At 38.3% G+C, this 126,136-nt stretch overlaps 9 protein-coding genes and 1 long non-coding RNA gene across 15 annotated transcripts; 2 read left to right on the top strand and 8 right to left on the bottom strand.

The window, feature by feature from the left end:
• Positions 1 to 5,788: 5,788 nt before the first annotated feature.
• Positions 5,789 to 8,280, bottom strand: kcnk12l (potassium channel, subfamily K, member 12 like; the record flags this gene model as incomplete). Its single annotated transcript, XM_081390779.1, has 2 exons — positions 5,789 to 6,798; positions 7,935 to 8,280. The coding sequence occupies 2 exons, from the start codon at positions 8,278 to 8,280 to the stop codon at positions 5,789 to 5,791; spliced, it is 1,356 nt and encodes a 451-aa protein (XP_081246905.1).
• Positions 8,281 to 15,960: 7,680 nt separating this feature from the next.
• On the bottom strand, positions 15,961 to 25,040 carry qpctlb (glutaminyl-peptide cyclotransferase-like b). 2 transcript variants are annotated; one of them, XM_081390909.1, is made up of 9 exons: positions 24,755 to 24,912; positions 24,239 to 24,488; positions 22,510 to 22,656; positions 22,003 to 22,296; positions 20,572 to 20,733; positions 20,141 to 20,240; positions 19,651 to 19,767; positions 19,486 to 19,559; positions 15,961 to 16,665 (listed from the first exon to the last, which is right to left on the bottom strand). In XM_081390909.1, the coding sequence occupies exons 2-9, from the start codon at positions 24,449 to 24,451 to the stop codon at positions 16,615 to 16,617; spliced, it is 1,158 nt and encodes a 385-aa protein (XP_081247035.1). In that variant the 5' UTR covers positions 24,452 to 24,488; positions 24,755 to 24,912; the 3' UTR covers positions 15,961 to 16,614. The 2 variants fall into 2 exon arrangements, with proteins under 2 accessions (XP_081247035.1, XP_081247036.1); XM_081390910.1 differs by lacking the exon at positions 15,961 to 16,665 and having other exon boundaries at positions 17,969 to 19,559; positions 24,755 to 25,040.
• A 9,753-nt stretch (positions 25,041 to 34,793) lies between these two features.
• Positions 34,794 to 35,408, bottom strand: LOC308705166. Its single transcript, XR_014031882.1, has 3 exons — positions 35,335 to 35,408; positions 35,044 to 35,182; positions 34,794 to 34,910 (listed from the first exon to the last, which is right to left on the bottom strand). It is a non-coding gene; the product is annotated as an uncharacterized lncRNA (long non-coding RNA).
• Positions 35,409 to 36,818: 1,410 nt separating this feature from the next.
• LOC308706055 (uncharacterized protein) lies at positions 36,819 to 40,838 on the bottom strand (the record flags this gene model as incomplete). The annotated part of the gene is made up of 6 exons (XM_081391441.1): positions 40,513 to 40,838; positions 39,245 to 39,658; positions 39,070 to 39,170; positions 38,858 to 38,967; positions 37,897 to 38,192; positions 36,819 to 37,365 (listed from the first exon to the last, which is right to left on the bottom strand). Exons 2-6 carry the CDS (start codon positions 39,334 to 39,336, stop codon positions 36,819 to 36,821), a joined length of 1,146 nt encoding a protein of 381 aa, XP_081247567.1. The 5' UTR covers positions 39,337 to 39,658; positions 40,513 to 40,838.
• Positions 40,839 to 43,119: 2,281 nt separating this feature from the next.
• On the bottom strand, positions 43,120 to 54,996 carry itpkca (inositol-trisphosphate 3-kinase Ca). Its single transcript, XM_081390680.1, has 7 exons — positions 54,293 to 54,996; positions 51,344 to 51,443; positions 50,752 to 50,965; positions 46,791 to 46,995; positions 45,359 to 45,460; positions 44,678 to 44,749; positions 43,120 to 44,581 (listed from the first exon to the last, which is right to left on the bottom strand). Exons 1-7 carry the CDS (start codon positions 54,650 to 54,652, stop codon positions 44,375 to 44,377), a joined length of 1,260 nt encoding a protein of 419 aa, XP_081246806.1. The 5' UTR covers positions 54,653 to 54,996; the 3' UTR covers positions 43,120 to 44,374.
• Positions 54,997 to 55,362: 366 nt separating this feature from the next.
• On the bottom strand, positions 55,363 to 68,726 carry ccdc61 (coiled-coil domain containing 61). 2 transcript variants are annotated; one of them, XM_081390956.1, is made up of 14 exons: positions 68,461 to 68,726; positions 67,661 to 67,833; positions 67,484 to 67,566; positions 66,354 to 66,514; positions 66,122 to 66,274; positions 58,700 to 58,901; positions 58,498 to 58,580; positions 58,178 to 58,401; positions 58,005 to 58,083; positions 57,873 to 57,914; positions 57,437 to 57,643; positions 56,757 to 56,790; positions 56,572 to 56,638; positions 55,559 to 56,481 (listed from the first exon to the last, which is right to left on the bottom strand). In XM_081390956.1, exons 2-14 carry the CDS (start codon positions 67,812 to 67,814, stop codon positions 56,387 to 56,389), a joined length of 1,584 nt encoding a protein of 527 aa, XP_081247082.1. In that variant the 5' UTR covers positions 67,815 to 67,833; positions 68,461 to 68,726; the 3' UTR covers positions 55,559 to 56,386. The 2 variants fall into 2 exon arrangements, with proteins under 2 accessions (XP_081247083.1, XP_081247082.1); XM_081390957.1 differs by lacking the exon at positions 57,873 to 57,914 and having other exon boundaries at positions 55,363 to 56,481.
• lifrb (LIF receptor subunit alpha b) lies at positions 68,461 to 78,885 on the bottom strand. 4 transcript variants are annotated; one of them, XM_081390953.1, is made up of 18 exons: positions 78,387 to 78,885; positions 76,155 to 76,251; positions 75,865 to 76,034; positions 75,633 to 75,780; positions 75,271 to 75,522; positions 73,696 to 73,822; positions 73,465 to 73,589; positions 73,227 to 73,372; positions 72,963 to 73,116; positions 72,557 to 72,618; positions 72,264 to 72,474; positions 71,983 to 72,171; positions 71,717 to 71,818; positions 71,199 to 71,363; positions 70,999 to 71,112; positions 70,801 to 70,894; positions 70,623 to 70,686; positions 68,461 to 70,027 (listed from the first exon to the last, which is right to left on the bottom strand). In XM_081390953.1, the coding sequence occupies exons 2-18, from the start codon at positions 76,213 to 76,215 to the stop codon at positions 69,629 to 69,631; spliced, it is 2,583 nt and encodes an 860-aa protein (XP_081247079.1). In that variant the 5' UTR covers positions 76,216 to 76,251; positions 78,387 to 78,885; the 3' UTR covers positions 68,461 to 69,628. The 4 variants fall into 4 exon arrangements, 3 of the variants coding, with proteins under 3 accessions (XP_081247079.1, XP_081247078.1, XP_081247080.1); XM_081390952.1 differs by having other exon boundaries at positions 76,155 to 76,254; positions 78,387 to 78,882; XM_081390954.1 differs by having other exon boundaries at positions 76,155 to 76,254; positions 78,392 to 78,523.
• Positions 78,886 to 79,012: 127 nt separating this feature from the next.
• On the bottom strand, positions 79,013 to 106,602 carry rictorb (RPTOR independent companion of MTOR, complex 2b). The gene is made up of 38 exons (XM_081390289.1): positions 106,534 to 106,602; positions 106,360 to 106,407; positions 103,369 to 103,466; positions 101,780 to 101,844; positions 100,543 to 100,674; positions 100,064 to 100,127; positions 99,631 to 99,757; positions 99,368 to 99,537; positions 99,056 to 99,123; positions 98,879 to 98,946; positions 98,430 to 98,512; positions 97,899 to 97,986; positions 97,696 to 97,786; positions 97,508 to 97,574; positions 97,100 to 97,180; positions 96,907 to 97,007; positions 96,641 to 96,806; positions 96,465 to 96,566; positions 95,798 to 95,844; positions 95,583 to 95,718; positions 95,189 to 95,388; positions 94,951 to 95,077; positions 94,640 to 94,804; positions 94,251 to 94,327; positions 93,727 to 93,805; positions 93,433 to 93,542; positions 93,240 to 93,327; positions 93,059 to 93,151; positions 92,659 to 92,765; positions 91,890 to 92,155; positions 89,916 to 90,951; positions 87,675 to 87,852; positions 87,299 to 87,383; positions 86,981 to 87,184; positions 84,413 to 84,565; positions 82,418 to 82,541; positions 82,042 to 82,180; positions 79,013 to 81,774 (listed from the first exon to the last, which is right to left on the bottom strand). The coding sequence occupies exons 1-38, from the start codon at positions 106,595 to 106,597 to the stop codon at positions 81,700 to 81,702; spliced, it is 5,172 nt and encodes a 1,723-aa protein (XP_081246415.1). The 5' UTR covers positions 106,598 to 106,602; the 3' UTR covers positions 79,013 to 81,699.
• A 1,695-nt stretch (positions 106,603 to 108,297) lies between these two features.
• Positions 108,298 to 113,193, top strand: ftsj1 (FtsJ RNA 2'-O-methyltransferase 1). The gene is made up of 11 exons (XM_081390070.1): positions 108,298 to 108,408; positions 108,725 to 108,865; positions 109,009 to 109,078; positions 109,222 to 109,321; positions 110,202 to 110,280; positions 110,623 to 110,675; positions 111,540 to 111,593; positions 111,682 to 111,784; positions 111,882 to 111,965; positions 112,079 to 112,182; positions 112,282 to 113,193. Exons 2-11 carry the CDS (start codon positions 108,745 to 108,747, stop codon positions 112,483 to 112,485), a joined length of 972 nt encoding a protein of 323 aa, XP_081246196.1. The 5' UTR covers positions 108,298 to 108,408; positions 108,725 to 108,744; the 3' UTR covers positions 112,486 to 113,193.
• A 539-nt stretch (positions 113,194 to 113,732) lies between these two features.
• LOC308705356 (uncharacterized protein) lies at positions 113,733 to 116,330 on the top strand. Its single transcript, XM_081390316.1, has 6 exons — positions 113,733 to 113,854; positions 113,942 to 113,971; positions 114,323 to 114,577; positions 114,675 to 114,779; positions 114,933 to 114,994; positions 115,204 to 116,330. Exons 1-6 carry the CDS (start codon positions 113,824 to 113,826, stop codon positions 115,318 to 115,320), a joined length of 600 nt encoding a protein of 199 aa, XP_081246442.1. The 5' UTR covers positions 113,733 to 113,823; the 3' UTR covers positions 115,321 to 116,330.
• Positions 116,331 to 126,136: the final 9,806 nt, after the last annotated feature.

Here is a 126,136-nt window from a genome sequence, read left to right as displayed (position 1 = left end):
GTAATGCGAAACCGGAAGTGTCTAAGCGCATACTCGCTGATCCGAAATACAAAATGGCGGCCACGTGCACCTAGTCCATCTGGCCGAGATACGTGCTGGCGGCAGGAAACTTCACTTTGTGTGCCTGCAGTGCGCCTCGTATATACAACGTTATAAGCTTGCAGGACAACTTGGTTGGCATTGCCTTTTCAGCGTGAGAAATACACGGTGTGGCGTGAGAGCGTGTGTGAACTGGTTGAATTGCGTGTGTCTCACGGCCAATGCGTGAGCCTTGAGAACCCTGATGCACAATACAGTTTGTTTTTGTTTTTTTAATAAAAACATCAGGCCTACTGTAATTCGCCAAAAGGTTTTTTTTCCATGTCCCAAAGCTCTTGGTAGGTTCAGAGACCAGACTGATTTATTACAGGTGAAATTGTGCCAATACCTTCCTGTAATTCTGCAATTCACCAAATGTGTTGTGGCTCATTTCCGTTGTGTTGTGGCTTAATTTCGTTGTGTTGTGAACTTATGTTTGCTTTTTAAATTTCGTTGTGTTGTGCACTACTGGGCCACCGTATATACCACTGTCATCCTCAGGGGGGCAGTATAGAGACTCGCTCCTCATTTAACACACTCGGACTGTGAGACAGCAAACTCAGTATGGCAAGCCGTTTTGACTATTATTCATTCCCAGGATATGAATTCTTGATATCAACAATTCAGTTTCCAGTCGTTAAAATGCTAATTCTTGATATCAGGGATTAGATTTCTACAAGTAAAAATGTTCATTCTTGATATCAACAATGACGCCATCAGCTGATATCTGCAATTATATTTTCACAAGTTAAATGAACCGTATGTACCCGTATTGTGGCCAAAACTGGTACTGCAGTCACTTTCAAATTACTGTAGATCGGTATATCCCCTCCCCCCCCCCCCCCCCCTGACTTGAGGTTGCCAGATAAGCTGCAGGATCCAGCAGGAACGTAGGCTGCTACAAGGAGCTTTCAACTAGAGCAGAGCTGGCAACCCAGATGCTGAAACATTACTGACTTCGTGATTGGTAGATAGGTGGAGGGTGGCGCATCAGGCCAAAACACAACATGACAACATCAACATCAGTTGAGGGCTGCAACTTCACTTATATCCTGGTCAGACTACTGTTGTCAGTGATATAAGTATTTGAAATGAACATGATTTCTTAATGTCTATTGTATAGTGACATTTCAGGGCCATTTTATGATTAATTGAAATACATTTCTTACATACGGTTCCTTTAAATGTCACCATAGGAATTGCTACTAGTAAAAAAAAAAAAAAAAAAAAAAAAAAATTAAAATCAATAATTTGATTGTCACTAGTGACAATGTTAATTTCTGATATCATGAATGTGATTGTTACTAGTAAGAAAGCAATTTTAGATTACTCTCCTGATTACTGATATCAGAAATATATTTTCAGATATCAGAAATAACAAATGTAACAACATGTTGAAATACATAATAAAATAAACTAGTGAAAACTGAGTTCTTGATATTAGGAATTTATATTCACACTAGTAACCACATAATTATTGATATCAAAAATTAAGATTTTTACTATTAAGAATTGTATTCCTGATATGTGAAATTGGAATTTCAACTTAGTAAGAAATACATTTTTGATATCAACAATTGAATTTGAATGGCAGCCATATGGTGACATTTACAGTGCTATGCATAAGTTTAGACACCCATGCTAAAGTTGACTAAAAAGAGGAATAAAAAATCATCTTTTGGAAATATAACTTAATGCCTTAATTAAGTTAAAAAAAATTAGGAAAAATCCAACCTTTAAGGACACCAATTTTCTTTGTGAATGAATAATGTATCGTATATAAATAAATGTTCTTCCTTAAAATACAGGGTGCATAAGTTTGGACACCCCTATGTTAAATTCCCATAGAGGCAGGCATATAAGTATTTTTATTTATTTATTTTTTAGGATACTATGCATCCTGATAAAGTTCCCTTGGCCTTTGGAATTAAAATAGCCCCACATCATCACATAGCCTTCACCATACCTAGAGATTGGCATGGGGTACTTTCCATAAGATCATCTCTCAATGCAAATCAAACTAGCTTTTAGGCTAACTGAAATAAAACCATGCCAATCTCTAGGTATGGTGAAGGCTATGTGATGATGTGGGGCTATTTTAATTCCAAAGGCCAAGGGAACTTTATCAGGATGCATAGTAGGGCTGAACGATACATCGAATTTTCATCGTCATCGCGATATGAACTCGCGCGATGAACACATCGCAACAGACAGCCTGACACGATGAATAACACCTGGTTCAGATTACAAGATTTTTGTGTCTGTTACGATAGTCACGGTGTCAGATTACTCGATTTTGACTCCTAAAATCTTGTCGTGTCATGGACAAGAAACATGTCAGACTACACGTTGCTTTCCGACCAGTCATCGCGTGCCGTCACACGCACACATTCACTCGCAAACATTCACTCGCACACACACACACACACACACACACACACACACACAGACACACACACACACACACACACACACACACACACACACGCACGCACGCACACACACACTGTCCCTCGCTCGCGCGTGCGCGCACACACACGCACACACGCACACGCACACACACACACACACTGTCCCTCGCCCACTCACTTGCGCTAAATAGTAATCCAGGCAGGTAATAAACGTTTGACCTATCACGCAAATAACCTATTAAAGCACTAAGACATGGGAACAGTATATTCTATTTTACAATGTCTATATATAAAAAAAAAAAAAATCAGGAATTGTTGTTAGCTATAGCTAACATTCAGATTTGAATATTTATCGCAAGTCATATCGTCATCGCAATATTAAACAATGTTATCGCACATCGCAGCTTTTCCTCATATCGTGCAGCCCTAATGCATAGTATCCTAAAAAAAATAAAAATAAAAAAAATACTTAAAAATAAAAATCTGCCTGCCTCTATGGGAATTTAACATAGGGGTGTCCAAACTTATGCACCCTGTATTTTAAGGAAGAACATTTATTTATTTACGATACATTATTCATTCACAAAGAAAACTGGTGTCCTTAAAGGTTGGATTTTTCCTAATTTTTTAAATTAAGGCATTAAGTTCAATTTCCAAAAGATTTTTCCTCTTTTTAGTCAACTTTAGTATGGGTGTCTAAACTTATGCATAGCACTGTAACTAGTGAAAATACAATTACAGATATCAAGAATTATAGTGTTTTACTAGTTGAAATGTAATTCCTGATATCATCAATTGACATTGTTACTAATAATCCAATTTCTGATGTCAAGAATTAGCATTTTAACTACTGAAAACTGAATTGTTGATATCAAGAATTCATATCTTGAGAAAGAATAAAAGTCAAAACAGCTTGCCATACCAACATTGCTGTCTGTCACTCAGAAACAGATTTTTTAATAAATAAACCTCTATGAATGACAAGAGGCTGCTGTAACAGATGTAAAAAGTGTGAGTAGTTATTTCTTTTGAAACACAAATGATGATACCAAAATAAATATTCAACAAAGCAGTAAAAATTGCCTTTACAATATACAATATCTACAGAATCTATACAGTCTATCTACAAAAAAAAAAAAAAAAAAATGAGATGACTGTCTTTTAAAAGACTGATGATACTTTCGCATTATATCCATTTTGCTAAAAGTCTATTTGCACATAATTGTATTCATTTCAGATCATTTGTTTCGTAGGACACGGCGTCGTGATAGAAACGATCAAACAATGAATAATACTGACCATCTCTCTTTGATTTGACACTTGTATTTCTTCCTCCGGGGACTGTCTCTCTGTAAGTGCCGTGGCTTCATCTGCCTGGCTCTTGAAAATCAGTCTGTTTTCGCAAAGAGCCGTTAAAGGATCTCTCCAGAAGCACAGTGTGATTGCTCACCACACCGGCCAATCACTTCAGCATCAAAGTGACTCTGAGAAGCGATGTTAACCATTAAAATCACATTTGTTTATAATGATTTTTTTTTTTTTAAATTGAAATCCGTCTTTTTAAGAACTAAGCCATTCATGAATGCTTACATTCGCCGTCCTTGTGATCTACAGAGATAATTGGCTATTTTAATTTGGAGTAATCGTCTCTGTACTATATGTTACAATAATAGGCTAAATGTACAATTTACATCTTTAATTGCATGCAATAAATGCTTAAACCTCTGATAAATTAATTCCCAGCGAACAGTAGGCTACGAGATCAGGGTTGGGAAAAATTCAGAACTGAAAAATTGCCTGTCCTTTAGTCAGTGAATGTGAATTATAATTGAATTCTCCAAAATTCCATAGGAAGTTGAACTGGAATTTGGTTTGGAATTGCAATTCAAAGAAATTCAACTCAGCAAATTAATTTGGGGAAATGAAGTCTTATTCAATATTTCCTCAATAGTCCTCAATGGTTTACTAAATATGCAGCAATATACAAATGAAATACTATTTAGATTACAATTTCTATAGGTGGCATTTCAAACATCTATCTATCTATCTATCTATCTATCTATCTATCTATCTATCTATCTATCTATCTATCTATCTATCTATCTATCTATCTATCTATCTATCTATCTATCTATCTATCTATCTGTCTGTCTGCCTGTCTGTGTCTATCTTTCTGTCTGTCTATCTAGTCAGTGTTTGTCTTAAAGGCACACTATGCAGTTTCCGTTTTTCTCAAACAGCGACTCTTTAACATTACTGTTCTAAATACCACTCGCACAGTGGACGTAGACGTCTCTGCACTGTTCCGACCACGTTTTCTTCGTCTGCTCTGCCATGATTCACGTCTGAAATGCGTGCAAGTGTCTTCCATAGTGCCGTAAAGTAAGTCATGATTCTCGCGAGATTTTTCGGGGGGCGACACCTCTCAAACTTACATTGCTGTTTTTGCCTCGTGTTTCAAAGATGAACGATAGTCTTAAGCCCCTTTCACACAGCGCTTTGAACCCGGGAAATTGCCGGCAAATTGCCTGAGTGCCTTCTGTGTAAACGCAAACACGACCCGGGATTGATGCGGGGTTGGGGACCTAGTAACATTGCCGTGTTCAGTCCCGGAACGCGCGCTGTGTGAACAAAAGCCGTAATAATGCCATGTCGTAGTGATGACGCTGAAGCCGGGATCGTTCGCCAGCTGTGAAACGGTACGTAATGCGCAAGTTTATGATCGAATCAGAGAAAAAAATGCATAAGCGCAGTTTCTCGAGAGAGAAATCGCAGCGCATAAGCAAACTTAAGACGCTGCTGAGACATTACAAGTCATATCAATGTCACATGTCTTTACGGGATTTTTATGGGTTGTGTGTGAACGCACTTTCTGATTCCAGAAAATCACTGGCAGTGTGAATGAACTAAAATCAAACGAACCCGGGTCAAATCCCGGGTCACTTTATCCGTGTTTTTTTTCTGGAATCTCTGTGTGAAAGGGGCTTTAGTGGTTGAAACGACGAGGATGAGTAAATAATATAATTTCCATTTTTGGAAGTACTAACCCTTTAAGAAACCTAAACTATGCTTTTGTAGTTAAAAAATTTGTCATGAATCTAAATTAGCATTATAAATTTGTTGAATTTCAAATCATTTTAATTATACGTATATATTTGAATTACAATTTAGAATTTTAAAGCCAGTCTTAATTCAGTTCTAAATGGTACACAACCCTGAACTGAAAGTCATGATTAAATCCTGTATATCTTTATATGCAATTGATGAGCAAAATCCAACGTCATCTTTGTCTAACCGAGCTACCTGTCGACACTTGTTTCCTGAAGGCGGTTATTCATGATAGCAAAGGCGCCCACTCCACCAGAGAAGCCATTCTGACGAACGTGGCTCTGTCTTGGGTTACCGTGAGCGGTCTCTGAGAGTTGCTTCTGTAAAATTGCCAAAGAAACCTTGTTGGTCATAAAGTCATTGACTGAGATCATTTCTCCAGACAGTCTGCGCCCTGTCAGATAACCTCCATCTGGTCCTAAGCCAGCGTCAGTCTCACTATCACAAACTGTTTCCACTGATGCATTAGTGAAACGCTTTCCCGACGCTTCGTTGGCCGGGGCAGGGTGCACTGCATTGCGTTTTTGAGCCCTCTGCCGGGAATTTCCCGGCGGAGGGTGGTGGTTGTGCCGTTGGTTGGCAATGCGCGGGAAGCAGCAGCAACAGCAGGCCCGACCTCGACGCCTGTACGGACGGCAACGGCAGGGACACTGAGGCCTGTTGCAGTCCAGTTTGCCGAGGATCCAGTTGAGCGTCTGCTTGATGATGATGGAAATGACATTGAACAGGGAATAAATGCAACACACACCCATGAGGATGAAGAGGCAGTTGCCGAGACGGTAGGCCTCCTGAGCTTTATAACTCTCCCGTTGGCTGCTCACTACATCCCCGAAGCCAATGGTGCTGAAGGCCACAAAGCAGAAGTAGAAGGACTCAAAGTAGTCCCAGTCCTCCATGGCAGAGTACAAGGCAGACGCGCTGCATGCAACCAGCAGGGCTGCGATGCCCAGAATGAGCATTACGTAGTAGACCGATGGTTTCCAGCCCTCCAGACTGTCATCCTCGCTCCTGGCCTCCTCTCCTCCCACGCCGGAGCGCCGCAGTTGCCGCTCGTGACACCAGCGCATGATGTAGGCCAACATCGTGATGATGCGCTCCAGGAACAGGTTGAAGAAGAGGATTGTTCCTGCACAGCCAAGGAGTCCATAGAATATCAAAAAGATCTTACCTGCAACCGTGACGGGAGTGGTCATGCCAAAGCCTGGAGGGAAATAGGAAACAGGAAGTATTTTGATTATGTATTCTTAATACATTTATTAGGAGAAAAATAATAACGCACACACACACACACACACACAAAGTTTCATAATTTAGTCCTCCTTGTGTCACTTCAATCCGCTGTGGTTTTATGTATTCTGTGGGACACAAAGTAAAAAAAAAACAAAAAAAAACTTTTGTTTGCTTTTTAATACAGTGAAAGTAGAGACTAAAGGCTGTTAAGCTTCAAAACTGACCAAAAAAATCCACCATATGGTACTATATTTCAAGTGTTGTGGACATTCAATTTAAGTACTTTTCAAGTGGTCATGAGAACAAAAACAGCCAATAACATTTGACATAAATCACATCAAACCAGGCAGGGCAAGACCGGGAAGTTTGAAAGATTTCAGTTATGGCAAAGGGGAATTTCAAGTTAGAAATGCAAATGTAGTTGTGCATTGCTTTTTTACGTTTGTTTTATGTAAAGGAGCAGCTTGGATGTTTTGTAGAAAATTCTGTTTTTGGGCCACGGAAAAAAGAAAATGACATGGGCTCAAAGCTACGAGGGCAAGTGATGACAGAATATATATATATATATATATATATATATATATATATATATATATAGACAATCTTATTAAATAAGTGAACAAAGTTGATTTGGTCAGTGGAAATATTTATAATATACATTTTTGTATTCTAGTAGCCAGACTTATTTTAGTTCCATTGATTCATTATTATAATTTTTGTTAATATTTTGAATTAGATTTTATTGTTTTAAACTTAAATTTTTGAATTAGATTTTATTGTTTTTAACTTTAATTTTAAAACAAAGTTTTTGTTTTCTTAAATATGTCTACCGTACAGTATATTAAGTTTTTTTTTTTAGTTAGTTTTAGTTAGTTTAGTACTTCAACTTTAAACAAAAAAATTAAATGTTGCTTTGGCAACTAGTTGAAACATAATAAGTTTAGGTTTTTAATACTTTAATTGATTTCAGTTTGATTCGTTTTTTATGGTTTTAGTTAACAATTATAACCATGCCTGTAGCTCAAACAGTAGAGCATGGTGCTAACAATGCCTTGACTATGGGTTCAATTAGCAGGGAATGCATGAACTAATTAAAAAGTAACTCACCAATAGTGGAGATTACTGTACCAACAAAGTAGAAGGCCCCTGAGAAATCCCAGCGGGGCCTAAGTTTGTCCACACGGATCCCAACCACAAAGGCCTCCTCATATTGCCTTAGCAGGACCTGCAGTGATTTCAGGTTTATGCTGTTTTGCTCTGTGAAGTTGGCCAACTGTTCATCCCAGCGCTTGTGAGCCTGCAGCTCAGAGGGATGCTCGAGAGCGGAGAACACCACCGCCCCAAACAGCAGGTAGAGGAGGATGAGGGCTGCCAACAAGCCAAAGCGGGCATTGTCTTCATTCAGGTGCAGTGGGAGGCAACAGCTGTTGCTGACATCTCTTCCACGTGGCATGACTTGATCATCAGCAGGAAATGACAAGAACAGGCAAACATGCACACAGACACAAGAACACACTCACTTTCAAAACGCACACATAAACGTCACCACAATGGGCTTTAGAAGAGGTGTAGAGTCACATGAAAACCATATGTTTGCAGATACAGTTCAACAATGAAGGACGAGTGTGTACTGGACAAAGTTCTTCATGTCCATTAACATTCTGCAGGATTCATAACCGCATCACTTTCTCCAGTGGCACTGAGACAGAGACCATCGTAAAAAGCAGGGTTATCAGGTAAAATGACACATGGTTCAGGAAATAAGACCTCAAGATACACCTTTTGGGTTAGCAGGTAACAGTAGGCAGGCAAGCGCAAGATTGTTATCTTTCCCCATCTCGCTATCCAAGTATAGTTGGTGCCACACCAGTCAGTAATAATGTTGTGGTCCTCATGTGAAATCATCCTTCAAAGCAGGCTGAAAAAAAGAAAAACATATATTGCCACTTTAGTGAAAGGTATTAGAAGGAAATTCCCTTAAAGTGCAAGTGCAGGCTATTTACAAGATCACTAGATCCTGACTATTTAAAAATTTAAATAAAAAAATTATCAAGCACACACAACAGAATACAATATTATGTTTTATTATACACATATTCTAAATGTTTTAATTGTATATTTGGTTTTTAAAGGCCATTATTAAGACTAAAACTATTTAAATGAATTGGATTCCTGATTATCAACAACAAACATGGCTGCAATTATTAGGGAAATGTCAGTCTCATTTTCCTTATTTAAGTGATCAGGAATAATTTGGTTATCGCAAAGAAACTTTTAAAGTGGTGAAATTAAAGGTTACCTACCTGATTTTATATTTATTTTTTGATTAAGAGCACCGATGTTGTCAACCAAAGTCCTTCAAACATCACTCCACTCAACGTAAAATTCAAACGTCAAGTTAAACTAAAAAGGCGCCGTCTATTCGTGGCAAGTGTGAATCCTTGGCAGTGCGTGATTGAATGATGCAGCCGAGGAGTAGTGACAATTGAGAGAGAGAGAGAGAGAGAGAGAGAGAGAGAGAGAGAGAGAGAGAGAGAGAGAGAGAGAGAGAGAGAGAGAGAGAGAGAGACGTAATGAGTTGAGCAGGAGGTATCAGTTATTCATTCCACTGAGAATCGTTTAAATCTTAAAAAGGTTCTTTCACTGATTCCTTCTGTGGTCTTTTCTGCATTACGCCATAGTCTTTTTGTGTATTATGAATCACTAAATCGTTCACTCAACCGATTCTTGACTGAATGAAGTCTTATCTTTTATTCACGTGAATGTCTACTAAAAGAGTGTATCCTACTGAGGTTGTTTAAGCAATATAGGTCTAGCACTCTGCAGAGAATTTCATCAGTTGGACCTTCTAAACGAATAGCCTATATTATTTAGAACTATTTATGTAGGCTGATATTGTTGTCTTTTTTCCATATCTTGAAAAAAAAAACTTTATAAGCAGTTATAAAAAAAAAAACGTTCATAGTCAGTCATGAAAGTGTAACGTGATCGTCAATGGAAGAGACTTTAGTGAACGAAAATGATGAGCAGGCTATGTACAGTAAGTAAACGAGAGTGATTTGTTCATGTCAAAGATTTGTCAATTCACACACACAAAAAAAGAAGAAGAAAAAAAATTAAAAACTGTAGCAATTTTGGCCACTACTGTCTATGTAGACACACAAACATTTAGGGTAGGTAGGGGTAAGATGACCTTTTTCTCCCTACCATAAATGAAACAAAACGTCATCTCAGCACTTTTGATGAATGGCTACACTATTTTTAATCTGAATATCAAAATTTGTGAGATTTAGTCAGAAACAGTTTTGAGTGATCTTATAGTGATCTATGACATCGTATTATATTAAATATCATAGTTTTTGTGTGTGTCTATTTGCTCATGAGAGATTTGTGGACACATTAATGTTTTTAGAATTGTGGAGTAAAAGTTATAGTCTTTATTTGGAAGTAAAAAGATAAAATTAGACTCTTGGGGTAAGATGACCTTTCTGGCAGGGTAGGGGCCATCTTACCACTCTTTTGATATTTGACATTTTGTGCTATAACCACTAAATTAGCAAATGTTTCTATTTATTTCCTATAACAACACATTGGCAGATGTATCATCATCCTGCACATGCTAAACATGTTACAATTTAAAAGTAAATCCACATTGTTCACATTCGGGGCATCTTCCCCCATCCCACCTACTAAGAACTTAGGTATCGAGCCCTCAATCATATAATCTTCAGAGAGGCAGAAACATAGACATTGGAAGGCGGACTTAATTTCCATTTATTTCCATTGTAAACCAAAAATTATCTTATTGCAATCAACAGTTGCTGACAGAGAGGTTAATTGTAAATCTTCAACATACAAATGTTGCCTACATGGATTTCTTTTTGACTTATCACTTTGCATTTTATCTGTTATTCCCTCATATTCACGTAAGGCCATACGTCAGTACATTTACTAAAATAATATTTTGATAACATAAATGCCATTAAAAAAACTAGGAAACAACAGTAGTATTGGAATGTTGATGCAAATGATGCTTACCATGGTAATTTGTTTTTAAGGACTGATGTTATGACAAATACCTAAACGCTCACAAATCACCCCTACGCCATTACAATCTCTCTGAAAATGCAACTTCAAGGACATCCAAGTACAATTTAAAAGCTGTCAGACCACCATATGCTTGTTTGCGTTACTGACATTAAAATATTGCTTTGTTTGATGTCGACAGACAGAAATATAGCCGTGGTACTCAGTTTCTATTGTGAGATGTGCTTAGATGGCTGAGACGACATTGCTTTGTTCTCTCTGACCAGCCCACCCTTGCCTTTCATCTTGGTTGCCAGCTCACAAGACTGTATTCCCCCATCATTAGAGTACTGGTCATTGCTTGTAAGTGCCCAGGTGCAGTGGAGACAGACAAGCGCTATATCAAAAGAGAGTGTGGTATTTTATTCATAAACTTTGTCCTTATTGGAAGACAAGTGTTTTGTCGCATAACCGAAAAGACAGCAAAAGCCACGTCTCGCGTTTGTATTACTCCAAAAGCAGCAGCGATAATCATCGGTTTGGGCTCCGAGTGCTACACTGTCTTTAAAGTCATCAAGAGATCTGAGAAGTGTGATCTGCATAATGTAATTCATCACAGGTGCTGTGTGATGAATATAGTGATAGCTCATTATGGAGTCTCTGTCCTCTTATTTTTCCTCTCGCTTTTCGCTTCATCCACCTGACAGTTCTCTTTGTCTTTCTTTGTCGTCTATGTGTTAAAATCAGTGCTCTCAAAACTGGCCTTCACACTGCTGCCTGTAAATGAATAAGTCATTTGTTTGATTATATATGTATTATGCACTTTAATGACACACAATACATGATCAGATATGAGCACTTTATTTCAGATTTGATCTTTTAAATATAAAAACTCAAGTTTTAGGTAATAAGTGACTTTCTGTATAGTGAATATCACAGTAAATATGAAATCAAAAGAAATAACCAGTAAAAATCAGCATTATATATCATAAAAAAAAACGATACAAGCTGACAGGTTGCCCTCATAAATAATTATTCAAGATTATGAAAAACAAGCATATACTCAACATATGAGAGTTTAGATAAAGTCAGCTAGATAGATTTGTTAGAATACAGAGATAAAATGGGAGAGATACTTTAGTCAGTAAAGAACAATGTAGGCAGTGACACATATATCTATAGGGTCTGCACTCTAGAGGCAAACACCAGCACGTTCTTCTCAACCTCAGCATTGAGCTCGCGCTGCGAAGCCCTGGGATTCTTCGTCACATAGTCAGCAATACTCTGGATGCATTCCCTCTGAGGAAGGAGAACATCACGTCACAAACGTTTATCTGCTTTATAATGAATGTGTTCTGTAATACATTCTGTTATGAATTTATTATAAATTAATGTTAGACTTTCATGGATTAGATTGGTTGGACTGTGTTAGTCTTCATTAGGTATACAGTACAAAGCAACACAATTTACAGTACAACTGTGAAGTGCCTAGGCCTAAAATCATAAAGAAAAAACATGTATAGGTATTTGTAAATTATTTAATCATTAACGATTTATATTAGTTTAAATAATTTCATTACCAATTTCATAATTGTGCAACATATGCATATATATATATATATATATATATATATATATATATATATATAAACACAGACCCTTTCCAAAAAATTAGAATATCATGGAAAAGTTTATTTATTTCCATAATTCCATTCAAAACGTTAAACTTACATAGATTATAGATTCAGGGCCCACAACTTAAACGATTTCAAGTATTTAGTTGTTTATTAGTACATAATTTGGGCTTCCAGCTCATAAAACCCACGAAAACAGGATTTCAAAAAAATTGAATATTCCATGAAATCACACAGTAATTACACAGTGATACCATGGTCATTGAACCAGGTTTTGGTTCTTTTGGCAGTGTGGGCAGGTGCAAATCCTGCTGGAAAATGAAGTCAGCATCTCCATAAAGCTTGTCTGCTAAAGGAAGCATGAAGTGCTCTGAAAATGTCCTGGTAGACGGCTGCGTTGAGTGGACAGCACAGTGGACCAACACCAGCCGATGACATGGCTCCCCAAACCAACACAGACTGTGGAAACTTCACACTGGACTTCAAGCATCTTGGATTGTGTGCCTCTCCATTCTTCCTCCAGACTCTGGGACCTTGGTTTCCAAATGAGATCCAAAATTTGCTCTCATCAGAAAAGAGGACTTTGGTCCACTGTGCTTTATTAAATCCAGAGTCAACGCAGACGTCTACTTTTCAGAGCACTTCATGCTTCCTTCATTTTCCAGCAGGATTTACACCTGCCCACACTGCCAAAAGAACCAAAACCTGGTTCAATGACCATGGTATCACTGTGTAATTACTGTGTGATTTCATGGAATATTCTAATCTTTTGAAATCCTGTTTTCGTGCGTTTTATGAGCTGGAAGCCCAAATTATGTACAAATAAACAACTAAATACTTGAAATCGTTTAAGTTGTGGGCCCTGAATCTATAATCTATGGAAGTTTAACGTTTTGAATGGAATTATGGAAATAAATAAACTTTTCCATGATATTCTAATTTTTTGGAAAGGGTCTATATATATATATATATATATATATATATATATATATATATATATATATATATATATATATATATATATAGGCTTTGCACTCTGCTGTGTGCGTTCATGTGTTCAGCCGTGGCTTTGGAGACGCTCTGAAGGGAGGGTGGGATCATATGACCCTGGACCACAAAACCAAAAAATTAAGATTTATACATCATCTGAAAGCTGAATAAATAAGCTTTCCATTGATGTATGGTTTGTTAGGATGTTACAATATTGTATCTCAATTATTTGAAAATCTGGAATCTGAGGAATCTGAAATATTGAGAAAATCGCCTTTAAAGTTGTCCATTTCTGTTGGCGATTTTGCTGCATCCACTCACAAAAATAAAATTTTTATATAGTTAAGGTAGTAAATTTACAAAATATCCCCATGGATCATGATATTTACTTAATATCCTAATGATTTTTGGCATAAAAGAAAAATCGAAAATTTTTACCCATACAATGTATTGTTGGCTATTGCCATAATTATACCCGTGCGACTTATGACAGGCTTTGTGGTCCAGGGTCACATATGCTTTCAAACATAGCTTGCCTCTTCGAAAAATTGCCTACCCTACCTTTAACCAACAAACTAGAGGCATCAACACTTTAGACAGCAGAAGAAAAACATTGAGCATTTAAAAAATATAGGCCTATATATCACTAATTGTTCTCATGCAGAGAGAAAACTACTGGGCAGGGAAAAAGTGTCATCTTTCTGGCTTGTTTGTGACTGAAGAAATACTGTGTTACAATTGCCCTAGGCCTATGTAGTACAAACGCAGTAGTTTTTTTGTAAAGACGCCAAAAAAAAAAAGCAAATTCTTACCCTGTATGCATCTATCTGGCTCTGCCCAGAGAGTCTGTCCAGAAGCTCACGGCAAACCTGCATCCCAGTGACAGCAGTGAGCAGATCTTTACACTGTACACTGTCGGTCTTCAGCCAGCCCAGCAGAGCCAGCTGCAACCCGAACACAATCACAATCATGCTCGTTAGAATGCAAATGAGTTAAGACCATTGTAAAACATGGTGGTGGATCTCTGTAGTCTTCATTTTTTTATCCATATTTGGCAGAAAAGCTGCATGTGACCGAATTGACGTTTGACACACCAACCTGCTGAATCAACTGAGCATCTGTCATCCCGTTTGACTCCGCCATACTTTTGTTGTTGTTGAGAAGATCAATATGTTATTAATGTATGCGATTAATAATTAGTAAACTATGAACTACAGCTAAAATTCCGTTCCTTGCTTTTGTGACACAATCTTCCTGTTTACACCCTCTATGTTTACACCGCAGCGTGTTCTTCTTCCTCCAATGAAATCAGATGTATTTTCGCACTTGCGCCCACTTATGGACGGGCAAGTCATTACTTCAGTTTTTTTAATGACAAACATAATTTCAAACACTCTAAACAGCAGCAAAAACATAACTATTATAAATAAATAATAATAAAAAACTATGTATGTATGAAATCATATTATTATCCGAAATGTTTTAACATCAGAATTCAGAATGAGAAAGCATATTTTATTGTTTAAAAAAAAATTGCATGAATAAAATAAATGTTCCAATTACCCTGTCCGACTTTACAAAATGTGCACTCATTACAATCCAAATTAAAGCTGTCTCAGGAACTCATTACATGGATAAATGTCATTAGTAATTTTAACCTGAACCTCTTTAGCCTTCGATAGACGAGGAAAAGAAAAGGAAAAAAAATCTTGTGTCATAAAAGAACAAGTATGTGTTGTTCATTGTTTAAAGAGACTCCTCAATCTTTCAGACCCACTTATCCTCTGGATTTATAGTTAATCGAAAAGTTGATATTCTGTCTTCATTTACCCATTCTCGTGTGCTTCAAGACTTGGAGAAAACATATGGAGGAATGTTAGGGACCGACAGCCTCAGTATCCATTCACTTTCAAAGCAATTCTTTCCATACGATGAAAGAGAACTGTGACTGGCAGCCATTCTACCCAAAATCTTCTTTATAATTAATTTATAATTCTTAATTTAGAAAAAAAAATATATATATATATATATACTGTATCTTCTGAGTGAATGTATCTCTTTTACGATAGGATATAACTATAGATTCAGACCAAAACCATAAATATATTTTTTATGAATGTAACATGCAACCACTTAAAGGGATTGTTCACCCCAAAATAAAATATTCTGTCATCATTTACATCATTTCATTTCAAACCTGTATGAATATCTTTCTTTTGCTGAAGAATGTCAGAAATCAAACAGTTGATGGACACCATTGACTTCCATGGTATTTTTTTCCATACTATGGAAGTCAGTGGGGTCCATCAATTGTTTGGTTACCCATATTCTTCAAAATATCTTCTTTTGTGTTCATTCGTTTATAATGTGAACCCAAAGACATTAATATAACTGGTAACACACATCTACTACCAACAGGACAGAGGATTTATAACAGCATTTATCAATGTGACCAATAAGCAAAAGACAAAATAAACGTATTTGTGTTGAATCATTTAAGAATCAGATATAACCTTAAATATTTGACTCTAACAGTACATAATACATCCAAAAGACACTTCGACGTCTACAAAATGTGGTATGCAGAAGTAACTATAAGAAATTGAAGTCAGAGGAAGTAATGAAAAAGTAGAATACTGACATAATACCAAATAATATGGGTTTAATCTGCAAATGAATGTACATAAATAACACCATAAAAATAAAACAGTGATGAGTTAATCTTGTCCAGCCTGAGAAAAGTGAAAGTCATTTGGATATTCCATTTAAATAAGGGAGGTGATTTCCCCCCAAAAAACTATTTTGTTCTTTTCAAGTCACATTTTGTAAAATATTTGAATACAGTACTGATTATATGACCGACATATAGGCTATATGTGTGGTCAGCTGTCCTCTTTAGACTTGCTGAATGATCCAAGCTGTTTAGTGTTTACATCTTTAAGCAGTTCAAGTTGGCGTTGGCCTCGCCGATAAAGATATTCTATGTGCATGACGTCAGTCTTCTTGATGGCAGAGTTGGCACGGAATTCATCACGTATTCTCGGTAAGAAGCCCGGCTTGTCCTGTGCCGAGCGCAGAAACTGCCGATACAGAGATAAGACCTGTTTCTGTAGCTTGCTGTGGCGCACCATAGTGTGCTAGACAATAAACTGACAGCGCTGTTGACGGGTTTGAGTGGTGACTTCAACCTGCGAAGGGTAGTAATGTTGTCAATGCATTGCATTATGTTTCAAAACATCAGATGTGTGTGTCTGCTTATGTTAGTTTGTTCTGTACAACAGGGGTTTTCAAACTGGGGTCCGGGTACCCCCAGGGGATCGCTAGAGAAAATATATGTAAAAAATGTAATAATTAATCTTTTGGGTAAAAAAAAAATCATAACAAAATGGCTTTAAATAAATAAAATGTTGATTTAAATAACTAAATAATAAAAACTACTAAAATAAAGAAAAAAACAATACTGTGTAATATTTTAAGTTGATTTTTAGCAAAAACACTTAGTTCTTTCAAAATTATACGTTCTCATTAATGTTTAATCACTTCAACAAGCTAATTAAGTATTCTCGTAAGTATAATCTGCCATTTATAATACATACGAGCGAGTCGCTCGAATGGCGGAAGCCATGTTGCGCATCCATCTTGAAAATATATTAGCCAAAGAGGGACATACCTGGAAATTCAAGCTTCGCCTTTCGCGTTTTTACACTCAGTGTCACGAGACGAATGAGAGAGGGAGATTACTCGCGACTGATTTGAAATAATACGGCCACCGTAGGAGTTAAAACGCCCTCGGAATGGAGGGGTTTCAGGTTTCAGTTGGTAGTCATATACAATTTCACCGCTAGATGGGAGTAAATCCTACACAGTGTAGCTTTAACAGTATAAAGTAAAAAAATATTGTTGGTTTAACTTAAAAAAGTAAATAACCTGGTTGCCTTAAAATATTTAGGCTAGTTCACTGAAATTACATTTTTTATTCAGGTTGGTTTAATAAATAGAAACTCAAAATATTATGTTACCTGAGCAAAATTAATTATTCAAGTTGATTTGGCAAAATAAAAAGTTGCAATAACAAATCATGAAAATAATTTTTACAGCGCAGACTATTATGGTGAGTATAAAAAAAAGTCTTTAAACATGAGAATATGTAGCCTAGCTTTCTTTTAAAAATTAGAATTGGGATCCCTCGCATGAGGATGGTCGTATTTTGGGGTCTGTGGTATCTAAAAGATTGAAAACCCCTGCTATACCAACTAACTTGTTCAGCAAAATGGGGAGTTGACGTTACATTTCAAGCAGTGCCCTGTAGTGTTCTTCTAAAGCTTACTTTAACAAGACTGTTTAATGCTTAAGTTTGTAAATATGCGGTAAGGTAGTAACAGTAAAGTTACATGGAATATTTCTGTAATGTAAAAATCCTATTTGTATTAAAATATGTAGGCCTATTATTTCTCAACAACAACAAATAAAAAACACAATAATTGAAAAATGTGATGTTTACATCGTTTTAGATTTATTGCATGTCACACTACTGGACATTGCTAAAACTGCTTGAGATCTGACGTTAAGAACATTTACACGACTCTAAATAACAGGCAGGAAAATAATGACAGCAAGGAAAATAATAACAGCAACACTCTACCTTGTCAGTGACAGAGCTAGATTTCATTGGAAATTGGTATAACCCCCCAGACTCATCCTAAACGTTTACACAATGACACTGAATTTGCCGAAATGACCTGTTTCCTAACTGATGCAGTGACGACAAGACACGCTCCAAGTGCCCGACACACTGCCACCCAGTGGCCAGGCTGTATTGAAACACACTGCACAAATACAAGGACGAGACGTGACGAGACTCAATTCCTCCTTTATATATTATATACAGTAGTCTATAGATATAGACTATACGATCAGACTATATCAAGTTATGCAAGTCCATGTTGAAACTTTGCAACTGCAAAATACATATATTTATTCATTATTATAAAACAGATATATATTCAAATATTCAGTTAATTAATGCAAGTCTCAAGTTTATTTGCTGCAATTTTATATGCTGCAGGTTACTTTTTAGCAGGAAAATCTATTTAAAAATAAATAAATGTATTTTAGGGATTTTCTTAGACATTAAATAAAGCCTATCTAAAATAAAGTTTGGTTTTCTTGAATCAAAAAGTCACTTTTTTTACCATTTACTGAACTGTATTGATCATAAGAGATAGGGTATGTTTTCTTTACTGTAAATGCCCACTGAATTAAATATTCCCTTTTATTATTATTTTTTTTGTGCATTATTCCAAGAAAAAAAGTTGTAGATCTGAAGTGTCTCTAATTTAGAGTACAAGTCAAGTCTCAAGTCAATTGCTTGGCATCTCAAGTCTCAAGTCAATATTTGAGTTTCAATCTTTGTTATAAAATTAAATAATCTAGACTAACATGTATTGAACATTTAGAAATTATAGACTGCACATCTGAGAAAATTATTGCAAGACTAAATATATGTTCACCAGAATTTTTTGCAGTATTATCAAGCTTCATTGTAGTGCAGAGTGTAATAATTTCTCATATAGCATCAGGTTCACATCCATTCCTGAGCTTGAAGTATCTACTTTGCATTCTATTGATTTTATTGCAGTTACTGAAAATATGAATCAAATTTTGTAAACCGCTTTTTTTGGCACAGATAATAATATAATTTTGTCTATACAGTGCATTATTAGATAGCAAAACTATCTGAAGGCACAATACCGATTGATAAACATGGCAGAAACTTCAATGGTAAGCATATGTCAGAATATAGGACGGCAGCCTGAGAATATACAGTATGTTATGCATCTCTGAGTACAGTCACTGATATCAGATATCCTAAAGCAGTGCAGCTGAGGTATAGACCGATTCACGACGGATGTGGTTGGATGTAATACTATAGCATCCTAGAGCCGCAGATATTCCGCCAGAAAGACCACTAGGACTTTGGTGAGATTGTCCACGGTGGGACTGTGAACCTTGTCTCCTGTGTCCTCCATCGTGTGCAGGAAGGAAGGGAACGGCGTAGCAATCATGTGCAGCACTGGAACTCCTGCATTCAAAAAAGCAAGGTCCATACAGTATAGTCAATCTTACGGCAATATTTTTATTTATTTTTTGCTATGATGGCCACTTTGTCCTACCTCTCTGAAGGAAAGGAAGATGATCATCTTCAACCGGCCCCATGTTCAAATCCTTAATGAAGTAGCTCTGCTCTTTGGCATGAGAACTAAGGAGCCCTAAATGATGAAGTCTTTTCTCTAAGAAAATGCAGAAAAAAATTTAGAGGGATTAAAGGACAAGGCCATATGGATGGTGTAACTACCTATCATAGGGTCTATGACTTAATTTCATAATTATAATTTTCATAACAATCAAGACATGATCATTGTATTATCATGTTCAATAATGTACATTCTTCACTGAACTTCACTGATAATGTTTTTTTTTTTTTATCTTCACATATAGGCATATAGAATTCAATAAATGGTATTTCCTTTTGAAGTAAGTGGCTGGTAGTTTTTATTCTAATTTAAGCCATTGCAGATCAAACATTAGTTTTAAGTGTCTTTATGGCCATTAATGATTAACCGGGATTACTTTAGCATTAATGGAAAGTCAAATCAGTCTTACCAGCAGCGATAAGGCGGTCAAACCAGCGAGCTGTGTTCTCAAAGTGATTCACAAACATGGGATCAGGGGAACCGATAAGGTCCAAAAGAACAAGGAGATCCTGCAAATATCAGCAAGAACTCAATATATTTATATACTTCTTATACAATAGACACTTAAAGAGACAAAAAAGAAAGAAAATGCGTCCTTATTTATTCCAAACCTGTATGAATTTTCTTCGTCTTCTGCAGAGCATAATATAATATATTTTGAAGAATGTTTTGGTCTATACAATGAAAGTCAAATTTGGACCCCATTGACTTGTTTCAAAACATCTTCTTTGTGTTCCACAAACAGAAAGTCACACAGGTTTGGAAAGATATGAGGTTAGTGAATGAAGAACAATTTTCATACCCAAATGCACACACACATACACAAGCATCATGTCTCACCACAGCGTTCAGCAGCGTGGTTTGTTGAGAACCCGGCGGGTGAGGAGTGCGGGACATGGAGTCTGCGAGGTGCCGTGAACCATATAGCGAGTCTGTCTGAGACCACTGCTCGAAAGCCTCTCCTCCATCAAAGAAGACCAACTGCAGAGTTACCCTGGACATCTACACACACACACACACACACACACACACACACACACACGAAAAAAACTGTGTGTGTAAAATAAAAGTAAACAATCAATCAAATGTCCCAAATTTTCAATCATGGTTCAATCATTTGTTGCAGTGGGATTCTGTTTACTAAGGATTTAGAGTCATTTAAAATGATTTCTTCCACCTGGCCTGTAGAGGAAGATGCTTCATTATTATACTAAGCTGTGCAAAAAAATCAATAGCGAGTCCCCATGGACGAGTAACCATGTATTCTACAGCTGCTATGTAGGTTCCCTTACACAAAGAAAATATTTCCATATGAATGCTCAATCCTAATTATTTAATGTATATTGAAAATATACAGAACAATATGTGTTAATATATTGAATAATACATAAGGAATTGCAGCTATTCATAATATTGAAAATATTATGACAATATATACTACAATATATTTGTTGTAATGTATGTCATTTTTTATTCAGTAATATACTTCATAACCTATACATGCACTGTACATGTGATAAAATATGGTACTATGTGTGTATAAATATATTTAAACATATATGTACTATATATTCACATTTATATGGGAACATGTATGTGCAATATATGTACAAGATCATGAGTAAAATATACATAGTTTATATATATATACATATTTATATATGAAATATGTAACAATGCAAACAATAAAGTGAGATAAAAGTTTATGAATATGTGTTTAGCTTTATGTAAACCCATACGTTAACTCATGAAAGAGAAATTAATCAATAAAGCTATTACATGTAAAACTGTAGTTGTTTTTGTCTCTTTTGTCAATTTTTTATATGTATCAATATATAGCCATACATGGTCAATGCATATACTGCAATATATTGAAAAATAAAAGCACTAGTTTCCCATATATGGAAATGTATTATAGTATATTGCTTTATATGTATATTTCCATATATTTTAGTTTTGTAAGGGTTTGTGAGGATCTTCTTATCAAAACCCTTTCCAGTCATGCAGTGTTTTGCAGCTCTTGGCTTTGTTACAAGTTAAACAACAGAGCTGGCTCTGAATTCTACCGCACTGTGGCTATTCACAAGTCCGGAAAAAGCTTAAGTGACCTCCTCAGAGACATGTATCGCTCTCTTTATCTCAGGACAGCAAGAACTTATGAGCTAGTTATGCTATATATATATACACTGTATTCAGATTTAGTTTTTAAATGAATCACCTGTGAAAGCGGTTTTCTTGAAAATTAGATAAAAGAGTAACACTTTGTCTCACCATCTGCTTGTGCTTTTTGAGATGTGGGTCCAAAGCTGTGACCAGTTCCAGCATCATAGCACAGGGAACAGCTGAATCACTAGCACCAACAAACACCTTATGTGGGTCACTTGGATTTGTTGGTATAAATTTGGAGTCATAATGACAAGCAAAAAGCAATCGTCGAGGAGCCGTCGGGTCTAAAACAGCCAGGACGTTAGAGAAGCTAACAGGACCACGAGGGGTTTCAGATATGAAGGAGTCCACATCTATAGACCAGCCCGCTGAAAGAGAATCCAGTTGAGAAAAGATGTGCTACAATCACAGAAAATGGAAGACATCAGATTATAGCATATTTGGTTAGATCTGAGAATCAATTCAATTCAATGCTTTTCACAATACATATCGTTTCAAAGCAGCTTTACAGAAAATGTATGCACATGCAGACTCTGTTATCAGAGGTGACTGTATCCAAGATTAATTCGAACTAAAAACAAAACTGATATTCCTAAATTGATCGTGTCTTACTTTTCGAACAGCCCGACTCCCACGACTTCCTGGCTGTCGCTCAATGAGAATGGGTCGCAGATGGGAATACCGCAGTCTTCCCCAATTCACCTGCGAGACGAGCCGCTTCACCTGACCAACCGTGGGCTTACCTGGCTGGTGATTCTGCTATGAAAGGTTAAAGATGGTAAACATGTGAAAGGTGATCAGGTGCACAGAATGAAGAGCAGCATAGTCATTTGGATGCATGGAAAATTGCAGAGAAATTAGATTGGAAAAAACTGGGTTTTGGATTGTGATATCCATTTTCTATGGCTGGTCTACCCTTTTAAAAATACAGGTTCCAAAAGGCGGGGTTTTGCAGCAATGCAACAGAAGAACCATTCTGGGTTCCCCAAAGAACATTTTAATGAACAGTTCTTAAAATAACCATTTTTTCTTAGTGTGAAGAACATTTTGATAATGTAAAGAACCTTTTTCCACAATAGAGAATATTTTGTGCAATGGGTTACGAGAGAACTCCTTGAACTAAGCGCTGACTGCATTTCAAACTCTACAAGTTCAAACTCTATGAACCGCTCCATTGGTAACGTACGGACTACGGAGCTGTCTGAAACACTGCCAACGGGACATTAAACAGGAAGGGTTTGTCCGAACTCACAACAAGGTTTTGCGAGTGAACGCAAATATATTTTCAAGAGAACGAAAGTTTTGCGAGAGAACACTGTTATAGAGTAGGGGGCGCTATTACGCATCTTCTGAAATAGTACAGGATCTCCGGATCAAAACACAGGTGAAGAAGCAGAAACAAGTGATAGAAGATTACTTACACAACTGTAAAACAATGTGATAATCAGACATTCAACAGCATAAGTTCAAAACTGCCTAACGTTACAGAATGAAATGTCGACCTAGGAAGGGTAAATAACTGTGGAACTTTGGGGATGTTGATGGACTCAATCTACTCCATTTATGTTTTGATCATCGTTCTGAATCCGATCCGGACGTAGTTTTTGACAAAAATGCCATTTTTCTCAGCTTTTTGTTTAAAATGTTGCGCTTTTTTTTTTTTATGAAACTTACCCTCAATTCAAATGTTGATAAAAAGGGTTACATGAAACTAGAATACAATGTTTTTAAAATGTAAAGCATTAAAATACAGTTAAAGATATATTTCAAGAATAAAAAACGAATGCCTAAATAGGAACAGAGTATACTTAACATGCAAAAATAACATAAATAGTCAACTAAGTTTTATGTTATGTTCAAAGAAAACTTACAAATATACTTGCAGTATAAACTAAACTAGTAGTTTACTGAGAGAGTGTACTTCAGAGTACTTGCATAAACTAAAAAAAAAAGTGCTACAAGCATTTGACTAGTACAAACAAAAAACATAGCAGTAAACTAGTTGTGCACTTAAAGTTTACCACTGTTATTCTTACAGTATACTTAAAAGTATACTTTTATAAACTAAAAAGTGGGCCAATTGTCCCAAGTAGTATTGAAACAGTACACCTACAAGTATTCTAGTGCATTGATATAAAGTATACTTAAAATATACTTGAACTTTGCTTAAGTATACTTAATAAAATTAACTTTTACCAGCTAAAAAAAAAAAAAAAAAAAAAAAGGCATGTTCCAAAACACAGCTAAAAGTTAAAGATGGATTTCCCAACAGGGTTGTATTCTAGAAATGATTGAAAAGTGCACAAGAAAAGAAATGAAAAAGTGTCTGTAGTCCTCTTACCTTGTCTTTGAACAGGTCGGGAGGTCTGGGAGGTAAGTCATACTCCATCGGTTGGTGATTCGATAGTAATAATGCCAGTGTTAATGTCATTGCCACCAGCACGCACAAACACAGCAGCAACAAACGCACGCGACAGATGTGTGGCTGCTTGTCACAGCTCGCGACAGAACAGGTCCATCTGACAGGCGCTGCTTTGTACCGTAAGCGGCTCATCTTGTGTTTACGACAGATGCCAAAATAGGGATTAAACCTGCATGGAAGAGGAATATAGAAAAAGCAGTTAAAATCCCGAATCGTACCACGAAACTGACATATTCAGCTCGAAACCAATGATTCGCAACTCATTTTTATAATCTGGTGCACACTTATAGAATAAGTAATAAAATAATTATATAGATAAACAATTAATAACACATGCAAACATCATAGCTAATTAAATGACGAAGCACATCTTAAGTTGTTAGTGCCCATAAAATGCGGACCCCGAAGAGCAGATTGCAGGGAAGACATACTTACTTACTGTACCACTAGTCCGGGAATGGCACACCACTGCTCTATCAAATCCACTGCAGTCGCAGCAAATAAATAGCACATCGTGTTGACTGACGAGAGCATTTATTCTGTCTGAGGAACATTTCATTACCAACGCCGGGTTGATTCGTCCTTGATATCTTGACAATGCAGGCTGTAAATGATAGTATCTCAGTTCTGCAGTCGTGTTACTGAGGCATATGAAAGCTATCTGCGTAGCTCCTCGTCCCACTCTAGGGTGTCCTCGCTGTCCCCAGTTACTTTTGGCAGTGATGTAGGATAATAAATAGGCTGTAACATAGCCTATTCAAATTCATGCATTTGACTCGAGCATAACAATAGGAAAGTATACGTTTTCAATATTCAAAAATAGATTAAAACATTGTAAACTAAAAATAAAAAGGAAAATGCTTTTTATATTTTGATTTATTTTGCACATAATTTACACGTGTTAGCTGATGTGTAATTTATGCACGCCTAGTGTCACCGAAAGGAATTGCACACATACACAAAAAGTTTCTTCGCACAATTAGCCACGCCCAAAGCCATGCATGTTGCTATGTGGTCTTCTTGATCCTCAAACACAGATAATACACGGGTTTCTTGTATACAAACAATACCGGATGCGCGCGCATCCAGGAGGCAAAAAACCCGCTATCTGTTATGCCGAATTCTGTAAAGATATTGTAATTAACGTAGATTTCCCATTGTTTGTAATTTCTTGTTGACTTAATAATAAACTGCAATTTCAGAGTTGGATCTGTTTGTTTGTGTTTCATATTATTATAACATATGTAAAACGTCCAACTGTTTACGAATCCGGACATACTGTGATGCATGTATGAATTATCATGTTAGACTAAGTTAGTAATGTAATGTTAGCAGTGCAGCATTTGCTTTTATATAAGTTAACCTTGTTTACGTTACGTTACTTTACGACCTGCAGCATTTCATGACTGCACATATAACGTTACATTAGTGTAAATCAAAGATTTGACGATGGATTATGTAGCCTTAGTACCTCCGACCGTGGCGATTATATTAAAAAACTTACTCTCAGCAATGGTGAGATCTTGCCGGATCCCTACGCAATACATGACGATCTTTGGATTGCGGATGACAAATAGTGGCCAGCAATTGTATGGCCTGATATAGGCTATATAATTATCTTATTCAGACACCAAGTGTGTATACAAAATAAATGATTAGAGCGTACAAATCCATTGATGCATACAACTACGTGCTATGTGGTCATGTGCAGCTCGTCAAATTATGAATAGAAAGAATAGCCTATAACATACTTCCTTCTTCTGTCCCACTCTTCCATTTGCCTAAATTTGGAATTACTTGCAACATGTATAATTTAAATGAGCAGATAAAACACAACAGATAGGCCTGCATATAAATAAATTACGCAACAACTTCTTTGCATTTTGACTTAGAGACAACACCACCACTATGCTACTAGCCACCCTTTACTCCGATACGAAGACCGCGGGTCTATTGCCTCCTGGTTGCGTGCGCAAGCAGTGATGACGTCGCCGAGAAACCCATGTATAGCGAGTCAGGGTTTTCACGTTTTTGTAAGGAAATCAGTATGATTTCATTTTTCATTTTAATGGTATTTTAACATTTAAAAAGATACACTCAGGTTTTAAATTTTATAAAAGCGTTTATTGCTAAGCAGCCCAGTAACCAATTGTCACGAGGTCTGTGTAAAGGACCTATTGGAGAAAGCCTGATACTTCTCGTTAGCCAATCCGCGTGAGCGCTGAAGCTGATTGGCTCTTTTCTTTTCCAATGTCATTTTAAGAAGTTCTATGTTGGTGGAGATTTAATTTACTGAATACTGTGGCATTTTTAGACTCCGAAGAGTAAAATTCAGGTAAGGCAACTACATCTACACAAGAAAATATGAATCCATTAAAAAGAATAAAACATGTAAATAAAAGAGACGTATCAGTGATCAAAGAATTATGCTAACCTATTTACAAGCTAACAGCATAGGGTCTATTTTAAAATAATATAGCTTTAAATAAAGCGCGAAACACATTGATAGTCAGCTGTGATAAAATGAGGATTATTTTAAATGTAATTGTTTCAAATTCTCAAAACTATATTATTATCAGAGAATTATTTTGTAGAATTAAGAATGAGATATGGTGCTTATTGTAAGCAGTGTAGAGTAAGTTAGTCTAAAAAGTAATTAGTAGTTAGTTACTAATTACATCTTCAACATTGTAACTAGATTACTGTACTAATTACTCTACCTACAAATTATTGCATTACTTATTATTGCTCATTGCTTTCTATATCCATATCAACCTCGATCAGTTGAACAATACAAGGATGGACATCAAACTGCTCTTTTAATTCTTCCAAATAAATAATATAAAACTGTATAAATTATTCTTGAACTGACAAAAAGTATTTAAATGTAGAAGGTTACATTAAAACATACATTTTAACATTTAAAGTTTGATGTCAAATCCACTATTGTTTTATGTAGAATTGTTCTATAGTCTATACACAATTTAATGCAATTACATCAGAAGTAACTAATTAAATTAAGAGTAATTCATACTTTATTTTTTCAAGGGTTAATTAATTACATAGTAATGCATTTCACCCAACACTGATTGTAAGGCGCTATATGTGGAGCATAATACTTTTTGTAGGCGCTAACACCAGTAAGTCAAACATAATAAAATATACTTTTCAATTTGTTACATGGCATGAATGACTTTAATACATATAGTTAAAAATAATGATAAAACAATGTTATTGACTCTGTTTTGTGTCCACAGGAGACCATGATAAACATGCTGCAGTGCGTTGACTTCCACCACAGCCACATTCATAGTCTAAAGAGTCATGTTCCCCCACACTGTCTCCCCAAAAACAATGGGAAAAGTAAGTTGCTTTATTATTTATGCTCAATTCAAGGATTTTTATGCATTTGTTTTGAAATATGGAAGGGGGCATGTGATATTGACTAAAGTCTATGACCTGTGTGTGTCTGCAGAGTCAGAGAACGAGGACACTCCATTATCGAGCACACCACCACAATTCCTAAAAGCCAAGAAAATGTACACCTACAGTGGCATAAACAAGTATACAGGTAAAGTATATGTTTTTAAAGAATAAGATATTAAAGAAAGTAAAAATCTTATATTATATTATACAAAATGGTATTTATTTTCACTTACACTATGTTTAAATGTATAAACAGTACAATTGAGTGACAAAAAAAGGGGCCCTCTGAGCAAAGACTCTGAGAGATTTATCATAAATGCTGTTGAGGAGCAAGAACTCCAGCTGGTGTGTGACGGACAAAGCGATTCATCAGAGGTCCTATCTGCAGAAGACAAAGAGTCGTGGTCTGTTGATGATAGCCAGCCATCACAAAGCTCCATAGACTCCAACTCCACAACTTCCTCTTACAATACAGGTGAAAAAAATCTTTTTTTCTTTTTGGTGTTAGTAATCCACATACTTAAACATAAATGATACCTGGGAATATTTTTTGTTATCAGGGAGCACTGAGATAGAATGTAACTGTAGTATCTGTGAAGACCAAACAGGAAGTGAGGATGGAAGCCCAGGGAGAGAGTTGTTGAATACACCTCCATCAGGGTTTGTATATTGGATATTTAATTTATATTTGTGAATAGCAGAGATATTACATCTTAAATTGATAGATCACCAAAAAATGAACAGTCAAATTCCGAAAATTCTTTACTTACCCTCAAGTTGTTCTAAGCCAATATGTATTTCTTTGTTCTGTTGAACACAAAAGAAGATATTTTGAAGAATATGGGTTCTAAAATTGTTAATGGACCCCCTTGACTTCCATAGTATGGGGAAAAAATACTTTGGAAGTCAACGAGGCATCAGCTCTAACCGACATTCTTCAAAATATCTTCTTTTGTGTTCAGCAGAAGAAAGAAATTCATACAGGTTTGGAACAATTTGAGGGCGAGTAAAGTACATTTTTGCGTGAACTATCCATTTAAGATGTACCTGTGTACAAGCTTGTAACCCGTTTTTATGTTTTACTAAATCTTCAGATCAGGAATTCTTCTTAAAGACCCCATGCTTGGAGCTTTTCCAGATGCTTGGAAAATGCATTTTCCTTTTAGCCCCACGCTGCCAAAAACACCAGTACTGCCTCTGCGGCCACCCCTGTGGGAAGCTGACAGCCTGATCCTCAACCCCTCTCTGCTCACGTCTCCTTCTCAAGGTCTCAGCCGTTCTCTCCATCCCGAAGGGCGAGAAGTGCTACAAAGTAAAGATGAGCCATACAGGCCTTCACACATATTATTAAATCTACATTATATATACTATCATAGACTAGCTTGTATACTATTTATGAAATTGATGCATTAGTTGTTTTATGAATAATATACTTTGTACAATTTAATGGAGGCTTAGATACGGTGGCCGAGGGAGCTCAACGCACTGCAACTGAAGAAAACACATGCAAATAGAAAAAATACATGTGCTGCAAATACTCACAAAGCAACCAAATACAGAAACGCGCTGCAAATACAATGCACATACGATCAGGATGATAAATAAAAAACTCTCCTTTCAGGTCATTGACAACACCAATGACAAGTAGACATTGAGCAATAATCATGTCCTAGCCAGGTTCCTCACTTGTTAGGGTCTCCTTGAAATATTTCCATTGTGGTCTGTGCTATTTGTGGCGCGTTTCTGTATTTGGTTGCGTTGTGAGTATTTACAGTTGTTCTCTTCAGTTGCTGCGTGTTGAGCTCTCTCGGCCACCGTACTTAGAGCCAAATGTGCACATTACTGACAGTGTGAAATTACAAACAAGACAGTGTTGCTGGAATGCTGACTGACCAATATTTTTTTTACCATAACAGCATTATTCGAGGACGTGTGGGTCACCCCAGAATCTACCATCTTAAATAGTCCCAGTTTGCATGGCAGTTTTGCAAATGACTCAGTAAGGCCAAACTTTGTGATCCTTTGTTGCCTGTATATACAGTGGGGTCAACTATGAAAATCTGGGGTCAGAGACACAGCTTAGCAGATTTGTAACATGTATGTAATGCAATTAAATAATACATAACTTTATATGGATAAAAACTACACATAACAGTGTGTAGTGAAGCGAAAAGGCTAACATACCCTGAAATTTTGAACGTACATTAATATGAGACCATTCTAAGTGTAGCAAAAATGCAACAATGTGCATAACGGGTGAAACTTTTTAATATAGTTCTCATATAATGGAGCCTGTTCAAAGAAGGGTACAAAAAATGCAGGTGTTTTTGGAGCTTGTTACAAGTTTGATATAGTTGTGTGTAAATAGTGAATTTATTTTAAATTTTAATGACTATCTGGTTGAAATACATCAAATAAGTTTATCAAAACTTTCACTTACTGTATCCAAAAATTAGTGTTGAAATTGCAATATTTTTCCAATGGTTTGTTAACTATTGGTATCCTCAAGACATGTTTAATGTTGACAAAAATAAATAATTAAATAATACATTGTCAACAAGCTTGGGTCTCTGGGGGTTAAACAGTTTCACACAGAAAACAGGATTTTCAAAAGTGTAAAATCTAGAAACGTTACACATGATACAATGAAAAAAATGAATAGATTAATAAAAGATTCTGCACTGCAAATAAGCAACTTTGTGCCATTGATCATTTGTCTTTGTACAGGCTGCAAAAACTTCACGCTGAAAATAGGATAAAATTGGACACAATTGTAATTAGAAAACTGCTAAATAGAAGCATTTTTACTAGTGGAATTTTGGACCCCATTGTATGTTAGTTAAATGAGATATTGTTTTACAGTGAGCTCTCTATTCATCGTATCTTGTCTGTATTTCAAATTGGCAGACTCTCATGAGTGCTGGAAATGGCAACTATCTGTCCTTGAAGACTGAGGAAGGGAACAAAAGTTCTGAAGATGAGACCCCTGAACAACTCATTCCTCTGAAAAGAGGAAGAAGACGCAGGCGCACTTCAAGAGCAGGACGTGGTACAACGCAGCCAATCCCTAAGAAGAAATGTGTGAATGGCTTCATTATGTTCTGCCGAATGAACAGAAAATTATATATCAGGTGTGAATACTACTATTAGACCAACCGAAATATATTTGAATATATAATCCTTTAATGACACACAGTGTTGATATTATTGGGAAACAGATCCTATCCTGGCATGCCATCCACTACAGTCACCAAAGAGTTAGCCAATCTCTGGCACATCTTGCCCAAGAGGGAGAGACGTTTGTACTGGTAGGCTCTCTGAATTCTCCAAACTTCATACAGGTTAATCTGTTGCATTGCAATTTCATATAAACCTCTATCCATTTTAGCCTGAAAGCCTGGAGCTTCAGTCGGCAGCAGAACCGCAATGTGCGCGATCAAGAACACGAGACAGAAATGAAGGCAGAACGCTCTGTGCCCAGTCCACTGCACATGTTACTGGCCTACAGAGAAGTGTATAAAGCTGTCAAATGAAGGTCTTCACACCTCAGTTACCCACTGCACTGAACATATGCTTGAACGGTCTAAGAAAGGCAAGCCAAACTGATCTTTAAACTGGTCTTTAAACAACTGCGTTTTATAGTTCGATACAGTTTTTTTTAAGGTTAATCACTGTTGTGACTTAACACAATTACATCTCAGGCATTTTAAAATAACTTATTTATTGTGTTAAGTGTATTTTTTATTGTTCTAATGTTTTTAACCATCACAGAGCATATTTACATTTTCAGTGTTTTTATATGCTGTTTTCAGCATTTTTCATTGTGACTTTACATTGTTTGACAAAGCATATTCTGTCTTTTATTACATATTTATAATACATGACAATTGTTAAGTATCTATCTTTGTATATATATATTTATATATTTATTATAATGTTTTATATCAAACCGTTTTATAGCTTTTTTTACAGCCATTACCTAATTATTCTCTAAGAAGCCTTAGGGGATCTGTAATGCTTCCCAAGAGAGTTATCAACCTTATGAAAGTTGTTCTGGTTTGTACATACTGTGCTGTTATTAAACCTCGACTGAGTTCAGTTTGTTTGGCTTTTCTGTGGCTTTCAAACATAAAACCTGCATCAGAAGAACTGGAACATTGTCATTCAATGTTCATTTCTACATACCCTCTGCCCCTTAATGTGTGTGTTTATTAAATATTCTGGCTAATTTGTTTAAGCTTTCAGTTACAGGATTGCTGCAGGGCTTCATTCGCCTTTACACAAATTAAGGCCATAAATCAGAGCAGAAAGTCTTTGGGCCCTATTTTAAGGATCTAAGCGCACGGTCTAAAGCGCAGGGCGCAAGTGCACTTAGGGCGTGACCAAATTCACTTTTGCTAGCTTAACGACGTGAAAAATGCTCGGCGCGTGCAGCGCATGGTCTAAAATGGTTGTCTCTATTCTCTTAATGAGTAATGGGTGTGTTTTGGGCATAACGTGAAATTAACCAATCAGAGTCTCATCTGCCATTTCCTTTAAAAGCCAGTTGCGTTCACGCAATGGCGGATTCGCTATTTACATATAAGGGCTGAATGCGTCTCCTGAGCGCAAACGGTCTGCTCGTGTTTGAGACAATTGCACTGGAAAACAAGACAAATACAGTATACTAAGAAAGAACACCACTTTTTTGCAGTGTGATGAGAAGATACAGTAAAAGTTATGTCCATATTGGTTGAAAACCTTACCTTTTTTGTAAAATGATTAAAAAAGTAATGGATATCTGTCTTAAGTTGTATTTTCAAACTCAGAAGTGTTGCTCATTGTGTTTCTCATATTGACATATTGTGTTCCCTTCAATTTATTCCTTAAATTTCCTTTACTTAGTCTTAAATTTACATTCATGAAACCTGCAGAAACCCTGAGGTACCAGTGGCTCCATTTAATGCATTTTAACATTTTAAATCCATTCTGCAGATTTTACCTCCCAAATCAATAAGAAAAAAAAGTCTGCCTATATCCAGATTTGTAGTCTTTGCTTCCAACCCTGAATTACTCCTCCCCTTCAGGTGGTGTGTTTAAAATGTTGCTGATTTTGTGTAATTGTGCAACTGCACTGAAGGACTCTTCTCTCAGATGCTGGTTGCTAATACGAAGCTTCAACACTTCTGCCAGTAGTCCCACCTTGTCTCTCTTCTCCTGAATCAGAGGACAGAGGAATACATCGTGCTAATGAACCAGTTTGTCCTCTATGAGAGCACATATTTCACACCTTTCTCATTTATTAACCGCTAAATAAGCCTCACCTTCAGCAGGTCGGTACTCAGTCGCCTAAGCATCCCTTCCAGGTGAGAGAGTTGGTCGGGGAAGTCAATGAATACGTCACTGCTAAAAATAACCATGCAAGTCCATTGATACTCATGCAGTGTATTATTCAAAGAAAGAACTTACCCTCAATAGCTGTTTACTGGTTTTAAAATTAAGATTAGAAAATATGCTCCACTCACTCCGTATCTTCTCCACTGCAATAAGCACTGGAATGGTGGATCTTGTAGGTTTCATTGGATGGTGTATCTGGCCTGCTTGATACAGGACTCATTTCTGACAAAAGGCTTGCCATCCTTTGTGCTGTAAAAATATCATAACCATGGAGTCATTCATTTTAATGCTAATCCTACTACTAATAATAGTATGTCATTGCATTAAACAAATTATGAAAATTATGAGTCACCATATGTTTTGTGCAGGAATGGTGCAGTATTTATTAAAAATGATTTATCTGTTCACATAATTATTATTATTTTTTTAATTCATGTGGCTTCGTAACCTTTAAGCAAAATAACTTCCCCTCCCTTGCAACAACATCATCTCATCTCTTCTCCACTGGCGCAGGACAAAATGTCGCTCAAATGAGATCACAGCAACAGTCGGGTGCCGGAAGTAAAAACTCATTCTAACAAAATTAATTTTCTCCATAAGGAAATTGATTTTGAAAGATAACTTACAAACCTTTAAAGACAGACCTCCTCTGAGCTAAGAGGTTGTTAATCCATTGTATTTGCTTCTGCTGAAGCTGTCAGTCCACATTATTACATCTTATATTAACAGAATTCCTAGAGGAAAAACTGCATTACCCATGACACTGTGCAGAAAATTACACCAACCAGAGAGTGGAAAAAAAAGCAACATGCTCCAAAATAGCTCTTTAGCTCCGCCCACTCCCATGAAGCACTGCGAATGAGATTCTCAAAATACTTAAATGTTTGTATATATATATATGCATATTTTGCAATAATCTTGTAAATTATTAGTTTTATATATCTCCATTGTTTTTAATTCGATTATGCTGTTCACAGTGCTTCGTGGGATTGTAGTTTTTTTGCACTAAAACCGTTAAGTACACAGTCTTGTACCTTTGTCTTTTTGTCGGATTTTCAAAAACTTTTTAAATCTAAGTTTGTAGTGTTGTGATTCACCTCGTAGCTGATTGGCTTGGTTCATAACTTATGACTCTTTAACAAAGACTATTTTAAAATCCTTATGGGAAACCTGAATGAAAAAAAAAAATTCGGGAACTAGCTCCGCTGAAACGGGACATGTGGATTCCACTCGTACCAGATGTGGGCCGGATCTGGGCGACACTATATTGCTGTCTGGGAACCATCTAATCAATTGGACCGATGGATAAAATCAAGTCTCGCCCTACATTTTCTCTTGTTCGAGAAGCCGTTTCATGCGGATATACGTCACAATACTCCGTATTTGACTTCTTGTTTACTGAACTGTTGCACTGAAGTAATATCACAAATTAATATAAATATCACTTGAAGGAAACTTACTTCACACATCCACTTCATTAATACTGAGAAAAGCTTTAGCATTATTTGTTTGCACATGACAAATGATTTGATATTTTATATCTAATGCAATGGACTTTTTTTTACATTTATAAGTGTCAAAAACGTTTGGGACCACTGTATGTTGAACAATCTTAACTCAACATATTCATTTATACTTTGATACTTACTCTCATACTCATGGGCTGCTTGAACTAGACTGTTCCAGTCAAGATCATAGGCTGTGCTTGGCAGGGGCATGAGTTGAGGATCAGGATGTTGGTCTCTGTCCCAAAAGTCAGATTCAGTCTGCTCAGGCAATTCCCCACATCCTAGGACAAAACAACCAGTGAGTGCTATTGTATACCATAAAGATCCTCCAAAGATCTCTTCAAGACAAGGTAATACTAGTTGAAGAGCAATTGATAAACCGCAACAGTACAATAAATATAATTTTAATCTTGCCTGTTTGACGTGTTTGCAGGTGGAAATGGACAGGTGTGAGCGTTGGAGTCTCTTGGTATGATCGCAGAGCAGGACCGAATAGCGACGGACTGGCGCATAAACTTCTGCAAAGCCCTGCCTCGTTTTGTTGAGGTGATGACTAGAAAGAGACAGTACACACATTGCAACATTACAACACTGCTCACATGCCAATGCTCAGCAGAACAATACCTGCTTTTTCCACATTATTGTCCTAGGCTGTCAGGGTGTTTAGGGTCATGCTACTGAATGTGAGCCGAATACATAACGTACTGAATGACCCTGAGCGCCGTTCTCTGTGTCATCCATCACAATGAGTTTTTTCAAGTCCTCCACCACTGTGCTCTTGCGAACGGGTCGCGGGGAACATGCTGCTCGCAGAGATGCGATCACTCGAGGCTTACCAAACACATTCTTTGAGTTCACATCCACCTGACTGAGAAATATATGTTAAGCCAACTGCTAATAAAATCACAAATTACTGATTCTTTTTGTTTTGTGGGCAACACTTTACAATAAGGTTTATCATTAGTCAAAGAATTAGGTACAATAAAATTTTTTACAGCATTAATTAATTAAAAGATAAAGCACACCTTGGACATTAAATATTGATCTGAGTTGAAATTATTTTATTATCCGTACAACGTCTAAAAAAGACGAATAAGGGGCTATTCACACAGAATGTGTTTTTGCATTCCACTACACTGCATTTTCTTTGTTTTTTTCTAAACGCGTTATGTGGACGTCTTTGACTATTGCGCTTGCATATTTTGCAGTCTCACACATGATACATTGTTCTAAAAAAGCAGCACTCAAGTTAAAATAAGTGTAACTTTTATAAAATGTGCCTCTAGACCAGTGATTCTCAAACTTTTTGACTAAAATGCAATATTTGAAGGCCCTCCTCACAAAGCTGATATGTACCTCTGGTAATGTTGTACATTTTTATTTTTAGATTTATTTTCATCATACATTTATTGGGGCCTCCCTGGATGTTTGATGAGAAGTCAGCACACCAGAGAGCTCCAAAAATGCAAAAATGTAATAATGTCTCTCACACACAGATGCTGTCAACGCATTGTTTTATTATTGTTGCATTTTTGTATAAATGCACGCTGTGCCATCATGCTGGTTTAAGCCAGTCAGTGATGCTCCATCTTACATGCTAGCGTACGACTACCATGAACTGATTTAAATACTCAGACGACTCTGATTTGGTTCGTTTTAGGCAAGCAAAGCAGACATTTTAAACAAAATTAATCTTTAATCTTTTCAAAAAACTGAAACATACTTTTTAAGTATGGCCATGGCATAGCACTACGCAGAGGAACCGTCTTCTTACATTTTGCCATCAACTGATCAGTGTTCAAAAAATCCTCCACTGACTTTCAAAGCTGCTACATATAACGACTTTGGAGGACCTTAGTAGAAATGTATTGGAGTGAAAAGTATGATATTTGTCTTTCAGATTTAGTGAAGTTAAAGTCATACGTTTCCAGATAAAATAATACTCAAGTAAAGTACAGATCCTCAAAAAGTGAACTCAAGTAAATGTAATTCGTTACTGTCCACCTCTGGTTATCATAGACGACAATTAAAATTAAGTATTTCAGAGAGCTGTGTAATAACGTATGCTGACAAAATAAACCTTATTGTAAAGCGTAATAATTGCTACACTACTATACAATACTATAAGCTATTGTTATGATAATGGTACATTAAAAAATATTAAGTATATATCCCATAAAGATATCTGCTTACCGTTTTATATGGTTGTGGTCACTGATTCTGACACCACCGGTTTCTCTATGCAGTGCGTACTCGTACTGTATCTTCTTTTGTTTTGGGCTGCAGTCAGGTTGAGTCTGGCTGGCTTGAAGTTGACATGACCGGTCAGGGTCACCTTGAGATGGTTTAATGCCAGTGTCAACACCCTCATGACTTGCCTTTTCCAGTTTTGGACAAAACGTCGCTGGCTGGTCTGCTCTAGACTGTCGTCCAGGGAAGAGATGTTGTGTGTTAATAGAATAATAATTCTTGGTAGAAGTATCCTCAGGGAATGAATTCTGGCTCTGCCTCCACGCAAGTTGGTCATTTCTGGGAGGTTTTATATTGGGTTTCTGCAGATTGAACAAAATGCAGTCCTGGTTCTTGATGAGATGGTCCTCTCTTGGCTGGAGTTGGCTGAAGTGCTCTTTGCCGGGTTGATTTGAGGTTGGTGAAGACTGAGAAACCACAGCTCTCATCAAAGGAGGCTTTTTCACCACGGAAGTTTTAACCTCTTGCGGTTTGGAAAACAAAGGGCTGGCAAAAATAAAACAAAAAGACCACAGACACACACATATTGTAGAAACATAAAAACAAAGAATGAGGTAAGCAGTGCATACATTGCAAAAGGACTGCAAGCATAAAGACAGAGCCATTTTAAAAATGTAAAAGTGATTTAATTCTATTTCGAATGTCCTTTTTTTCTCTGTGACATTGTTCATTTACAGCAATACAGAAAATCAGACTCAGAACTCTAGCGACAGATGGTGACTGGAAGGTGTAGACTGAATTTAGGGTCAGGGAACAACTCTATACAATGTGGTGGGAATGGCCCACTTTTTACTGACTGTCCCACCCCTCCCCCGTGGGATCTCATGGGTGGAAGCTGGGAAGGAGGGGTCCGGAGGCGCAAGAATATTACAAGTATTGAATCAATAGTTGTGTCCTGGATTAAAAACCCATTGTGAGCCATCATAGGAATTCATACTGGTTTAATATTGCCCTTTCATCAGGAATTTTATAAAACATTATATAATCATTCATTTTGACAAGATTTATGGATCTCACCTGGCTTTGAGTACAGAAGTTTTGGAGCAAGGAAGGGGCAACGAGAGAGCACAGAACTCCTTCAAGTTGTTTGTGGAAGAAGATCCTTTTAAAGACTTTTTTGTGGATTGTGCAGCTTCCCAGTGCTTTGATCGTTGTACTTTTGGGCTGTAGAAGCCCGGCTGTGTCAGCGGGTGCTGCCTACGGCTGTTTCTGAGGGGCTCAGCATTGTTCTTGGCATCTTTACCATTCAACCAGAAGTCATTAGCATAGGGTGAAAAAGCACTTGATTCTCTATTTGGCTGGAGAAAATGTGCCTACGAAACAAAAAAAAATATTGGTTAATGATAAATTGTCATTAAGAAAATGGCCCAAATTAGCTGATTTGTTACTTATCTTTCAAGTGCTGTGTCCTTTGATTGTCAAGATTCAAAAGTAATGGTAAACAGTAATAAAGTAATTTCACTCACACATTTTTCACATTTTAATTTTATGGGAATTTTTACTTCATTCCAAAACATATGACATAACATAACATATAACAAAAACATAACATAACAAAAAACATAACATATAACATAAAACATCACATAACATAACACAACAAAAAACATAACATAACAAAACCGTAACATAACATATAACAAAAACATAACATAACACAACATTAGTACATAAAACAAAAACATAACATAAAACAAAGAACATATATAACAAAAAACAACATAAAACAAAAAACAATAATAATAATAATATAACAAAATAAAAACATAATATATAACATAACAATTCAAAAAACAACATAAAACAAAAAACATAACATAACAAAAAACAACATATGTTAGGCTATTTGTTATATTGTTTTTTGTTATATGTTTTGTTATTTTTTTATATGTTTTATGTTATAAAATATAACATAACATACAACAACATAACATAACAAAAAACATCACATCACATAAAACATAGATTTCAAACTCACTCTTGGCAAGCTGTTGTAAGTGGCTTTCTGCTGATCCTGCAGACAATCCCTCTGGCCTCTTTCCCTACCAAGCAATGAGCGAGTGGCTGTTACCATATGCCATTCTCCTTCTGAAATATATGATGAAATTGCAGAGGCAAGTTGCCCTAAGTGAAATGAAATACTGACTTAATCTTATCACCAATAAAAGCACTCAGAACCTGCTATCAGACCTGTATTGTCTTTAGTTCTGGAGCGGTTTAATCTTGTGAACTCCACTTGCTCACTTGAAGGCCAATCTAAGCTGTTTTGCATGGGTGAACGATCATAGGAACTGAAAAAGATGAGGTAATTTTCACCAGGTCAAATTGTAATGATTATCAAATATGGTAAAAGATTAAATCTCACCTCACAAGGCTGGTATGCCTGAACTCAGAACTGAAGTGTGGTGTCTGTGGAGGAGTTGTAGCGCAATCCAAGTCCCAGAACAATGCAGCCATCTTCCTGGATTCCAAGTTTTCCCTCAATATCCTTATAAATGAAACCAAGATATATGCAGCAGCCAAGATGATGTCCAAACATAATACTTTTCATTTAAGACACCCTTCCTGAAGTCATCTGAAATGTGTTTATAGATTGGGAGGGCCAAATGATGGTACAGACCGCTCCAATTCAACTGAGCTAGCGGAGAAAGCAGGGAAAGATCTGTGTGGGCTCTTCAGCAGCTGAATGGAACAGAGGATGGGATTGTGTTGCCTGGTCTGTTGGCTGTTGTTAGCACTGTGCTTGTTTGCTCCAGGCAACATGATGCTGCTGTGTGCACTGCAATAAATTAAGAAAAAAAGATTAACATTCAGTATGCGGCTTCCAGCATATACAAATCCTACTGAACACATGTATCTTAAACAAAATGTACAATTTACAAAATACAATAATAAATAATAAAAAAAATCTAAATAGCAGTATTTCACTACTAGACATTTGAGGCCCACTGTATTTGTAAAGTGTCTTTTTATTTTCTAATAAACATTTTATCCTATTTACATTAATAATAAATGTGTACGCAGGATCAGAGTCCAAGCAGCAATTGCTCATTTAGACGATTCAATAATACAATTGCCATGAACATTTGCATATTTTTTTAAAAACAAAATTTAGTAGTTATGGTCACCCATGATTTTGCCAATTTAGACACGCGTATTAAGGGTACGTTTACACTACAACGATGTATACTAAAAACTGAAAAGTTTTTCCTTCGCGTTTTTCGTGTACAGATGACAACGTTGTCAAAATGATCCCAGTTCACACGGATCCACGAAAATGAATGAAAACATTCATGCCAGGCAAGTAGTTATAGTGTTACGGTCACCAGCTGGAATGCCCTTGAGAGCCACCAGAGGGCACTCCACATCAGACTAATTGTCATTCCCTCACAAACTACATTTCCCATAACTCACTGCCCGGACTCACCCCTGATTGCATCCACCTGTGTCTCATTACCTTGTCAGTCTCATCCTATTTAAACCATGTACACTCATTCATTCCCTGTGAAGTCTTGTATGTTGTTGTGCTGCATTTCGCTGGTTCCATGTATTTTGGTTTTTGGACTCTCTGTCTGCCCTGGGATTACCCGTTTGCCTTTTTCCCCAACCTTGTGATTTGTTTGTATTGCCTACCTGTGTTTTGACCTGTCGCCTGTACATTGGATTCTGTGTCTGGATTGCCCCATTATTAAAAGCTACATTTGGATCTCAACCTTTTTGTCTCAGAGCAGTTCGTAATAGAAGACTTTGCCAATATGGATCCAGCAGTTGAGTTAGTCCACATGCGCCAAGGTAACCGCACCCTCGAAGAGCACATTCATATTTTCCTGGACATTGCAAATGTTTCTGAACTGCCAGATTGTGCTCTCATCTACTTTTTCTGTTATGGGCTTAACCATCCGCTCCAGGACAAGTTAATCCACGATGCCACGGACTCATCCCTGATTGCATCCACCTGTGTCTCATTACCTTCAGTCCCAGCCTATTTAATGAATTCCCTGTGAATTCTTGTATGTTGTTGCGCTGCATTTCAGAGCATTTCTCTGGTTCCATGTATTTCGGTTTTTGGACACTCTGCCTGCCTTTGCCTTGTTCCCATCCTTTTGTTTGTTTGGACTGCCTACCTGTTTTGACCTGTTGCCTGTACATAGGATTACGTGTCAGGATTGCCCCATTATTAAAAGTTGCATTTGGATCTCAACCTTCTTGTCTTAGAGCAGTTTGTAACATAGACTGAACATGTAATATGTATGCACGTGACGTCAACGGTTTCACAACTTTGCATTTTTGATGTTTATATAGGCACGATAATGGTATCGTTTTCAAAAGCTTGCGTTTTCAGGCCCCCAAAACGCTGTTGTCTAAATAAATGGCCAAAACGATTTAAAAAGAATTTGATGAAAAAGCTGCTGTGAACGGCCACTAAATTTAGTTATGAAAACTAGCCTAAGCTTGAGAGTAAACTTAACAAACTGTAAACTTGCCCCTCAAATCTGATTGGTTGGTTGCAGTGTTGATCCAGGAGAATGTTGTACTTGGTGAAATCACATTCACCATAACTCATGTAGTTACCTTTGTAGCCTGTATATGTACAGTGCATCCGGAAAGTATTCACAGCGCTTCACTTTTTTCCACATTTTGTTATATTACAGCCTTATTCCAAAATGGATTAAATTCATTATTTTCCTCAATTATACAAACAATACCCCCATAATGACAACGTGAAAGAAGTTTGTTTGAAATCTTTGCAAATTTATAAAAAAAAAAAAAGAAAAAAGAATCACATCACAAGAATCACAAGTATTCACAGCCTTTGTCATGACACGAGTCAAGGAATTGTCTGTAGACCTCCGAGACAGGATTATATCGAGGCACATATCTGCGGAAGGGTGGCCTCCATCCGTAAATGGAAGAAAATTGGAACCACCAGGACTCTTCCTAGAGCTGGCCGCCCAGCCAAACTGAGTGATTGGGGGAGAAGGACCATAGTCAGAGAGGTGACCAATAATCTGATGGTCACTGACAGAGCTCAAGCATTTCTCTGTGGAGAGAGGAGAACCTTCCAGAAGAACAGCCATCTCTGCAGCACTCCACCAATCAGGCCTCTATAGTCGAGTGGCCAGAAGGAAGCCAATCCTCAGTAAAAGGCACATGAAGGACTCTCAGACCATGAGAAACAAAATTCTCTGGTCTGATGAAACAAAGATGGAACTCTTTGGCCTGAATGGCAAGCATCATGTCTGGAGGAAACCAGGCACCGCTCAATACCTGGTCAATACCATCCCGACAGTGAGGCATGGTGGTGGCAGGATCATGCTGAGGGGATGTTTTTCAGAGGCAGGAACTGAGAGACTAGTCAGGATTGAGGGAAAGATGAATGCAGCAATGTACAGAAACATCCTTGATGAAAACCTGCTCCAGAGAGCGCTCTGGACCTCAGAATGGGGAGACGGTTCATCTTCCAACAGGACAATGACCCTAAGCACAGAGCCAAGATAACAAAGGAGTGGCTACGGGACAACTATGTGAATGTCCTTGAGTGGGCCCAGCCAGTGCCCCGCCTTGAATCCGATTGAATGTCTCTGGAGAGATCTGAAAATGGCTGTACACCAACGCTCCCCATCCAACCTGATGGAGCTTGAGAGGTTCTACAAAGAAGAATGGGAGAAACTGCCCAAAAATAAGTGTGCCAAGCTTGTAGCATCATACTCAAAAAGACTTGAGCCTGTAATTGGTGTCAAAGGTGCTTTAGCAAAGTTTTTTTTTTTTTTTATAAATTTGCAAAGATTTCAAACAAACTTCTTTTTACATTGTCATTATGGTGTATTGTTTGTAGAATTTTGAAGAAAATAACTAATTTAATCCATTTTGGAATAAGGCTGTAACATAACAAAATGTGGAAAAAGTGTAGTGCTGTGAATACTTTTCGGATGCACTCTATGGATTGCATAATTGCTGCTGCAGACCCAGAAAGCATGCGGGTAATGTCCTGTGCTGCATCTCTAGTTAGAGTAATTCACCTGCATGTATGGTTTCTGCTCCAAGATTGCCAAAAGTCCTCTACCTACAACAGCCAAGGTAAACATCTATTTGAAAGGGTGGCACTTAACATTCTTAGAATAGGAATAGAGCAGGTCTCTAAGACAAAGCATAAACTTGAACATAAACTCAATTTGTGGAGGGTTGGGAGTCCATTGGATCATTTCACTGCGGAGTCAAACACTGCGGAGTCAAACATCTATAAAAGGTAATAAACTTTAATAGATAAAATAACCAGACAAGCAACATAAAAAAAAATTCTAACTAAAATGTATTGTGTGTGCGTGTGCTTAAGCGCACCAATACAAGTCATCTGATCAAAGCTTTTGTATGGTTTTAAAAGATGAGGAAAAAACAAACAATCAAATCATGTTCATGTTTATTGTGCTGACATTCAAAAACTTTTACAAAATTACCTGGCATGGAAAAAAAAAGATTCTGTAGTTAGCAATTGTAGTTTCAGCAACCCAGAAAACAGAACTGCAAAACCGATACAGCCAAATTAACAAAGCTCCCAACATAATGACCACAAGTCGTGTACTTATTATACAGTACAAAATCTCAATAACGTGAGATCAAATTAACAGTGCAAACAGTGAATTTGTGCATAAGGATTACTGGCTCAAATATCCCAGACACCATTCTCAAGTCGAATTGGCTTCTCAAACATCTATTTGATACATTAACATGGGCAATTTAGCTGCTTAAAGAATGACATACTGTATTCCACTTTTGCAGCTCATTTGTGCATGCAAATAACACACAACATAGGAATGTGAGGCATAACATTAGCTTAACTCACCGTGCTTGATGTGAATTAAAATGGTGCTTGATCAATACAAATAAATTTTTCCACGTTTTCATTACTTTGGGAGCTATGCAACCATGCTTAAGAGGTCTTTGTTGTTCTGCAATTCGATTTAGCTTCAGTTTATCGGACTGTTAGTAGTGTGCACTTAAATTCAGTTCATCCTCAACCCAAAATAGAGCCATTTGGTCACAAATATAAAATAAAACGAAGGGAAAATATCTAGCAACTGACTATGGTGGTTGATTAGTAATCAAAAGCACTCCTGTTTTATGGATCTTCACACACCTGTGAAAACAACATTACTGTAATGATTTTCATCTGCAAGGTTAATGTTCCTAAAACTAAGCTAATCTTTTACTCCCCAACCCGTCAGGGCAAACTGCTTAAATAAACTATTTACAGTGTCAAAAAACATACAGCGGTTCCAGAGTAGTGAAAACGACTAAATAGCGAGGGGCGTACAACATCAGTACGTAAATTCACAGGCTTAGATGTTCATCAGTAGGTCATGTATTAAATGTTGAGGCCAGTCAGTCCATTCCATCGTTTCATTCTCTCCAACCTTCACCTATTCTCCACGTAGAAAAACAGTGGAATTACACCGTCTGTGCAGAAAATGACAATTCTGAAGATCCACAATGCCCTTCATTTCTCTGGAAGTATGTTGGTCAGAATGTCAATAAAATTGTCCAGGCCCCAGAGGTACCCGTCCTCTCTGTTGCCCTCCACCCACGGGCTGCGATGGTCCAGGGTGAGAGGGGGCGGCAAGGGCACAGTCTTTCCAAAGTCTATCATCCAGATTCCAGCCTTGCCAGTGAGGTCATGGACAAATAACAAGGAGCTGCCCACCACCTACAGGCAAACACAGCAAGACCGTCAGTATTAGAGCCTGTATTTTACATCAGCAGAGTAGAAGATGAAGAAGAACCAAATGAAGATGCATCTCACCTCATGTGCTTTGAAGAAATCAGATTTTTCCAGCACGCCTCGTAATTCCTTCAACCGTTGTTGGTAGCTTCTCTGTGAACAGAAGAGCCTAACAATTAACTTGTTTACGTAATAGTTTTTTCAAATGGATTAATGGTTAAAAGACGCACAGGCAGAGGAACCATTATTTTAACCATACAGCAATTATTAATAAAAACTAGATTTGAAATGTTTAAAAGCAAGAAGTAAAATAGAATAAAATACTACAATAATAATTTATATTCACAAATATAACAATATAATTACATTTACCTGCTTATATTTTTACCAAAATAGTTTCAACATGAAAAAAAATCGGTGCATTTTATTCAAAAGAAACAAATAGTTTATCTTCATAATTGTAATTAACATGTATATATATATATTATACATACATTTCAAATTAATATACTGATATATGTGTATATAAATAGTGTAAATGCGTACAGTATGAAAAGAATACATTTAACAATGTTATTAAAATATGAGTGTTCTAACAAATTAACTTTAAGTGATCATTAGATGATGGCAAATGTAAAAATCAGAAAATGAGAAAGAAACATTAAAGATACATTATTTACAGATAATGAAGAATTGATACATAATATTGATTATATATTGTAAATATTTGATATAATCGCACACAAATGGACAAATTCATACCAAAATTAGCATGTTGTTGTCCACAAAGTCCTCCAGCGTTTGGATCACCTCGTCTTTGTACTTTGTTCTCTTGAAGTTAGTGTTACAAGTGCCATCTGATTTCTGAAGACAGATCAAGACAATATACTAAAGACCAAAACAAAACTAAGGCCGTGTGTCCACCAAAGCGTTATTAGCCAGCTGAAAACGCTAGGCGCTCTGCTAAAAACGCTCAGCTGTGGGCGCTTGAGAGCGTTTTGGCAGCGCAGCGTTTTTTCAGTTGAGACGGTTGAGACTGAGACACTTTGCTTGTTATGATACGGAATATCCGCGAAAGTCTTACTAGTATCTCATTTCACACATATTTTGTTTCTGTGTTGATTCTATATTAAAATGTAATGTATTTTCTCTGGCTCTTGATTTTTCTCCGTTATTATGCTTGTTCATAGATGCTTGTTGTTGTCCTCTGTTGACGTTGTACAAGCAGTTCATGTGGCGGACGCGGTTGGTCGGTGTGGTATTAGGCCGTGTGTCCACCAAAGCGTTTTTACTCGCGGCTGGCGTGTTTTTTCAATTGTTTTCAATGGGAGCGCCGCGTTTTTAAAACGCCATGAGCGTAACGAGGCGCTGAGCGTCTTTTTCACGCTGAAGCGCTAAGCGTTCGGCGTTTTTTACTGGTCGCCGAGAGTTGAAGAATGTTCAACTTTTGGTAAAACGCAGCGCTCATCACTGTCACTTTTTACCCAACCGTCCAATCACAGTGGAGGAGGGGCGGGACTAATACCACACCGACCAACCGCGTCCGCCACATGATTCTGCTTGTACAACGTCAACAGATGACAACAAGCATAATAACGGAACAAAATCAAGAGCCAGATAAAATACATTACATTGTATTGACATTTTAATATAGAATCAACACAGAAACAAAATATGTGTGAAATGAGATACTAGTAAGACTTTCGCGGATATTCCGTATCATAACAAGCAAAGTGTCTCGGTCTCAACTGTCTCAACTGAAAAAACGCTGCGCTGCCAAAACGCTCTCAAGCGCCCACAGCTGAGCGTTTTTAGCAGAGCGCCTAGCGTTTTCAGCTGGCTAATAACGCTTTGGTGGACACACGGCCTTAGTCCCGCTCCTCCTCCACTGTGATTGGACGGTTGGGTAAAAAGTGACAGTGATGAGCGCTGCGTTTTACCCAAAGTTGAACATTTTTCAACTCTCGGCGACCAGTAAAAAACGCCGAACGCTCAGCGCTTCAGCGTGAAAAAGACGCGTTTACCTCGTTACGCTCATGGCGTTTTAAAAACGCGGCGCTCCCATTGAAAACAATTGAAAAAAACACGCCAGCCGCGAGTAAAAACGCTTTGGTGGACACACGGCCTAAGCCATCACAAGAAAAAACTAGGCATTTCCAAACATAAATTCAGAGGGGTCCTGAATCACATCTACCTTGATGCCCTCTATGCGAAAGCCCAGCGTAGCCGTTGAGCTGAGGGTTTCTCTCCACTGCATGTATCTGGTTTTGAGTACTGCTTGCCTGGCCCGCTCATCCGCAGTGGGGGCGTTCGGGTCCACTGCTATCATTTTTTCATACATGTCTTTGCGAGGCTGAGGACACTCCCGGGCCTTCTCCAACTCTTCCTCCAGGTAAGTCCTAAAAGCATGTATACCAATCAACATCAGCACAGGAATAATTATTTAGTATGGAAACATTGTCATTTGTATTTGAGAACTGGCCTAACAGGATTATGCCAGTTCTCAGAGATGCTGACCACCAGTGATCATATTTCCTCCTCTATTGTTTGGACACCACTGTCTACTGTGTTGTAGTCTTGGCTTCAGCTGGCACATCCATGAACAAGTCCCTATATAATAGTCAGTGTAAGTGGGAAGCACCTGTGAAAAATCACAAGCTCCAACCCATTGCCTGACAGCAACAGAAATACAGAGTCAGGTGCACAGATTGATCAGTTTGCCAGGAAATAGTGTTTAAAAAGATACCAGGGTTGATGTTAAAAGCACTTGAGATGAGTGGAGATACACTGATACAATTCTGATATCGATAAGCTGCTAATTATTCTCATGTTGTGGCTGATAAACAATACACGGCCCCTTATAAATATCCAATACTAATTCCTTTGTATTTAGACATCACAACATTATAATACATAGTCTGAAACAATATTCTTGTTTGTTAAAGATTACATTTAACAGTGCAATTATGACGTACATCTGAGTGTAACAGATTATCAGAGAAAAAAAAGTTGAGTGGGGATTTGGTTCCATCCATGAGTTGTCGATTAGATTTTGCGATGTGGCCGTGGCACTCAAAAGTGGAGCAGATGAACATGAGCTTGCAGAGGCAGGTTTAAGAGGACTAAATGATTGGAGAAGTCTGTTTTTTCACGAGAAGGTCCAGTTAGGAGTTAGTTTGTTTAAACACTACAAGGTCAAAACATTTTTTTTTAAATTAAACAAATGCACGGATGAATTGTTCACAATAACATCTAACATGCATTCGAAAAAGGGATAGTGTGAATTTCCAGTTCATGCAGACTTTATAGATTGAGTGAGTGTTAGATGATGGCAAAGGAAATATACAGTACATGACATGTAAAATTAGGGGAAAAGAGCATGAACAATTGAATATAACAAAATCTCTAATATTAGCCAGTAACTGAAATGACACCAATAAGTCATGCTTATGAGGAAGAACAAGTTGTTGAAATTGCCAGATTTTGCTGGGGTCTGTGGCATTATATCATATCAAAAAATATTGAAAGTTATGTAACTAGATACCCAAAAGCAAAACTGTAGATCCCACTTTGTTTTCTATTTGTTTCATAATTAGTACTTGTTACTAATTTAAGTTTGGATGAAAAAAAAAAAAATTCTTAATTTCTAGTGATCTTTAGCATTTCCGATTTTGGACAAAACCGCTTTGGAGAGTCATTTACCAGAATAGTGACGTTTAATTAGTGCTTTTCTGATGATGCATTTTGACTGTGTCAGTATTTATTTCATGAACACAATGTGGATAAGCTAAACATGTCAGCAGTGTGGACGCACTTAACAGTGACCAAAAATGATGCTAGAGTAGCAATATGGACAATTTTGTTTGGCTGAAATATCAAGACGCGGCTTGTTAATGAAGAAATTTACCATGTCGGGTTTAATTTATCCCCTGAGAACACAACCGCATGAAGAGAATAAAGTGTTTAAAGGGTTTGTTCACCCAAAAATTAAAATTCTGTCATCATTTACTTACCCTCATGTCGCTCCAAACCTGTAAGATTTTTGTTCATCTTTGGAACACAAATTAAGATATTTTTTGTGAAATCTGAGAGATTTCTGTCCCTCCATTGATAGTCAATTACCACTTTGACACTTCAAAAAGTTCATAAAGAGATCGTAAAACTAATCCATATGAATTGAGCGGTTTAGTCCAAATTTTCTGAAGAGACACGATTGATTTAAAGGTCCCATTCCATGGATTATTTTTATTATTTTATAATGTTTCCAGGGGTGCCCTTATAATGTTAGTATGTTTTTTAGATCAAAAATTGTTATAATTTAAAAATAAAAGGCATATTTCATAGCCTGATTTCATTCCCTGGTTTGAACACTCTGTTTGAAGGGGCGTGTCTGCTGTGAGACTTCAATGTAAATGCCCTCTGCTGTGATTGGCTGACATGCTTGCATTTGAAATATCTTGCATTACATGTGGAACTATCTGGAAAACTTTTACTATTACAGCTATTATACGTTTTTACTATTACAGCTATCTGGATTAACGAATCGTGAGAAGTTTTTTTAGGTATTTAGATCTATTCTCATCACATAAAAGGTTGCAGCGATGAGGAGCATTGAGCAGATGACAGACTGTTGATCGCGTGAAAAAAGATCTTATCATTGCAACGCAGTTTCTGCACTCACTAATGATTTCACCAATGCAAACATGAGGTATATAAATACAGTAAGAGCTTTGTTGTGCAGTGTAACAGCGTCATTGATTTCATAACGAGGTTTGGCAAGTGTCCATATAAACTCGATCGCGCTGTGTGATCAACAGCTTGGGCGATTGGAAAGGGATTGTTCTTTGATCGCTTTCTGTATATTAATCACAGTTTAAGTAAGATTATTTTCATCCTACTAAGAGAAACGATGTGAAGTTAATCGCTACTTCCATAGTGAATCACTACTTACTGCTTGCTGGAATATAGTTGAAATTGTCCCCTTCGTCAGTATGAAACGCTGAGAGAAGCCTGCTTGATATTATCCCAGGTTAGAAAAACAGTCCGTGGTGAAATGGACAGAGCAAACTAACAACTTCGAATTAAACTTTTGCGGTACCCGATTATAGATAAACATCAACCACGTCTGTTGACATTTCGCCATCAATACGCCTGTGTTCCTGTGGGCGGAGGTTAGTCAAAACACGGTTCTGGTGATGTCACTAATGAAGGAAGTAGAGGGGTGTAGTCCAATCCAGCCGTTTTTTGTAGTCAACTTCTGTTAAATAAAATATCTCGCTTGGCATTGAACTTTGAGCTTTATAATTTTACAGATATTATTTATACTCTAACAACAACATTACACACTAACTAAAGTTTGAAACATGGGATCACGCAGAACGGGACCTTTAAATGATGAACAGATTGAATTTAGGCTTTTATTCACATATAAACATTCATCAACTCACACATCAGTTATGGTAAATGGAAGCTCAAGCATGTTCGCTTGACGTGTGAGAACCAATGAGGTTCATTCTCCCGTGTTACGCAGCACGTTTGAGCTTCAGCAAGAACCAATGAGATTCATTCGTGTTACGCAGCACGTTTGAGCTTCAGCAAGAACCAATGAGATTCATTCGTGTTACGCAGCACGTTTGAGCTTCATTCATATGGATTAGTTTTACAATCTCTTTATGAACTTTTTGAAGCGTCAAAGTGGTAGTTGTGTAGCTGTCTATGGAGGGACAGAAAGCTCTCAGATTTCATTACAAAGATCTTCATTTGTGTTCAGAGATGAAAGAAAGGCTTGGAACTACATTAGGTGAGTAATCATTTTTGGCTAAATTATCCATTTAATTACCCAAACTTCATCAAAGAAAGAGAGAAAGAAAGAAACATAATTTCGTGTCACTTAATTTCCTAATGGTGTTTTCAGTCATCCGTAAAGCCATGATTTTTTTTTTTTTTGTGTGCCAGTCCATTATTGTGGCATCATCTACCCATATATCATCCATTTAAAGAAATTTGGTTGGTCACTGCAAGCTGGTCAGATTGTCTCTTCCTGTTTAAGAGAAGGTTATTCTCTACAATATGCTGCAGTTTGCACCAAATTTACCAGTTCTGCAAGAAAAAAGTACTATGATAAGTGCTGAATTTACAAAGCACAACATCCTCACCGGCTTCCCATTTTGCAGTCCATGATGCAGGGAGAGTCAAAGTCAGCAAGCAGGTCGTCCATGAGGTTGTAATCCTGCTCGTCACGCTGAGTCACGCCGTAGTATCCAGGAACGAAGGGCTGCAGCGAGTCGCTCATGAGCTTCAGAAAACACTGCTGCTCGCACTCGCAGAACTTCTTCAGCAGCCTTCCATCACTGCCCATCTGAAAGTTTCCTGGGGAACCAAACAAAAACATGCAGACGTCAGACAAAAAGGCAAATCACCAAACACAGCAATAAAAAAAATCATTAGCTTTACAGTATATGCAAGTTCACATGACCATAAAACAATAATAAAAATCAAGGCTCAAACATGAAAGTTATATATAAATGCTATTAGGTGATCCAAAAGTAATTTCAAGAAATTAATCATTTAAATTAAATTTAGACTTTAGCCATCAATATATATTTATTTACTTTGATGGCTAAAGTCTCTTGATTAAGATGGCTAGATGTCTATATAGATGGCTAGATGGCTATATATATTAAAATACATACACACACACACAATAACATTGGCAAAAAACACTTATAAACAGATGAACAAGCAAACCTGCATGGCCGACCACCTGTACCCAAGGAGAGCGCCTTTTCACCGCCACTGGATTGGGAGACCAGTTCACCATATTCTTTGACTTCTTCCACAGATCAGCCTTTGAATGAAGAGATATGATTGAAACAAACATAAATGAGACTGACATGTCAATAAACACCCTACGACTTCGACTGAGCAGTACGCAATGATTCTGTACAAGGGTCATTTGTCGGTAGAGGGTTTTCTCGTCTTGCCTTCTGTTCTCTTTTTCTTACATAGCGAGCCGCTCTGGGGCACTGAGTGCATTCAGTCGACCTCAGACTCCAACGTGCAACTCAATCTCCTCCATTAACCATAGGTCGAGTTTTTCCCCATGTGGCAAATCATTGACGACAATCTCGAACTAAACAAAGTCATCAAGCAATACCAAGAGGCTGTGATTAAGAAATAGCTAATCTTAGAAGGATGTTCATAAAACATTTACAGACGGCACTTGTTATACTGCCAGATAAAATGGAGGAGCCAGTGTGGACAGTGCCAACAAGAATAGCATATTTACTTTAACACTTGAATACATGTGAGTGAATATCAGTGATTACATTTAAAAAAGGTTTTAAGTTAATTTTTTTTAAATATCATGAATTAATATTTCATAAATGCCATTAAGTTTTTGTGGATTCACAGCAGATGACATTTCAAAACCTAAAGTAACATTGCTTGTAAAAAAAAAAAAAAAATCATAAGTTTTTAATTTGTTAGATGCCATGGACCAAATATGTATAATGTATTTTTTTTTCTATAAAAAAACTGTTAGATGTATTATTTATGATATATTTATTTGAATACATTTTATTTATTTTAATATATATTAATTTAAGTTATTTATTTGTACACTTTTTTTAATTCTTTTTTTAAGCACTCCCTTGCTTGAAAACCCTTTGCATAAAAGTTTCTTAATTTTTTTCCTGCATGTTGGTCACTCATAATTTTAATGTGGCAGACAATTTGTTTTCCAAATATTAATAAGCAGTGTAGCCGTTTTGATTAAAAAAATCTAACTTTTCAATAATTTGATTATTTTAATGAGTTTTTTTTTTTTTTTATCATGATTCAAGGACAGTTGCATCACTCTGACATCATCACCAAAAATATATGAATGAATATAAAATTTATTTTAAAGCATGCCCATCATATTATTCAAGTGTGCATGTGTATGAAATGATTTTTGACGTATTTTTAATAAATAAAAGATCTGGACACAAAGTGTGTGTCACATCATTGACTCTTAAGCATTTAGTTCTGCTGCTCACCCACACCTCTTCCCGACTGACTTTATGTGTTGATTCCTTCCTCTCCGCCGTTTTGATGTCGTCAGAAAACGGTCTAAGATCCCTTTGAGCTGATGTGCCAACAACCTATGTGCGATCCTACTCTAAATGATGCCGCTGTAACGACTGTAGGCAATGTGAAAATCTTTCTATCGTGTGTAACTATCCTCCAAGCATCAGCCTTCCGAATGAAGCCAATTAACCTGTACAGTTCTCTCTGCTCTCCAAGCTCAAACACTCACTCACTAGTGGCTAGTGGAAAACCAGCCAGACGAGAATGACGTTCTCCAGAACAAAGCAAGAGAGGCCCACCAAACAGAGCTGGAGGTGCATCATTTGTTGACCTTATAAGTTCAGTTTCAATAGAGCATTGACTCACTATTGTGAGTTTCTAAATGGGCCACTTTTTCCCCATCATGATCCATAAAAACAAATCCCACTCAATATCATCATCAAAATGATTGGAGACAGTATAGCTCCTACAACAGAACAATGCAGATTATATTCAAACACCTTTATGGTTGCAATGATGAATAATCTTTGTTGACTTGACATATCACTTAGTTTACATATGATTTATTGTCATCATGTGATTATAATGATGGTGGCTGCTTTACCGTCACACGAATACCTTCTTAAGAAACATTTGTCCTACTCAAATGGACTTATTTACCAAAAAAAAAAAAAGTGAAACACATGGAACTTTTTCCTCCATTTACAACCATGATCTCATGACCCGAAGCCCATAATGTTAATGAGTTATCATGAGAATTACTCAACAACTGCATATTTTGATCTGCAGCATACACCCGTGTACACACTTGGCATTCAATGAATCTGGACTTAAAAAGTTACCATGACAACTATAGTTTAATAAAATATCACTTACAGTAATAAAATGTTGTTGGTTTTTTATTCGTGGAAACATTTTACAATTAAAAAAGTACCATGGTACTACCATGGTTTGCAGTTGTATCATGATAGCAGAGAAGTACAGTAGTATCTAGTTGCAAGTATTGTACAAAGGCAAACACCTTTCTTAGCTTTTAACATTGACTTTTGACAAGAAGACATATACGATTTTCTTGTTTTTGATGCAAAAACTTTGTAAAGAAACCGGAAATAATGATAAATATATAAATAAATAATATATATAAAATAAAAATTATTCTACAAAAAAAGAAATAAATACTGCCCCATCAGTAGTATTTACACTCAAATAAAGTCTTAAATAAAAGAGATGTTAAACTTATGTGGACACGATTGATTGTTTTGTCACATTTGGGAAAAGAAATATATATATATATATTTTTTTTTTAAATCAGTGAGGAAACATTTGAGTCCTGATGGCATAATGTACTTTGTACTTTAAAGTTTACATGAAATTGTAGTGAAGTAAAAAGTAATTTGTCCCCTTGTAAAGAGTGACGTTAAGCAGGAAAGTAAAAATGGCCAAAATAATACTCAAGCATAGTAACGTTAGTAATTAAGTACTATACTTTACACCTCTGCCAGTTTTGTCAGTAACAATGGAATGTTTTGTGTAACGGGATAGCAGTGAGGGCCAGTGACTATCAAAGAAATAAGTACTAATACATATATATAATATATAATGAAAAACGTTCAAACGGATTCTTACCGTGAGCGGTTCACCTGAAGACTGATTATAGTCACTGTAACCCATTAAATCCTCTTCGCATTCCTCAAAAGACGAAGCTGGCGAGAGGCCGGTGGAGGAAGAGTTGGACAGCTTTCTCAGCGCCAGGGACGAGGCGGGAGAGCCGCTGAGCCCGCTGTCCGAGCAGATGGACTCCTCGTCGGGCTGATGTGAGCCTGAGCAGGGTCCGCGGGGGCTCTGGTCACACTCGCAGGTTACAACCAGCTCAGGAACAGCAACACGAGCGCGTCTGGAGAGCTGCTCCATGGGCTCCTCTGGGTGGCTGTGGTGGACGTCACCCATAACCGCGCAGGGTGCCGGGGTATCGGGCGTTTTAGTCATCACGCTGCTTCTGATCTACAAGATCATTGAGGTTGTTGATGGGTTTATCCAGATTAGGGCCAAACCCAACGCGTAACCGGCTCGCGCTGACGGGCACTGCCGCACCTTTTATGCGTGTGACGCGTCGCGCAGCTGCACAATAAAAGCAATATCGGACCACTATCTACATTAAGTGGCTGTGATCACATCCTTTTAGCCTCTGGAAAGGAATTATAATCACTTGGCTGAAAGATTTAAAGAACACACACGTATTAACGTACAAACAACGTTGATTCGTATTTCAGCAACAGTGTCAAAATATTATTTGCTCATGCTCAAATCGTCGCTTTAACAGACTGCATAATGCTTTGCCCCGCCTTCTTTTCTTTAAAGCAACAGAGCAAAAAAAAAAAAAAAAAACCATTAAATCAGATTTACAGCGCCACCTAACCTGCGGTAGGTAACGTCCACAGTACAGGATGAAACAGTTTGTTTCTTGTCAAACTAAAAGGCATTTAACACATTTTAACAGTATGTTTTTAAAGAAGACACGTTTGCAGTAGAATAAAGTACTTAAAGGGACAGTTCACTCAAATCAACTTTTTTTTTTTTTTTTTTTTAGGATGTTTGAGTATGTCAAGCCTCAAAAAGGACGCAACACTCATCAGTTGTCCAGTGTTCTGGAATCAACTGTGTGAAGAACAGACCGAAATGCAAGTCGTCGTTATTCAATGACCATCTTGACATACTGTACACTCAAGTTCTACTTTCTGCATTTATGAGAATGCAAGTTTGATTCCTGAACTAACTCATTTGAGTCAGACTGAAGCACAATGCCCCTAAATACTTAGTTTAGCTGTGCCTATATTCACGACAGCTTTTATACCTGCTTAAATCGACTGTACATCATAGCAGATGTTAATCTGTAGAGTAGACAACCATGCCATTTTATTATATCAAGAAAGGTTTAAAAATTCTGGCCTCATGATCACATCTAAAGACAAATTTAATGTTTTTGTTATTCTACATACAATATTTTGATGGAATCACATTAAAAATATGACTTTGGGAGAAATGGCAAAAATGGCCACAATTGAAGCAAACATGTTAGAGGCCAAAAGACAAAATATCTGCTACATGTACATCTTTACATTTATGCATTTGGCAGATGCTTATCTAAAGCAACGTACCTCAAGACACATTTTATCACTATATGTGTTTCCTGGGAATCAAACCTACAACCTTGGTGTTGCTAGCGCCATGCCATGCATTAGTTACGGGAACAATAACTTAATAAATGTATATGTAATATAAATAAAATAGATATCGCATTCTGTTGTGCTCCAATGTGTAAGATATAATTCCAGAGTGTCTCTCAAGAATAGACAAACTGCAAAATCATTTTATATATAAAAAGCTTTGTTTGTCAGAATCTCACAAAAACAAAATGTGAAAGTATCTAAAACAGACATAAAAACATAAACACTAATCATATAAAAAACACAAATTCATAAAATGCACACAGGAATGTGTTTTAAAAAACAGTATATCCTGAGGTCATACTTTTGGACAATTCTGATATGGCAACAGTCTAAAGAACCCCCTTGACAAAGCCAGTATAACTGCATTTTGAGGCAAGCCCAAAAGCTACATCAGGGATTAAAAACAGTGTTTCAAAGAAATGATTGTCCAAGGTTTTCAGTATCAGTCTTTGTGCAAAATGCCTAGATTGACATCTGAATCCACTGGGATTAGTTAGTGTCCTGTGTCAAGGTCCCGCATGTAGTCCTGCAGGGCTTGGAGTCGAGCATCAATCTCTGACAAGTCAGCACCCGTGTCAATAGAAGTGTCTGAGTAGGAAAAATATAAATGGCTTACATGTATATACTATTGGCTATAGATGCATATACATGAAAAAGAAATGGGAAATGATGTGGTACCTGCCGCTCTCATCCTTTGTGCAGGGGTGCTACACATTGGTTTTTTGTTTATGTGTCTTCCTCTGGACTAGATGGAGCAATGCAATGCAATGCAATGCAATGCAAAAAAAAAAAACAGCAATTAAAAATTATTTGAGGCCCAATCTTTACAAAATCTTACACAAACATTTCACATTGTTACTCACCACTGCTGGACCATTATACCCTACTTTCCTTCCTCTGCAAAAAAAGAAAAAAAGAAATTATCAGACAACATTATACATGATACATTCATTATACATTCATCATGATCATACATTATGATTTTTTTTAAAGGAAACTTACGCTTTATTTGATTAAAAATACATAAAAACAGTAATATTGTGAAATATTATTACATTTTAAATTGTTATTTTATTTATTCAGCAGCCTCATTCCTCCAGATCTTCAGAAATCAGTCTAATATTCCGTTTTGCAGCTCAAGAAACATTTCTCTTTTTTTTATCAGTTGAAAACAGTAGTGCTGCTTAATATTTTGGTAGAAACTGTGATTTTGCAGGATTCTGAGTAGAAAACAGCATTTATTAGAAATAAAAAAAATTGTGACAGTGTACAAGTTTTTACTGTCACTTTTAATCAATTTAATGCATCCTTGCTGAATATTTTATGTGATTTTTTCACAAGAAAAGACTATGACTTAGTCTTAAAATGTACATTCTAAGGTTCAGAGAGAGTGTAGAACATTGTCACTTCAAATTATATTTTGAAGATAATATACAAGAAATCTTGACTAATATTATAGGCCAACTGGAAAAAATGCAATAAAAGCGTAAGCCTCTCACATTTAACCTGGCCAACATGCAACGTGCTTTGTTTATTGACTTGCCTGCTATTTAGAGGCTTAGCAAGCTCTTCAAACTCAGCTACTGATCCTTCAGAAGAACACCGACTCCTCCTGCTCTCCACAGACACACTCCTTCCCCTGCCAGCACTTCCTGCTCGCATCAGCTGAGGAACGGGTTCTCTGGAGCGTGAACGCCCTCTTTCCATCAGAGACGGTGAAGCCAACATGTCCCTTCTAATCTTCCTCTGACTGCAGGAAACAAAATCTCCTCATGTATATCTTTAAAGGTAGGTAACGGGTTCAGTTGCTCACAAAAAAATTCAATCAGATAGCTTTCATTCTCTTATCAGTCCGATCTGATTCTGATGAAATTCTACAGACTTTTTTTCTTGCATTGATGTGCCAGATTCATGACTGAGGATCAACAATTTGAGAAAATGGATTCATGCAAGGGACAAAAAGTGTTTATGGTTCACACCTTTTAAAGTAAACCATATTCCTGCTCACAGAAAGGGCAATGCTTGTAGGGGAAAAAGACGACAAATAAAACAACACAAAACAGCAGAAAAGATAGTAAAAACTTTCAAATGAAAAGGTGAAGGGGTCTTACTTCTTCAGATCTGACTCTTTTTGGCGGCGTTGTCGGTCCTGGATGTAGGCTGTAGGGTCAAACCGAGACCCCCGCGACCCTGTCATGAAAAAAAAACAAGAATTAATAAGGGCCTCTACATTGGTTTCTAGACTCTGACCATAAGGATATTGTGTCCATCTTTACACATTTACCTGTTGGAGATGGTGAGGGTCTTGTGATACAATTCCGAGCCCCTGAAGAGTCTGCCCTCCTAACTCTCTCCTCTGACCTCCGACCCCTGTCCTCCATCCTCTCCCTCGACCCTGAGCGTGCTCTTAACCCCACACGGGTCAAACTGCGCTCTCTGGATAAAGACCGATGAATCTCCCCATCACACCTGAGCCCACTTCGACCAGACATGACTGGAGTCGCCCGGCTGTCAAAATAGGAAGAATGAGACGATTAAAGTGCCCCAAAAAATAAAATATATGCAATAAAAAGGGCACAGATGAACAGAACTGATTAAGCTTACCCACGTCGTAACAAGGCCAACTCAGTTGTCAAACTTTTAACACGTATCCGAAGAGACCGTTCGGAAGCCCTGAGTTCCTCCAACTACCAACGAGAACGAATTAGAATATACAAGTGGATGCTAATGACTTTGCATGAGTGTTTCATATAGTCAGCTTGTCTATCTCATTAGCATACAGCAACAATAATCTCATTAGACACACCTGTTCCAGTAGGAGGCGTTGTTCCTGGCTCCTCTTGCTTGCAGACCGTTGACTTTTTGCCCTTTCCTTCAGCAGCTGTTCCTCCAGACTGTGCACTGCCTCTCTGAACCCACGAGCGCCGGGAGTAGAGCCGGCCCCTGCCATCTGTAGACGATCCAAAGCCTTGGCCAAAGCCTCCTTTTCGTCTCTCACCAAAGCCAACCTGATAAAACATACATAAAACAACATAAAACATGAGAGAAAAAGAATTGTAAGCACAACATTCAGTTCTCTTACGAGAGGTTCTCTCGTATTGCGTAAGCTTGCTTACGCTGCGGGAAAGTCTTCTTTTCTCGAGATACTGAAGCCAAAAATTATCCTTAATTTCATTTTTTGTCAACGCAGTGCAGCTGCGGGCAGCTGAGCTAGAGCGGCATACTGCGCGCTCATTGGCTGCCGCGCGGCAACTGCTTAAGCCTACCAGTGAGCCTGGCGTGACGTCACGCCCAATGAGGGCGCGCGCGCCCTAGCGCGTCACAGCCCGCCAGAATGGGCGGCGTCAGAGCATATATAAGGAAGGCTCGTAGGCTATATTCTCTGATTTCTGTCTTTTCAGCGAAGCACTCGCATCGCTGATCTCGGAGAGGAAGCCGTCGCCGTTGTCCTTCAAGGCCCAGCTAACGAGCCAGCTTAGGTCAGCCTGAGGAAGCCGGACGATCTTCGCCGCCTTCAGCCTGCCGTGCCAGCTCAGCTATCCGGCGAATATCCTTTGCAAGCTCTTTTGTGTGTGTTCTTGCTTCCGCAGCACTTTCTAAAAGAGCAGAGGCGTTGTTGCAAATGCCTCGCACCACGTGCGGCTCATGCCGCTCCGCGCTCAGCGACGGAGACCGCCATCTTCTCTGCGCTCTCTGCCTGGGCCAGGACCACGCAGCCGTCGCGCTTTCCACGGGCGGCTGCGCTTTCTGTGAAGAGCTGCCGATGTCGACCCTGCGGGCTCGACTCGCCCTCTTCACGGAATCTGCTCCAACTGTCCTCGGGCCGCGTAAGAAGAAACGCCGCTCGCAGCGACCACCGGAGCCCGAGACTCGAGCCAAGGCCTCGCCGGAGCCTCTCCCGCGAGCCTCGCTCTCTCCTTCTCCGCCCCCGCTTCCCGACGCGCAGCCGACGGCTCACGCCCTCGATGCCGTCGCCTCAGGGGATGAAGCGGATGATGACGCGCTACTGGACACGTGCTCACTAATGGCGTCGGACAGCGAGGAATGGTCCGGTTCTGTCCGCTCCGCCTCCTCCACCAGAGCGTCCAGCAGGACTCACGCCAGTGTGGACGCCGAGCTTCTCCGCCTCCTCACGGCAGCAGTCGAACACCTGGGCCTCGAATGGTCCCCGCCAGCGGTGACTCCGCCCAACAGACTCGACGGGTGCTTTCTGCCCGCCAGTCGACGAGCTCCAGTGTCCAGGCCAGCGCCTTTTCTGCCGGAGCTTCACGAGGAGCTTACCAAATCCTGGGACGCTCCAGTTTCGGCCAGACTCCGTTCTCCGGCCTCATCTACTCTCTCTCGCGTAGACGGAGCCAAGGAGAAAGGGTATGACCGGATCCCACCGGTCGAACCAGCGGTTGCAGCGCATCTTTGCCCCCCATCCGCGAGATGGCGCTCAAAGACTGCCCTCCCGTCCAAGGCCTGCAGGACTACTTCGGCGTTTGCCAGCCGCGCTTTCTCCGCCGCTGGGCAAGCCGCCTCAGCCCTGCACACTATGGCGGTTTTACAAGTTTTCAAGCCGACCTCCTCAGCCAGCTCGACGAGGGAAAACTTGATAAATCTGCTTTGACCGACCTGCGCAGTGCGACGGATCTCTCTCTTCGCACGACGAAAACAGCAGCCCAAGCGATCGGACGATCTATGGCTGCGCTGACTGTCATTGAGCGCCACCTCTGGCTAACGCTAGCCGACATGGGAGAGCAAGAGCGGTCCGTTTTTCTCAACGCCCCGCTCTCACCCGCCGGCCTCTTCGGCCCCGCGGTAAGTGGCCTCGTGGACAGCTTCTCGGAAGTTCAGAAGGCGTCACAGGCCATGAACCTCTTCCTGCCCCGCCGCTCGAGCTCCGCTGCAGGCCGCTCTAAAACTCAGCCTCCTGCACGCAGTCCCACGCGGCGCCCCTCCCGACCTCCAGCATCGCAGCAGCGTCAGCGCGGCCGACCCAGGTCCCGCTCCACCAGCCAACACAGGCCGCCACCCCCGCGGGGTCCCCGGCCTAGAGTTTCGCTGAAAACCGAGCCTGCGAAATCCTCCTAGCACTCGCAAGGAGGAAAAGACGGTTGAGTCCCGCCGCGGCCGGACCGCCGTCGAAGCTAACCTGTATCCCTCTGCCAGTCCCCTTGATAAAGGCTACTGCAGTAGTGTCCACCGCAGCCAACGAGCCAGTTTCTCAACTCTCTCGCCTGCACACAAACGCCGTTTTTACGGCGACCCAGATAAATCGAATAAAGAGTGTAAAATCTGGTCATCCGGCTCACGCCGTCAGTGCTATGAGTGTAGTAAACATGCCCACACCCCAGTGCTCATCACTACACACAAGCACAATCCCCCCTGTGTACCCCACAGAGTGCACTCACATAAAGCGCGCTACGGCCGCTCGAGTGTTAGCTGTAGGTCACGTGCCCACAACCCAGTGCTCACACCTACACAGTGCCCGCTCTGCCTCACACATTCGGGGACGAAAGCACTCCACCGCCGGCTGTGCGTTAATAAAGAGTCCTGTGCCCGCTATACAGCACGCACGCTCTCATGTACACACTCACGAGCCCGCCCCGCTTCCGCGCCGCGAGCCGTTGCTCAAAACGCTCTCTCACAGCGTCATTCAGCCGGCTGCCGCTATCAGCGAGCCCCCGTCTCCCCTCACTGTCACTGCGCGACTCGCGCACATACCGCCACAGGCTCCCCGTCCCGCGCTGTGCGGCGGGCGGGACCCGGAGGCTATCCGACCCCTAGCTATGAGTGCGAATGCATGGAAAGCTATTCCGGGAATGTCGGAATGGGTATTAAACACAGTGATAAAGGGCTATTCGCTTCAATTCGCTCGCCGCCCCCCGCGTTTTCGCGCCCGGGTCGAGACACAAGTGAAAGCAGATGCAGCCCATCTGCTTCACACAGAGATAGCGAATTTACTGCACAAAGGTGCCATAGAACGGGTTCACCCTCTGGCTGCCGAGGCAGGCTTATACAGCCGCTATTTCCTCGTACCCAAGAAGGGCGGAGCGCTCAGACCTATACTAGATCTGAGATATTTGAACAAAGCGCTCGTGAAACGACCGTTCAAAATGCTCACGACCGGTCAAATCCTCGCGCAGATTCGCCCGGGGGACGGGTTCATCTCTCTCGATCTGAAAGACGCGTATTTTCAGATTCAAATTATTCCCCGTCACAGGCCATTCTTGAGATTCGCCTTCGACGGTCAGGCATATCAGTACACCGTCCTGCCGTTCGGCTTGTCCCTGGCACCCCGTACTTTTACGAAGTGCATGGACGCGGCCCTCGCACCCCTGAGATCGAAAGGGATGCGAATTCTGAACTATCTGGACGATTGGCTCATTATAGCGCAGTCAACAGAGGAACTAGTTTCTCACAAGAAAGCGCTTCTCGGTCATTTGGAAAGCCTGGGTCTTTCCGTGAACTGGGACAAGAGCTCTCTAACCCCCAGCCAGTCTATCACTTTCCTGGGTATAGATCTGGATTCGGCGGCGATGACGGCCAGACTGTCAACACAGCGCGCGCGCCGTGTTCGGCACCTCGCCGCTTCCGTTCAGGTGGGAAAAGTTTTTCCCCTAAAAACCTTTCAGAGGCTTTTGGGCCATATGGCGTCAGCCGCAGCGGTCCTGCAGCTGGGTTTACTTCGAATGCGCCCGCTTCAGTGCTGGCTAAAGTCGGAAGTGTCCCGCAAAGCATGGATTTCGGGCCGTGCACCAGTCAGAGTGACTCAGCGCTGCGTCTCAGCCCTGCAGCCCTGGCTGGCGGCCGAATGGTTTCAGCGGGGAGTGTCGATGGGGGTCATCGCACACCGCAAAGTGGTCTCGACAGATGCGTCCAACATGGGTTGGGGAGCGACTCACGAGGGCAGTCCGATTTGCGGCCGGTGGTCGAATACGGAGAAAAGCCTTCACATAAACTGTCTAGAGATGCTGGCGGTCGAGAAAGCGCTGAAGCACTTTCTACCACTCCTACGGGGACACCATGTGCTAGTCCGCTCGGACAACATGTCAGTAGTGTCTTACGTGAACCGCCAGGGCGGAATCAGATCCAGAGCCCTGCGCGCTCTCACAGAGCGCCTCCTATCCTGGGCTCAGGGCCCGCTGCGCTCCCTAAGGGCAGCTCATGTACCCGGTCGCTTCAACGACGGCCCGGACAGACTGTCCAGGGACAACGTTCCCCCAGGGGAATGGTCTCTACACCGCCAGACGGTCCAAGCGCTTTGGCATCGCTTTGGCAAAGCGGAGATCGACCTCTTCGCCGCGAGCGAGAACGCTCAGTGCCAGAGGTTTTTCTCGAAACACGAGGACGCGCTGGCCCAGACATGGCCCAGCGTTCCGCTGTATGCGTTCCCCCCGATCTCGATGCTGCCTCAAGTGCTAGCGAGGATCAGGGAGACGAACTGCGCAGCGCTCCTCATAGCCCCGCGCTGGGAAAACCAACCATGGTTTTCCGAGCTGATGAGGCTGACAGACACAGCCCCATGGCCGATCCCGGTGAGGAGAGATCTTCTCTCTCAAGCTCGAGGATCGATTCTGCATCCCCATCCAGAGCACTGGTCTCTGCATGCGTGGGAAATCAACGGATATTCGTTGATCTGCCAGAAGGGGTAATTAACACGATCACACAGTCCAGAGCCCCCTCGACGAGGCGGCTCTATGCGTCTAAATGGTCAGTGTTTAACAAATGGTGTGTGGAAATGGGTTCTAATGCTCAGTCCTGTGGAGTCCCACAGGTATTGAACTTTCTCCAAGAGATGTTGGACGCGGGCAGGTCCCCCTCCACGCTCAAGGTTTACATCGCGGCCATAGCAGCGTTCGCCGATTCGGCGCGCGGCCGCTCACTGGGCAGGGATGAACTCATCACCCGTTTTCTGCGAGGGGCCAGGAGGATGAACCCTCCCCGGCCCCCGTCAGTCCCTATTTGGGACCTGTCCCTGGTCCTAGAGTCCCTGAAAGTGCATCCGTTCGAGCCTTTGGACTCTGTGGAGTTGAAATACTTGACGCTTAAAACCGTTTTTCTGCTAGCTCTGGCTTCAGTCAAACGAGTGGGCGATTTGCATGCGCTGTCTGTCAGCGCGTCGTGCTTCGAGTTTGGACCTAACGACTCGTTAGCCATTCTCAAACCGAAGCACGGCTATGTCCCCAAAGTGTTAGGTACTCCCTTTAGGGCTCAAGTCATTACCCTATCGGCCCTGCCGTCATCCGGCAGTAAGGAGGGTGTCAACCGCCTTTGCCCGGTCAGGGCGTTAAGGTGTTATGTCACGCGCTCTGCAGCCTTCAGGCTCTCAGAGCAGCTTTTCGTTTCGTTTGGAGGGCGCGCTAAGGGTCGCGCCGCCTCGAAACAGACGCTATCCAGATGGATAGTGGACGCTATTGCGGCAGCATATGCGTCAAAAGACCTGCAATGTCCGTTGGGCATACGGGCTCATTCCACCAGAGGCATGGCCTCATCGTGGGCATGGTCCAGCGGGATTTCCATTCATGACATTTGTATGGCGGCGGGCTGGGCGTCCCCCTCCACTTTTGTTAGGTTTTATAACCTGGAAGTTCCCGCTCTGCAGGCGAAACTTCTGTCAGTCTAGTCATGTTCATGTCCTGCCCATATGCGCAGGTTGTACTATTGACTAGCTTGTCTGTTGAGCTGCACGCTCAGGGTCAGTATACATAGACCGGCCTTGCCGTTCTTGCGTTCCCTAGATGTGCTTATGAACATGTGTTGGCCCGCACCGCTGGCCACCTGTTTTTCACCTCTATGCTCTTCATAGAGTCATATGTGATTGTTAGGCTCGCACGGCGTGGACAAGGGGTTCCCGCAGCGTAAGCAAGCTTACGCAATACGAGAGAACCTCTCGTAAGAGAACGATACTCGGTTACTCACGTAACCTCGGTTCTCTCTAGAGAGGGAACGAGTATTGCGTTCCCTGCCGTGCTTGAAGCCTGTAGCTCGTGTCGCTTCATTCGACAGAAAACAGAGAATATAGCCTACGAGCCTTCCTTATATATGCTCTGACGCCGCCCATTCTGGCGGGCTGTGACGCGCTAGGGCGCGCGCGCCCTCATTGGGCGTGACGTCACGCCAGGCTCACTGGTAGGCTTAAGCAGTTGCCGCGCGGCAGCCAATGAGCGCGCAGTATGCCGCTCTAGCTCAGCTGCCCGCAGCTGCACTGCGTTGACAAAAAATGAAATTAAGGATAATTTTTGGCTTCAGTATCTCGAGAAAAGAAGACTTTCCCGCAGCGTAAGCAAGCTTACGCAATACTCGTTCCCTCTCTAGAGAGAACCGAGGTTACGTGAGTAACCGAGTATCGTTTTTACACTTAGTGGGTAAAATGTTGAAATACTTTGAGTTTTGTTTTCCCAGTATCTTACTGAACTGAAAGTTTTGAAATGTAGTTTAAAATGTAGTTTTTTATTTATTTAATTTTTTGATATTTTGTTATTTGTGACAATCATTTAAAAGCAAAAAATATCCATTCTGTAATCATCTACTCAATCTCATGTTAATTCAAACCTGTATGCTTTTATTTCTTCTGTGGAAAACAGAAGATGTACTTGTTTTAGTCCATATAATTGAAATCAAAGGTAACCAAAATGGTTTGGTTACCAACATTCTTTAAAATATTTTTTACAGCTTTGAAAAGACATGAGGGTGATTAAATGATGACAATTTGAATTTTTGGGTGAAATACATAGTTCAGGCATGAAACTCTTAACTGAACGTTGATTGGTTCTTCCAACGCCGTGGCACCAGTCAATCATAAGTACTTACAAAACCATATATATCGTACCCTAGCCTGCAATCGCTGCACGATTATGAAAGCTTCGGTTTTCCTTCCCCCTCCCCAGTACCACCTGTAGAGATCTGCTATGGAGGTTCTCCCATTTTTTTGCAGCCTTTACTTTGTTTGTTTTTAACTAAGCTGAACAAAGTATTGTATTTTCTCAGCAGCAGCGTACCAAAATCAAGCCTATGTATATTTCACGCCCCATGTCAATAAATGCTGGTTGAAATGTATCCACTACGAGAGTTGTCATGACTTAACTACCACTTTGAGGTCTTTAACTAAAAGATTTACAAGCTACAACAGTGTACAGGAATTTTATCTTATATTGTGCTGACTTTGTCCTGTGCACCTGCCCACAACTACCCAGGTGCGCAAGGGTTTTTTATTTACATAATGCATAAATAAATAACTGACTCTGCACGGAGCCTGCGTGTTTCTTGGTCTGATACTTTGTGGTCTCCTCTCAGTCCCAGTGTTTTCAGCTCGGCCCTCAGAGCTCTTATCTCTTTCTGAAGCTCTGCAGGATCCGGTTTGCCAAGATATGGAAGTGGAAGAGGATAGTGTATCCTAAACAAAAATAAATGAATTGAAAACTGCTCTGTTTTACAAGTGATCAAAGTAGACTGAGTAATTAAACTACACAGACCTGTCAAACTCCACAGTGTAGATGAGGATGAGGTATCGTTTTGCACTGAGAGCAGGAGACTGCGGCTGAGCACGAGGTCGGCCAACTACACCTGCCTTTCTGTTCCGCAAAAGCTCAAGGTCGGAATAGGTCAAGAGGTCAAGGGTCACTGATTCACTGGACTGCAAAAGATAATTAAAGCAAATTAGATCATTTGTCATTTCATAGCCATTGTTTTCTGTTGCCAATAATTCACATTAATTGAAATCTAACCGAAACTGTGGCATGATGTGATATCAAATCGCAAAGGCAGTGATTTAATTACATAAATATTTGTGCACCATGTTTCACACAACCAGCTCCTTATGAACGGGTGTTTTTTTCACAAAGCCATCTCTACATCTGGTCTACTTTTGAGTGACGTATAACACAGTTGGGAACAGAACATATACCAACCATCTTCCCAAACTTGTAATGAGAACCAACTGTTTGCCTACTGCATTTTTTGAATGGGTCACACAGAATGGGTTTCCATTCCATTGTGCTACTTTTCATTTTTTTCGATTGTAAACACACACTAGACAGACGTGTCAAGCATTTTGCAATGCATCATGCATGACGCAGCGCTCCAAAAACGTGGCGCTCAAGTTAAACTTCAACTTAAAAAGTTCAACGCATCTCCAGACCTTGCGGCTGTTTTTCCCTTCGGTCCACTGACATGCGTCTCGTGTTTTTAACCAAAACGTGTTCTGTGTAAATGGAAGAAGATGAAGAAATCAAGACGGTTGAGCTGTGAAATGAAATTATAATATTATCTTTTTGCTTTAGAGTGAAATATTACATTAGCAATGTTTTGTATTTTGTTTAATATTTTTATTTAGTAACACTACAACTATTTTATTGATATTGATATATATAATCAATATCACGATTTGGCTTTTTGGCCAAATCGTGCAGCCCTACAAACAAGCACAGCACACAGAAGCTAAAATAAAACATTTTAAAGATTTTTTTTTTTTTTTTATGAGAGGAGAGAGGGGGGTCCCCAATTTGTGCAGCCCTAGTGCATTTACTGTCATGACAAGCATTAAGAATTAAAACACCATTACAGTAAATATTATTATTTTTTAATGGCTTTTTGATGGACCCACCTTGTTGACGGCAGACTCAAGCATGCTACAGAATACTGGAAACTGTTTAAAATTCCCAGTTTTTCGGGTCAGATCCTCAATATCTAATTATAGAAAGAAAAAAAAATGATAATGATATAAAACAAAATTTCAAGCAACCAAACAAACAGCGAATGTCAGTTTTAAATCTTAACTTACAGGCAGGATCGAACTCTCCTCTCCACTGGTCCGCTGTAACAACATCTGAAATCTCTACGATTAGTAACCGCTCTGTCAACTCGACTTTGACAGCAAATTCAGCCCCCCGAAATTTCATTTCGTCCTGCACAACTGTGCCACTGCCAACCTCCATTGCGTGCCACTGACACAGCCTAAAGGAATCATTGCAGTTCATAATAATGCTCTGATCAGAATTTCTTGATTACAGTTACATATATATATATATAGAGAGAGAGATAGTCTTATTAATACGAAAACATTCATTATAACCATGCAGTTTTCATTAAGATCATCTTTATTCTTCATATTAGTGCTGTTAATGTTAAATACACACCGACCTGTCCATTACAAATTTCAACTTCATCACTGCCATGACAGGCAGGATTTAGGTCATGAAACATTTCAATGAATGACACCCTCATATCTTTACACTTCACTTAATTTCTTTGTATCTTAGATAAATAGAGGTTGTAATCTCATTTATCCATGAATTAATTTGCAACATAAGTTGGAAACTAATAAACAACTCAGCATGTCAGTTGAAAATGACGGAGGACTTGCTAACCCTAAAGATTTGCCACAAGACTAACAACGTAGGGCTAGTCGCACAATAATAACACTATAAAATCAATCGCAGGAATAATAAAGACATCATACGTCATGGTTTGGAGGCTACAGAAGAACATGCGACTACAGAGGATGATAAATGTGCATACGGTAAGTTCATGTTACGTTAGATGAATCTAAGTCTACACACAACTAGCACATTAGCAACATACCCGTTATTGGTGGAAATGCTTTGAGCAGGGACGAGCTATACGATTAAAAACCTACATTTATAACGTCGATGAAATGAATGGAAAAAACTGAAAGCAGATTATTATATTTTCTATGCTAATTTCGCTAGCGCATGTTCAGAAAACAGGTCGTTGACTCGTTAGTGAGCTGAGAGCTCGAACAACTGAAAACAGCGGCTCAATGACCGGGAATTTAAAACTCCCGCCCACAACTCTTTACATTGGTCAACTTGTATAAAAGTTGATATTCTATTGGGTGTTCTGCTTGTCAATCATAAAGGAAACGTTTCATTTAGGCAACGCCTTCGGATAACTCTTAACGCCCATGAAATACATTTTATAAGCATAGCTTATAAAACATTAAAAACTGTCAAACATTTAAAAAAATAAATAAAAAATAACATTGCCATTCTGTTCTTTTTGTGGAGCTTTGGGATTGCTCTTTCGTTCAGCCTTTTCTTTATCTTGTGGACATATTCTTTTTGTTTTTTACATTAATGACAAAAATAAGGACAACACAAGTATCTGCAGTCATAAATATAAATACACAAAATGTAAACCACAGTTTTGCTATTGTTCTTCTTCCTAATTCTTTATTACTTTTCTTTTTCATTATTCTTTAACATCATTTTTATTTGTATTTTATTTATTTGTCATCTACACTATATAATGTTGTTATTATTATCTTCAATTTGTGTAAAGTTGCATTACTTTCATTTATGGGTTATTTTGATGGAAAAACTGTCAAAATTTGTCATGCCAATAAAAGCAAACTCAAATTTAAATTGATAGTCTTCAGTCCACAAGAGGGAACTATTACTCCATTGGAGCATAGCAACATCAAGGTCACGGGTTAAATTCACAGGGGTCACACATATACATTAAAACAGTGTGTAATATAGATAAGTACAGTAAATAAATACTATAGTGAAATACAATGAAAATTTACAGGCAGTTCTAAAGAAGGTCACAGCTTTATTTCATCACATAAAAGAAATGCATTTCACTACTAGTTATACAAGAGACAGTGTTGAGAAAACAACATACATGTATATGTACAATATATATAACATCAATTCACTGGCATTTACTTAGGCATAATTCAGATATACATGGTGTGCATTATAGCAAAACCCTGAGGTCTATCTAGCTATATATTTGTAGGCAATGTTGACTGGGGCTTGTAGCCTGAGGAGTCTTTAACAACAACATTTTTCTGAACACAGTTAGGAGCTACGACGTAACTATCGTCCATTTCCAGAGTAAGCTCAGATATCTGGGCAACATCGACTGGTTCTAGAAAGGACATATTATAGGTAGGGTTTTCAACAATTGAGGTAAGTTTCTCAGCACAGGGCCATAGAGGAGGATAGAGAACTGGAGATTTATACACATTCTGGTAGGAATGTTGTGCAGGAAACACTGTGGAGTTGGAGCGGATGAGGTCAAGGCCATGCAGACTTTCTGCTGTCGCAGCACGCTCTGAATTGTGGACTTCTTGGATCTCACACTTCATATACCCCTCAGTCATCTGGGGACAGTAAAAGCCCTGCAAATAGCAAACATTTGTTCAAAATCTAAGCTGGTGTGCCACAGATAAGGATCAAGTGGCCAAGCAACACAGTAGCGAAACTGCTTTTCATAAAAATGACATTCCAATTTTTTATTATTATTTAGCCTATTTATTAAGCCAATAATGTACCACAAAAAAGTGTTTGTATTGCAAGTGAGCCCATATTGAATGTTTTCTGGGTCTTTATTTTGTTTGACCTTGCATAGTTTTTGAGCATAAGGTCAAGGTCATGTCATGCAACCTGTTCATGTTGGAATCTCCCTAATTTTTATGTTATACCAAGTGACAGGTTAATTTGCACACAACCTTTGATGTCAACAACAACAAGACGTTAAGCATATTTATTTTGCTATGATGACTATGCAAAAGTATATCGTTTGTTGCAGTTTATTATAGGATTTTAGTGGGGTACAAAGTGTATATCCACTTGTCCCAGACACGATAAGAACACACCTGCAACCCATTTTTGGCTTGTGACCCACATAATGCTACATGCAGATCATAATAATAATTAAAGGGGGGGGAAATCTGTCAGGAAAATGATAAATTATAATCAGCACTGATGGCTCACCTTTGAATTCCATTTCCCTGCAAGTTTTGGTTCAGGAATATCTGGATACAATAATTGCTTTAACCTGAAGGATTTTTAAGAGTGACATTTTAATTGCAGCTGAAAAATAAAAAAATCTATAGAAAATACTGGGTTTTTGAAAAACATGTGTGATGTAATGCTGGAGAATCTTCCATACCATTTTCTCTTCCTGTAGCAAAGGACTGTGATGATACTGAAGACAAGAGCAGTTGCACTGCAACCCAAAACAGTGGCCACAATCATCCGCTCAACTATGAAGAATTTGTCACATTGCACACAATGCTTACTAAACATAATAAAACAGTTCAATCATCAATGCTTTCAATTGTATATAATTAAATATCTTTAGCCATACTGTCGTCTTCGATGTCCATTGTGAGTGTAGCTTCATCACTTGCTCCTCCAGATGTTAAGGCACTAACACTGAAGATGTATGAGCCTGGATCTAAGGTTAAAGTAATTTTAGGCCCTAAAATGGAAAAACAAAGTATGTTCATTTGTTATGTACAATCATCTTTTAAGGGGGGGAGGATGCTTATTAGGGAGTGAACCCACCCTCTGTCACTGATGTTTTTGGTGTTTTGGAATCATAACGAATCGTTATGACCATGTAGCCAGTTATGAAGCCGTTTTGCTGATGTAAGGGCACTTCGTCCCAGGAAAGTTCAAGGTTTCTGCCAACAAGGTTACTGACCAAATTCTGAACTGTCCCCGATGGTCCTGAGAACATATATCAGAAAAGACAATAAGAGAGTTAATGTGAGGTCAGCAAACCTACAAGGTTAGGTTGCACAGACCTAAATAACATTTCCTGCATTTTAAAACTACACTCTTGAAAATACAGGTTATTTATTGGCATCTATGGTACCTCGAAGAAACTTTAACATCCACGGAACCTTTCCATTCCACAAAAGGTTCTTTCAATTTTTAAAATGTTGTTCACAATAAGAAGAAACGGGTTATTTTAAGAACTGAAAGGTTCTTCTATGGCATTGATGCGAAAACCCCCTTTTGGAACCTTTATTTTTAAGAGCAATCAATCCATCACAAGTTATGAAATACAGAATGCTTACGTTGCTCTATAGCATATCCCTCACTCCTCCGCAGAAGCATTGGTTTATCATCAATGCAGGCATAGACCGAGACAGTATATTTCACTCCAGGATCAAAAATACCTGCGAAAGATAGAATGACTGAAATAATTTGTTCACCAACACCAACAAATCTAATTTGAGCTGTTTTTCACAGGTTACAGATGAACAAAAATGTGCACAAATTCAGTATCAAAACAACAGATCAGGAGTGAGACAAATAACTCCTCATTATGTTCCCAACTGACCATGTTTCCAGGTGCAACGGGCGGCACGGTCACATTCTGAGATCTTCTCCCATTTTACACCACATTGTGTCTTATTGTAGGTTGGAAACCATTCAACAACATAGCCACAAGTGGAATTAAAGTATCTGTCCCAAGCCATTTCAAAGCCACCATTACTATTATTGATTCGGCTTATATCGACTTCATTGTCTGTGAAGAGTATATGTTAAAAACTTCATTAATTTAAACACAGCCTTTTCAACCCATTTAAAAAGCCTTTTGAATATACTTTGAATACTCACCAGGATAACCGGGGACGATGATCGTAGAAGGAGGAGAAAGACCAGCGGAGTTTTTTGCTGAGACTGTGATTTTTTTATCACTGCTTTCATTCCCAGGGGTGATTTTGTAGCACAGGCCCGTTTTTGGTGTTAAGTCAATGATTTCACTCCTTTCGCCTCTGGTAAGGTTATATTGCGTAATTATCCCATGACTTTGTTGTTGAGTTAGAGGCTTTAAAACATGAAAAAGATCATTTTTATTTGTTTGATTGTAGCCACAAAATGCAGAGCCAAATCCTATAAACTGCACTTACCTTCCACAGAACATATGCATTTTGTTTGAAATACTGAATCCAAACATCTACTGCTTCTGGAACTGAAGAGAGATTATTAGTGTGATTCCCTAAATTTGATTGGCCGAGTGGCAGTCATTGACTCATCAACTCACCCGACTAGTTCAAAAACACTAATTCATCCAGAAATTTAACTGCGTGATGCTCAGGCTGTGGCTTCGTAAAGAACTATTTACGTTGGCGGAAAAAAAAATGACTAAGTAAAATGTAAGTTGTGTCCACACTGTAAGTTACTCAAAATGAACTTCTTGCATACTGAAGTGTTGTATAAAAGCAATATCACTCACAAAATTATAAAAACAAAATCATCTATACATATAAATGAATGACTATATTTTCTAATAGGTTAGGTTTTCTGTATACTTACTGTCCTCTTTAGTGGAGAACTTAGTCATTTTACTCCAGTCACCCCATTTGTAGAAGTGTTCATCAGACCCACATCTCACTTGAGCTATGTAATTAGCAAAGGGCTGCAGATCGACAAGGACAATTGATGAAAGTCCCAGTCCGTTGAAGGTTTTCTGAAAATATGTAGACATTTGTGAGAATGCAAGGCCTTGCAAGTTTAGCAGAGAGCTAAAACAGTACAGTTATCAATTTGTAATGCAAGACAATAACTGAAGACACCAACATTGTAACTTCTTCCGTTGAGCATTGACAAATTCACTTGACAAATCATCGGCAATAAAGTATATTCTTTCACGTTCCAACTCCACTGAAGAGTGACATTTCTTGCATTAGCAGTATGGGATACTTGACTGGGTGCTGTCAACCATACTGTGCAAGAAGAAACAGAAGATTAATTGCACAAATAAACGCTGCGGCATTTGAAGAGATTCATCAATTTTCAAATAAATAATCCGTTCTACCCCGATGTGTGATGTCAGCTGTATCCGTGAGAGTCTTCACGCCAAGGAGATTTTTGGCAATCAGAGTCCAGTTTGTCACCTGCTTTGGCACCGCAGGCAGGACACATTTATCGAAATCACAAACTCTGACAAATACAAAACACTTCGAATCAGTATGAATCGTACGATAAGAGTAACCATGATTTGCACTGTATATTAAGATGGATGATATATTGTTGGCTGTGTGGTTACCCTCCATTAAGTGAGTAGATTGTCTTTTTATCACCGCCCAGCAAGGTTTCTCGACCTCGATTCCAGTGACATTCTACAGAGCTGAGATCCCGTGTCATACATGCGAGATTCTGGTCATCTGGAGGATCTACAGCAGCCAGTGAAACGAAACATTTAAAGGGTTAGTTCACCCAAAAATGAAAATTCTGTCAGTAATTACAGACCAAAAACAACCGCGTAAGACCTTCGTTCATCTTCAGAACACAAATTAAGATATTTTTGATGAAATCTGAGCCATGTCTCACTCCTCCATAGGCTGCTATGTGACCGAAACTTGCTGGCCCAGAAAAGTTATTAAAGAGATCGTTAATATAGTCCAAGTGACTCCAGTGGCTCAATCTTAAGTATATCAAGCGACGAGAATACTTTTTGTGCGCAAAAACAAACAAAAATAACGACTTTATTCCACTATTCATTTCCTTCTCTCTGGGCCTCTAGTTGGTTCGCGTAGTGTTTTTGCGCAGCGCGTCTGTGTTACACACGTCACCACGTAGGCTCACTATTGGCCGACGCCGGTCATGTGTGTGATGCGTGATGACGTGCAACACAGACGCGCAGCGCAAAAACACTACGAGGCCCAGAGAGAAGGAAATGAAAAGTGGAATAAAGTCGTTATTTTTGTTTGTTTTTGCGCACAAAAAGTATTCTCGTCGCTTGATATACTTAGGATTAAGCCACTGTAGTCACTTGGACTATATTAACGATCTCTTTAATAACTTTTCTGGGCCAGCAAGTTTCGGTCACATAGCAGCCTATGGAGGAGTGAGACATGGCTCAGATTTCATCAAAAATATTTTAATTTGTGTTCCGAAGATGAACAAAGGTCTTACGCGGTTGGAACAACATGAGGGTGAGTAATTACTGACAGAATTTTCATTTTTGGGTGAACTAACCCTTTAAGGCCAGGACTCAACTTAAAAGCCAATTAATAAATTTGGTAAATACATTTCAAAAGTTTGTGGCCAGTCATTTTTGTTTATTTTTTAAAGAAATTAAGACTTTAATTTAACAAAATATTGATTAAAGGTGACAGTAAAAACATTTTAAGCATAAAAAAAATATATATTTCAAATATAAATGCTGTCCTTTAGCCATCACAGGAATAAAAGAAAAAAAAAAGTTATTTTAAATCGTAATAATATTTCTCAATATTTCTGTTTTTACTGTATTTTCTGATCAAATGAAATTCAGCCTTATATGAGTTTTAGTTTATGTTTACTGTAACTAATGATCTGGTATAAGCTATATATAATGACATAACTGTGTTCATAATGTTATGAATGCAAGTTTAACAGTAATACTTTTTCATTCTTCCAAAAAAACACTTTTTTCACTTATTTATCTAAAATGGTGGGAATATCCAGCCAGATTGTGGCCATAATCCCATATGTGGGCAAAAATATCCAAAGAAGCTCTGACTAATCCTCACCTAATGGAAAACAAAGTCTAGCTACCAAACTCTCTTTAAAACAATTAAAAAATGATGGGTAGCATTTAAATGAAACAATTCATATTGAGTAGGATGTTTACACTTACAGCCAATAAATACTGAAGAGCCTTTATGGTCGCCTCCTTTATCATCACAAACTATGTTATAAGTGTTTCCCGAAGGGGGGAGAGAGTGAACTGGTTTTGTGATGTACGTCCTGTTGCTGATGCGGATTTCAAATTTAGAACCGGGCAATGGAACGGTCTTGAAGATGCAACAAAATGTGATGTTACTCCCAACCATGAAAACATGTTCACGAGGATAGACAATAAATTTTGTAGGAAAAAGTAGATCTTGTCCTGTTATTTTAAAGGCAAAACAGTTCAGTTAAATTCAGTGCGTTGTTCAGCTGTTATTCTCTTTTGCATAATATGTGCATACAGAAGGAGAACAACCTGTGGCTACAAACCTTCGTACGTGTATAATGGTGTCCATTCACCAGTGTGATCCTGATCTAGACGCCTAAGTCTGACCAAATGGGAAGTGCACTGCACTGGTATAGGTGAGGTCCATTTCCAGTGATGGGTTTTATTGACTGGCGTCACATGTACGGTTTCCTAAAACAGTTATTTCTCATTGAAAAAATAGCCTTAGACATATCTTCCATTGCTCCAGCAAAGAATCTCAAAAGATCAACTTACACTGTGAACAGGATGCTCCTGTTTAGTATAAAAAACCTGCACCTCATAGCGGAATTCCCTGGATTCATTATTTTCAGCAAACTCATCTGTCCATTCAACATTCAACACCCATGAACCATGATCATATTTGTCCGTTTCTGCATACACATCATTTATAGACAGTGTATGCCCTGTTGATACACAATTTGAACATCATTTATTTGAATTCTTTTATTAAGGGTCTCAGATAACATTTGAAATAAAAGGGTATTGTGTTATTAAGAGTTTAGTTGAATGCATTTAAGACTCACCATCCTGTTCCGTTTGGCAAATCAGAGAAGAAAGCAAAGCACACAAAAGCCAGACTGACATAATCGAACTCACCAGTGTCTCCACTAGCAATCAGATCTGCTAAGGAAACAAAATGGCTCTAATCAATTAACCATGGCTGAATAACATCTTCTTAAAAGGTATTAAAAAAACAAAACAAAAATAAACAAACTGTCTTCCCTAATGGGTTTTAAATTAAAGGACATTTACGGGAGATGGTAAAGTGGAGAGAGACAGAAAATGGAGTCATCATGACATGACTCAAACCTGCATTCCCATGAGTATGTGCTGTAGATTGCAGAATGCAGGCTTTAAAATTAGTTTTGTTATTTGGACTTTAACTCATTCGAAATCATTTGTGGGTACAAATAGCATTTTTATAACCCAAGAAATGTTTTCCTTATATGAGCAATAAGCAAGGAATAAGTAATCTATTCAAACATCTAATTTATCAGGCCATTAAGAGAAGCAATACTGATTATTAGTGCATTACTACTGGAAAGCTATAGACGCTCAGTGTCTATTGAATGAGACTATCATCAGATATGATCTGCCTGCCGCTATGAAAATTAGTAAATGGTAAACACACCACAGATGGTGCCTGAACAGGCACAAATGTACGTCCATTACGTCAAATCCTAGCATGTTTACCTTAACCGTGAGTTCAACCTTTTAATATGATTGACAAATCTATGCTCAAGAGACTCCAGAAACATGTTCATTCCAAGTGCTTTAGAGTTGAAACTTAATATGAAAGCTATTCCGCCGAATGGATGACATTTCTGTCCCCAGGACATTACATGCATAAAAATGCATGAAAATGAACTCTAAAATACATTTTATTATTAAGCAAAGTGTCCCGCACATTAAGCTAACTGCAAATTTAAAATGTATAATTAAAAAACATTAATAGAAACTACCAAGAACACAAAAAAAGCATTTGTTGCATGTCCCCACTCTTTATTAAATATACCAAGAAATATAATTATTAAAATCCATCAGGAATCTTTTTTTTTTTTTTTTTTTTTGCATTGTTGTGTGACTTTATATCCCATTTTTCTTCTCTTTTTTGAAAAAAGTTTTTTTTTCAGGAGATTTTTTCAGAAAGAATACACATTTTAGTCGTGTCCCCGGATTTTTACTCAGTCCTCCTGTTACCCTAACACCCCTAAACTTGAGGCTTTGGTCTTCTTTAAAAATGAAAAAAATGGCTTTGTTTTTTATATTAAAATACACCTTGCATAAATATATAGGCCTAGTGATTTTTGTGTGTGTCACAAATATCAGTTATTTGAACATACTGTATATAGTGATTTTTTTGTGTGTTACAAATATCAATTATTTGAACATATAACCAACAATTTCTTTAACATTTTCTTGTGGGGAAAACAAAGGAATTAATTGACATGCTTTTAAACATGCTTTTTAAATGGCACATGAGTTTCGGTAACAGGACTGAGAAAACATGCGTCCATCTTAGAAACCTTGTAAAAAATACAAATAAAAAAAAGTTTGCCTGAGATTGACCAATACACATTTTGAATAGTTAAGTATGTGTTGTATTAGATTCAGTGTCGAAAAAAAAAGATTAAAAAAAAATAAGTTTAATTCTGAAGAGATACAACAAGCAAATTGTCACCCATTCGGATTAAAATAATGCACACAAAAATGAAAGATCATTTCATATGTTGAGAAAAAAAAAAAAAAAAAGGTTTTCGATCAATTGTAACTTTATTTATATATTTTTGCTTTCTCATTTGGAGGATTTCAGACACCATATCTTAAAACAAAATATTTAAACATTTTTTTTGCACTCTGGTGAGAGTTGTTAAATCAGTTGACTCATGACTCGACTTGGAAGTTAGGTAAGGACCATGTGTCATTAATTATTACTAATAATTTATTTTAGTTATATTTGAAAGAGCTGAATATGGTAAAGATACAACGGGCTGAAGAATATATCAAAAAAAAAGAAGAAAAAAAGAACTAACGTTAATCGAATGAGTGAGGCAAAGACAAACTGCGCGTGCGCACTTCTCATCTCTTCGTCTGAACAGTTTCACTAATAATCAAGTAGCCATAAAACACATTCAACTAGTTAACATGGCAAACTTTTAATTAATAAAATTAATAACTCGTAATTATGGTTACTGAGAACAGTAAGCCTCCTCATGAGCAGTTACGAAATATAAATAACGAAAATAAACACTCACCTAACCTCACTGTAGGCAGAACAGTCTGCTTCGGTTTTCCTTATATTTTTTTCATCCGAAAGCAAAATTGGAAAACTTAAAGCCGAGTTATGGAGAGCAATAAAGTTCACTCGTAGTTCACACACGAGCAGAATAGTGAGAACATAACGTGGGAGGCTCTCTCAGTAGGCTAAGTGCTGGAAGTTGCAAGCGTCATTTGAAGGAATCAAGAATAACAAGTTCATTAACCCTTAATGCACGTTAAAACGATTCCCTAGTTCCATCCCGAAGATTTTAGACTCCAAAATTGATATTTTCCTGCGTACAGTTGGCCTACTTCCAATGAGAGTATCAACACCAGACAAAATGTGATGTGTGTAATGTGAATTCCATTGCAAGCATGGATTTACATAGGGGTTAAAAGAGAATACATTCCTAGATGATAGTAGATAAAAAAAAAAAAAAAAAAACAACGGCCAAGAGAGATACAATGACGGGCTGTTCTATGGAAAGCAGCAGAAACTTTTCTTTGGAATTCTTTACAAATGTGTATAGCCCCCCCCCAAAAAAAAAACGAAAAAAAAGCTTACTGATGTGATGATAAAAACCTCAGAGGAACACAAAGCAACATGAATGAAACACGTAGTCAAGAAAATCGAGGTTTATTTGATCACAATGCATCCCTTCCATTAGATTTTCAAGGCCAATAGCTAATGCCCCCCAAAACACATTAAATTATAGCTCATAATTACAGAAATATTGTAAATATGTACAACAGTTTTAGATGTTTTTCCCTTCAGGAAAAAATATAAATAACACTTCTTGCATCAGTCTCTGCAATTGCATTATTAAATGGTGCTTAAATTTCATACAGTGCTCTGCAAAATCATGAGTGCACTTAAAAAGAAAAGAAAAAGAAAGAAAAAAATCACTGAAAGGTGCATTTAGTTTTAGTTGTACAATGAACAAATGTACACTTAAAATATATGCATTTCCTTTACACGTTTAGCATTAGTGATGGACAAAACAACCCCTTTAAAATACTTGAAAAACTTGTTCCACAAATACAATTATCATCTTTGCAATAACTGGCGCTTTTGTTATTATTTCAAAGGTTTTATAAACACCAGTGCATTACCAATTCAAAATTTGTATTAAAAACAATTTAACACTGGCTTCCGGTCACATGGTGAAAAAAGCAGCAAGAAAATAACAAAACACAATTTAACAGTGGCAAAAGACCCACAAAGAATCTGGATATTTTCACCACACATTCTGATACTAATGATTTTCTGAGAACAGGGGCAAATTCCAGATGTTTTTTGTTCAAAAAGCATTTTTTAATCAGTGACTTAATTATTGTCTAATGTCCAGCTATAGTATAAAACCTATTATTTAGCTTAAACAGCATCATGTACCACTCAATGCTCTCAGTGCTCATTGGCAGCTCTCATATTTCTTTTATTTCTCTCCATTATACTGCAGATAGGATTAGATTTCTCATGCACTTAAAAGTTTTCTCCAGAAGCCTAAAAGGAAATGCTGTAACAATAACTAGTATTGTTGGCCATGTCAGACTCATTAGTTTTCACAATACAAAAAATAATGGATGTTGAAACCTGATGCTCAATTCAAAATCCAAGGCAGAAAAAGGCAGATTTATTAGTTTCTATAATAAATATAAAAAGAAAAAGAAAAAGGGCAAATTCATTAATTATAATAGGGTTAAAGCTAATACAATTAAGGCAAAATAATTAAAGCTGCCTAAATAAAATAAAAAAGGCCCAGCCAAGAGAATGAATTGATCATCCTATCTTCAATAAGTCAGTTGTGCATATAGAATTAACAGGCACGTTGCATAAAAATAATTTAAATATGAACCTCAAATTTACTTACAAATGGGGATCTAACCAGTTTTGGTCATGTGTTTTATGCAATATTAAACTAGATACATTCAAACCCTAAAGACATTTTGTTACCTCATTAAACCAAAAAGGCAATGCACTAAACTAAGAATTGCTGTTATAAATATTGATGATAATAAAGCATGGTATTTTATGGGTGCTGACCAGTTGAATTTGAGCAGAACATGTCAAATGGTTTTTTTCTCAATGGATTGAAGATCAGCATCAATCATTTCTTGTTTAACCTGTTTAAAATATCCTGACAACATTCAGGTTAAAAAGCGTTAATAGCAATCCCAGTGAGAGAATCAAGTACAAAAGTATTTTTTCATAACAAAGTTTGTATGTTTGGCGAGTCTTAGTTTCATTAATTCTCTGCAGAAAGTTACTTCTAATCACTAATAACTTGGAAATAGAGAAAAGTAAAATTTCAAAATAGAAGTGGTGAAATGCACTTAAACTTCCTCTTTTGAGCCCATCGTCTACATTTACAGAGTTTTTTTTTTTCCTGGCTAATGCGCTAAAATGGCGTGAAAAGGACAGAGAAACAGCTTGGACCAAACAATAAATAAGTAAATAAATAAATAAATATCTTACTGGTTTAAAATTTCAATTTTTTTGGATGACGTTGCAGAGGTCAGTTAACAAAGTTACACAATAATACAATACAGTCACTACTGCATTATTGTGTAACAACACCATCAAATACATGTTACATACATTTACTCAGGGATTGCTATGTTCTAAGAATTGATTCAAATAAGCACAAATGACTCTATCATGAGTCAGGTACAAAAGGGTGCACTGGCAGTTGCTCATTATTATTACTTAATGATGATTGTCTTACATAGCAAATCACACCAAGACTAAAGAGCGTTTGCTCATCGTAGGTGCAAAAGCCACTTCTTCATATTCTTTAAACCAGAATTAATAACAGAGGATTCCAAAGAAAAACAGCCGGAATGTTGTAGTGTTGAGGGAAAAAATGTTTTTTACGTGCAATAAGACGCATTGGACCTTAAAAAAGGACAATATTTACTGAATGGAATTGAGGGAAGTTAATAAACTTCCTAAAGAGTCTTGAATGATTTTACTCGCTTGTGTTTGAAATACAATTTGCATTGACTCAGTTTCACTTTCCGTTCAATATAACTGTCAGTCACAGGGATTTTTTTGGTTACAACATCCAATATAGATGTCTACAGAGCATCTGTGTAGTGTATTTGTTCAGATAAAAAGAGTTTGTTCTCTTAACGTACCGCCTTTTCTCTCTGTGGAAACATCCCGGGTGACTCTCTGAATCCACCCATGTATGTCCCATAGCCCTAATCTGTTATTGCGTATTAATCTGAAGCGCATGGTCTGGCCAAGGAAATGGATTGACAGCTTCCTGCTTGGGGAAGAGAATTGGCTGAAAAACGGCTAGAGGATCACGGCTCTGATGGAAGATCTACTGTGGTAGACTTCTTGGGCATTGCCAGAATGCTCTCGGCCTCCTCGTACATCTACAAATAAAAAAGGTTACATGAATGCTTAGTAAAAATAGTGCTGAAAAAAAAAAGCAATTCCATTTACACAACTGGCAGAGAAATTACACACTTCAGCTTTGATTGAAAGACAATTTGTAATGAAAATCACCAATAAAATATCATTATTACAGAAAGAATATCTAGGTTCCACCTTACTTGTGCAATCTAGATTGTTAAAAACAGTCCAGAAAAACAATCCTGTTTGGTCTTTATGGGCTATTGAGACAAAAGTTTCATTATTACCGGAATGAATTGAACATCTTGGAAGAGTTCCTGAATGAAGCGCCGTGAAGCCAGTCTGAACATGCAATGACCCAGCAAGTAAGAAACTTCAGAATACAAGCAGATGTCATCAAACGCATATGGAAACTTCTCTTTAATTCTGCAAGGAAAACAAGTTCATTTGACAGAGAACAGAGAAGAAAAAAAAATCCTATCTCTAACTAAGCTGTACTTTTCTCTCCATTTTCCCCAAGAAAGATTGAACTTCACATTGCCTCATGAAAATAATCAAATCAAATCATGTTCAGCCAAACAGTTACAGCAATCTTTGTGGGGAAATTAATCAGGAAAGCATTTTTGTTAAACTGAAATCCTTGTGGATGAATTGTCTCCTTACGTGAGGAGTCCAGTTTCATTCCCTTTAGTCCCCACTGAAGAGCTCAGGTTGATGACAAGCCGAAGCACCTCCTTCCTCAGAAGAACACGGCAGGCTGGAGCGTCCTCTGGAATGTTTTTCACCCCTGGTAGAAATTGCACAGACAAAAAACAAACTCAACATTTCCAATATAGAGTCTGCTTAAAGGGGTCATGGACTGAGAATTCAAATGTTCCTTGATTCTTTGACAGTAAAGAGTTTGTTATACTATAAAAATACCCTGTAAGTTTCAAAACTCAAAACTTTCTTGTTATTCCAAAAACTGCTTTTATTGAAACCAAGGCCAGCAAACGACAGGATCTAAAAAGTGGAGACTTGTGACGTCACAGGGCAGCTCTGGCCCCACCCACTGGAGCGTTAGTGAACAGTAGGCGCGTTTCCATTACAGATTTGCGCAAAACTTTAGCGATTTTTTTCTAAATGTCGACAAAAAACTATTTCGAAATGACGCCGTTTCCATAAACCAATGTTATGTGACTAAAACTTCATTTTTTCCTCTCGCGATAAGTAAAATTATTCCAAAAACCATGGCAACGGACGTTGGTAGGTTTATGTACTAATCCCAGCCACTGCACTAGCCATTATTATTAACTGAAGGAGAGTATGTGTGTTTCCAAAGCATTAATGGTAAGGAACGACCCTTATTATATCTGTGAGCGGCACATATGAGGTGTTTCTCCCTCATATCTGCTTTGAGGTCTTGATTGTGGCAATTATTTGAGGGTTAGAATCCATTATTCCGTAATTCTTTTGTCTTTTATGAATTTAATAAAGAACTCTGTCTCGTATTCTGTCCAAACATACCACGTCATCTACGTCAGGTGACCTGCAAATGCGCAAAAACGTTCCATTGCAGTTTTGCAAAATATTTCTTTTTTGCAAACAGACTTTTACGATCTGGATCCGCCAGCAACGCCACAAACATGTAAGTAGTCATGTTTATTCTAATGCCTGATCAGTGATTTCTGATGTAATTATTCAAGTTCAGATAGATTATCGCTCAAAATATCGTTCAATACTGTTTATGCATCAGTAAATCAAGCCAGTGACTAAACAATCAACTTCACATTGTTTCTCTTAGTAGGATGAAAATAATCTTATTTAAACTGTAATTAAATTATATAAAGAAAGCAATCAAAGAACGCTCCCTTTCCAATTGTCCAAGCTGTCAATCAAACAGTTTATCTGGACACTTGCCAAAACTCGTTGAAATCAATCATCACAAAATCATGACGCTGTTACAATGTACAGTACAACGAAGCTCTTACAGTATTTACATCGTGTTTGGATTGTTATTTGGTGAAAGCCAGAGGTGTAGGTTCAGAAAGTAAAAGTCCTCCTCAGTAGCTATTGTTCCAATCACCTGGATTTGCTTATTAGCACCGTTTTTCAGCCAGGAGATAGAACTAATTAGTGAAATCAGCTGAATAAATAAATATATGGCAGAACTTTTACTTTCTGACCCCTGGACTTTACACCTCTGGTGAAAGCACTCGTGAGAGTGCCGAAATTGCGTTGCAGTGATAAGATCTTTTCATACGCGATCAACAGACTGTCTGTCATCTGCTCAATGCTCATCACTGCAACCTTTCATGTGATGGGAATAGATCATTATGATCAATACTTTTCACGATTCCTTAATCTCGATAGCTGTAATAGTAAAAACGTAGTAAAAGTTTTAGAGAGAGTTCCACATGTAATACTAGCTATTTCATATGCAAACATGTCAGCCAATCACAGCAGTCTGATTTGAACGCACAACAGAGCGTTCAAATCAGAGGTTAAAATCAGGCTTGGAAAAATGCCTTTTATTTATAATATATGACAAGTTTTGATGTTAAAATCATACTAACATTATAAGGGCACCCCAGGAAACATTATAAAATATTAAAATAATCCAGTCCATGACCCCTTTAAGATTGAATTTCTCATCTGACACTTGCAAAAATTTCTCACCAAGAACAAGCTCTGTGCTGCGTGTGCTTCCACCAGAGCCCTGAGAGACAGCGTCGCTGCAGCCAGACACTCCTGAGAACTTCGACTGAGGCATGACTTCCAGGTTGTGTATGGACTGGTTGCACCATTCCGTGAATGGAGCATCGGGATAGTCTAAAACAGGGTTGAGGGTGTATAAGAACATGAAGAAACCATATAAATAAAAAAATTACTAATATATGGTAACCAGATGACCATGATTACAATGAATAATGGGACATGTCTCGTAAAATCACATCTGGTCACCCGTATACACACCTATATTGGCGCTTTTCCACTGCATAGTACGGCTCGGTACGGTTCGACTCGGCGTGGAACGGTTCGGCTCGCTTTGCTTTTCCACTGCGTGGTACGACTCGACTCGTTACGGCACAGTTCGGCTCGCAGTGGGTGGGACTGATCGTTATAGTTGCCGTCTATACTACCATGAGTAGGGCCAGAGCCCGTCTACGGAGAGCCTGCCCACTCCCTATTAAGCTCTATTGTACCGAATTTTGGTTGTAGTTCCACCAGAGTTCCACTGGGGGTGCTCGCCATGAGTGCAAAATGAATGGGAGTCTATGGGGCTAGACAGCTAAATTTGTCTCTTTCACCCGATTGCCGTTGAGAAATCTCAGATCTGATTGTAGATTTTGCAAGTTCAACATGGGTTTTAGGTCGAAAGTTGAATGAAAGAGTACTTATGTACTTTTGATTTCTTACAGGTTGAGTTGTTGTTGCCCATAACACGCTAGCATTCTGCTAATGAACGCTGATTGGTCAGTGAAGGACTGATTACGACCAGAGATACAGCTTGATGGCATCGTGTCATCCGCAGCGGGACCAGAAACAAACTAAACAAAAACTCTTCTAGCACATGTATTTACCTGTGTCAGCTGTGTGGTCGATGCCTCGAGTGAAAAGAAAGTGCAGAACGCGAACGCACCAAAGTGACTGAAGGATTGCCGTTAAGCAGTATCTCTGGTCGTACATGTGTATGACGTCATTGACACTTCAAAAGACTTTTTAAAGCATATAAGTGACTCAAAAAAATCTAACAGCCAGCAATGTGTAATTTATTTGCATTTCCTTTCGAATACAACATAAAAATTACTAGACAAAAAATTATATCCTGAGAAAAGTGGATTTTTATTGGTACAGCGCCATAGACCTCCATTCATTCTGCACTCGTCCTGTGAGCGCCCTCATATGGAATCAGTGAGGAACTGCAACCAGTTCAGAAGCCGGAAGTTTACTGAGAGTGAAACTTCTCGCCATATTAGACATTCTCTGTAGGGATGGGGAAATGAAGCCTCATGAATCACTGAAGCTTTCCCCTGACTGTTCCGGGAAAAGATTCAAAGCTTCGAGAGTGTCGAGAACAGCGCCGAGAACAGTGCCATCTGGTGCTTATTTAAAATAAAGCAGCCAGAAGCCTGTGTTAGAAGCTCTGGCAAATGAAGCAACCACAACACACTCCATAGTTTCAATGTTATGTGTACAAATAAAAACCTTACATGTTTGTGTTTGATTTGTTAATTAAATAAATTCATTTTCCCATTAAAGTGTGAAAATAAAATATAATAGCTTATAAGCTTATGATTCAATAAGATTTAATGTAGGCCTACTCTCTCTCTCTCCACACACACACACACACACACACACAATGAATATGGACATTGTCTGATAGGATCATCTGTTATTAAATGTCAATATCAATAATTTTAAATATCAACCAGACTGAGGCAACAATGACTCGAATACGATCTGAAGTTCGAGCCTTCTGACACCCAAAGCGAAACGCGCATGTGACTGGACAGAAAGTGAGGCTTCGTTAGTCATCGATCACGTGACTCTAGTAAACCAATTCACGCCTCGATAAGGGGCTTCACTATAAATTGTGTCGCTTATGTGATACGCACATCGAAGCTTCAGTGTCATATGTAACATCACTAATTCTCTGATGACATCATATTAAATGCGAATTTTTCATTCCGTGTTTCCCCATCCACTCCTCGGCAGCTGACGTGAGGAACGTCTGCACCTCGTCCACTGACCACGATTCAGCCATTTCTTTTTTGTTTATAATCTTTTTTTGAAGCAAATACTTTAAAAACAGGTTGGCTGTGGTCTACTGGCTATTTAAATCTAGAGGGTTTAGTGTCTCGTGTTGTAAATACAATGACGCTGGTAGAGATGATTCTGTCTGACCAATCAGTGATCTGCAGTGTTTTCACGTCACATTTTAGTATCGGTACGGTACGCTTGGAACCTCAACAGAGGTGGTACCATTTAAAGCGGCCGAAGCGAGCCGTACCGTACCGTACCATGCAGTGGAAATGCGCCAGTAGTGAGCCGTACTGAACCGAGCCGTACCGTACCATGCAGTGGAAATGCGCCAAAGCGTGCAGTACCGAACCGAGCCGTACCTTACCATGCAGTGGAAAAGTGCCATTAGTGGTTAGTGAGGTACCAAAATGAGGTTGTCTATTTCCTATATTCATTAGGATAAACTACAGGAACAGGAACATAACAAAACCTGCAGCTTACCTGTGCGGCTTTGTGCGGGAGTGTTTGAATTGCAGCCAAGCACACATAGCCCTGCACAGTAAAGGCAGTTCTCCTCATTGTGCTCCTGCAGGCCAGTCTCCTCTGCACCCAGCAGCTGATGCTGGTCCGCACGGCTCACTGCAATCAGCTCTGTGATGCTAAGCTGAGACCGCAGAACAGAGTGTCTGGATCCTTCGTTGGAACCTGAGAAAAGAACAGCATTAAGTAGCTGAAAGAATAGTGAAGCACTAATGCTATGGGACTAGTATACAGACTAATAAGGAGCTGATTAAACAACATAACCATTCTTGTCTTTACCATCTGCATCTCCCAAGAAGAACTTTGCTGATCGGTCCTCTGATGGTGGACTCGTCCTCTTCTGGAAGTATGGTATGTCTTTAATCTAGGTAGCAACCAAAAACAAGGAAAGCAAGTTTCAGATACGAGTTTAAAAGGTATTTTTGTATAGTTACATCCTTCTCGGATGATCCTGTCCTTTTGCACGTGGTCAAAGTATGCACATGACATGGCTATACGCTTGAACTTGCAGACTTCACTTTGAGACAGTTTGACCGAGACATATTTAAAAGGCATGTGTGAACACCAATTTCCCCCAGTAGAAAAAACTGGGATCGGATAACCAGAGATAGATTTTAGTACCAGGTGTAAACAGGATCATAGAGTAGTTAGTGACCTGGAACATGCTGTTGATGTCCATTGGCAGAGCAAGGCCAATGTAGTCATCGGAGTTGCCATATGTGGCACTGGACACCATGGAGCGCACTGAGGAGGAGCGCTGCAGGGAGGTCTGACTGATAGGGCTCAGAAGATCCTCTTTATCCAGGGATGCAAAACTCAGGGCCTTGAGAAACCTGTACTCATACAGAGGGGAAGAAATTAGAGAGAGGCGCAACATTGGCAGAGAGAACGGTAAGAAAGGAGGTTTGGACATTTCGGAAACTACTTGTACTGATTCTGCAATAACGCAGTCTTGCTAGCAGATGATTGGTAGGTTTGTGGGAACAGGTAGGTTTTGTGGGAACAGTTTGGTGAAGTGTATTCACATTTCAGAAAGTGAGCAGCTGTTTGTCATTAACTGCATCATGCAAGTACTGTAGGTCAAAAACTTCTACATGCTTCTTGGAACAAATGCGGGAATGCAACTAGTGTGGGAATCTGTCTGACCAATTAGTCGGTTCACATCAGCAAACTACTTGAGGGAATTCTGCAACAATGGAGACATAGGTTAGAAAGTCTTTTTAGAACTACAATCAATGAGGAATGAAGAGAGTTTAATTTGTCCTACTGTGGGAAGGTCATTTTAAGGACTGAGGAGTCATGGTTGAAGAGAATTGGGTTAAGGTATGGGCTGTGGGATTGCTAATGTGAAATGGAAAAAAGGGGGCAAAGTACGATGAAAAAGAAGCCAAAAAGGCTAGGTTTTTGAATTGTAAAGCCTTGTTTATACTTTTGCCTTGCACCGCACCGCAATCGTCCACTGACTGCATGCGCACTTCAGAGGGGTTTATAGTCAACACGGTCACTGAAACGACAGGGAGCATATTGGAGAAAAAATCCTCTAAACCATCAAAAAAAGTAGCGTAGTAGTAGAAGTTTGGCTGAACAACGTCAGATCATATTGTCAAACTTCAATCTAGGTTTTGTCTTTGTAAAACATTTCTTGGAAAGATTTAAAGATTGTTTTAGAAGGAATGTTGAAACGTATATCATTTCATATTTTTTATTTTAAAGACATAAAATATATAAGCTTCCTTTAAGTAACATCATTTTTGCATAAAAGCTCTAAAAACATGTTAAGGAACATATAGCAGTTTTGCAATTTATATACGTTTTTTTATTTCTTGCAATACCAATTTTTAATGTTCTAATGGGACTGAATAATAAAAACATATAATAAGGTTTTGGTTATTTTTGGAATCAGCATCCAATAGAACAAATATGTCTAAGGTATATTTAACACATCACTAAATAATAAATAAAATATACAAAATTTAAAGTAGTGTAGGGAATTCATGTAAATGCATCTATAATATTCTTTGAAATGCTTACATACTTCCATATATACTGCTTTAGTAATGTATAAATAGCATGTGATGTTATAAGTTCTTGCCACATTTTTCCAGCAAATGTTGGCTTGAAATTGTTCATTGCTGAATACGTGCTACGTGCACTGTTCGCTGAAGTTACAAAAAATGGCATGCACAACGTGACGCGAAATGGGTTCTAGCGAAGTCAATACCAACTTTGGCAAACTCAACGATGACATAATTTGTGTCGTGCGGAGAGTATAAACCAGGCTTAAAAGTGGACGCTCAAACAGAAAAAGAGGAACGTTAGCGCTGGGGATGGTCCACGCACCGTGGAAGCAGTGATCTGCGATGGGGCTTGCTCGAACCTTGGCCCAGACATCTGAAGCGCTTTTTAGTAAACCTGAGAGGGACCATCAGAAACAGATCACATTATTTCCAGAGGGGAGCAGTGATTTTAAATGGGCTTTTGGGGGTGCCGTTTCCCTATTACATGGATGGTAACACAACAACATTAATGGGGAATTCTAGTGCTCATTTTTTGTCTGATTAACACAGATATTTCTAGAATTGATAACATTATGATCCTACCAGGCTGATATTCTTCACAGCCGCATCACAAAAAGGAACAATATAAAAGAAGTCTAAAAAAATGACTTCTGCTGTCATGTCTTTAGTCCTAATGATTTCTCTGAGAAATTTTCAAGTCATCACACCTAGACACTTTGGAGCAGGACGATAACGTCTGTGGATGAATTCCGTGAATGTTGTGTGACATAAGTGGTGTAAAGTCTAAAACTGCAAGCGAAAGAAACAGTAAGAGAAAGGTGACGTAATGACAGAAAAGTGGAAAAGTTTGACAACATCTCAGGGTCCATCTGCTTTACCTGCGTGGTGTGAGTCTGGAGTCCAGGCTGCCAGTTTTCATGGTGATGGCATCAGTGAAGAGCACGTCTTTGGCAGGCGAGGAGAGCGCCTCGCTATGAGAAAGGGAGGGATGGATGCGCTGTTGCTGCAATCGTTTGAGGGTAGCGTAGCCTAGTGCATCCCGAGGGCTGGTGTACATGAAGCTACAGTCAGTCAGGCTTGAGATGGTCGTGACAGAGGGCGATTTAAGAGACTGAGCCCTGCGGGGTAAAGTATGAGAAGAACCCGGGGGCATCAGCAGTACTGAGTTTGATTTGGATAGGGGCAGGTGGTTGGACTGGGGCGTGAGAGAGTTAAGTGTTTTGATAGTTTGAGTGCTAATGACCGTATTGAGGCTAACGCAGTCCGTGTCAATGGTGGAAGAGTCCACGCCACCCACAGTCTCTCGGGATGGGCTGGAACTCATGGAGCTGATGCCGCTGGTGGTCGTGTCCGTGTTGAAACTCTGGCTACGGCTTTTAAACTGAGACCCGCCCCCAGAGGTTGAGCCATCACCGGCCAGCCTTTCCCGACTGGTCTGCTCTCGGTTGGCATCTCCAACCCCTGAGCTCCGTTCTGCAGTTCTGTTCTGACGTACCTCCGGCTCCCCAATACTAGATGTACTGCCCTGAGTGTCCGAAGTTTTGCTGCCCACAAAAGAGGTCTCCAGACTAATGCTTGGGCTTTTCGGCAGATGTCCGTCGGTAAATACAGGACTGAAAACATCTCCCTGACCTGGAGAGAATATAGAGGGCTCCGTGACCGTGCGTATCCTCCTGAGGCCTCCTAGCGTGGTCTCACCATGGAGTTTACTGCTGCTGCCAGTGCCTTTGGGGTCACTGGTACTGCGGACTTTCTTTCCAGAGAGGGAAATGAGGAAGCGGTTTCGGACAAGTCGGCTGGAGGCCAATATGGTGAAGGGGCTGCGGTCCTTTAGGAGTTTGGGCCTGAAGTACAGTGGCTGGTCCTCTGAAAGCTCAGAGCTTTCCAACTTATCATCATCCAGGATGTACATGCCTGAAAAGTATGTAATTTAGGCCATTTTACTTTCAGATGTTTTTAAAAGGAACCACTGAATACATTTTCACAGTGTGTGCACAAGTACAGTGTGTGGTTTCTCCCCTTTACCAGTTTCTATGTGAGTCAGAATTACTGACTGAGCTTAGTCATCTAAACCCAGTCTAGAGGGTAGAGGGTAGATAATGATTTGTGGCTTTCTAAGCCTTGCTAAGATGTATTTGGAGCACCTCTGTGTATAAATGCAGGCCCAACCATTCCATTAAGTAGAAAAAGATAGCTTTTATAGCTCAATCTGGCATATTAAGATAAGAAAGTGCAATCTAATTTGCAATCTCAAACTGCAAGTTCTAATTTGTTGACGCCTACAAGTCTGGGAATGTCTTTAAAGATATTTCTAACGAATTACGATCTAACGAAGTAAATCACTCCAACATTCAAAAAATAATTTCTAAAAAATAAATAAAAATCACATCACGAGCAGTCAATCTGTACCAAGTTTCCAATCAAATTCAGCGAAAAGCAGACTAAAAGTCAGCGTCAAAATTAAATCACGCATGTGAAAGAAATGACACAACTTTGCTCTTAAGACAAGAACAGGAAGGAAGAAGCAATTTTGTGGCACAAATGATTACAAAGCGTTAGTGGTGCTAGGAAAGCACCATGTGTGTTATGTGCAATACTGTTTTGCTACATTAAACTAACTACATTTTCAATATAGTTGAAATAAAGAGTGAATAAAAATCTAAAAACGAAATCATGTCTAAAGACATCTTTCCGACAACATAATCCAGGTGGATTCTAAGCTAACACTAATGATAAATATGAGATAAACATGCTTGAAATAAGCAGATATGGAGCCCATCTGAAATGTGGTTAAACCACAGTGTTGCACTAAAGATATTAGTCATGGATGAGTGGATGGGAGCAGCACTCACTAGGCTGAGTGGAGTCACTCTCGCTGTTGTGTCTAGAACTGGTGGACTCAGAGTTCAGGCTAAGGGTGCTGGGTGCTGAAGACAGGTGGATGAGGGGTTGCTGTTGTTGTTGCTGCTGCTGTAGGTTCTGGTGCTGCTCCACCTCATCCGGCACCACAGGCCAAAGTTGTCTGCGATTGTGCCTGACTGCATCCCAACCATGCAGTTTGAGCAGCTCACAGCCCTGCTTAGTTTTAGAAATGAGTCCCAGAACATAAAGACACGTCCTGAGAGAAAAAAAAGAGGCAAAGATTGTGAGAGTAAGGCAAAAAAGAAACAAAAAGACTAGCATGTGTGTAAGATGCAAGATTGCCAAATAGTAGGGGAGGAAGAATGACAATGAAAAAGTCACATCCCCCCCCACAAAAAAAAAAAAACAACTCTTGTGATGGTTTCTAAGAAAGTCATTTTGAAACTATGGAAGTATCTGGAAGGGTCCACTGTTAACTTTCGGTTACCTCATGTCTACTCACCCAGATGGGTAAGCTGTGCAATAGCTTCACTTTATTGCATAATCACAAGCGAGCAACAAGTGAATGTTGCAATTCCAGTGTCTAATTTTGTATATTTCACTTCTGATAAATATACCGCTTTTTTGGAAGACACTGCAATTTCAGATCAGATGCACACCCTAAATCCAAAATTGTGCATCTGACTTTAATGCCATTTCTTAATTTTGCCATTATTGGCAATATGCAGCCAGACATATCCAGTAATCAAGAATACATACCCCCTAATAGACAGAACCTCACAGTCATGGGCAAGAGCGACGATATCTGGAATCACATTCTCTTCCTGTAAGAGGTTCAGTCCCCAGTTAGACGTGCCAATGTTTCCCTGGAAGTAAACAGAGTGAGTTTAGACTATAATATTACTAATGCCACTGAAAATTATTACAACAAAGACAATAGTGAAAACAAGCTTCAACATGTCTTATTCTCACAAGACAAATACCAAAACCTCTCTCTCACTCACACACACACACACGCTGGGTTTCTATGCTTTATGGGGACTTTCCATAGACGTAATGATTTTTGCACATTATACATTTTATACACTTATTTCTTGACATTTGGTCCCTACGTTGTGTAGGGTTTACCAGGACCACACATACACACACAGCAGCTCACCAGGGCCCAAAGAGCAGCTTTAAGCTGTTTGATCCCCTCCCATTTGTCCAGAGCTGGGCAGCGCACTGTGTAGCTCAGATCTGAAACTACATTCTGTCGGAGAGAGAAAAGGCATTATATGAAGAAATGTGTCAGTCACCATCAGAGCCTGGAATAAATAATAAAAAAAAAAAACACATACCTGAGCTTCCAGCAAATGACAGCCTGTCTTATCATGTACAAGTTGCCCATACAAATGCACAGGAAGAAAAACATTTGGTCTTTGTAACCTGTAAGAAAACTATTTTAGAGGCTGACGAAGTTATGGATGACATCCTTTTAAATCATGATATGAACTACTGATAAATTGAAAAGAATAAAGTTCCTAGGAAAACCTTTGGTTGCTCCGTCGCACGTAGTTATCCCCATCCACTGGTTTACGGTAAGTAGTGAGTGCTTCATTTAGCTGTTCCTCTATGAGGTCCACATACTTGAGGTTGTACTCCTTCAGGGGAACAAAAGTAATTTGACAGAATGGTTAAAGTAAGCTTGAGTTTGAATACTTTATTCTAATTCAAGTACACTATAAATCTATGAACAAATCATAAATCTCATGTAGAATTTTTTTTTTTTTATCTAACAATCCAACACACTTTAAATAGTGCAGAACAATAGTAAAGATACAGTACCTTCTGCCACTTTTCCAGCTGTTTAGTGACATATCCCCTCTCATTTAGATAGGAGAACCCTTTTGGAATGGACAAGAACCTGGAAATGGATGCCACATCATCAGATGAAAAGAAGCAGTTAATTTCTTATGCAAAATAGACCCTTTTCAATATTACTGTAAGCCAATTAAACATAAATATTTAGACACAATGTGCTTCAGAAGATTAAAGTGGAACAATACAATAAATAATGCATTGACCAATGATATTTTTAGGAATTTCTTTACAATCTCTTTGTGTTTGGTCAAAGATGCTATATTTGAGATACTGATTACTGAAGACACTGACGATTTGAAGAATCGTGTTTTTTCTAAGACACAAAGACTTGTGTCTTCATCTGAGTGCCCATCATTTTACATACTTTTCTGACAAATTCTACTAATTTAGGTGTACATCTTTTATGTGGAACAAATATGTAGTGCACATTTAAAGTCAGACCTCTGGGTTATATAGTGTAGTTATACAGGGAATATTCTGAGCTTTACCGTAGCAGCAACAGCACACCCTTGTCTCCCAGGTGAGTTAGTGCTGGCTTCATCTGAATCAGAGCATGTAGGTTTGCCTAAGACGACATGATCATAAGAAAACAGCAGTCATGAAAATAGTCGTGTATCACAAGCCATGATACTGTATAACTGTCCATCATTGATATTCTGGCACAGAACTTCTTGCATATGCTGGTTGTTTACAGATCTTCATGACAGATTTATGGAGCAAAGCTACACTGGCACAGCACAATCAAATCACACAAGTGTCTCCAACAATCCACGTTTGATCATTTTACCAAGGTCAGCCTCAGCTAAACACAACTTTCTGCCAAGTTGAACTCCTCATGTAAATGTAACATCCTCCCTTAGGGGTTAATAGTCTTCACCTTATCCTCGCAGGCCTCATCCAGTATGTCCAAAGCCTCCACCGAGATGGCCTTGTTGCGGTCATGTAGCTGAGTCACCAGCAGTTCAATACCCCAGTTGCTGAAGAACTCTACGTTAGCTCGGAGTAACACCCGCAGATGCTTGGTGGCGTACAGCCTGCAGTTCTGTGCCAAAACGTTGAAGAATTATATTACTGATCCATAGGAGAAAGCTTTTACCAGCATGCTTTGCTAAGCAAAGCTGGGTTGAAATGTATGGCACTAAGACAAACACACTCAAAGTGTCAAAGAGTAGTAGGTCTGTTTCTTACGTCAGTGGCAGCAGTGAGGATCTTTGAGAGGATGACTCGAGCTAAACCATCCCGGCTGTAGTCCAGTGTGGAAATGATCAGCTTCAGAAGATGGTCCTGGTTCTTCAGGGAGCACAAGTTCAGCAGGCTGTCAAAACAACAAAGAAAGAAGAATATTAATTCAAAAAGGGTAATATTGGCAGATATATTGTATATCCCTAGTTTGCTATAAATCGTTTCTGATAAGTCCTAGGCTAACCATTGGAAGACACTGCGCTTCTCAAGCATCTTAACACCCTGCGGGTGGGCTGAGAGGGTGCCGAGGAAGAGGAAGTAGTGCTGGCTGACGGTGGTGAGGAGGCCGTTGCTCTGCAGACTACGATCTGGTTTCAGCCCAGAGGATGAGGACAGCCAATGCACAATGTCCTTCACCAGGTCCTCAAGATATCCCTGCCCATCCTGAGAAAACACCAATGTGGAAAATGAACGTTAAGCTCAAAATTCTGTCATCTATCATCATATCATTCTTTCTTCTGTGAAACACAAAAGGATAAATTAGAAGGAAGAAAGTTATATAGGTTTAGTACAACTTGATAGTGAGTAAATAATGGGTGATAATAGGCTCAATTCTTTGATAACTTTTTTTTTCTCACTTCATCTGACTCCAGCAGGAACTCGATGAACTGACAGCCCACCACCGTTAATTGCCTGGCCTTGCTGTGGTCCAGCTCCAGGCTAGCATACAGCTTGCTGCTAGGCTTGTAGAAGAACAGCAGCCTTCGCACAAACCTGAGTAAGAAATTTACAGCAATGAATGGTGGACGAAAAAGTATTAAGAAGATTTCTAAGATTAGTAAACCAAACTTACTTGTGCATCTGCTCATCTTTGTTGTTTCGAAGGTTGACATTTGGCCACTGCAGCAATGATTAGAAACAAATTAGAAGAGATACCACACTGCATTTTTACATTTCATTAAGAAAACGTGAGTGATGCTTTTTGGTAAGTTGACAAAATATAATATACTACCACTCAAAGGTTTGAAAATTCTTTTTCGAATAAATGCTGTGTTGTATATTCATAAAAAAAAAAAAAGGTAATTAGGCACAAAACAGCATTTTAGAATGGTTTCTGAAGGACCATGTGACACTGGAGTAATGACTGCTGAAATATTTGCCATCACAGGAATAAATTACATTTTAAAATATATTAAAATAGAAAATAGGTTATTTTAAATTGTAATAATGTTTTACAATATTACTGTATTTTATTTCTGGGAGACTTCTTTAAAAGAACATTTTACAAAATCTTATCAACCCCAAACTTTTGAATGATCATGAACATTTAAAATCACAAATTGTGGTTCATGGCTATGATCTAATCATAATATGTATAATATAAAAATAAAATAACAAAAAATATAATATTTACAAAAATGGAGGATGAGACCTTTAATATGCCCCACCAATTTAATCAACAAGAGGAAGAAAATGGCTTAAATGGTTAAAAAAACATAATTTAATCCAAAATCTCATACCTTGAGTATGGTACTGATCAGGACCCAATTCCATTCCAAATTCTGTTTATGATTAAGTATCTGACTGTCTCTGAGGTTCATCATCAAGGCCTCTTCCGTGTCCTAAAGAACACAACAAATGTGCAGATCACACCCCAAGCTAAACATTTCCAAGAAATGCTGTCACTAGCACATACCTTAATGACAAAAATGTCCCTCTGGGGCCTGAGGTGCTGGTCCCGACCGCAATGAGCAGCTAGTGATTTGCGAATAATTTGGTCCAAGTAAAGACTATTGGGTTTGGGGCCTTGCTTCTTCTTCTCATGAAAGCGCTTCAAGTAATTGATCGCAGCACTGGCCCGCCTAAGAAACAACCCCATCAAACCACAGAAATAATAATCACGTAACTCTGACACTGTACTATTTGTGCTGTCGGCTATGAAGGACAAGACAGCTAACTCACAGTCTTTTCTCCTGAGGAATGTCAAAAGAAGCAGCCATGTTCATAAGTGTGGGCAGGCAGTGCAGGTGGTGACTATGAGAGTGAGGGAGAATGGTGTTTGCCTGAAAATAAAATGAAGTTCACTCAAGGTCATTTGAGGTATAGTACAAGATTAAGCTGTATTTGGTGTTACTTTCATTCATTTCAGTAATACCATATGCAGGAGTTCTCCTAAGAGGATGGTTGCACGCACTGAAATGCTATCATCACTGCTAGTGATCACTTCAACCAGGCCCTGGAAGAAAAGAAAAAAACAACATTATGACTTCAGAAGCCTTGCAACAAGTGCAACATGGACTACTTTCAGGGGTTTTTGTTTAGTCCTTTTTGGAGCTTGACAGTCTCTGGTTATATATGCTTGTATTGTTAACATATGCTTGTATTGCATGGAAAAGAGCAGCATGAACATTGTTCAAAATATCTCCTTATGTGTTACATGTCAGAAATTAAGTTAAGACATTAGGGTGAATAAATAATGACTGATAAAATGGACTACTGCTTTAAAAGCCTCTTTTCTTCAAGAACGTTCACAAAGATGGTGCCTTTTCAAATGCTATATTACCTCTAGAAGTCCACAGTGGATGAAAGCAGAAAGTAGCAAGGCGAGATAGTTATCCATCAAATCAGGTCTGGGTGGACACAAAGAACACAAACACGTGTCAAGACTTTGAAGTTGCATGCATACAAAGCTATGAGGCTTCATTAGTTAGCTCAGTTTCAGGCTTAGTTAAGCCCAGCAAATGCTCTTACCTGGAGCGTGCCCTATGTGGAAGTATTATTTTAGCTTCTGATGCTACAAAGCCATCTGACAGTCTCCAGCTGTCCTGAAACCTACTGGGGTCTGAATAGGGGACATAGGAGATTGTTTCTGTCAATGTGAGTTGACTTCAGATGTGGTTGATGTCTGGAAATGAATATGTTAATCAGTGTGAGCAGACAGCAGTAGCACTCACCCACACTGAGAAGAGCTTCTAGAAAATCTTGTGTCACCACGGGAACAGGGAGTCTGAATATATCATACATCACTTCCAGCAGACCTCGCTGAGAAGAGAGTGATAAAGTACCTCATAATGAGTCTTAGATAAATGTGTACATATCATTGTATAACATATAGGGCTTATTATTATTATTATTTTTGTTATAATAAATACCAGTAATTTGATTATTATAATTATATTATAATATAGGGCATCAAAATATTTAATTGTGATACATCTTATTTTTTAATCTCATAATTTTTTATGCATTCAATTCTCAGAACACTAAATAAGCCTTTGAGTAACTATCAAGTTTCAGCAAAATGTGTGGAAAATTTCTACCAACAGTGTTCTTTACTTGCACTTGTATATTAAAAACACACATTATGCACCTTATTTAGTGTTGTAACTTTTGAAATAAAAGGAAATGGCTGTTTGTTTGTGTACTGCAAGTACTGCAACTGTAAATGTGTACTGTAAGCTTTATAATTATATCCTTTGTCATACCCTCACTTCCATATTTGGTATACACAGCAGACCAATGAGAGACTGGATTCCAGAGTTGCCTGACTTGCAGAGATTAATGATGCCTGGAAGTGCAGTGGGACAAAACAACAGGTTCAGTCTAAGCAGCAATAAACAAACTCCTACTGCAATGAGGTGCACTCATGAGGAAATTCCATTTAAAAGATGCATGATGTATTACAATATTAATGCACTCATAAGCTGGCTTCTTTGGTAATCTTTTTTGATGCATCCTTCTAAGATATGCATTGTTGCACAAATAACCTTAATAAAGTATTGATTGAAAACTGGGCCCATTAGAAGTGCATTCATTTATTTTCAATAGTTCTTAATTAAACTAACGGCAGCATAGACAATGTGAAAAATGGGGCCCTGGCAATAACTAATTGTATGTTTGACATATTCTATGAAAGATATTGAGATATGTTTACCTGACCAAGAGCGAAGCGAAGCAACAATTGACATCTTACTGGCCAGAAATCGAGCCTCCCTGTCTTCTCTGTAGAGACAAATACCACACATCTATACATGCAGCCAATACAAGTTGCATGCTTGCCTTTCCAATGGGAAATTCTTCTTTAAGGAAGACCTTAAAACAGCACACTCACTTTAGTTGACTTTCTGCTGTGTCTGGATTGTGTCTGTAGTGAAAGTCTGTGTAAGGTGCCAGGATTTGCTGAAAAAAGTAAATAAAGCTTTAATGAACAACTTTTAAATGGTTTTACATAATTTAGAACATACATATAATCATATTATCCGTAAAGATAAAGACAAATTAACCAGACTAAAGGAATAAGAAAATATAACAGTAATAATAATATTATTTAATTATTAGTAATGAATGAATAGTAATTAAAACAATTATATAAAAAAATAAAATAATGATTCTGATGGGATGATTGTTGAAGACAGTTGGATACCTCTAGCTCCACATCAGAGCGAACGTATTGCCGTGTATGTGGGTGATTGAGCAGGTGCAAGATGGTGGTGATCAGAGCCTCATTGATTCGACTGAGCTGACAGTCGATTACATTCTTCAGGATGGTGCTGAGACCGCCCCTTTTGGCCACAATCTCAGGGTTCTCCAGTGCTGCACGCACAAACATGGACATGCGTGAGGTCAACATCTGCGTTCACAGATTGATACATTACAGAGCGTTCTCTAATCAGTGTGTGAACCCACCAAGTTCACAGATAATGGCGATGCAGGCCCGAACCATACGGTCCCGCTCCTGCGGTCCATCATTACCCACGGCAATTAGAGAGTTTGCGACTGAGCTTGGGAAGAGCAGGGCGTTCACAGTGATCATCTGGAAAATCGTTGTAAAACACAGATACTTCCATCAATGACAAAAAGAACACACTGAACGGCATGAAAACAAATGGGCGAGTGTACATTGTGAGAACATAATTTGGATCATTTTTGTTTGAGTGGAACATAATGCAACTATTCTGATTCAGAAGGTTTTGATTCAAATAGGTTCAATTCAAATTCAGATTGCAAATCAAATATCAAATCAGTATAAAAAAGAAAAGAAAAGAAATTATGGAAATTTTTCCATAATGGAATGAACGCAACTAAACATTCCTGATGACACTTAGTGTTCAGATCTCACCTTTCTCACCAATCTGAGAGCTTGTGTGCGTTCCACCTCGTTACTCTGCTGGATGTCAATGCACCTGCAGGTTAAAAGGTCAACGTTACACTAACCAGTCAACAGTAAAATGCACCTCAAACCCTAATCACATCCTTTTCCTACTGAAGATCTGACATGCTGGATGTTCAGACAGGACAGAGCGAGAGCCGAACCTAAAGGCTCAGTAATACACCTACAGTGGGATACAGAGGAAACAGCACACAACGCTTCAAAATGACCTTAACCGGATGTGACTAGCTCTTCACATGAACTCCTCTCTCTCACACACACACAGAATGAGAAACTAACAAGAGATGATCCACAATTCACCATACATTAGCATCAAGTCTTGTTTTTGATGGAAACAGCCCTTATCCCACAATCCCTAGCTCAGACTTGAACTAAACCGCTCAAATGACCGGCCTGCGCACAGTGCTATGAAAACACGTCATACAGACCTGGCAATCAAGTAATCCACCTGGAGACGCAGTACTTTCTGAAGGATATTACTGTCTCTGATGAGGTAGCGGAGAGAACGCAAGCCAGCTGCCCGCACCTCCTTAGCCTCATTGAGCAGAGCCAACCTGAGGCTGTCAAAGAAACAGAAGAGACCACATTGAGGCTGCATTGAAACTGGAGTAATGTCACATATGTAAGGGTTAATGCCCGAAGAGGTGTCCATTATCAGGTTTTAATGGACGACGGCGAGGCGTGAACCGTCCGACGCGCAGCCTCCGCCGAAGTCCATTAAAACCTGATAATGGACACCTCGAAGGGCATTAACCCGCTTATACCATGGTTACTTACGAAAGAAAGAAATATTTAATCAATTAATAATACTTTAATGTGTTTTAGAGTAAAAATCGTGAGGGTTTTTATTTATTAAGTCGAGCGCACTATTTAATATCTCCCGTATACAGGCGTTGCCAAGCAACATAGCCACAGCGACCCGACCGCAGCAGTTGATCAGTGAGTTTGAGCCAGCGCAATCATTTAGTACTGTCATCAGGCAAATTGACTGGACGCCTTTCCTAGGTGTCCATTATCACTTTTTAACGGACACCCTGCAGCCAATCAGAATCGAGTATTCACCCAGACCATGGTATAATTCAGAGTAAAACATATCATTCACTGAGAAATAATGTTTTATATATTTAATATTCTGCTGAGGCAGACGTGGTGACTCACATGTGTTATTACAGAGGAGGAAAAAGTCATTTCATTTAAATTAAACATTACAAAAACAAATCTAGCATCCTCTGATTAATCATGCACAGGAGCGTTTATTAAGAAAATAAATATGGTTGATTTTATGCGCTGCCAGGACACACGGGGGATGGTGGGGGAGTCCCCTTTAAAAAAAAAATCCTCATGCTCATCAAGCCTGCATTTATTCGTTTAAACAGTAATATTCTGAAATATGATTCCAATTAAAATAACTCTTTTCCATTTGAATATATTTTTTGGTGTAATTTATTCCTGTAATGGTAAAGTTGAATTTTCAGCAGCCATTACTCCAGTCTTCAGTGTTACATGATGCTAAATGGCTGCTCAAGAAACATTTATTATTTTCAATGTTAAAAAAAAAACAGTTGTGCTGCAAAATATTTTTGTGGAAACTGTGATGCACAAAAGAACAGCATTTATTTAGAAATCTTTTGTAACATACCACACCTTCGATCCTCTATGACTCACCATATGATCATTTCTTCAAAGGTAAAACCAAACTTTTCCTCGGAGTGCCCGACATTGCAGAGCAGCTGTATTGGAGACACAAACAAGCACTTATTTATTTTGCTTGGCAACAAATAGAGACATTGATGACTCTACTTGTACTCAAATATGCAAATAATTGTTGGAACACTGCAGGGTTTTTCACACAGAGCAAAAACAAGCTTATGCTCAAACAGTTGGAGGGTATGTTTTTTTTTCATCCGCAGGTGATTTATACAACTGATAGCATTTTTGTCGTGATAAAACCTGTCAGACCGGAGGAGCTCATGATCAACTGATGAATTATGACAAATGCTACCAATGAGCTGATAATTCATGAGCTGAATCAGTATGAACAGAGATTTCCTGTAAAGGTTACCAAATATGTGGAGAGAAAAAACAGTGTCTGCCGCCTGTGACAGTTCAATTAGAAACTAAATAACAAATTCTACAGTCATGGGATGGAAAAACCACATGACACGTAATAGTAATAGTTATGCCACAGAGCCATCAAAAGTGTTACGGTCTCTTCTTAAGCCCATTATTAGACTGGCAAGCACCTCACACCTTCAGTCTTGTACTGGTTCTGTGCAGAATATCACAACTTGAAAGATCAGGAAAAGATCATGTTTGTGCTGTTGCCCTTCCCCTGTTTATGTTCAAATGCAAAACTGATCCAGATACAGCACTGCAGTAATATGAGGCTTTGAGAGCATCTGAGATTTGGTTAATTGCTCAGGTCTGCTCAGATTCTTTTATTTTAGGCCAGATCCTGTAAGTGTGGGGCAGAAAAGCCCTCAGGCCTCGACTGGCGGAAGCCATAAAGTACTGTTTACTCCATTTCACCAAACACCGGTAAGTATTCACATGCAGGACTCCTGTGTTGTAATACTAAACAGATGTACCAGATTGGAGAGGCTGCTATGCATAAGGGATAGATTTTCAACTAGTTTTCCAAAAACCGAATAGTTAATTTGAAACTTTTAAGTCACCAGCATTCTTCAAAATATCTTCTTTATGTTCTAAAGAAGAAAGTCATACATGATAGGAACGACATGAGGGTGACTAAATGAGACAGAATTTTCATTTTGAGTGAACTATCCCATTAATGATAGTGAACTAAACATTAAAACCCGTCATATGTAGTTTTCATCTCCCTACAATGCATGTCCTGCAGTATCAGAGTGAGAAAACTGTCTGATAAGTTGGGATTTAGGCAGTTAAAGTCAGCATGAAATGAAAGTTGCGGTAGTCTTCTCTTCCCTATTTTGAAATGGCTTCAGCAATGAGAAAACGGGACTGGATTTCATCCTTCGGGAATTGATTGGATCGTAGGGAATTACTAACTAAATTGAGGCAGATCTGAATGCCAGTTTGCAGTCATTTGTGGAAGATATTTAGTCCCACCCTCCGTCGAGGCATTGGTCATGAAGAGAATATCAATAAATCATATCCAATAAACACTTCCAAAAAATTCTGATTTCATTTTGAATTCATTGTGACTTTAACAACATTTATCCCAGCATTCCCTGTTCCACTGAAATTCCGGATCCACTTTTGAGATGACAAACCTTGATGAAGTTGTTCAGGTGGCCAAGTTTGCGCATATTCGAGACTCCCTGCTGTTTGGCCACATTCTGGAGGATCTCTCGCATGTTCTCAGAAGGGTCTAGAAGAAAAAGATGACAAGAGCTGTGAGTTGTTGTGAGGTCATCAGGAAGACAGAGATGGGAACAGAGACATTACGCTCTGCCTGGAACAGCAAGATCAAAGTAATCCACACCATTTCCACTATTGGTGTTTTTGGGAGTGAATCAAACACAGTATAGTAACATAAGAGAAAGCACACAAAAGCATATAAGATTCAAACAATAACCAGACAAGCACGTTACAATACAAACATCTCACAAATGAACAGCTTCTCATAAATAACACCCTCTGCTTAGTTTTGTAAGGTCTTGTAACATGCAGATCAAGATCCAGTGAAATGTCCACCAAACTGTGTGGATAGAACAAACTATGTAGCTAATATAATAACAGGTTTTGATAAATTTGTCACAGGAATATCTAAAAAGAAGACTGACCAATTCAGAGTAAGTCTGTGAGAATTCAAATATTTCAGTCTCACTCTTAATATTTCTTTTTCCACCAAACTCTAAACTATGGCCAAAAAAAAAGTAAAGAAAAAAAAAGTAATGGAAAGTAGTCTTTTCTCTAGTGGTTGATTTTCTCTCATATTAGTTTACATTTCCATTACATTTATTCATTTAGCAGACGCTTTTATCCAAAGCGACTTACAAATGAGAACAATAGAAGCAGTTAAACTAACAGTAGGACAACAATATGCAAGTGCTGTGTCCCTTCTCAGTTTAATCTAACACTGTACATGTACTTTTTTCTTTTTATAAATAGATATAGAATAGAAGAGAAAGTGTTAGTATTAATGGATCAAGTGTTGCCAAATTAATACTAACACTTTCTCATCTATTCTATATCTATTTAAAAAAAAAAGTAATAAAAAAAAAAGTACATGTACTGCGTCTTCAGACGTTTCTTGAAAATGGCCACGGACTCAGCAGCTCTGGTTGAGTTAGGCAGATCATTCCACCAGCAGGGAACAGTCAACTATAGAACCTATGGACCTATATAAGAAACTTATAGTTAAGAAGTATAATAAATCTAAACATTTTTAATTCTTTTACTTTGTGTAAAGCCATCTTACATAAAATACAGACAATCAAAGGCACTAATAACACAGCACTTTTGTTTTTACGTCTTATTTCCCCCAGCAGTCACACAGGACATCTGTTCAGTCATCTGTACCGAAACAAAACAAAATCGCCAACCAGAGACCAAAAACAGGTCTTGTCTAAATACAGGTACACCACCTTCTAATTCAGCAAGGAGGCATTCAATTGATCAAAAGTGACAGTAAAGACATTTATAAGTTACAAAAAGATTTCCATTTCAAATAAATTAACTCTGTTTTGAATTGAGGACTTTATATTCATCAAAGAACCCTGAAGAAATATTAAGCAGCACTGACAATGTAGTAAAGGCTGCTGACAAAAAAAAAAAAAAATATATATATATATATATATATATATATATATATATATATATATATATATATTACTGTTTTTAGTGTAAATTTGATCAAATAAATGCAGCCCTGAAGAGAGCATAAGAGACTACTTTCAAAACCAACAAAATAATCGACACCAAACTTGCCAACTGTAGTGAATGTCAATGGGAACTCAAGATGGAAACCAACAGACAGTGCAGTGTTGCTGGAATACGATTACTGGATTAATACGGTTCGATTCAGCTCAGAAACTGAGGCAACCTTTTTTGGGGCAAGTTCAAAAAAAAAATCTAGCCAGCATAGCAATAACAACTTATCCCCGGAAGCGGGGCTTCATCCAGAAAAGGCCTTCCACACAGAGGTCATTTGGGAAAAACAGCCTCAGGGTAAACCTATCAGCAAAGACAGCACACAATCATGAGCAGCAACAGCTAATGAGCTACTTTCCCCCACAGAAACACTCAAATACCAAGCAAAACCAAAGTTATTTTGGTATATTTAGTAATACTCTTCACAACATATATATACATTTTGTCCATTCAAAATTTAACCCAAACAATGGTGCTTTGAAAGAGGAATACTGTATAAAACAGACCCATAATAATCTTATTACTAAATAAAAACTAAGATATTACGTGCACAAGAAATAAATAAAAAACAATAGCCTATGTACATCAAGCTGTGGCAAGATTTCGATTTGTCTGTTGAGCTGTACGGTGAGAAACCAGAAGCAGCCTGATCTATCAAGATCAGAATTATTTCACCAGAATGAATACATTAAAAGGTAAGAATTTACAACAAGATCCATTTAGTTAACAATAGTTATGCATTAACTAACAACAATACATATGTTACAATATTTATTTAATCTTTTTTTTAATGTTAATTAATTAAAATAGAACTGTTCCTTGCTGTAGCGCATGTTATCTCAAGTCCATTAAATGATATTAACAGATACAACTTTTGATTTTAATAATGCATTAAATAGTACATGTTGATATTAACATTAACTTAGAGAGTAATAAATGCTTTAGAAGCATTCCCATTGTTATAATTATTGCAATATATCTGACGTCAGCTTACGTATTATTTATAAGTGAGTTTTGCATGCTTTCTGCAGCACTGTGTTTTGCTCTGTACAGTCTTTGGACCCTACAGCCCTGCAATGTTGGACATGAATAAGACATGTGTGATATTCACATATCATGCATTCTTTATATAACAATAAAAACATTAGAAACCTCTAACACCATCTGTTTTTCTCTGTATTTAATACCAATATAAAAGAGCATGCATTGGATATGGATGTGTGTGATGCTGTTGTCTTAGTTTAAGGCTGTGTCTCTAAACCTAGTGCCGCAAGCATTTTTGGGCATCATAGGCGGGTTTGGGACGCGGGAGGCTGACATTCCAAACAAGCCTATGATGCCCAGAAATGCTGTCTAGGTGGGGAGTTCACAAGGTTCATCTGACTTACCTCTTGTGAGATCGAGCGGTACATTTTCCTCCCCACTGTCATTCCGACCTGTTTATGTAAGACAAAATAAGACACTGAGAAAAGGACGCTTGGGGCAAGTGTAGCTGAAGAAGACTGCATCATATTATCCTGAAGCATCTGTCAAGGGGCCGAGCAGAGTCTGCTTAATCTCACCTCGCATCCGTATACTTCGGATAGGACGGCCTCGGATGCTGACCGCCATCTTTTCCAGACACATTCACAACACCGGAAACCTCGAGGAATATCGCGAGACCCGGACCTGAGCAGACTGTTGCGTCCATAGATATATACATAGATGCCTCAAGTCCGTAAACACTCGAGTGCGAGTTGACTGAGCGTTTGCAAGAGTAGTTGGACGCAAGGAATATCTATATCTGCAATAGATTTAAGCAGATGATTTTGCAAAACTGACACAATACAACAAGACAAAGGCATCAGCGACACACGTTACCCTAGTATAAAAACCTGTGTAATATTGAGTTATTACTTGTACAAATCACAAAACAACACATTCTTAATCTCAACTGTGAAATGCTATTCTCAATCTCGCCTGTGAGAAGGTTATCAGATTTCTTCGTGAATTTAAATCTCGACTGTTTCACAACCAGGAGCTGCGCTTGTGTCATCATTATTGATTCAACTGTGAGTGACGACAACACGCAGACCTTTCCAAGATGGCGGGCGCGCCGACGTGTCTGGAGTTGTCGACTAAAATGGGAAATCTACGTTTACATTTCTATGGCTGTGTCTGTATCTGTGGCTGTGATATGAATCCGATTTGATGTTTTTTAATCTTTTGCTTGTAAAGTATGCTTTTCTCAAGAGAAAGTGTTACTAAAACACGTTATATCTTATTTGAACTCTTAATTAAGTGGAAAAGTGGAAGAAGTCTGGTTATTACCGTATATATCATACAATGTAATGTTGAATATTAAACTCATATTTTATGCAGCAAATCTTTACAGAAAGTTTATTTTAAAAAGTATTAATATAAACTATAATAATGAGTGGAAGATTCCATTTATTTTGGTGTGAAATACAAAAATTCAATGCCTCTCTCAATCGCTGTATTTTTGGTTTCACAAATTATTCTAAATAATATGAAAAGTGCTTTTATTTATTTATTGAATTTATTTATTTTAATTGACAAAATTTTACATTCATAGGCTAACTGGAAGTTTATGTTGTATATATTTTACGTAAAAATTAGCTTAATGGTTTTGTTGACTAAATTAGGCTCTGTCTACAGACAGATTAGAAACTCTTTCAATAAAAAAAGGCTTTAAAAGATTGTGAGATAAAAAGTATTTATTTGTTATTTTTATACTGTACCTGATTTATTCAGATTTTTATATTCTATATACTGGCACTTTTTATATAGGCCTATTTGTTTTTGTGGTTTTTCTAGTTATTTTATTATTATATGCATAATTGTATAACGTTTAGAATTTGAAACATGCGAGAAACATGCGAGTACTGCAGTATTTTGTAAAATAAAATAATTTAAAAAGAAAGTTGTTTATCTATACAGTTTTTAATTTGTTTGTCCATTCACCATTGTTCACAATATTCATAAGGTATTGTGACTGTTAAACTGTAATTTTCTCAGATGTTCTTTCCTTTCAGTGCTGAGTGAGGGTTGACCAAGTTATGAAGGCTATATCAGCTAGGTATTTTGGTAGAAATTGTGATTACCATGGAAAGTTCAAAACCCATCTGTCAAATACTATATGGTTCTAATTCTAATCGTAATGCTTGTAATTTGTGTTTAAATGTTTAATGTCCAAAAACAAGCTACAAGTACCACGATGATACCATAACCACTGATCTATATAATGACTATATTATATCATTCTATATAGATCAGTGACCATAACCATCATGTGTAATAGTACCTCATCTCCAGTAGGTGTTGGTGTTGTCTCCTGTTTACTGCAACAACGCGAGAAGAAGAAGAAGAAGAAGAAGAAGAAGAAGTGTCACGTTGCGTCAAAAACATCAATCTCGCTCATTCAGCTGTAATCTTATGTAGGTATTACAGTTATGTAGAATTACAGTTTATTACACTTTCATGATATTTCGTTCTTGGACATTATGGTTTTGCGTATAACTGTTAGCGTTAATATTCGTTACCAACTATAAATATGCTGTTGACGAAGAACAGAAGGAGTTATGTCATTTTAATTTAAATTAAAGTGGTAAATAGAAAAATAATAAGAATGTGTACGCAGTTGTATTCAAAGTATCTGTTCTACTGTGAGATAGCAAGTCAATTTTTTTATAGACAGATATTCATTATTTACCTTGGCTGGTTTAGTAAAATTGTATCATTATTTGTCTACAGAATAAGTGAGTGAAGGTAAAATGGGGCGTTCATCTAAAGACAAGCGAGATATATACTACAGGCTGGCGAAAGAGGAGGGCTGGAGAGCGAGAAGTGCCTTCAAACTCCTGCAACTGGATGAGGAGTTCAACCTTTTTAAAGGCAAGATCTTCATTTGGCTTCAGCCTGCACTGGATAGTGGATGACGAGTCATAGACTATGTCTCAAAAGCTTGTGAATTTCCTACATAGACAACATCAAAGCAGGCTTTTATATTCTAATGACTGTGTATGTCCTGCCTGCAGGTGTTAGTCGTGCTGTGGACCTGTGTGCCGCACCTGGGAGCTGGAGTCAAGTCCTGAGCCGCAAACTCCGGTCAGTTCAGTGCAAATGCACAAAATGCACAAAATGCACTTGATCTATTGTTCATGATAAAGTGTAAACAACACATAGGTATACTATTCAGTGAAATTTTGTTGATTTCGTTGCCACTTCTACTCTTTTCTGTCCTGGTTCAGTGGAAAAGACAAGAGTGAAGAGGTCAAGATTGTGGCAGTTGATCTGCAAGCCATGGCCCCTTTGCCAGGTGTCACACAAATTCAAGGAGACATCACCAAGGTGCAGTAGCAGGACAGTTAAACCTCAGTTCAATAATAACAGCGTTCTGGTCTTGGTATGAGCAAACAATGGACCCTTTTCACATTTCTGGGGTTCTCAGAAGCGGAAGTTGTCATAGTTGGGTAAACTTTTATAGTGTAAAATGGAAGCTACAACAAACATAATTTTTGCGTTCCATTTGCACGAATAGCAAAAGAGAAAATCCACAACAGTGTTTCTAAGACTTTCCAAAAGAGTAAGAATAAATGTTTTCTTCTTGGAAACGCACAGGTCACAATATTCCTCATTGAATTGCATTAGTAGTGTGTTGAAGCTCGCGGTTATGGCAAGGGGCGTGCCATTTCCAAAACGCGTTGAAATGGTTGACCAATCACAACACACTGATCCAGCTGACCAATCAGAGCTCATTGCGCTTTTCGGAAGGCTTTTCATAGAGACAGGAGGAACTAAACTGAGCTTTACTGACAGACTGGGAAGAGAGGTGCTGCAACAATGTCAAATATGTGAAAATAAGATGTTCTTTAAAGAAAATAAAGAAGACTTTGTAAAAGGGCATAATAGGTCCTCTTTAAGCAGTTTTTTGTAATTGAATGGCAAGTTAACAAAGCATGTGTTATAAATATACATTCAGTTTTGGTAATTTTAAAATATAAAAAAAACTTCACAGTCTGTGAAAAGGGTCCATATTATTTTTACCATAAGCTTTTTTTAAGCAAGTTATTATAGCATTTTATTCTATAATGTGTAATTATTGCATTAATCTCTACATTTTTTAAAATCTTTTTAATCTGTGAATATTTGTATTGCTTTTAGTAGTTTTTTTTTTTTGAGTCAAGGACAGTAGATATTCCACAATACCAATTATATGATTGTTCCATAGATTTCTACAGCTCAGGAGATTATTCGACATTTTGAAGGACAGTCTGCAGACTTGGTTGTGTGTGATGGCGCCCCTGATGGTGAGAAATAAACTTTTTTTGTATTGAACATATAGGCCTGGTTTCACAAACAGGGCTTAGATTAAGTCTGGCTTAGGCCTTAGTTCAATTACAATATTTAAGTATCTTTTATAAATGTGCCTTAGAAAAAAACATTAAAGGTGTGCATCTTGATACAAAACAATGGCAGATGCCAATGCAAGCTGATTTCATTTAAAACAGCTCAAACATGTGTTTTAGTCTGTTACTAGCTTAAGCCTTGTCTGTGAAACCATGGGATGATGTCCCTCTCTAGCTGTTCTAGACTATTTTCGATTTAGCTAAGTCTTAAATTGAAGGGTTTTCATCTGTTTCTCTTTATAGTTACTGGACTTCATGATGTAGATGAGTACATTCAGGCACAGCTCTTGTTGGCGGTATGTATTGCTATACTTTGCCTTTATTGTTATTATTTTGGTAACACTTTTCAATAAGGACAATTAGTTAACATTAATTAATTAACTCACAATAACTAACAATGAGCAGCAATACAAATTGTTACAGTAATTATTCATCTTTTTAATATTGGTTAATATAAATACAACTATTCATTTTCCATGTTAGTTCAGGTCCATTAAATAATATTTAACAGATCCAACTTTTTTATATATATATATATATATATATATATATATATATATATATAATTTATTAATAAATGTTGAAATTAACATTTAACTAAGGCAAATAAATGCATTAGAAGTATTTTTTTTATTGTTCATGTTAAGTAATGATAACAAATGGATCCTTACTGTAAAGTTACCATTATTTTCTTAATAATACTTTTTACGTAGTAAATTGTTTATATAGTCAAGTGTCAGTACTTCACTCTGTTAAGAGCATCAACAGTTTCTATTTACAATTTGTTTTTGTTTTTGGAGTTTTGAGCATTGCTGAGTGTGTGAACACAATGGCCAATAAGAAAAAAAATTGAATCTAATATTTTAATGTATTATTTACTTATTAATAGCATTAATAATAATAGCATCTAACTCTTTATCTTATTTTCGAATAGATAAATACAATAGTTAAATAGTTCTAGTTTTTGCTATGGTAGACTACTGAAATTGGTACAGAAATCTGGGAAAATTTACTGGTATTGGAAATGACTACTGACATTTTGGCAACATGCAAAAACTAATAGTAAATATAATTTCATGTTTGATTTTTTTTTTTTTTTTTACTATGTGACTCCTAGACTGATCTTGCTGGACCTCATGTAATGTTTTCTGTTTTTACAGGCTCTCAATATCACCACACATGTTCTCAAACCAGGTGGAAACTTTGTTGCAAAAGTAAGCTGTCTTGTCATGCATTCAGTTATATTTACGTTGTCAGTGCAAGATTATGATATCCATGTATATATGTCTTGTTTCTACATAGATCTTCAGGGGAAAAGATGTGACCCTTCTGTACTCCCAGCTCAAGATCTTCTTCAGCTCTGTAACCTGTGCCAAACCACGCAGCAGCCGCAACTCTAGCATAGGTGAGAGTAGAATTTCATGAGGGAATGTAAAACTGTTTTGGCAATATTATACCTTTTCAGACACGAACCAATGTTGTTTTGTGTTTTCGCCCTTCAGAGGCGTTTGTGGTGTGTCAGAATTACTCTCCACCTGAGGGTTATGTGCCCAACATGTCCAACCCTTTACTGGATCACTCTTATGGTAACTTGCTCCAATACTAGTGCTTTCACAGTATCTTGTGCTCATCTATACATGGCATTTCTTCCTCCTCAGTCTTCCTCCTCACAATTTAAATGCAATTTTTTTCCATCCAGATGTCGACTTTAACCAGTTAGAGGGACCAAACCGAATAATAGTTCCTTTCCTTGCTTGTGGAGATCTTAGTGCTTTTGATTCAGACAGAACTTATCCACTTCAGGTGCTGATCAGCTTCTTTCAAATCACAAATGTATGACCGTGAATTATATTACTTAGGAGTAGTCTGCTGATATGCATGTTTTGCTTTATTCTCAAACAGCTTGATTCTAGTAAAGAGTATCAGTATTTACCGCCCACCCAACCTCCGATTCGGCCTCCCTACCAGCAAGCCTGTCAGCTCCGCAAGAATAACCTTTTAGCCAAAGAGGACTCGCCCTCTGGCCCGCTTGATGATGCCCTGTCTGCTTTACATCTCAGCACAAGTCCGGACACGAACTCGGCCACATCAGGAACCTCAGACTAATGGACATTATTGATTTGTGCAGCTTCTGTTTAAATCTATTTATTGTTTTATTATGATTGACCAACATTTATTTTTTCAGAATTTTAACACTCTGTAAAATGTGCAAAAAAAAGCTTGTCACTGGAACGTTTGATTGAACTAAAAAAATTATTACAATGTGGCTACGATTTAGTAAAACAAGGGAAAGAAGTATTATATCACGCTCACCATTTAGTAAAACGAGGGAATGAATTATTAGGTAAATAATGCGCCCGATTTACTAAAACGAGGTAACGCATTAGTAAAATGTGCTGACATACAGTAAGTTGTGGAAACGATTTGTTAATTCGTGCCCACTGTATACATATTTTTCCCCCTGCATGTCATGTGCTGGGCTCCAATACATATTTGTACTTTATTTACACCTAAAAAAGGCCCATAGTAGTACCTTAAGGGTACCTATTCAGGGTACTGTCCCAGTGACAAGATTTTTTTTGCAAGACATTTTTTTTTTACACTTTTTATTATCATGTAATTTACCTTTTATGTATTTAAGTATTTTAATTGACATAATTGACTTTAATTACTCTCAAAATCCACAAAGATTCTCCCTTGTGAATGTTTCTTTGTACGAGTCGCAGAAACTACCTGATTGAATTTGAACTTTGAGTGAATTTGAACTTTTAACTGCAGTTGTACACTTTAATAAACCACAACTAAATCTACCATAATGCAGTTTGTTGTTTTTATTTGTAGATACAGCGTTTCAAATTAAGCTTAAATCAAGATATTCTATTTTTAAGGCTCTGAAAGCAGTTTCAGATCATTTAAAATAGCCTTTTTTAAAGTCTCAGATTGACTAATGTCACCTTTTTTTAAGTTTTTGAAAAGTAACATAAATAAATAACTTCTCAAGCCTGCAAGTGAGAAGATCTACCATCTGTTTCCTTTTTATTCACTTGCTCAGTGGTCCATGAAGTAATACTAGACAGTTTCTTATCTATAGTATTTGTCACTGTCTCCATATAGCATAACCATTTTTTTATGCATTCTGCTTGAGCCTGATGAGGTCTGTTCTAAATTATGCTTTAATAATGTCATATTTAGTTAAAATATGTAACTAAAAAGTAACAGTGGAATTGTTAGATGGTCATAGATGATAGGCTAGGGGAAATCAGTCATGCAGAGAACCTTCACATTTTGGGTGGGAAGTGAAGCTGTACGCAAAATTAGCAATCATGCATCCTGTTCGTCTGCATTATTCATTTTCCTTAAATGATGACATTGACGTGCTAGATATTACATGAAGACCTGATAGACTTAACGGGCGGAGCTGAATCAGCTTGAACACATGAAATTATGATCCAGCTGTTAAACCTGTGTATATTCTGTAAGTACATTTTAATTGGACACTGAGTATTTGTCTGACTGACATCTGTGCTGCCTCACTCTTAACTATCATCTGCTTATTTTTCAGTGAGTCTTACTGCCAAATTATCAAATGCAGGTACGTGGCAAATCTTGTGTTCATTAATTATATACTTTTTACTTAATTAAAATGATGGTTTCCATATTGAAATTATGCATTTTATTATGCAAGGATGATTCAAATTGCATCAACCTTTACAGAAACAGACTGTAGCTAAATTAGAATGCTTGTTTAAAGCAATTGAAAACCTACATTCCCTAATCCTTTTGAAACTACATAACAGGGTCACACTCTGAAATGTATAGTATAGTGAAGTATGTCACTGAAATATTTTTAATATGATTCTCCCTGCATGCCAAAGTAATAATATGGTCACTTGTATGTATGTTTTCATATTTGTAATATTTATCATTCAACCACCATATACAGATATCTCTGTAGTCTTTGGAGTGATCAGTGGCCGGACTGATCTGACATGCTGTGACTTGGACCAGGCTATACCAGAGTGCTTTTCCTACGCTGAATCAAGAAACATTGGCCATCAAAATTCCTCTGAGCGTTGCTGTAAGCTCACTGTCAGTGGAGAAGAACTGTTACAGGGAAAAGCGACAATCATCATCCACTGTAAAAGCGAACCTGAAGACAAAATGAGCCAAAATGTCACCATTACAGTGTGGAGGCTATGTAAATTGCATTTAAACCATTTTTATGCTGCAAAACACTTTTAAAAATTCTCTGTGGACACAATTTAAACTGCTTTTCCTTTTGTTTCCATCTTTAGCTCTTTTTCGCTTTGTTTGTCTGGTTCTGGGGACACTGATTCTGCTCTCTTTGCTCATCTTCGTCATCATATTCATATGTATTCTCTACATGACCAAAAAACAAGGTAAGGAACCACAAACATCATGTTCTATGTTTACTTCTGGTTATGTGTAGGCTATCTAAAAATGACTTTACACCATATATTTAGGTGTTTTATATACCATTTTAAGTAAGCCCAGTGTCTTCAGTAAAGTTTTGTTTTTCTTTCTTTCTTTAGGGTATAGACAAAACCAAAGTGCAAATTCTGGTACTGTTGAAGTGCAGGCAAAGAAAACAGAGGTATGTAATTCATTTCATTGTATTATTTTTGAAAGAAGCATTAAAACACTGCAGGAAGTCATAAAAATATACATTTACTTTGAATGATTTCATGTCTTCAGATTTTTTGTCAAAATCTGTCAAAAAAGAGCTTTTATGGCCATAATTTTGTAAAAATACAAATTTGTGATGCTGTATTTCAACAAAAACTTTAACATTTTTTTTCACAGATAGTAGAGGATGAGCTATTGTACGCCACAGTGAATCATTCAGGTGCTGGTGAAAAGATTGCTCCTGCAGTGAAGTATGAATCAGGAACTGACTACGCCACAGTGGTCATAAACTGAATAACCTGCAACACTGGATGAAAACGTTTTTTTTTTTTATGGATTTAAATCACCAAAAGAGGACATTAAAAGAGGACAGCATGTCGGGTTTTGACCAAATTTCCCACAACATGATTTTAGATGTAAGATGTTAAATAAACTTGCATGAAAGAAAATGTTCATTCTGAATGTTTAATACAAATCAAGTGAAAGAATTAGCAGTGGACTTGAAATGTTTGCTACAACTCCTCTTTCCAGCAGGGAAACGTGTTTTACTTGAAACTCTTACCATTTTAAACTAGATTGAATCATACTGTAGGTTATAGGATAGGTTAACATAGGATACAAAAAATATAGTAGGCCTACTTATACCCCCGGTTTCACAGACAAGGCTTAAACCTAGTCCCAGACTAAAATGCATGTTTTAGCTGTTTTAACTGAAAGCAACTTGCTTTCACCCACTCAAAAATAGCACATGTCAGTCCTATTGTTTTGTCTCAAGATACACCAGTAATGTTTTTTTTTTTTCTAAGGCACGTTTATGAAAGCTACTTAAATGTCCTATTTGGACTAAACCCTAATCCTGGCTTAATCTAAGCCATGTCTGTGAAACCGGGCCATATCATTAAAAATATAGGCTAGACCTATATGCATTTCAGGAAAACAGCCATATTTCACTTAATTTCACATGTAAATGTAAAAAAAACAGACACGCATGCATGTATACACATATTATGTTGATGCTCTATTAGTTTATTTAAGCCTAAACAATTAAAATGTGTGTTACAAGCGTGTGTGGAAATGTTCTCATCATGTCCTCGTCGATCGATTGTCTGACTGTAGTTGTGGTAACTGAAACCGTGCAGTGTTGCCGAGAGTCCACTAGACGGCGAGATCTGCCGTTAGCAAACCAAGATTGAGCTTCACTGACGAAATGCAAAGTACTAAAATGTGGAAAAAACAGTAGGCTTTGCAGTGGTGAATGCGTTTTGTGAGTATTACTAATAAAACTAAATTATATAAAATAGGCTAAGTTTGTTGTCCGGTAGGCCTGTTATTCATTTTTAAACGCCAAAATGTGAAATGAGTGTATTACAGATACATTTTTGCGAGTTTCTTTGGACATTATCACACCTTAATTGACCGTAGAATAGGTTTATATTTAAATCCTTACGTAGACTCTGTAGTAGTACAGTAGATGTCTAATGAGCATTCAGATTGTGCAGAAAAGAGCGGTTTGTAGACTATAAGATCACGCTGCACTTTTCAAACTTTGAACTAATTCCTATTATGCTTAAAGGTGCACGCAGTATTTTTTTCATAGCAACTAAGTTTTTCACGTAAATAAATTAATAGTATGGTGATCATCACTCGTATGAAGATACCAATCATATCAGTGGCCTCGAAAATAATATTTATTGTACACGCAGCATGTGGCCTCATGGGGGCAGCCATGTTAGCTATACTCGCCGCCTATGCAGGTGTGTCCAAACCATAGGTCCAAACTCGCTTCTGTGGACCTCTGTCCCGCATTGTTTAGCTCCAGCTTGCCTCAACACACCTGCCTGGAATATTCTAGAATGCTTAGTAAGACCTTGAGTTGGTTCAGGTGTGTTTAGTTGGGGTTGGAGCTGAACTCTGCAGGACAGTGGCCCTCAGGAGCAGGATTGGACACCCCTGCTTTAGTGGAATAAACCTAATTCTAGATGATTGCAAATAGAATAACTCTATAGTGTAGTTGAGAACTGAAAACTTTTGCTTTTGTGAAAAATGACATTCTCACCATTAGGTGTCTGTATAAGTCAAAATACAACTTCTATATTGTCCAGCGCAACAGAAACCCATGAGGTGTATTACCCCTTAAGAAAGCTATCGGTTTGCTTTCCAATTCATCAGTGCGAGCTGCGCTTTAAAATCTGCCAACTTTGCTAATGCACACATTTCTGGTTGTAGTTGTTTATGAGCCAATTATCTGAGCTGTAAATGCCATGTCACTCATCACTCCGAATCCAGGACAACACTGATTGGTTCCTTTTAAATGAAGACCAAATTATGCTTTTTAAAGCACCAAAACTGGCAAAATATATATTCTATTATACTATATATTTAGGATTAATATGTTGTTATTTAAAAAAACTCAAAAGTGTGTCTTTATCATCTACAATGAACCTAATTACCAGATTTCCAAATATGTGATACCATATACACCCTATAATATGTGACCCTGGACCACAAAACCAGTCTTATGGGTAAATTTCTTTAAATTGAGATTTATACATCATCTGAAAGCTGATTAAATAAGATTAATCTGTGATGTATTGTTTGTTAGGATAGGACAATATTTGGCCGAGATACTGAGGGTGCAAAAAATCTACATATTCAGAAAATCGCCTTTAAAGTTGTCCATTTCTGTTGGCGATTTTGCTGCATCCACTCACAAAAATACATTTTTGATATATTTAAGGTAGTAAATTTACAAAATATCTTCATGGATCATGATATTTACTTAATATCCTAATGATTTTTGGCATAAAAGAAAAATCTATAATTTTGACCCATACAATGTTTTGGTGGCTATTGCCACAATTATACCTGTGCGACTTATGACAGGTTTTGTGGTCCAGGGTCACATATGGTATTTTTTTTTTACCATATATATGTAATGCAAACAATTCATAAGACTGTCACTGTAATCACAAAATTGTCCCCCTTCCCGAAGGAAGTCAGTGGATCATATTGATTAGAGGAATGGAAATCAAGCAGATGAAGGATAATGTACAGCCTTGTGTCATGACAAGCATAAATAAATATGACTGATCCGTCTGAGGTCACATGACTCAGCCATCATTCTCAAAGGCGAACGCTTGCGCCTGCATTTCACTTCAGATGGGCTCTGAATTGTAATGCACTGGCTCCTTTTTATGTAACTGTTATACCGCAATCCCACATTTTGCACAGTATTTTAACATAAACAGAAATAAATAGCACACTGTATCCCACTTGTTCACTAGTAACATGTGATCATTATGAATTACAATATACAAGAGAAGAACAACATGTGTGCTCTAGGAGGCATCCAGATTATTCCCTGACATAAAGCGACTGGTATGTACCTCAGTGCAATAAACAAGTGACTGTTCACCCTATCTCTCTCTCTTTGTCATATACACACCCTCACATTGTCTTTCTCCCATACTATGCAGATGTAAATGGAATGAGTTACTGCATAAACAACAATGCACGAACCCATTCTCATGGAAAACCACAGTCTGATGAGAGAGACAGTACATGCAGTTTTTATAAGGTAAGCTGTTATAGCTCAAAACCATTTTCATTCTTAGCAATCAGAGGGGAACCTGCCTTCGACTAGAACCAGAAAATGCATCTAACTTAATGCTGTAGTAGGTGGTGCGAGAGGCAAATATACAGTCAGTGATCAAACAAAGATGGGTTTCTCCTTTTAGTCTGTGTGGAAAGAAATAATGAATATGTAAACTTGTGCACTGATTTTTTTTCCTCTACATACTGCAGATCTGCACTAAGAAGACAACAATACCAACAGATGTGCGGTAAACAATTGGCAGTATCATGGCTGAGAAAAATGGGAGACTGTGAGTGAGAAAGAGAAACGGAGGGAGAAAAATCGAGCTGCTGCAGTATCCCTACACTGTTGAGCCTTGGACTGCGTGACTGACTGGTGTGTGGCGAGAGAGAGAGAGAGATAGAAAGAGAGAAGAAGGGAGGGGGGATGGGAAGGATCTGGCTTGGATGAGGAGCAAGCAGTCAGGCAAGCAGCAGCATCATCTCTTTTGTGGTGTGCTGCTGAGGGAACTGGCCGCCCAGAGCCGTGTAGGGCGCTTACTCCTCGCAGGCGCGCACAGCGCCACCGCCTCTCCCGCACTGGCCGCCGCAGGGACAGCCTCCTTCACAGGCGTAGCACCGCTTGTTGCAGCGGCACCATGGCGCAAGCCGCTAAGCAGCTCCGCAAGAACAAGGACCTACAGGAGCTCGCAGCCCAAGAGCTGCGAGAGAAGGAGGAGGAGAAGAACAAGAAGAGGAACCGATCGAGAGACCGCAGACGCAAGGTAAAAAAAACCCCATCCTGCTTGCTCCTTCCTCTTTTTTCCCTAGTGAAGGGAATACGCTCACACCTTCACACATATCACTGACTCATTGTGTTAACCAGTCAGCTAGAACTGGTCGTTCACAGATTATGTTTAAGGAAGATGCTCGTCTGGCGGGGTGGACGAGGGGGGGGGTCATGACTGAGATGATTGGTTAAGTAGCCCCTCGGTCCTCAGGGATCGATTTAGAATGTCGTTTTTGAAATGATGCTGCATCAAAGCAGACCTGATTGCTTTATTTATTCAGATGCCGCTCCATTGTTTACCGCGTTCCCTCCATCTGTCATCAGCGTATTACACCACCTAGTGAATGCACATATCGATGCCGTAAGCGTGAACTTTGGCAGAACGTGAGCGTAATGTCTGCACCTGCCTGTGCCGCCCATTCTCATTACAGTTTTTATGAGGGAGCTGAAGTGCATTATGGGAGCTCTGCTGCTTTGAGCCCTCTGGCTGCCAACTTACTTACCTTACCTTCCAGAAATGTGCATGCGATGATGTATGGTCGCATGCATGCAGATTTTGGGTTTACACGAGAGCAGGGGTACACGTGACCGAAGATCAGCAGAGACCGGGGTGATGACTCCACTCCCGTCTGCTCACCAAGGCTCATAAAACCTGTCAGCTTAGCATTTATCAGCGTGCTCGCGTAACTACGCGATCGGGCAGAGATATGTGGCCGGCGGTGGTAGAATGTCAGCGTAGCGCCAATTAACAGAACCGAGATGCTGAGGCGCAAGCAGTGACACTGAGAGCGGGGGGGTGGGGGGGGGGGTGGGGGGGGGGATGATACCGGAGTCTAAAGATCACTCTGAGGGCTGTCCTTGAGGGTTGGCTGTTTAATCTTCAGTGGGACGTCTGATGAAGCATTTGTCAAGGCTGTCAGTGACCTCTTGAGATTACAAGGGGTCTGGGAAATTAAAGTCGGGACGTATTTGATGATACTGTTGCTTTTTTGATTTGATTGAAATAAGCAGTTTAGAACTCACTCTTGAGTATTTTATTCTTATGCAAGTCTTGAACTTCTTTCATTATCATGTATTTAGACATAATTGTGTTTTGTAGGGGTGATTTAAATCAATAACTCAAAATGCAGATGTTAATATATAACATATATATAAATAAATAAATAAATAAATAAATGTTTGTATGAGCTTTACTGAAAATTGTGCAGCTTGCTGGCATAAACCAATGCATATGTGTGCAACTATTGGCACGCAGAAGGGTAAACAATTGGCACACATGTAAAAACAGAGAGAGGAATATTATTTGATTAGAATTTTAGCTGTTTATTTTAGAAATGTTCAGAATTCTATTATTAAAATAACAGAGGAACTAAATAAAACATTACAAGATGTGAGTCAAGCTTAAGAGTAGAATTATACTCTTGCTATTCAAATTGCGATATCTTCTAACAATTTTGCAATTTAGCTGAAGTAGCGACCGATCTTTTCTTCCGTATTGAGATAAACATTTGGGTCCTGGGATCGGTTGTTGATTAGATTTTAGATTTTAAAGATTTATGTTAGCTTGCTGTTGATTGTGGAAGGGTGGGGTTTAAAGGGACAGTTCACCCAAAAATGAAAATTCTATCATCATTTACTCACCCTCAAGTTGTTCCAAATGTATGAATTTATTTCTTCTGCTGAACACAAAAGAATATTTTGAAGAATATGGGTAACCAAACAGTTGCTGGACCCCATTGACTTCCATAGTCATGTCAGTATAGGGACCATGAACTGTTTGGTTACTGACATTCTTCAAAATATCTTCTTTTGTGTTCAGCAGAAGAAAGAAACTCATACAGGTTTGGAACAATTGAAGGTGAGTAAATGATGACAGAATTTTCAATTTTGGGTGAACTGTCCCTTTAAGTGAACTAAATGGTTGCAGCATATATCACCACAGAGAAGTTTGTCGTTTTCACTGGAAGTTTGAGTTAAGAAATTTTGATTAAACATTACGAGATTATGTAAGAAGAAGAAGAAAAAAAAAACGTATACATGCAAGATGAATTTATTAACAATAAAATGTATAACATGCATTTACAAATTAGATTGGTTTGCTTGTTCACCAATGTGGCGCAGTGATTGCTATTAAAAATGGCACTTCATGAATCAGGTCACAAGGATTGCAGACCCCTGCTCTATTTGGTGTCATGCTCCTGAAAACGTGTCAGTTTCGCTGAGGCCTAAAAGTGTTTTGGACGGCTCGTGGCCTTGTGAGATTTCAGCTGTTGGTGGACAAACAGTTGTGTTGTGATTTTTACACCTCCCTGAGGTGGAGGTCCAGAGAAAAATGTTGTCAAGTGCCCACAGTGTGATACGCAGATAAACTGGCTGTGTTTCGAATGGAAGATCAGCGATTACTGCAACAATAAACACACGGTATATTTTGGTGAGAGGCATCCATTTATCCTTATATTTAGATTTTATGTTACATTTTAATTTTAACTTCTTGTTCATTCATCACACTGGAAATGTACTATAAGGTCAAGTTAAGTGCATTGCGCAATATAGTATCTAGCTCAGTGTCTGTATACTACACATTTTAGCATAGGTCATGACTCATGTTGGTATACCATGCATACATTTTGTTTTCTGTACACAGTATGCATACTGCAGAAAAGTAATAGTAGTATGCTACTCTTAACATATCATTTGATAAAGGCAGACACAGATGGATTTAAAGCCTTATATTGGTTCTTTGACTCTTAATGGTCTATAGTGCATAATTTAGTAGCTGCATTGGTCCTTTGTATCCTTTTTACTTATAAAAGATGGTATCTGAAGTAGAGAGCTGCTGTTAACAACGTAGCAGTGCATTTATGTCTCTTAGCTGATCTTGCTTTGCGTATAAGATCTTATGTATCACATTCATATGTCTTACACACGGCCTGGCCTAGATTCCCTTACAACAGAGAGCATGCATTTTGTCTTGTTACCTAATAGGAAAAGGCAGGAGAAGGTGAAGTCACAAGTATCAGTGAGTACCTTCAGTCACAGGCTATATTTATTCCATGCCTGAGTCCCTACCAATCTGTCCGTGATCCTGCCAACTTGAAGGGATGCGTTGCCCAGGATTCTGGAAGGTTCAGATGTGATATATGGGGAGATGCTTTTGTAATGCCATGTTTACTCCACTAGAGGCAGTAGACTGGGAGAGAGAGGTGAAATATAGCAGCATAATGTCAGAGATCAGGGTTAGCCCAAGTGCATTATAATTAAGTACCTTCTGTGGACATAATATGATATGACCACATTTACCATTAAAGCCGCACTGCTTATCTTTAATATCTCTATTGCTGATAATGACTTAAATGTCTCTGGATGCCTACCTAGACAAAAAAAATGAAATACCATGACTAAGACCCATATACCTGTGTGTAATCGAATATTACCGGACGGTCCTTTTTTAGAAGTCAGGACCGAGAAATCCAATTGATTTGGACTTCAAAAGTCAAATTTCTTTGTCTTTGCTACATTTTCGCTTTAGCTGTGTTAGAATGTTAATGTTAGGAAAATTTTACACAAAAATATCAGAATGATTTCTATTACCATATTACAAATATGTCTCTGTTCCATGATTTCAAACTCAGAAATATAACATTTTTTTTATCATTCCCTTTCATCAAGATATCAGTAATGTGCACTGTTAACATTGAGGAAAACATATTGTAGTGTTTCACAACATTTCAAAAGTTATAATACACTGGAAATTCAGTATTCAAAAAGACCTATGATGCTCTATAGAACATTTTTTCATTGGTATTCTCAAATGATTTGGTACATTCAAGGCACTCAAATAGTTATTTGTCCTTGAAGCTTCTCAATTCTTTTTTTTTTTTTTTTTTTTTTTTTTGGCTGCAGGCATAATTGCTTTGAAATAGATCTTCTAAAAAATTTAATATTAAAGCTAAAGCTGAGTCATTTTTTTCCTGACTTAAAATGGCTGTATTTCAATTTTTTTTTCATCTAAAGTGCAAAACTGTTCAATAATTAGGACTGCTAGATTGTATTTATTCATTTTTGCTCATTGAATAATGAACTTTGAGACTAGGTTTTTGTCTCAAACTTACAATACCAGTGTCTCCCATGAATGTAAATCCAAATTTTGTCAGCATCATTTGCATATAGTTTTTGATTGAATGTAATGTATATTAATTCTTGTAGGGACTGCAGTTAATTTCTTGGCTTTGCAGGTTTTGTGGAAGTAGGCTAGTGTAGTATTTAACAATTAAAATTGGACTCAAGTGAAAGAAAATGCCATTTTTCATTCTTTGTATGCTTAGATGGACAGGAATATAATAGTTAGAAGTGTTGTGATACAGCAATGGTTTGTTATGTTAATCTTAGACTGCTTTGTATAATTAGATGAAGGAACATGTTTTGCCTTTGATATTTGAACATTTCCGGTTGTTAAAGATTGGCGTAATATGTTCATACCTGTCTTCTTTTACTACATTCGTAAGTATGAAGCAAGATATACAATTATTTATGAGGGAAGGGGTACCTCTCTGTATTCTTTGGGCCATCCACTTCCTTTAAATTAACCAATAGTTTTTAAAAACTGATACTGAATCAAAACATAACACTCAAAGATAGTAGTGCTGAACTTTATTACAAAAATAAATACTATTGGCTAGGGATGGGTATCGTTAAGGTTTTAACGGTATTACTACTCTTACCGATACTCCTTATCGATCCGGTACTTTAACGGTATTCTTATCGGTTCTTTTTGTTATATTAAAAAAAGGAAAAAAATTATTTAGAACATAATTAATATTGCTTTATATTTTGAAATGTAAAATAAATATCTATAGCAAAAGAAAAAGCAATGCTTTAACAAAACAAATAAAACATGTAGGCTGTGTTATGCAGAAGGGTGCAGGCTTTTGTGTTTTATATATTTATATTAAGACATAGGACACCAAAAACAAAGTACAAACACACGGTCAAACAAAAAAAAAAGTATACGATAAAACAAATATACAAATTATATACCCAGTGCTTTAATTTCAGTAATGTCTGACATTACTGTTCAAGAGTAATATGGGCTAAAAAGACATCTAATAAAGTCAGATTTAAAATAACACTGCATAGTTTAAATCATAGATTATGAAAGCCAAAATTATTCATTCAAGAGCTGCGACTGATTTTCTCTTTGCCTTTTGTTGTTTGATTCACATTAATGGAGCAATCGTCAGCAGAATTATTAGACTGCTGCCTCTTTAAGACCAAATGCAGATCTAATCATTATTACGCCTCATATTTTCTCCCAACTATTTACGCCCATTCAAGACATAAACTGTATTTAAGTGAATAAACTGTTTAAGTGAATCTCCAAGACGGCCATTTTGATATATTTTTGTGTATATTTGATCGTTTAGATCCGCACAAAGCCCAAAATATACGTTGCTTGTCTCGTTGCGGTGTGTTTCGGAGCGCGCGCCTCATTTGAAACAGCGTCTCTTGCTCAATTTTGGTACTTGCCTTTTATTACCAAACGCGTCCCGCAGTTTAGCAACAGTATAGACCACATTTTACAAAAATCACCGATCGTGCAGATTCTGACATTACGTTTGGGTTTTAGGGAGAAATGACAGCGCACCGCTGTGAGGGGAAGTTACGCTAAACAGAATGAATGCGGCTTTAGTTTTTAATGGTTATACCTCAAATATCTTTTTTATAATCATTGGAAGCCACAATCTAAATCTAAAATAAAATTAGTTTAATATCAAAGATCTAAAGTGTAGCCTAACCATTTGAATGTTTAGTTCTGTCCTCATCGTCACTCATTAAGCAGGGCTGTTGTGATGTGAGCGCCGTCGCTCCGCGTTAAAGATCTCTCTCTCTCTCTCTCTCTCTCTCTCTCTCTCTCTCTCTCTAGCAAAAATGCATCACAGTCAAATGGTTAAATATTATTATATATAGAAGTGGCTGGCGAGATTAAATTAGCAAGATAATAATTTCTTAGCAATAGCACTTTCTTAATTTCTCCAGTACCGACAGCAGAACCGATAACGTCCGAGCTTATCGATCCAGCGGTATTTCAAAATTCAGCACCGGGGCCCATTTAATAGCCTATACCGGGTTTCGGTACCCATCCCTACTATTGACTGAACCATAAAAATGCATTGTACTTTTAAATAAAATATATGAACTAAATGAATAATTAAAGTTAATAAAAGATATCCAAACTGAAACAAAAAGTAACACTCCAAAGAACAAATATAAATAGATACATCCAAAATGCATCAAAAACACTTAAAATAACACAACAAAATTTGAACTTGTGTGAAACAGGTGACATTTAACAGGTCCTGTTATGTAATAGATAAAAAATATATGACAGAAGCACCACCATAACAAGAATAGCCATTCACAGTGAGAGATTTACAAGATTATTTTCAAGCCATTCATTTTACAATTAATTTCACAAAGTTGAAATTCCATTACAATCGATGAATACTGCACAATAAATCTGTTATTCATTTACATCGTGTTTACGCTTAATTTGTTATAATGAGAGGATTCGCGAGCGTGCAGAACTCAGAATCAGCACTGAACAAAAACTCCAGCGTTTTGAGCGGTTAGTGGATTCTGGGTATAACCTTAAACATTTCTGATTGGCCATTGCGTTCCAAAGATCAACAGACATGTCTGTGATTGGCTACATTGCTCAACGCTGCAAAAACACATTGTAAATAGAAA

Source organism: Scardinius erythrophthalmus, assembly GCF_964197995.2.
Source record: "Scardinius erythrophthalmus genome assembly, chromosome: 17".
Lineage (NCBI taxonomy): Eukaryota > Metazoa > Chordata > Actinopteri > Cypriniformes > Leuciscidae > Scardinius > Scardinius erythrophthalmus.
This window is presented reverse-complemented; position numbering and strand designations above follow the sequence as displayed.

Excerpts from the sequence above, each read along its gene's own strand:
- LOC308705356 (XM_081390316.1), top strand. The coding sequence starts at position 113,824 with ATGATCCAGCTGTTAAACCTGTGTATATTCT. Across the intron at positions 113,972-114,322 it reads TGCCAAATTATCAAATGCAG|ATATCTCTGTAGTCTTTGGA; the intron begins GTACGTGGCAAA and ends CACCATATACAG. Across the intron at positions 114,995-115,203 it reads TGCAGGCAAAGAAAACAGAG|ATAGTAGAGGATGAGCTATT; the intron begins GTATGTAATTCA and ends TTTTTTTCACAG.
- rictorb (XM_081390289.1), bottom strand. The coding sequence starts at position 106,597 with ATGTGTCTGGAAAAGATGGCGGTCAGCATCCGAGGCCGTCCTATCCGA. Across the intron at positions 99,758-100,063 it reads CTCTCAGATTGGTGAGAAAG|ATGATCACTGTGAACGCCCT; the intron begins GTGAGATCTGAA and ends ACGATTTTCCAG. Across the intron at positions 96,807-96,906 it reads ATTCCTCAGGAGAAAAGACT|GCGGGCCAGTGCTGCGATCA; the intron begins GTGAGTTAGCTG and ends GTTGTTTCTTAG.
- ftsj1 (XM_081390070.1), top strand. The coding sequence starts at position 108,745 with ATGGGGCGTTCATCTAAAGACAAGCGAGATATATACTACAGGCTGGCG. Across the intron at positions 109,322-110,201 it reads TTCAAGGAGACATCACCAAG|ATTTCTACAGCTCAGGAGAT; the intron begins GTGCAGTAGCAG and ends ATTGTTCCATAG. Across the intron at positions 110,676-111,539 it reads AGGCACAGCTCTTGTTGGCG|GCTCTCAATATCACCACACA; the intron begins GTATGTATTGCT and ends CTGTTTTTACAG.
- qpctlb (XM_081390910.1), bottom strand. The coding sequence starts at position 24,451 with ATGAGCCGCTTACGGTACAAAGCAGCGCCTGTCAGATGGACCTGTTCT. Across the intron at positions 22,657-24,238 it reads CCGACCTGTTCAAAGACAAG|CAGAATCACCAGCCAGGTAA; the intron begins GTAAGAGGACTA and ends AACCTTTCATAG. Across the intron at positions 19,560-19,650 it reads TCTTCCTTTCCTTCAGAGAG|GAGTTCCAGTGCTGCACATG; the intron begins GTAGGACAAAGT and ends TTTTGAATGCAG.
- lifrb (XM_081390953.1), bottom strand. The coding sequence starts at position 76,215 with ATGTCAGTCTGGCTTTTGTGTGCTTTGCTTTCTTCTCTGATTTGCCAA. Across the intron at positions 73,373-73,464 it reads AGCTGACATCACACATCGGG|TATGGTTGACAGCACCCAGT; the intron begins GTAGAACGGATT and ends CTTCTTGCACAG. Across the intron at positions 70,687-70,800 it reads TGCTACAGGAAGAGAAAATG|GTTAAAGCAATTATTGTATC; the intron begins GTATGGAAGATT and ends AAAATCCTTCAG.
- ccdc61 (XM_081390956.1), bottom strand. The coding sequence starts at position 67,814 with ATGGAGGTTGGCAGTGGCACAGTTGTGCAGGACGAAATGAAATTTCGG. Across the intron at positions 58,902-66,121 it reads ACACGCAGGCTCCGTGCAGA|GTTGGCTTTGGTGAGAGACG; the intron begins GTCAGTTATTTA and ends ATGTTTTATCAG. Across the intron at positions 58,402-58,497 it reads TTGGCCTTGTTACGACGTGG|CCGGGCGACTCCAGTCATGT; the intron begins GTAAGCTTAATC and ends CTATTTTGACAG.
- itpkca (XM_081390680.1), bottom strand. The coding sequence starts at position 54,652 with ATGACTAAAACGCCCGATACCCCGGCACCCTGCGCGGTTATGGGTGAC. Across the intron at positions 46,996-50,751 it reads GACTGCAAAATGGGAAGCCG|GACTTACCTGGAGGAAGAGT; the intron begins GTGAGGATGTTG and ends ACATGCTTTTAG. Across the intron at positions 44,582-44,677 it reads ATTTCTTCAAAGCACATGAG|GTGGTGGGCAGCTCCTTGTT; the intron begins GTGAGATGCATC and ends GTTTGCCTGTAG.